Here is a 144,179-nt window from a genome sequence, read left to right as displayed (position 1 = left end):
TTCCTTATACAAAACCCCTGACATTCTCCATTGAACTCGCAAAAACACTTGTCCTGCAGAGTAACACCAAATATTCACATCTTAGTGCACCAATCACAAGACATTTACGTGGGTCAACATTTATGTACTTCCCTCTTCCCCACAAATTCCCATATATTAGTGAGGGTGGACTTTGCAGGGTTGATTGGGTTGAATCTGACTGTTATATCTGATTTCCCCTATGTTTTGCTATTCTTTGACCAAATTGTCAGACCTCCTTTCTAACTGGCCCGTCCTGTCTTAGTTTCCATTCCTTTGTTTCCTAACATCTCAAGCACCTTGAGACATTTTAATATTGAAGGTAATGTGTGTGTTGTTTTCAGAATTATAAGCAAAACACAGCTAAAAGTAGTTAATTGAATTTTCCCAGTACTGCAAAAGCTATACTGCGTAATCTTCCATGCCTTGAGCTTTAGCTGAAAACCAGTTTAAAAACCTATTAGAAAGTAGTTACTAAGGAATTGAATGTGAAACTATATTACTATTGCATTGCATTTCACTGCAAATACACACTCTGATCTAAATAATGTAGTATCTTTTAGTGAAGCTTTTATAATATTTGGGATGACTAAGTTTGCTGGTTGAATCACTTAACTCTTTATATTCTTTTCTTGTCTTCCTGCTTTTTCCCCACCCCATTCTTCGATTGCACTTCCAATTTCTTCCAGACTGCTATATAAATGCTTGTAGCTGTATTTCAAAGATTTAACCCATCTGTTGTGGGGAAATTTGCAGGTGACCAATTGTGTCTTAACTTAGATAATTCAAAACTCGCAAGGCAAATATCTCTCTGCAAAGACATAACAAATTTATTTTACAAATGAAACATAGAACAAACAAACATACAGCCGACCGGAGATTCTCAAAAGGTTAAGTAGCTCTGGGAATAGAGCGATAGAACCACAGTACGTCAGATCTTTCACATAGTCAAACACAGATCATAATTTTTTCTAATCGATAATTCTGCCTTTCATTAGCTTAATATCAATTTCATTCAGCAGTTATACGTTAATGTAAATCTCTGTTCAGTACCTTAGCTAACCAGATGACACTTAATAGCATGGTAATATCTTATTCATCCAACAAATCTGGACTTTACCTCCCTTCTTGGCTCTAACTATTTCCCTGTTACGGTAGCGTCCGCCGTTACCAGGTAAGGTCAAAGCGGACATTCCCACCAGCTCACTGCCAAGTTGAATGGACATGTGTTCCTACATCCAGGGGCATATCTATCCTTGTGTCTGGACAGTGAATGCACCTATTTATTAATGTTGCAAAGCATGTTCCCTCATAGGAATCCTCCCGATATGACTACTGCTGACTAGAAAGTTCGCAGACCTCTGGCTTTAAACTATTGACATTTGCCACCATGCATTTTGGTAACTTTGCTTGGCTAAAGTGAACAATGCATTTAAAATGCATTTTAAAATATCAGTATATGTTTTGAAATCATAACTACTTGTTTTGATTCTCTTACTGCATTCACATGTGTAAACTGTTCATGTTAGCTTGTCTTAAGAATCATTTAACTCGTTACTGATCTTCTGTCCTCTGAAAGACTGCATTCTCCCTATGAATCTTATTAGCTGGTTAGGAATCCCCTTCTTCACCATCTGATAATTGTGTTGACATAACTAGATCGTGCTCCCTCTTGTGCCTTGGCATCTTACCAGGCCAATTTTAAGACAAAAAACAGAAAATGCTTGAAAATCTCAGCAGATTTGACAGCATCTGCGGAGAGAGAATAGAGCTCATGTTTAGAGTCTGGGTGGCCCTTCGTCAGAGCTGAAACCTTGAGCCAAAAGAGAGAAAATACATTTGGTGTTTGATATTTGATTTAGATTTTGAAAGCGTGTCAACTGTTAACTTTAAAAATAATTTCTTTTTACAACTACATGCATTTATATGGACATTTAACATAAATGTTCCTGGGTAATTGTAAGTTAAACAACATTTAACATTGAGCTATATAAGGAGGTATTAGGACAGTTGACTAAAACTATGGTCAAATAAGTAGTTATTAAGAAGCATCTTGGAAAGAAGCAAAGGTCTTTACAGAGAGAATTCAAGAGTTTTATTTTAGACAGCTGAATCCATGGTTCCTAATGGTGGGGTGATTAAAATCTGTGCTCAAAAGGCCAGGATTGGAGGAGCACAGAGACCTGGGAAATATATAGAGTTGGAGGAAGACAAGACACGGTGAGGAGTAAGTCCATGGAGGGATATGAAAATGAATGGGTACCTTAATATCATGACTGCCCAGAATTTCGTTGGAGGAAATTTCTGTTTATTCGGTATTGGATATTGGACAGTGTGGAGGGGTTGAAAGAGGTAATGCTTGTCAACAATGGCCTAGCAAGCTACTCAGTTCAAGGGCAATTAAGTTTGGGCAAAAAATGCTGGTTTTGCCAATGATACCCACATCCTATGAAATAATATAAACAAAACACTATAGGATGCCATGTAGCATCATGAAAAGTATGGAAATACTTGCAAGGCTAGAGCACAGTGCAATGTCAGTCATTTTGTAAACAATGAGACTGTGATGTGCTTCTGTCAACAGCGCATTATTCCGCAAGATATTTAGCACAGTCTAAAACTTCATTGGATATCTGGCTTATGGCCACCATTATTGTCAGTACTGTCTTGGCAGTGTTGGGACAGATTCCTCTGAATTAATTTACTTGATGAATCCACTTGGTTGGGCCTCTTCCTTATTTCCATCATTGTAAATCCTGACACCTTTCCAGAACAGCAGCAGGTGTTTGGAATATGCTTGATGGGCAGCAATTTCTCAATTTCACTGTACCAAATAAGAGATTAAAGAAAAACATAATTTGCCAGCAACACTTCCCAATCTCTGATGGGATCTCAATCTCAGTGAGATTTTGTGAGTGCTACCTTGTTAAGATAGAGTCAGTGTATTTCTTTTATTCATTCATGGGATGTGTGCCGCTGGCTGGGCTAGCATTTATTGCCCATCTCTCAGGGCATTTAAGAGTCAACCACAATCCTGTGGATCTGGAGTCACATATAGGCTAGACCAGGTAAGGACCATAGATTTCCTTTCATATAAGGTGTTAGTGAACCAGAAGGGCTTTTATGACAATGGTTTCATGGTCATCATTAAATTTTCAATTCCAGAATTTTAATTGAATTTCACCATCTGCTGTGGTGGGATTCGAATTTGGGTCCCCAGAGCATTACCTGGGTCTCTCAATTACTAGTCCAGCAACAATACTACTACACCACTGCTTCCCTAATGTTGGAAATTCCTACACAATCCGGGTAGTTCACTTGGTAGATAATGGGACTCTTAATCCCATGGTCATTGTTTTGAGTCTTACATTAGGTAAAGAAGTTTTCCTTAAATATTTTATTCAAAATACTTTATTTTTATCTTGAATATTGCAATCCAGTCTCCAAATTGGAAGTTGAAGTTGGGAATCTCAGTTACTGAAATATCCTGATTATAAATCTTCACTATTTGCTGAATCATCAGAAGCATGTTTTATAGAGGGAACAGTTGATAAATGATGGGTAGTAGACTGGATACAAGAAATTGCAATTGATTAAGGAATGCATAGAGCTAAAAATGGGAAACCTGAGATTTATTGTTTGTCTTTGTCAAGCCAACCTGTTCGTTTTAATGGATGTGACTGACAGAGACTACAACTGCACATCTGCAGAAAATGCTCTCCCCAGTGCTGTGGTACAAATAAACATAGCTTATTCCCAAATGCAGCAGCGTTCTTCTCCACAGTATCAATAATTTGCCTGTTTGTCAGCAATTTAGAAGTCAGAACTTCCAAAGTAACTGAGAATGGATTCACACCTCGCAGTTGTGATTTAAAACAAAATTCTTGTGCTCAACTTCACTGCTTTAGATTTGGTTGTTGTTCCTTATGTGATCCTTGATTCTGTCAGTTGCTTCATCTGATGAGATGAATTTACACTGCCTAAAGCAATTGCTAGCGGATTCTGGTTTTACACATGAGCTTCAACTGAGCTCCACAATTGTTTGCTTACAATGATGATGATTTAGTCAAAGTGCAGCCATTCCTCTAAAAAGCATCAGTCCACGCATTTCCAATCACTCTGGGTAAAGTAACAGTACACAAAAATACACTAGGGTTTTTTTGCATCTTAGCACCGTTTTCTTTTTCACTGTAATACGAGTGCAACCCATGGTGGTAATTTGTTGCATGCCCTATTTTTCCCCCGAGCACCTTTTGTAGAAACCTTTTGTAGAAACCCAGCATCTTGTGTTTCTAAAATGTTTAATCTGTATTTAAAAAGTACCTTCAAGCTCTCAATGAGATCGAATTTCAGCAAATTAGGAGTAGCAAGCTATTTAATCCCTCAAGCCTGCTCTGCCATTTGATAAGAATATGGCTGATCTGATCAAACCTCCTCTGGATCTTATTGCAATACATTGACCTGTCATTCTTCTAAACTCTGCTTCCTGTTAGCCAATCAATCATCTATCTATTTTAATATGTCACCCCCTTTGCCATGTGCTTTTGTGTGGTATCCTTTGATGTGGCATCTTATGAAAACCCTTTCGGAGTTGATTGTGAGGCAGTTTTTACAACCATTCATCTGTTTCCTGGCAACATAGTTGACAGCAAACTCTTTGCTGATTTTCATTCACCTTTTCTAGAAAGCATTGTGACCCAGGAAAGTTAAGTGCTTTAACCTGTTGGAATACAAATCAGATTATCTTGGCCAGGATCATTTTGGCTTGAGAATTCAAATTATTCAACAGTTGAATGTAATAAGGCCTGGAGTTACTGCATGATTACCACCAGCTTAATCTGGATGGATTTAAGTGAGTAACACAAAAGATTGCATTATTTTAAGCACAAGCGGGTTATGTCCATAACCACTTCACACCGGAGTATTCGTGAACTTTTGTGCTGGCTCAACAATTCCTTCCTCCAACGCAGTTTCCCATCCTTAAAATTGGCTATGCCTCTCAGCTGGCAATGGTGAGTTTCCACCAATTGTGCCTGTTCTGTGGCGTGATTGGATCACTAAATGTGCACAGATCTTGGATGCATAGGCATCCTTGTTCATCATTAATCACTTTCCCACCAGTCAATTAAAGCCAATTAAAAAGCAAGACCAAGAACATTAAATCACTAACTGATCTGCTCTGCTTTCATGCCAACTAATTAATTTAAAATGTTGAGTTCGCACTCCTTTTCACTAGTGGATGCTCTGTTCTGGGTCTTATTTATTTTATTGCTGGATTGCACTCATTCACGGGAAATTAAACCCTATTCTGTGTTCCATTTTGCTACTCGTCTCCGAATTCCACATGTTCTAACCTAATCATGAGTCTACTATGTGATACCTTTGCCGGAATTCTATCGCTCCGCCTGCCACGGGAATTGGAGCAGGCAGGGGTGGACCACGGGAAGGTCTGTTGACCTCGGATGGGATTTTTCTGTTTTTGGTCGGGCAAGGTTGTAAAATCCACCCTTTTGCAAATTTAAATATCTACCACATGGGAATGGGTGAAGGGAATAATATAGATGCATTTAAGGGGAATTTAAAAAAAAAACATTTGAGGAAGATGGGAATAGATGGTTATGATAGATTTAGGTGAGATACCTCACTTCTCTAGAGTGGAACAAAGGCCTCTTTCTGTGCCTCGTATACCCTTATCTAATTGCAAGTAATCTACTACATTGCCCCGATCTGCCCTTTGTGAATTCTTTGAAAAAGTAAATCAGGTTGGTTGAGCACCCTCACTTTTAGAAGTTATGGTAATTATTGTCTTTTTTAGTTTCTTGGTTTTGTATTACATTTTCACTGATAAGTTAATTGGTATATAATTCCCTGAACTTGTTCCATCTCCCATTTTATATAGGTATTATAGCTGTCCCGAGTCCTCTCGCACCTTTTCTAATTAATTTTTATGAAAATCTAAGTGTTTCTGCTCTTTCCCCAGTTTATTTTGATATACATGGATGTAATCCATCCAGCCCAGGGCTTTTATTCTCTTGAAGCGTTTTATCAAATTTCTCCCATTTTCTATCTTAAATCTCTCCATCTTTATTGCACTATTTTAACGTCATGTCCACCAAGTTAGCCTCCCTGCTAAATACTGAAGAAAAGTGGACAGGGTGCTGAAGAAGGCATTCGGCATGTTTGGTTTCATTGGTCAGAACATTGAATCCAGGAGTTGGGACGTCTTGTTGAAGTTGTACAAGACATTGGTAAGGCCACATTTGGAACATTCTACATTTTTGGTCGCCCTATTATAGAATATTATTTAACTAGAAAGAGTGCAGAAAAGATTTACTAGGATGTTACCGGGACTTGATGGCTTGAGTTATGAGGAGAGGCTGGATAGACTGGGACTTTTTTCCCTGGAGCGTAGGAGGCTTAGGGGTGATCTTATAGAGATCTATAAAATAATGAAGGGCATAGATAAGGTAGATAGTCAACATCTTTTCCCAAAGGTAGGGGAGTCTAAAACTAGAGGGCATAGGTTTAAAGTGAGAGGAGAGAGATACAAAAGGGTCCAGAGGGGCTATTTTTTCAGAGGGTGGTGAGTGTCTGGAACAAGCTGCCAGAGGCAGTAATGGAGGCAGGTACAATTTGTCTTTTAAAAAGCATTTGAGCAGTTACATGGATAAGATGCGTATTATAGAGGGATATGGGCCAAATGTGGGCAATTGTGGGACTAGTTTAGTGGTTAAAAACTGGGTGGCATGGACAAGTTGGGCCGAAGGGCCTGTTTCCACGATGTAAACCTCTATGATCTCTAAAGTAATTAATATTTCTGTGATTTTCTGTGGCCATATTCTTACCCTAATTTTTATTTTGTCTGTAGATACTTTATATTCCTTTAACTTAATTTTGTAGTTTCTCTGCCTTTCTATTTTTTCTTTACTTTTCTTGTATTCATTTCCAACTACTTCGTCAATGTATTTAGTGTGTGGCCTCTTTCATTAGTTTCCATTTTGCCTTTATCCGTGCTGTGTCATTATTGGCTAGTTTGTTCTTAGTGGGATATACTTCTCCCAGACTATTTATCACTGTTTTAGTAGGGCGTAGCACGTCTCTTACATTCCTTGTTTGGAAAGAGGACTTATAATCGTAACTTACAAGACAGGAGGTGGTCAGTCGTCCAGCGGTTGTGCCTGTGCTGACTTTTCAAAAGCTGTGCTTGGTCTCATACCTCCCCATTTTCTCCTTAGCTTTCTAAGTTGCCATTTTAGAAATGTTTCTGCTTGCAGGCAAGGCCAGAACTAGGTCATAAAAATAGCAATCACTGATAAATTCAATGGAACAATCAGAAGAAACTTATTTACCTAGAATGCGCTTCGAATGTGGAACGTGTTACCACGAGAAGTAGCTGAAATGATTGTTATAGATACATTAAAGGGAAAGCTAGATCAGCATGTGAAGGAGTGGGGAATAGAAGGAATCATTTGGGGGGGGGGGGGGAGGGAATAGAAGGAATCATTTAAAATGTGGAAGCATGGACACCATCATAGGCTTGTTGGGCTGAATGGCCAGTTTGTGGTGTTAATTCTTGTAGGAGTAATTTCAAGTGTAAAGGTTTATAGAATTATAAGTAATATTATGAAATTAAATTTAATATTTTTTTCCAATCTTTTTCAGGTCTCTTACTGTCATGTGTTATCCTTGTCTTATCCCAAAGAGCACTCTTCAGGCTATACGTGTTTGGATGTGTTGTTCTACTTGCTGCAACTTCTGTCCATGTAAACTACTACATCACGCTCCACATAGATTTCCACAATGCAAACTACTCTCCATTGTTTGGGATGCAACTGCTAGCACGCAATGGCCCAACATTGTGGTTAGCCCTTACTGCAGTTCAGCTCACAATTGGCATTGGGTATGCAACATTACTGAGCATTCCATCAGTGTTTTCTGCATTGACCATGGTAAACTTCTTACTGCCTATAGTAGGCCTGGCCTTGGAGTTTCCAGAAGATATTCAGGATCCGTTAGTTGCCTTCTCAGGCATGTATATAACAGCACAGACTGTATTTTATGTAATTCTGAATTTAAAATGGTTTTATTATGCAATAAGATATGTTTATTTGCTGGCACGGCACATGTATCGTATATATGGATTACAAGTTATTGTGGAGGACACATGGAAGAGGATTCGTTTTCCTGATGTATTGAGGGTTTTTTGGTTGACTCGGCTAATGGCACAAGCCATTATTTTAGTTTATGTTGTTAAAGCAACGCAAGGTGATTCGGAGAAAAAAAGCTACTTTATTTCCTGGAGTGACAGCTGGGAAGTACTCTGCAGTCTCATAATAAGTGGGTGCGACTCAACATTGACTGTCCTGGGCATGAGTGCAGTCATCTCATCATTAGCACACTACTTGGGACTTGGAATCTTAGCCTTCATTGGGTCTACCGAGGAGGAAGATAAACGCTTGGGGTTTGTGGCCCCAGTTTTATTTTTCATTTTGGCTCTGCAGACAGGTTTGAGTGGACTGGAACCTGAAGAAAGACTAGTTCGCCTCAGTCGCAACATGTGCCTTCTGTTGACTGCAATCTTGCATTTCATTCATGGAATGACGGACCCTGTGCTAATGTCACTTAGTGCCTCCCATGTTTCCTCCCTCAGAAGACACTTGCCTGTTCTCATGGTTTCCATTAGCCTTTTCATTCTTCCAATTGTACTCAGCTGCACCTTGTGGCAGGTCCACACGCTGAACACTTGGCTGTTTGCTGTGACAGCATTCTGTGTTGAATTGTGCTTAAAAGTAATTGTTTCCCTTACTGTGTACACTCTGTTTATAATTGATGGATACTACAATGTGTTATGGGAAAAGCTAGATGATTACATTTACTATGTTCGTTCAACAGGCAATGTTATTGAGTTCATTTTTGGAGTGATAATGTTTGGTAATGGAGCTTACACAATGGTGTTTGAATCAGGTAGTAAAATTCGTGCCTGTATGATGTGCTTACATGCTTACTTTAACATTTATTTGCAAGCTAAAAATGGATGGAAAACATTTATTAACCGGAGGACTGCAGTTAAGAAAATTAACTCCCTTCCAGAAGTAAGAGGCAACAGATTGCATGATATTGGTGATGTGTGTGCAATTTGTTACCAAGAATTCACCACTTCAGCACGTATCACACCTTGCAATCATTATTTCCATGCCCTTTGCCTGCGCAAGTGGTTGTACATTCAGGATACGTGTCCTATGTGCCATCAGGGAGTGTACATTGAGGATGACCAGAATGAAAGCACAGTATTTGTCAATAACTATGGTAATGTTCCACAGCACCAACCAGTAGTGGAAAACTTGGTGGTGGCAGCTGCTGGTGTTGATACTGACAGTGATCTCGATGAAGACAATGACAGCATTGAGTATGATGAAGAAGAATGGACAACTCAAAATGGAAATGCAGGAGTGGAGGATGAGTACCTCGATGATGATGATACAGATGCAAGTGATGAGTGAGGCGCAATGAGTGATTGTAGAGATAAGTTGCAACTTTTAAAACAAAGACTGCCAATCAAACATCAGGGAAGAAAGTGATTTTTTTTTCTTTTGCTTAGGTGATTGCTAAAAGTTATGTCAGACCAGTGATGAGACAGGGTTAGGAAATAAACTACATTCCACTTATCACTGGAGTGCAGAATAGACAAAGCACAACAGCTGTGAAAAGACACTGGTTATGGACATGTAATGGTTTTCAGCCAACTTATTTATTATGACCTGCTGTTGTACTGTTTACCTCTTAAAATTGCTGGCCTCTTGTTTGACCGTAAATTTGTGTATACTGTACATGAAATAAAAGTTTGACTTACATAAAATTCTTTAATAAAGTTGCATAATTGAAGTTACATGTGATTAAATTAATACCAACCTCTCCAGGAACCTACTTGACATTAAAGAAAGGATCTTGCATGAGTATTCATTTTATTTTTCCCTACTTTTCCAAAGAGGAGAATCATCTTGTGTTACAGCTCCACAAATACCTCGTGCAGTTGGCTTCTGCGTGGACTGAAAGGGCAAGTATTAGTGAGCCATTGAAGAAACTATACCAAAGGGCATTGGCCAATGCTCAAGAGCAGGAAGCCTTGAATTCTGCTTTCAGTCCAATACTGATGAGATGAATTATAGCACCCGCCACTATTCCAACTGGAAACAACTAAACAGTGCAGACAGGATTGAACTTGTGATCTTATTGCTTCATAGAATTTTGTACAAGATTATCTGCATTGACCTGCCAAACCCTTGGAAGACCCAGCACTCCCTGTTCAAAAAAGAAAAGAAATAACGTGGTGCTCTTCTTGTCTGTCACTTTTTCTCTTCCTGCTGCTGATGGTGTTTTGTAAGCCAGCGGTTATTAACTGGGGATCTACAGGTTCCGAGGTGTGCATGAAAAGATCTCAATGAGTCCAGCAAAGATAACTCCTGTAGCCAGTTTAGGAACATTGCTGAATGACATCTAAGTCTACTGTGCAAACTTAACCTCAAAGGTTCTTGGGCATTAATCTGCATGTTGTTAAGATGGTGTTCAGTCTAGGGCATGCTCTGCCCCGCTCTTTTGTAACAGGCAAAGGAGAAATGAGCTGGTGCAGCCATCAACGCCATCGGTCCCGTCACCATTTTCGATACTTTACCAACCTTGGTGATAGTTTACCATCTTCAGTACAACTCTAGCAACCTTTGCAAACGATTGAACTTGAGACCTCTACCACTCAGTCTGTCAACTTTATGACAGCTGTTGCAACCTCAGAACCAACCTACAACTTCAGTAATACTCGTACCATCTTCAACAGAATTCTACCAACCTCAACCACAGTTTACTAACTTCAGTATCAGTCCTCTTAACTTCAACAACTCTACCAAGTGCAGGACAAATTGTAAACCGTAAAAAACAAATATGGATTAATTTGTGACTTGATACCTCCATGTCTTGACACAATTGTTGTTCAATACCAGCAATAGGTTTCATTAAGAAAAATAAAAATGTTTAATTGAAAAATTGCTATGCGACATGGGGTCCATGGAATTATTATTAAAGTGGAGGGTTTTGGAGTGTCACGAATAAAATTATTAAGAACTCCTGTTGTAAGTTACCTCACTTGGAGTATCGACCTGGCCTTGGGTGAATATTTGGCACCCTCCGAAGTGGTTGGCCTTCAGTTGCCAAGTAATTGCAGTTGCATGTATAATGTTTGCTAATGTAACATTTATAAACCTATCATTGATTTTGAAAATGTTGTTAGTCTTCTAATTCCCATCCAATTCTCACCTTGTAGCTAACCATTTGTGACATTTAGAATATACAGCACAAACAGGTAATTTATCCCTTCTGCCACTTAAGACCCCCCTCTCCTTGTCCTATTTATTTCATTGTGGCCTTTCAGCATAGCTTTTATTTCATTTTCTAGCATGCACTCATTTGTTCTACTATGCCTCAACTATTGCCTGTGGTGAGGAGTTGCACATTCTAGTTTCTCTCTCTTGCTCTACCATTTTTTTCAGGTACCATGCCCTAAGAGGTCATTGGCAACCATGGATCGCCATGGTACATTCATTCAGTTTTCAAAGCTCTTCAGAACAAAATCATGATTTCTTATTACGTGTCCAAGAAATTTCAACTGTCTCTTCCTGATCTTGATCAGCAGAGTTCCTTTGGTCTCAGATTGTGCTAGGACTTCTGCATTGGTTGTGTGGTTTGTCTAAAATATCTTCATTAGTCACCTGAAAAGCCACACTTCGTTAACCTCAATTCTTGTCTGCATTGCTTCACTGACACTTGCTTCTGTACATCAAAATTGGTGTGATGTTACATTCCAGTATTCTCAGCTTTGTTTTAATGACTAATTGTTTTGAGTTGATTACAATCTTTTTTCACTTTATAAAATGCATCTGTGGCCATTCCCATATGACTTATTTCTTGGTTGCACTTTCTGTCTGATAACATATTTCCTAGGTAACAACATTTGTTTACTTGTATGACCTTTCATTTGTCACTGTCACCTTGCATTCTGATATGACTTTTTGTTCATTACTGCACATTTTGTTTGACAATTTTTTCTCGGCCTTTCTCACTTTCACCCATGACTCGATCCAAAATCTTTTGCAGTTCCTGTTAAGAGTCTTATTTCCTTATAAGATTTATTAATGTCGCCTAGTTTTGGATTGCCCCACAAGTGCTAACATTCTATATCTACCCTGTCCAACCCATTACCACGCTTCACTAAAAGTCCCAACCAGTTCTATCTTAAGTTGTAATCTCTCAGTTCTGGTTCCATCCTTGTGAATCTCTTCCTGTACCTCTGTCTTTATGGTTATGGGCTTTCCACTGTCATCCATTATCAGCCCACTGACTTCCATTCAAATTCCTGTAGAGTTAATTTCCATGTCATCACTGCATTTCCTGTTATGTTTCTACTTTCCACATCGGCTTCAGGAATGTCCTTTATCATCGGCTGAGTCCCCGTCACAGTGGTTACCAAGACCCTTGACCAGCTCCATGCTGTTTCCCATGATCCAGCTCTTTCTCCTCAACTATTCGCATCTTCCACTTCAGAGACCATAAGAATAATTGTAGAAAATGTAAAGATTCACAGTGGTGTTGAGTTACATTACCAGGACACACAGATTTTGTACTTTGCACTTTGACCTTCATTTTGGTGTGACTTACTTCAGACTGCATTGCTTATTCACTTAAAATGCATTTTTATGGGATGTGGGTGTCACTGGCTCCAGCATTTATTGCTCATCCCTAACTGCCCTGCATTTAAGAGGGCACTTGAGAGTCAACCGTAGAGCTGTGGGTCTGGAGTCAGAGGCCAGGTAAGGACTGCATGTTTCCTAAAGGACGTTAGTGAACCAGATGATAGGTTTTTTTGACAATGGTTTAATGGTCATCATACTCTTAATTTCAGATTTTTATTGAATTCCAATGTCGTCATCTGCCGTGTTGGGATTCGAACCCTAGAGCATAACCCTGGGTCTCTGAATTACTAGTCCAGTGATAATTTCACTCTTTCACTGTCTCCCCATAAGTCATAAATTTTATTAGTCACAAGTAGGCTTACATTCACTCTGCAATGAAGCCACTGTGAAAATCCCCTAGTTGCCACACTTTGGCACCTGTTTGGGCACACGAGAGAATTTAGTGTGGCCAATTCACCTAATTGCATGGCTTTGGACTGCGGGGAAACCAGAGCACCCGGAGGAAACCTACGCAGCCACAGAGAATATGCAAACTCCACACAGTGACCCAAACCGGGAATCGAATCTTGGCGCTGTGAAGCAGCAGTGCTAACCACTGTGCCCATTGCTTAGTTTTTGAAATGATAGATGTGTTATATTTATATTATCCTGGCTTCAGCTTTTGGCCATATCTGGCCAATTATTCATCTATAAGCTACTGAATTGCAGAGACATCAGAGCTGAATCCAACTTTGTCCTTGCCCAACATTTGCTTGCGTAATTTCTAACAATTTACTGCATGGTAAAAATGAGCAAGAACCCTCGTCATTATCTCTCCTAATCCAACAAATAATATTGGAATCTATTTTTGCACTTCGAACACCATCCTGGTTTTGATCAGTGAGCCAATCACCGATTACGTTCTGAAGAAGTCTCATTGGACTTGAAATGTTAACTCTCTCACTCTCCAGAGATATTGCCAGATCTGTTGGGGTTATCCAGCACTTTGTTTTTCTGGGACTTCTTTTGTCCATATGGCTCTGCTATTCACTGGATTCGCTTAAACCATTATGGAAAGCTATAGCCTAAGATTTTTATTCCAGGACCATATTTTCAAAGGCGCTTGTTGAAAAGATGGAGTTGCCCCATAGCTACTTAATAGTCTAGATTATACTGCCATTTAAAGAAAAATTAAGACATCTGAATATAGTGCATATTTGCTCATACAGAGAACACAAGGGGCGGCACGGTAGCACAGTGGTTAGCACTGCTGCTTCACAGCTCCAGGGTCCCGGGTTCAATTCCCGGCTCGGGTCACTCTCTGTGTGGAGTTTGCACATTCTCCTCGTGTCTGCGTGGGTTTCCTCCGGGTGCTCCGGTTTCCTCCCACAGTCCAAAGATGTGCGGGTTAGGTTGATTGGACAGGTTAAAAATTGCCCCTTAGAGTCCTGAGATGCGTAGGTTAGAGGGATTAGCGGGTATAATATGTGGGGGTAGGGCCTGGGTGGGATTGTGGTCGGTGCAGACTCGATGGGCCGAATGGCCTCCTGCACTGTAGGGATTCTATGATTCTATGACAAGCTGCAAATTTTGGTTCAGTTGGCATCACTCTTGTCTGAGTTGAAAGATTATGTTTTTAAGTCCCATATCTGGGTGTAGGTTGGTACTTCAATGTGGTGCTGCATTGTCAGATTTGATTCTTCAAATAAGACATTAAATCAAGACATTGACCTGATTCCTGTAGTTCAAATGAATGTTGAGGAATCCATTGTTCAAAAAAAAAAGCAGGGAATTATTCTGGTGTTATAGAATCCCTACAGTGCAGAAGGAGGCCATTCGGCCCATCGAGTTTGCGCCAACTCTGACACAACATCTTGCCCAGGCCCACTCCCCCTGCTGTATCCTCGTAACCCCACATACTTGCCATGGCTAGGACCAGGAATAAATTATTTAACCCTTTGAATCTGTTCCATCATTCATGACTGATCTGTGACCTAACTCCATATACCTGAATTTTTTTCCCCACTACCCTTAATACTTTTGGTGAAAATATCTTAGCAATTTCAGATTTAGAATAAGCTAAAAGGTTGACATTTGCTGAAGAGTTCCAAAGTACTTCCACATTTATGTGTACCTCTGAAAGATGTGGCTGTATTTTTTAAGCTGTATCCTAGACCTGGACTCCCCCACCAGCTTAATTTCTCTTTAACTACCTCATCAGTTTCCCTTAGTATCTCCGTAAACTTGGTTCAAATCACGCTTAACTTCTGTATTCCAGTGTACAATTCTAGTTTGTGTAATTTTCCTTGTAATTTAACCCTTTTGAGCTAAGATATAATTTTACTAAATCTATGCTACACTCCCCAAGGCCAATATTTGCTGCTTAAGGTCAGGTGCCCAGAACTATTCTCAATAATATGTGATCTAATTAGTGTCTTCTATTGCTGTAGTATAATAGCAACCCCATGTGTTCTAGATATGAAGTCCAGCATTCCATTAGCTATCTTGAATATGTTTTATTTACCCATCCATAACATTTTAATGATCTATGTGCATAGACCCCAAAGTATTGCCCTCCACTGTTTCTATCATTTCACCATGGAATAAGTAGCACGAGGACAGCTGGAGGGAGTATAGCGTCAACAGTTGAACCTAAGTGAGTGAGGGAATTGTGACACTTCTAAGGTTGATCTCTTTCTGAAATGTAGTCGAGTGTTGCACTGGCATTTGACTTAACATTAATTTGGTTTCTTTCAGGCTTAATCTGATAGTAGCAGCTGTACAATGAGTTAATTAAGTGGTTAGTCAGAACTGGTTCCTTAATCAACAGGGCCAGAATCAAGTCTTTAGAATTCCAGCTAGTATAAAGTCTTTGGTAATGTATGGAATACAACTTTCACGGAGCACAGTGTTGACAGATCTGATTGAACTCTGGAATTTGGTGAGTGAGGGAAGAGGTGCTGTTCAACAGAACAAGGAATGGTCTGCGAGAGGGAGCAGGACACAATATGACCTGAGAGCAAAAGTCCAGAGGCATTAATTAGGTTAGCAGGTAAGTAATTGGTGAGTCGTAAACTTTATTTTTCTCAGTCTAATACTGAAGATATAAGCACTCTTAGATTTATAGATTGGCTCGTTAACATTCCTACACACAACGGTTGAGTGATATTTCTAAACGGAAGATCTTGCCTAATGTAAAATAAAGGGTACAATTCTAAAGGAGGTGTTTAGCAAAGGGACCTGGGTGTTGTGACGATGCTTCGATTTGATTTATTGTTTCTTTCTCACTGGCATGTACCTTTTCTGAATATTCTGAAATATTTCCTTAAGTGTCTGCTGCTGTATCTCCACTGATCTATCCTTTAATATATTTTTCCAGTTCAATTTAACCAGCTCTGTCTTAATCCCCTCATTTTGATTTGATTTATTATTGTCACATGTATTATCATATAGTGAAAAGTATTGTTTCTTGCATGCTATACAGACAAAACATACCGTTCATGGAGAAGGAAACGAGAGAGTGCAGAATATAGTACAGTCATAGGGTGTAGAGAAAGATCAATTTAATGCAAGATACGTCCATTCAAAAGTCTAACGGCAGCAGGGAAGAAGCTGTTCTTGAGTCGGTTGGTATGTGACCTCAGACTTTTTTGTATCTCCCCGATGGAAGAAGATGGAAGAGAGAATGTATGGGGTTCTTAATTATGCTGGCTGCTTTGCCAAGGCAGCAGGAAGTGTAGACAGTCAATGGATGGGAGGCTGGTTTGTGTGATGGATTGGGCTACATTCACGACCTCTTGTAGTTTCTTGCAGTCTTGGGCAGAGCAGGAGCCATACCAAGCTGTGATGCAACCAGAAAGAATGCTTTCTATGGTGCATCTGTAAAAGTTAGCAAGAGATGTAGCTGACATGCCAAATTTCCTTAGTCTTCTGAGAAAGTAGAGGCGTTGGTGGGCTTTCCTAACTATAGTGTCGGCATGGGGGGACCAGGACAGGTTGGTGATTTGGCCACCTAAAAACTTGAAGCTCTCGACCCTTTCTACCTCATCCCCGTTTGATATAGACGGGGATATTCTCCTCTACACTTCCTGAAGTCGATGACAAGCGCCTTCATTTTGTTGACATTGAGGCAGAGATTATTGACGCTACACCAGTTCACCATCTCATTCATGGACTCTGTTTCGTCATTGTTTGAGATCTGTCCCACTACGTTGGTGTCATCAGCAAACTTGAAAATCGAATCGAACTGTGCCTTTAAGAATGTATTTTAGTCATGTTTCTTGTGCAAGATCTGTTCTATGCACTTAGTGCCACTTAGTCTGGACCCAAAAGCACGGTATTGTTACTGCAGCAACATATTTGATCTTAATTGATGCAGTGTTTGTTTTGATCTGAACTAGTGCAGGGTTCTGTTGTTTTGTTTTTTCCTCTGGGATATTGCAGAGTGGTGCTTGATTGGGTTGGTAGACAGGTAAGGTCATATGGATGGCTAGGCTTTCGCAGAGAATGCAAGGCAGTTTGCTTTTTGGGATCCTTAGAGGTTGCTTTCTCTGTATCTCTTGCTCTGTCTGTAGTGGAGATAAGAATCTGCCAAGAAATAAGGCATTTTCTCAGTTTCTATTGTTTGGGGGTTGCGCTTTCTCTGGAGGTTGCTGCATGGAAATTAGAAGACAAGTGACTGTCTGGATCACTCTACAGAAGTGTTAAAAGGCTGGAAATCCAGTGCCTACATAAGGATCTTTAGTTTCTGTGCTAACTGGTTCTCAAAAAGGGATTTATGTCCATGTGGGGATACTGCTGAATTGGAACAATCGAGATAGCTAGCTGTTAAGAATTATATTTTGTCATGTTTAAATATTTTAATTGGTAAAGTTTTGCTAATTTTTTTAATATTCTGTTTTTAAATAAAGTTTGTTTTGATAAAATCTTCCTAGTGGGTCACCTGAATCATACCTAGAGTGAAACACCTTACGCTCACCCAAATGCCAAAATCAAATGTAAAAGGATCTACGCTAATATAATATACCTTGGAGTTTCTGATCTGGTCCTTAAGGAGCTGGAGCTGAGGCTCGATGAACTCAGTTTAGTTAGGGAAAATGAGAGAGTCATAGATAAAAGTTATAGTCAGGTAGTGACACCAGGGTCTCGGAAGGAAGACACGTGGGTCACGGTTAGGAGGGGTAATAGTCAGAAGGGTGATGTGCCAGAAAGCACCCCAGTGGCAGTCTCCCATAAGAGAAAGGGATGGGCAACAGATGGGAGAAGGGAAGGGAGTGAGCAGTCTGTGGAGGGATCCCCTGTGGTTGTCCCCCTCCACAATAGGTATATTGTTTTGGATTCTGTGGAGGGGGATGACCCTCCAGGGGTAAGCCACGAGGACCAGATCGCCTCCACAGAGACAGGCTCAGGGGTCCGGAAGGGAAAGAAGGGGTTTAGGAGAGCGATAGTTGTGGGGGACGCAATAGTTAGAGGCACGGACAGGCGCTTCTGTGGGACTGAACGAGAATCCAGGATGGTAGTCTGCCTCCCTGGTGCCGGGGTACTGGATGTCTCCGAGAGGGTAGGAAGCATATTTAAAAAGGAAGGTAGTCAAACGGATGTGATTGTACACATTGGGGGAAATGATGTAGGTAGGAAGAGCAGGGGGGTCATACGAGAGAAATTCAGGGAGTTGGGTGCTAGGCTAAAAAGTAAGACCTCCAGTGTAGCAATCTCTGGACTGCTCCCGGTGCCTAGTGCAAGTGAGGCTCGGAACAGGGAGATTCTACAGTTGAACGCGTGGCTAAAGGACTGGTGCAAGAGGGAGGGTTTTAAATTCATAGATAACTGGGAAATCTTCAAGTCAGGATGGCAACTGTACAGAAAGGATGGGTTACACCTTAACTGGAAGGGAGCAAATATCCTGGCTGGGAGTTTTGCTCGAGTGTTTCGGCAGGATTTAAACTAGTGTGGCAGGGGGGTGGGGAACAAAACAGGAGGTCAGTAAATACTGAGGCTGGGGTCGAGCTGGGGGCCAGGGCAAGGCTAGCTAAGAAGAGGAGCACTCTGGAGGAGGAGGACCTGACTGGGCCTGGAGGTCTGGAGTGCATCTGCTTCAATGCGAGGAGTGTAACGGGTAAAACAGACGAACTTAGGGCCTTAATGCTTGTGCGGAATTTGGATGTGGTTGCGGTGACGGAAACTTGGTTAAAAGAGGACAGGACTGGCAGCTGAATATTCCGGGGTATCAGTGTTTTAGGCGAGACAGAGGAGGGGCTAAAAAAGGTGGGGGAGTAGCGATATTAGTTAAGGAGCATATTACCGCGGTGCAGAGGGTAGACAACTTAGAGGGGTCATGTACTGAGTCGCTGTGGGTGGAACTCAGAAACAGGAAGGGTGCAGTCACTATGCTGGGGGTGTACTACAGACCACCCAACAGCCCACGGGAAGTGGAGGAAAGGATATGTCAGGAGATTCTGGATAGGTGCAGAAAAAATAGGGTTGTTGTAGTGGGGGACTTTAATTTCCCTGGCACAGACTGGAAAGTGCTTAGAGCTGGGGGACCGGACGGGGAGGAATTTGTAAAATGCGTACTGGAAGGTTCTTTGGAACAGTATGTAGATAGCCCGACTAGAGAGGGGGCTATACTGGACCTAGTTCTGGGAAATGAGCCCGGTCAGGTCGTCAAAGTTTCGGTAGGGGAACATGTGGCAAATAGTGACCACAACTCTGTTAACTTTAGGATAGTAATGGACAAGGATGAGTGCTGTCCTACGGGCAGGGTGCTAAATTGGGGGAAGGCTGACTATAGCCGGATTAGGCAGGAATTGGTGGATGTTGATTGGGAGAGGATGTTCGAGGGTAAGTCCGCGTCTGGCATGTGGGAGTCTTTTAAGGAACTATTGATAAGGCTGCAGGATAGGCATGTGCCTGTAAAAAGGAAAGATAGGAAAGGTAGGATTCGAGAGCCGTGGATAACCAGGGAAATTGAGGATCTGATTAAAATGAAAAGGGAGGCGTACGTTAAGTCCAGGCAACTGAAAACAGATGGAGCTCTGGAGGAATACAGAGAGAGTAGGAAAGATCTCAAACGGGGAGTTAGAAGGGCAAAAAGAGGGCACGAGATGTTCTTGGCAGGCAGGATTAAGGAGAATCCTAAGGCATTCTATTCATACGTTAGGAACAAAAGAGTTGTCAGGGAGAAAATCGGACCTCTCAGGGACAAAGGAGGGGAATTATGCTTAGAACCCAAGGGAATAGGGGAGATCCTAAATGAATACTTTGCATCGGTATTCACGAAGGAGAGGGGCGTGTTAACCGGGAGTGTCTCGGAGGGAGGTGTTGACCCGTTAGAGAAAATCTCCATTACGAGAGAGGAAGTGTTAGGTTTTTTAGGGAACATTAAAACTGACAAAGCCCCAGGGCCTGATGGCATCTATCCTCAACTGCTCAGGGAGACGAGAGAGGATATTGCTGGGCCTCTGACGGAAATCTTTGTCGCTTCTTTGGACACGGGTGAGGTCCCTGAGGATTGGAGGATAGCAAATGTGGTCCCGTTGTTTAAGAAGGGTAGCAGGGATAACCCAGGAAATTATAGGCCGGTGAGCTTGACGTCCGTGGTAGGGAAGTTGTTGGAGAGGATTCTTAGAGACAGGATGTATGTGCATTTAGAACGGAACAATCTCATTAGTGACAGACAGCATGGTTTTGTAAGAGGGAGATCGTGCCTTACAAATTTGGTGGAGTTTTTTGAGGAAGTGACAAAAACGGTTGATGAAGGAAGGGCCGTGGATGTCGTCTATATGGATTTCAGTAAGGCATTTGACAAAGTCCCACATGGCAGGTTGGTTAAGAAGGTTAAGGCTCATGGGATACAAGGAGAAGTGGCTCGATGGGTGGAGAACTGGCTTGGCCATAGGAGACAGAGGGTAGTGGTCGAAGTGTCTTTTTCCAGCTGGAGGTCTGTGACCAGTGGTGTTCCGCAGGGCTCTGTACTGGGACCTCTGCTATTTGTGATATATATAAATGATTTGGAAGAAGGTGTAACTGGTGTAATCAGCAAGTTTGCGGATGACACAAAGATGGCTGGAATTGCGGATAGCGAAGAGCATTGTCGGGCAATACAGCAGGATATAGATAGGCTGGAAAATTGGGCGGAGAGGTGGCAGATGGAATTTAATCCGGATAAATGCGAAGTGATGCATTTTGGAAGAAATAATGTAGGGAGGAGTTATGCAATAAATGGCAGAGTCATCAGGAGTATAGAAACACAGAGGGACCTAGGTGTGCAAGTCCACAAATCCTTGAAGGTGGCAACACAGGTGGAGAAGGTGGTGAAGAAGGCATATGGTATGCTTGCCTTTATAGGACGGGGTATAGAGTATAAAAGCTGGAGTCTGATGATGCAGCTGTATAGAACGCTGGTTAGGCCGCATTTGGAGTACTGCGTCCAGTTCTGGTCGCCGCACTACCAGAAGGACGTGGAGGCATTGGAGAGAGTGCAGAGAAGGTTTACCAGGATGTTGCCTGGTATGGAGGGTCTTATCTATGAGGAGAGATTGAGTAGACTGGGGTTGTTCTCCTTGGAAAGACGGAGAATGAGGGGAGATCTAATAGAGGTATACAAGATTATGAAGGGTATAGATAGGGTGAACAGTGGGAAGCTTTTTCCCAGGTCAGAGGTGACGATCACGAGGGGTCACGGGCTCAAGCTGAGAGGGACGAAGTATAACTCAGACATCAGAGGGACGTTTTTTACACAGAGGGTGGTGGGGGCCTGGAATGCGCTGCCAAGTAGGGTGGTGGGGGCAGGCACGCTGACATCGTTTAAGACTTACCTGGATAGTCACATGAGCAGCCTGGGAATGGAGGGATACAAACGATTGGTCTAGTTGGACCAAGGAGCGGCACAGGCTTGGAGGGCTGAAGGGCCTGTTTCCTGTGCTGTACTGTTCTTTGTTCTTGTTCTTTGTTCTTAACTGTATATGTGCATAAGCCATTGAGGGTGAAAGGACAGGTTGAAAGAGTGGTTAATAAAACATACAATATCCTAGGCTTTATTACTAGGGCCTTAGAGTACAAGAAAAAGGAGCTTATGTTGGACTTGTTCAGCTTCAGGTACAGTATTGTATCCAGTTTTGGGCACTGTATTACATTGTAGAGAAGCCAAAAAGATTTACAGGAATGGTTCCAGGCATGAGGTACTACAGTTACGAAGATAGATTGGAGAAGTTAAGACTTTTCCTTGGAGAAAAGAAGATTGAGGAGATTTGCAAGGGACATACAAAATCACCAGAGGCCTGGAATGAATAGACAGGAAGAAATTGTACCCATTCATGAAAGGATCAAGAACAAGAGGGCACAGATTTAAAGTAATTGGTATAAGAAGCAAAAATGACATGGGGAAAAAAAACTTAAATCACGCAGTGAGTTGTTAAGGTCTTGAATGCACGGCCTGAGTAAGTGGTGGAAGCAGATTCAATCGAGGCATTCAAATGAAAATTAGCTTATCTGAAAAGGAAGAATACGCAGTGTTATGGGGAGAAGGGGGGGGGGGGGGGTGCACTCAGTAACTTGCTCATTCAGAGAGCCAGTGCACATACAAAGGGCCAAATGGTTTCCAGCTCTGCAACAATACTGTAATTCTGTAAAAGTCCCATCAGAAAAAAGGAGGGAGACAGCATGCAGGAAATTATAGATCACTTAGCCTGAGATCTGTCATTAGGAAATTGCTGGAATCCATTAAGAAAGTAATAGTAGGACATTTAAAAATCATAATACAATCAAATGTGAGGTAATGCATTTTGGAAGGTCTAATACAGATGGGAAATATACAGTAAATGGCAGAACCCTTTAAAGTACCGATAGGCAGAGGGATCTGGGTGTACAGTTACACAGGTCACTGAAAGTGGCAATGCAGGTGGAGAAGGTAGTCAAGAAGGCATACGGCATGCTTGCCTTCATCAGCTGGGGCATTGAGTTTAAAAATTGGCAAGTCATGTTGCAGCTTTATAGACCCCTTAGGCTGCACTTGGAATATAGTGTTCAATTCTGGTCACCACACTATCAGAAGGATTTGGAGGTTTTGGAGAGGGTACAGAAAGATTTACCAAGATGTTGCCTGGTATGGAGGGCATTAGCTATGAGCGGATGTTGGAGAAACTTGGTTTGTTCTCACTGGAACAACGGAGGTCGAGGGGCGACCTGATAGTAGTCTACAAGATTATGAGGGGCATGGACAGATTGGATAGTCAGAAGCTTTTTCCCAGGGTGAAGAGTCAATTACTAGGGGGCATAGGTTTAAGGTGTGAGGGGCAAGGTTTAAAGAAGATGTACAAGGCAAGTTTTTTGTATCACAACTTGCTTTCCTGTTAGTTAGCCAATCATCTATACCAAAACCCAAACATCATGAGCTCCTATTACTTTTTTGTGGCCTTTTGGAAATGAAAATACACATTTTACTGGTTGTTCTTTATCAACTCTGCTTGTTACATCATGATAGGATTTTGGGATAGATAGATGATTGGCTAACAAACAGAAAAAGAGAGTTGGGATACAAAAAACTTGCCTTGTACATCTCCTTTAAATAGGGTGGTGGGTGCCTGGAGCTCGCTGCTGGGGGAGGTAGTGGAAGCAGATACGATAGTGACTTTTAAGGTGTGTCTTGACAAATACATGAATTGGATGGGAATAGAGGGACATGGTCCCCGGAGGGGTAAGGGATTTTAATTCAGTCGAGCAGCATGGTGCAGGCTTGGAGGGCCGAAGGGCCTGTTCCTTTTCTGTAATTTTCTTTGCTTGGTTAACAGAACAGAGTTTTATGAAAGGTAAACTGTGTTTGAAGAAATTGCTTATTTGAGGATGTAACAAGCAGAGTTGATAAAGAAGAACCAGTAAATGTGTATTTTCATTTCCAAAAGGCCACAAAAATGTAACGAGCTCATGGTGTTGGGGTTTTGGCATAGATAATTGGCTAACTAACAAGAGCAAGAGTTGGGATACATGGATCATTTTCGAGTTGGCAAACTATAACTAGTGCAGCACTACAAGAATCAGTCTTGAACTATTTAAGACCATAATACATAGGAGCAGAAGTAGGCCATTCACCCCATTGAGTCTGCTCCACCATTTAATCAGATATGACTGATCTGATATGATCTCAACCCCTTTTCCCCATAACTCTGGATTCCCTTGCCTTCCCACTTATTTTTGTAAGTAGTCTCACAACACCAGGTTAAAGTCCAACAGGTTTATTTGGTAGCACGAGCTTTCGGAGCGCTGCCCCTTCATCAGGTGAGTACGGGATTTGGTTCACAAACAGGGCATATACAGACACAAAGTTAATTCCAAGACAATGATTGGAATGCGAGTCTGCTTGGAAGACTTGCATTCCAACCATTATCTTGTAATTGAGTTTGTGTCTGTATATGCCCTGTTTGTGAAACAAATCCTGCACTCACCTGATGTAGGGGTAGCGCTCTGAAAACTCGTGCTACCAAATAAACCTGTTGGACTTTAACCTGGTGTTGAGACTACTTACTACAAAGAACAAAGAACAGTACAGCACAGGAAACAGGCCCTTCGGCCCTCCAAGCCTGTGCCGCTCCTTGGTCCAACTAGACCAATCGTTTGTATCCCTCCATTCCCAGGCTGCTCATGTGACTATCCGGGTAAGTCTTAAACGATGTCAGCGTGCCTGCCTCCACCACCCTACTTGGCAGCGCATTCCAGGCCCCCACCACCCTCTGTGTAAAAAACGTCCCTCTGATATCTGAGTTATACTTTGCCCCTCTCAGCTTGAGCCCGTGACCCCTCGTGATCGTCACCTCCGACCTGGGAAAAAGCTTCCCACTGTTCACCCTATCTATACCCTTCATAATCTTGTACAACTCTATTAGATCTCCCCTCATTCTCCGTCTTTCCAAGGAGAACAACCCCAGTCTACCCAATCTCTCCTCCTAGCTAAGATCCTCCATACCAGGCAACATCCTGGTAAACCTTCTCTGCACTCTCTCTAACGCCTCCACGTACTTCTGGTAGTGCGGCGACCAGAACTGGACGCAGTACTCCAAATGTGGCCTAACCAGCGTTCTATACAGCTGCATCATCAGACTCCAGCTTTTATACTCTATACCCCGTCCTATAAAGGCAAGCATACCATATGCCTTCTTCACCACCTTCTCCACCTGTGTTGCCACCTTCAAGGATTTGTGGACTTGCACACCTAGGTCCCTCTGTGTTTCTATACTCCTGATGACTCTGCCATTTATTGTATAACTCCTCCCTACATTATTTCTTCCAAAATGCATCACTTCGCATTTATCCGGATTAAACTCCATCTGCCACCTCTCCGCCCAATTTTCCAGCCTATTTATATCCTGCTGTATTGTCCGACAATGCTCTTCGCTATCCGCAAGTCCAGCCATCTTCGTGTCGTCCGCAAACTTGCTGATTACACCAGTTACACCTTCTTCCAAATCATTTATATATATCACAAATAGCAGAGGTCCCAGTACAGAGCCCTGCGGAACACCACTGGTCACAGACCTCCAGCCGGAAAAAGACCCTTCGACCACTACCCTCTGTCTCCTATGGCCAAGCCAGTTCTCCACCCATCTAGCCACTTCTCCTTGTATCCCATGAGCCTTAACCTTCTTAACCAACCTGCCATGTGGGACTTTGTCAAATGCCTTACTGAAATCCATATAGACGACATCCACGGCCCTTCCTTCATCAACCGTTTTTGTCACTTCCTCAAAAAACTCCACCAAATTTGTAAGGCACGACCTCCCTCTTACAAAACCATGCTGTCTGTCACTAATGAGATTGTTCCGTTCTAAATGCACATACATCCTGTCTCTAAGAATCCTCTCCAACAACTTCCCTACCACGGACGTCCAGCTTACCGGCCTATAATTTCCTGGGTTATCCCTGCTACCCTTCTTAAACAACGGGACCACATTCGCTATCCTCCAATCCTCAGGGACCTCACCCGTGTCCAAAGAAGCGACAAAGATTTCCGTCAGAGGCCCAGCAATTTCATCTCTCGTCTCCCTGAGCAGTCGAGGATAGATGCCATCAGGCCCTGGGGCTTTGTCAGTTTTAATGTTCCCTAAAAAACCTAACACTTCCTCTCTTGTACTGTGCCTACCCCTGTCCAATGCTGGCAACTCCACATCACACTTATTTTTGTGTCATCTGCAAACTTGGCAATAGTACATTCACTACTGTCATCCACATCGTGTGTGTGTGTGTACAATCTATATTAATGACTTGTATGAAGGGACTGACCATTATAGCCAAATTTGCTGAGGACAAAGATAGGTAGGAAAACAAGTGAGAACACAGTCTTCAGAGGAATATACATAGATTAAGTGAGTGGGCACACAATTGGCACATGGAGTATGGTGCAGGAAAATTATGCTCCAGAGAGAACAGGAAAATTAGAACATAGAACATAGAACAGTACAGCACAGAACAGGCCCTTTGGCCCACGATGTTGTGCCGAGCTTTATCTGAAACCAAGATCAAGCTATCCCACTCCCTATCATCCTGGTGTGCTCCATGTGCCTATCCAATAACCGCTTAAATGTTCCTAAAGTGTCTGACTCCACTATCACTGCAGGCAGTCCATTCCACACCCCAACCACTCGCTGCGTAAAGAACCTACCTCTGATATCCTTCCTATATCTCCCACCATGAACCCTATAGTTATGCCCCCTTGTAATAGCTCCGTCCACCCGAGGAAATAGTCTTTGAATGTTCACTCGATCTATCCCCTTCATCATTTTATAAACCTCTATTAAGTCTCCCCTCAGCCTCCTCCGCTCCAGAGAGAACAGCCCTAGCTCCCTCAACCTTTCCTCATAAGACCTACCCTCCAAACCAGGCAGCATCCTGGTAAATCGCCTCTGCACTCTTTCCAGCGCTTCCACATCCTTCTTACAGTGAGGTGACCAGAACTGCACACAATATTCCAAATGTGGTCTCACCAAGGTCCTGTACAGTTGCAGCATAACCCCACGGCTCTTAAACTCCAACCCCCTGTTAATAAAAGCTAACACACTATAGGCCTTCTTCACAGCTCTACCCACTTGAGTGGCAACCTTTAGAGATCTGTGGATATGGACCCCAAGATCTCTCTGTTCCTCCACAGTCTTCAGAACCCTACCTTTGAACCTGTAATCCACATTTAAATTAGTCCTACCAAAATGAATCACCTCACATTTATCAGGGTGAAACTCCATTTGCCATTTTTCAGCCCAGCTTTGCATCCTATCTATGTCTCTTTGCAGCCTACAACAGCCCTCCACCTCATCCACTACTCCACCAATCTTGGTGTCATCAGCAAATTTACTGATCCACCCTTCAGCCCCCTCCTCTAAGTCATTAATAAAAATCACACAGAGCAGAGGACCAAGCACTGATCCCTGTGGCACTCCGCTAGCAACCTGCCTCTAGTCCAAAAATTTTCCGTCCACCACCACCCTCTGTCTTCGATCAGATGGCCAGTTACCTATCCAATCGACCAACTTTCCCTCTATCCCACACCTCCTTACTTTCATCATAAGCCGACCATGGGGGACCTTATCAAACGCCTTACTAAAATCCATGTATATGACATCAACTGCCCTACCTTCATCAACACACTTAGTTACCTCCTCAAAAAATTCAATCAAATTTGTGAGGCACGACTTACCCTTCACGAATCCGTGCTGACTATCCCGGATTAATCCGCATCTTTCTAAATGGTCGTAAATCCCATCCCTAAGGACCTTTTCCATCAATTTACCAACCACCGAAGTAAGACTAACCGGTCTATAATTACCAGGGTCATTTCTATTCCCTTTCTTAAACAGAGGAACAACATTCGCCACTCACCAGTCCTCTGGCACCATCCCCGTGGACAGTGAGGACCCAAAGATCAAAGCCAAAGGCTCTGCAATCTCATCCCTTGCCTCCCAAAGAATCCTAGGATATATTTCATCAGGCCCAGGGGACTTATCGACCTTCAGTTTATTCAAAACTGCCAGTGCATCCTCCCTCCGAACATCTATTTCCTCCAGCCTATTAGCCTGTAACTTGTATAGAAAGTGAAGTTGTCCACTTTGATGGAAAGAATAGAAAAACAATATTATTTAAATAGAAGGAATGCTGCAGCACAAATGGAACTTGGTGTCCTTGCACATGACTCACAAAGAGGAAATTCACTAAGTTGATTTCATGGATGAACAGGTTCTCATACGAGGAAAGATAAGTCAAGTTGAACCTACTCATTTGAGTTTCGAAGAACGAGAGGTGGTCTTATTGAGAATAAGATTCTGAGGGGGCTTCACAGAGTAGATGCTGGAAGGATGTTTTCCCTAGTTGGGGGAATCTAGAACACAGTTTCAAAAGAGGTCTCCCAATTAAGACAAGAGGTGAGGAGAAATTTCTTAGCAGGTTGTTAATCTTTAGAATGCTCTATCCCAGGGGGTCAATGGAGGCTGGATCACTGGATATATTCAAGGTTCAGTTTTGGCAGACAGGAATGTGGAATTGAACATAGAACATTACAGCGCAGTACAGGCCCTTCGGCCCTTGATGTTGCGTCGACCAGTGAAACCAATCTAAAGCCCCTCTAATCTACACTATTCCAATATCATCCATAGGCTTATCCAATTACCATTTAAATGCCCTTAATGTTGGCAAGTCCACTACTGCTGCAGGCAGGGCATTCCACGCCCTTACTACTCTGAGTCAAGAGATACCTCTGACATCTGTCCTATATCTATCATCCATCAATTTAAAGCTATGTCCCCTTATGCTAGCTATCACCATCTGAGGAAAAAGGCTCTCACTATCCACCCTATCTAATCCTCTGATCATCTTGTATGCCTCTATTAAGTCACCTCTTAACCACCTTCTCTCTAATGAGGCCATAATCTGATAACACATTAACTTATTGAATGACTGAGCAGGCTTCAGGGGCAAATCACCTACCCTTGTTCCTACTTCTTGCATTCTTGTATAGAAAGTGCTCTGATCAATTAATTAGTTGGTCCAAGGTGGATAATTTCACACTTGTCTTCAACATTTGCTTTTCATGCAGTGAAATGTCCAAAGGAACTTCACAGGAATTATGAAAGAAAATTTGACACTGAGCCACTTAAGATTAGGGAAGTTTGGTCAAAGAAGTTAGTTTTAAGGGAAACAAGAAACAGGAGTAAACCATACAACCCAGTGAGCCTGCTCCACCATTCAATACAATTATGGCTGATCATGGGCTTCAACTCCACTTTCTTGCTCACTGCACAAATGCCTAAAAATATTCCAGCCTTAATATATTCAACAATGCAGTTTCCACAACCCTCTGGAGTAGTGAATTCCAAAGATTCACAATCCTTTGAGTGAACCCCTTCATCTCCAATCTTAAATGATCAGCCCCTTATCCTAGACTGTGTTTTAAACTTTCTGACCAATGGAACCAATCTCTGTGTTCATTGGCACAGTGGTTGGCACAGTGCTGCCTCAAAGCACCAGGGACCTGGGTTCGATTCCCAGCTTGAGCCTCTGTCTGTGCGGAGTCTGCACGTTCTCCCCGTGTCTGTGTGGATTTCCTCCCACAGTCCGAAAGATGTGCTGGTTCGGTGCATTGGCTATGCTAAATTCTCCCTCACTACCCAAATAGGCGTAGGAGTGTGGCAACTGGGGGATTTTCACAGTAACTTGTGAAACTGATAAATAAACTTAAACAATCGAGCCAGTTCAGAATCTTATACATTTCAATTAGATCATCTTTCATTCTTTTAAACTCAAGAATATATGCCCAATTTATTCAGTCTCTCATCACAGGACAACCCACCCCCAGGGACCAATTTAATAAGCCTTCACTGTACCACCTCCAATGCAAGTATATCCTTCCTTAAATATCGAAACCAAAACTGCAGACACACGCATATGCAAAGCAGTGTTCCAGTGGGGCAGTACTGTGGCACAGTTGTTAGCACTGCTGCCTCACAGCTGGGTTCAATTCCCAGCTTGGGTCAGTGTGTGGAGTTTGCACATTCTCCCTGTGTCTGCGTGGATTTCCTCCCACAGTCCAAAAGACGTGCTGGTTAGGTGAATTGGCTAAGCTAAATTCTTCCTCTGTGTACCTGAACAGGCACCAGAGTGTAGCAACTAGGGAATTTGCACAGTAACTTCATTGCAGTGTGAATGTAAGCCTACTTGTGACACTAATAAATAAGCTTTAGATGTTTTTTCCCCAAAGTTCTGTTCAATTGTAGCAAGACCTTATTGCAAGGCTGATTAAAGTACAGGAATAAAGGCCAACATGCCAATTGCCTTCCTAATTGCTTGCCAGACCTGTGTTGTGGGAAAAGTCACCACTCTGAGATCAGACTTGAGATTCAGCATGCAGTTTATTAAATCGAAACTTCGGGAGGATCTCTGGGCAGAGTCCCTCAATCTGGCTTGGCAGCAAGTGTATTTATATACGTTAAAACATCGCAAACATCAGCAGTTTTGCATCAAGCTGTACGCGGTTACATACTTTGGCCAATTGTGCCCTTGACAATAGTTAGTTGTCAATAAGTCCCAATCACATTTAGTTGAAAATTCCCCTTTCAGGCCATCTGCCCCTGAGGTACCTGACTATTCCTGCTTGCTTTGCATTTTTACACTAAAATGAGGCATGGCTCACCCCAGCTTGTCACTGAGTCAAGGCTTGAGTGTTTGTGGTTGACCACAGAGTGCAAAAGTTACATACATAACTTTTCTTGTCTTAAAAAGTTTTAAAGTCACAATAATGGCTTGAACAGTCTCTAAATTTCACTCCAACAATCCCTTCTCTTGGTCTGGATTATCATTTAATAATCCAATAGACCAACAATAGGATAGTCTCTGTATCATTGGTCCGGCAATTTAGACATAGCCTTTCGGGTATCGGTCCTCCGTGATGTTCTGTGCGTATGCTGGACCCGTAACTCACTGGCTACATGTCTACAGATATCCATTCGTCTGGTTCTCCTCTCCGCGATTGTTGCCTTTGGATTCTTCTGGTATTCCCACCAGCTGTTCATCGTCGATGACCATGTTGACTCCTGGCACGACTTGAGCCACCATAACTTTACAGCAGTTATTAAGACAGCCAATAATCAGACAGCAAACAACTATGATTACAACAAGAGCAATCAATCATAGAAAGCTTAGTGTAAATCAAATAACACTTTGCATATCCATTCATTTGGATATAATCTTATCAAAAGCCATCGCTTTCCTTATTTAAATCACATACCACACAGCTCCGATCTTTGTATGATGTATTCTTACATATCTAATTTAATCATTTGTTTGAGCAGAAATTATCCCTCTATAGGCAGATTGTCTCGTAAGGTAAACAACAGTATTAAGTGGTCACAGAGCCAGACACAGCTCTTTAAAAACACAGATAACCGAATGAGCTATCTGTTGTGTTCAGTCGAATGCTGCAAGATTTCTGAGTCTGGCTGCAAGGCCAGTCACCAACTCTTTCTCTCTCTTTCTCAAGTAATCCGGTTTCACTTCCTGTCATGTCAATGTTAATTGTGCAAGTTATTACAAATTATGGCAAAGAATGGTTAAATGTCTGGAATAAATAGCCTCTTCCACAGAATTATGTTTTATCAATACACAATATATATATAAAATTGGTTAAGGCTCTCCAGGATTCGATTCTCTCAGGTATATCCAACCCCTTTTAATTTAAGTCGTTTTTATTTTTAAACTGCTCCAGACTGGAATCCCTGCATTTTAGAACAATAACAAGCACAATACTTATAACAATAACAATTGTTACTTGATTAGAAATGTTTTGGTTTGATTCCTAGCTGGCTAGGTTTTAAGCTTTGCAGTGTTTTTACATCTGGAAAACCTTGAACAATAGATGGCATATGCAATTCCAATGGCAGTATATAATTTTACAGAACTATCATCAATGTGAGATGATTTAAATGATGTAATTTGTTGCATGATATCAGAACATCACACAAGTCTTGAATTTCATCTTATTATCATGTTATTTAAAAATAACTAACTGGTAACACAAGTTCCAACAATTCATGGTGTTTAAAAATACTTAAGGACAGCATATTTGTTTGTATTAACAACTGAGGTTAATCTCCTGCTGTAACTTGGGGTCATCAGAACTACGCTTCATTTCACAATTTGATACACTTTAAACTGACTCAAAGACAGTCTGTTCATCTTATTCTTTTGTTCCTGCTTCTCTTTGTTTTCACAAAATTACTTAGTATTTTTTTTAAACGTCTCAACTATACTCTTATTTTAACTTCAAGACATGGAAAGAGCACATGGTCCTTCCAAGGTTTAACTCCTTTCTCAACATTAAAACAAACACCAACAAAACATTCACGCAATCACGTTGTTAAACACACAGATACACATGGAAGCTTCCAACATTTATTCAGATTTAACATCTTAAACTGGGATGAAAATAAAACATTTAAGAATACTGAACGTTGATTAACAGTCGCTTTTATTCTGCTGTTTGACTCATAACTGCTATTGGCAACTCGCCAATTGCTTCTTGTTCTCGCGCTAATTGCGCAGCCTTGTCTGCGGCTTGGCTCCCTTTGTATTTTAACCAGTCGGGGTTGTCCCTCACTGGTTCCCTTTGGTGCGCTTTAATTTTTATTACTGCCGCTTCTAGGGGCTTTTCACTAGCTTTTAGTAATGTCTCAATCCTTTGTTGGTGCTTAATAGGAGTTCCTCCCGTGGTTACAAACCCCCTTCTACTCCAGGCCGTCATATAATTCTAGGGCCTGTGTAAGTGCCACTAGTTCTGCTACTTGGCCAGATAAACTTCCGTCAATCCTTCCTGACTTTACCGTTTCCAATTTGTCATTTACTACTGCCCACCCTGTCTGGGGTGATTCCTCCATGTATTTACGTGAGCCATCTACAAAATGGGTCTCCTCAGCTATCGTTAAAGGTACATCCTTTATCCTACCTTCTTCTGTATCCGCATCTACGTCCCCACAGTTATGTGGTTCCCCTGTATCCAAAATTCCTTCTGCTGGGTTATCTCCTGTATCTCTTACTATTATGACTGATTTGCTGGGAGGTAGGAGGACGGCCTCCCATTTGGCCCTTCTGTAACTCCCTTCTCTGTTAAGTTTTGATTCTATATCTTAAGATTACTGCAAGTCATATTACACAAATTTCCTGTCGCGGATTAGGTCTCTGCTCGTTTCAGCAGAGAGGCGGAGGGGTAAGTTCACTCAACTGAACATAAACAAGTGATTAATCATCACTTCAAATACGCAGGAGTAATTCTTTCCATTTATCTTTTTCATTGTCAATTCTATCAAGAGTACATTTTGTAACAAAAGCCTGATCCAAAAAATCCATTTATGTTCATCACTATTAAAGATCTCTACTAATTACGACGTTTACACTTTCTCACAGACTCTCCGGTTTAAGCTCAAGATGAGTGCATAATTAATTATTTCTCAAATGGTTAATTCTCCTTACAACTCTTCAACTGTAATGTAATGCACGATTGTAAAATGTAATAGTTTATTAAACATTGATCTGCTATACCCTATTCCACCACATGTGGCTCTCGATCGCACACTTTCACCCCCCTCGCTCTCTTTCCCTTGTCGAGAGGGAAACTCTCAGCCTGCGGGTGTTTAACCCTTTACTCCCCTCTTAACTGTTCTGTTGTACATGTTTTCCGATTGGTACCAGTTTATTCTTTCAACTGGTTTCCAGACACCTCTGCCTTGCATACCTATACAGGCACAGGTGTCTCCACTAATGATAACCTTGTTGTAACATCTCCTGAGAGGTCGTGTACGGGGGTGGGGGGGGGGGAGGTCCCCAGAGGTTATAGGCTGTGGGTTGTTTTCTAATGCCTGATTTCGTTTTTCTGATTCCCTGATTCTGATGTCTAGTTAATTTTTGCCATGTTCTCATTCTCTATTTCTCCAATTTTGGATTCCAAGTCCTTAATTTTATCCTTGTCTTTATTCCACCTTTTGGTCAAATCCTTTACTTGTCCAATTAGACCATCTAACTGGTGGACTAATAACACTCCCGTTTTTTCATCTTACTCTTTTTCTTCTAAGGTCTGAGAAGCATCCCAGCCATCTTTTGGCATCTCTCTCATCAACGAATGCCTGTCGGTCGATAAGTGAGCCTGGGTTTCCCACTTCATTTCCTCATGTCATCCTATAGACTCCTACGTTCCCTCTCTAGGGTTTGCTTCCCTATACGGCCACAATTACTCTCTTAGTAACGTGTTTCTTCCCACCGTTTTTTATACTCACGTACTCCCGGCCACGATTACCTTCTCTGTAATGTGTTTCTTCCACCGGAGTCCAGCTCAAAGTAAGGAGTGATCAATTCCTTCGCATGCTACGTTACAACTTAACCGGTAGACTACCAACCCAACTTATATAACCTTAAATACACAAAGACAAAACTCTGCGTTCTTCACCACTACAGAGTTTGTTGTTAGCTGCCTTCTGCCACTTGTGCCTCACAATCCTAAGTGCCCTTGGTGTCTCTTTACCTCTTCAATACCTGACCATAGCGTGGGGAATTTTCCCTCTTAACGTCCGATCTAAGGTGAGCTCAGAGACAGGCACTACCTTGTCCTCTTGTCAATCAGCACAAGTCACCGTTACTTATCACTATCCCTTATCACTATGTCACAACTTCCCCGAATTTTACCCCAGAAAACTACACCGTTGACTCAGTCTGACTCCTACAGATTCAATGATCTCTATTCCGGTTTCCGATCGGACTTACCAGCAATACAGATCCTGCCAACTACGCCATTTGTTGTGGGAAAAGTCACCGCTCTGAGATCAGACTTGAGATTCAGCATGCAGTTTATTAAATCGAAGCTTCGGGAGGATCTCTGGGCAGAGTTCCTCAATCTGGCTTGGCAGCAAGTGCATTTATATACGTTAAAACATCGCAAACATCAGCAGTTTTGCATCAAGCCGTACGCGGTTACATACTTTGGCCAATTGTGCCCCTTGACAATAGTTATCAATAACTCCCAATCACATTTCGTTGAAAATACCTCACTGTTCGAGTTCCCCTTTCAGGCCATCTGCCCCTGAGGTACCTATTTCTGTCCTTTGCTGTCTGACCATTCCTGCTTGCTTTGCATTTTTACACTAAAATGAGACATAGCTCACCCCAGCTTGTCACTGAGTCAAGGCTCGACTGTTTGTGGTTAACCAGAGTGCAAAAGTTACATACATAACTTTTCTTGTCTTAAAGAGTTTTACATTCACAATGATGGCTTAATTAGTTTTAAAGTCACAATAATGGCTTGAACAGTCTCAATTTTACTCCAACACCTGCATGCTAACATCCTGCTTCCTTGTACGAGTACACCCAAGTCTCTTTGAACATCAACATTTACAAGTTTTACATCTTTTAAAAAAGTCTGCTTTTTTATTCTTACAACCAAAGTAAATAACTTCACATTTGCCAACACTATACTCCATTGGCCATCTTGTTGCCTGCTCATTTAACTTGTCTATTACTTTGCAGCCTGTGTCCTCCCCACAGCTTATCTTTCCACCTCGCTTTGTTAACCAATTGTCTGTCCACGTTAATATATTACCATTTTACCTATTAACCTTTTGTGTGGCACTTTAACAAATGTCATGTCTTTTGGAAATCCAGGTGTAATAAATCTACTAGTTCTCTTCTACCTACCCTACTAGTTACTCAAAATATACTAAATTTTTTTCCAAACAGGATTTCCCTTTTGTAAAACCATGTTGCCTTGTTCTAATCATAGTATATATTTCCAATCAAATTGTTAAAGGATTCCTTAATAATGGATATCAGCATTTTCTCAATGGCTGATAGGGTAACTGGCCTGCAGTTTCCCATTTTCTCTCTCTCTTTTGAAAAGCGGTATTACATTTGCCAACTTCCAGTTTGATGGGATTGTTCTCTAAGGAAATCATACTGCAATTTTTAAATGTGTTTGAACAAAAGATTGCTTTCAAATTGTCCTGTAGCTTCAGAAGAAGGTATCCCACCAATGAAATACATGGGAGTGATGTGAAGTTGCCTGTATTTGTGATATATACCCACTAAACACATCAGTAAAAGTTAGGTCTTTGTCCATTTGATTGTAAGTACCCTTTTAATAGTGTAGAAACATAGAAAACGACAGCACAAAAACAGGCCCTTCAGCCCCACAAGTTGTGCCGAACATATCCCTACCTTTTAGGCCTACCTATAACCCTCCATCCTATTAAGTCCCATGTACTCATCCAGGAGTCTCTTAAAAGACCCTATTGAGTTTGCCTCCACCACCACTGACGGCAGCCGATTCCACTCACCCACCACCCTCTGTGAAAAACTTCCCCCTAACATTTCCCCTGTACCTACACCCCAGCACCTTAAACCTGTGTCCTCTCGTAGCAGCCATTTCCACCCTGGGAAAAAGCCTCAGAGTCCACCCGATCTATGCCTCTCAACATCTTATATACCTCTATTAGGTCTCCTCTCATCCTACGTCTCTCCAAGGAGAAAAGACTGAGCTCCCCCAGCCTATCCTCATAAGGCATGCCACTCAATCCAGGCAACATCCTTGTAAATCTCCTCTGCACCCTTTCAATCTTTTCCACATCCTTCCTGTAATGAGGCGACCAGAACTGAGCACAGTACTCCAAGTGGGGTCTGACGTGGGTCTTATATAGCTGCATCATTATCCCCAGACTCCTAAACTCAATCCCTCGATTGATAAAGGCCAGCACACCATATGCCTTCTTAACCACCTCCTCCACCTGCGGGGCCAATTTTAGAGTCCTATGGACCCAGACCCCAAGGTCCTTCTGATCCTCTACCGCACTAAGAGTCTTTCCCTTTATATTGTACTCCTTCATCCCATTTGACCTGCCAAAATGGACCACTATGCATTTATCTGGGTTGAAGTCCATCTGCTACTTCTCTGCCCAGTCTTGCATCCTATCTATGTCCCTCTGACATCCCTCCAGACTATCCACAACCCCACCAACCTTCGTGTCGTCGGCAAACTTACCAACCCATCCCTCCACTTCCCCATCCAGGTCATTTATGAAAATGACAAACAGCAAGGGTCCCAGAACAGATCCCTGGGGCACACCACTGATGACCGACCTCCATTTAGAAAATGACCCATCTCCACACACTCTGCCTCCTTTGGGCAAGCCAGTTCTGGATCCACAGGGCAGCAGCCCCTTGGATGCCACGCCCTCTCACTTTTTCTAGAAGCCTTGCATGGGGGATGAATAGTGTGATAGTGCATAGTGTGATGAATCTTAATTAGTCAAATTTTCTAGCACTGAAAATTAACTTTACAAATGTGGAATTTTATTCCTTCAGATTTTAATATTTTGAAAAATTGTGTATTTTATACTTCACTCCTAAAACAATCTTTCTTTCCCCAAGTAAAGCAATTGACTGTGGGTGCTGGAATCAAACAGAAAATGCTGGAAAGTCTCAGCAGGTCTGACAGCATCTGTGGGAAGAGGACAGCGCTAATCTTTTGAGTCTGGATGACCCTTTGTCATCTTTCTCTCCTTCCTGATATTGCTTTTTGCACCGATATTCAGCCCAGAATTTTACCGTCCCGCCCGCCACAGGAATCGGAGAGGGTGAAGAACGGACAATGGAAAGGCCCATTGAGCTCGGGTGGGATTTTACGGTTTCGGAATGAGCAAGGCTGTAAAATCCCACCCTCAAACTCACCTGTGCTTTAGACTGTATTGCTCATTAACAGTTCTTCAATCTAATTAGTTAAGGAATTTTTTTGCTCTGTTCATACAGACCCCAGCTCACCTGCAGAGGGTGCTGTGTCTTCACACACTGATGTTATGGGAAGTTCAAGTGCAATGAAAGCCTGATGCTATTTGTTCACTGCTGAACAATTGTATATGCCTTTTGGGACGTTTGAGAAATGTAATAGAACTTTAAATTATATGGTGCTTTTTCATAATGTCAAAGAATATTTTTTTCAAAATATGATAGTAGTTTTCATTGAACATGTAGATGCAATTCGAGATTTTGAACACAGGAGAATGCTTTAAGTATGCAAGTGCATATTTTATTATCAAACAAATGTTTTGAACACAATGTGTCAGTGTTAAGCACAGAGCTTTATTTTCAAACAAATGATTATCATATCAATCTCGTAATCAATTCCCATACATCAACATTCCAGAAGTACTTTTGTCCCAATGTTGGGCATTAACATGGATTTTATACATGATAATTGCTCCACATCTTGATCAAACATTTATATTTTTGTCTCAATGTGCACTAGAACAAAATTGTAATATAGCATCTTCATCTATATATTCACAATCTTAAACCACAATGGTCTGCTCATGAGGTTTTGCAATACATCTCAAGATTATAATACATATATGTGCTAAAAGTGATCAGAATTGCATAATATTGTGCAATTCCTTGTTTGTTCTGGACTATGCCACTCACCCTGGTCCAAATCAAACAAGTCAACCATAATTTATCTGTAACCATTTTATTATTTGCAAAATAAGAGCTAAATATCTAATCAATACTGATCTCTGTGCCAGAGATGTATTATAACAAAGTTGTAAGCAATCAACAAACATAACAATAAGTATAATATACTAATTTTGTATACTGAGGTACTATATACTTTTAAAAATCCTACTTTAAGGTTCTTTAGTGAATATTATGTCAGTTTAATTATACTTTTGGATATGTTCAGGTAAGCATAGGAGAGAAACTGCCATCCATGCATCTCGGGGACAGTCAAATTTTCCCCATCTAAATTTCAACTTTGGAACAGGATCTCCCCTTGTTACCAATGTGAACAAATTTCACTCACTTTTAACAAAACGTATGGCAATGATGGAGGTAAATTTATAGCGACTCTATAGTAGCTCATGCGTTGAGTTCAAAATCCAATATGAACAACAGAATAAAGTAGGTAGTACCACCTCTGGAAATGGGTGTCACTGCCAGCTGCCTTTTAAGATATTTAGATTTAAAACATTAGAATGATATCCTTGTTGATCAACTATTAGGAAAGAACACCTTCACAGTATTATTGTACATGGTGTTGCTCAGTTCACGCGTGTCCTCTTCTCGCACCGCTGCCATTATCTCCAATACTTGACTATTAAAGAAAAAATAATTAGTCGGGACTAATGTTAACCAACTGTTTACACTGAACAACTTAGCAATGTTTTGCTGGTTTAGAAGTTAAATTCCTGCAGCAGAACAGCAAATTGTGGTGACAATCTGAATATTCATGTACATGAAATTGAAAAGTTCAGTTCCCGAGTTTAACTAACACAAGCTTCCTGAGCATTTTTGTCTCTGAATCCTTGGGATTAGAACCAATGACAAGCTGGTGGCAGAGAAGCTCGTTGACAGGGATTTGGGGGTGTATCAATAAGTATGGGGAAAGGCTCAGGCAGGAGAGCCTGAACGCTATTTGCTTATCATTTTCAATGGCCAGGCGATCTGTTTAGATCTTTATAGTCAAGTCAGATTTGAATTTCATATGTTAAGTATCATCAGCCCAGGGATTTGAGTTCAGAACTTCAACTCTTCTCACTGAAGTAACAGTCAGGAAGTGATCACTCTCAGCCAGTTTCTCCACAAATCCTCTTCTGATCACTAATTACAAATTCTGACGGAGTGGGGGAGAAGTGTTTTTTTTCTATTTCTCAGAAATGATTCCAATAATCTGATCAGCCAATAATTAATTATCTGGTTTATCCCTTGCACCCTTTAAATAATTGTACAATGTTCATTAACTTCCAATCCTCTGGTATCTTGCCTGCACATAGTGAGGGTTGGAAAATAATCCTCAGAGCATCTGTTATTTCCTCTCTGGCTTCTTTAACAGCCGAGGACCAATCCATCTGGCCCTGGTAATTTATCCACCATCAAGGATGTCAGTTCCCCCCAGTACTTCCTCTCTGTCATTATACTAACTATCTAAGATTTCATATTTCTCCTCTAACTATAATTATGGAAAGTATTCCTGTTGGTACAGACTGAGGTGAAAGCTTTATTCACCTATAGTGAGCTGAAGCATGCAGTGGTCTGGTCAATTCCACCATTTGAGCAGGTATTGTAGATGCCGCTTGAGCTTCAGCAACCTATCACTTGTTTAGCACTAGTGGCTGCCTGAAAGGACTTAGCAGCAGATAATCTCACTCAAACAACTGCTTAAACTACCTGAAATAGCTAAACCAGTACACACTAGGATTCTCTGGATCAGATAATTAGAAATAATTTTAAGCTACACAGGCTATAAAGTAAACTTAAGAAATAACTGTTGACTGTAGATTTAGTAATTTATGCATTGTGTCCAGTGCATTGCATTAGACCTTGAATGAGGGACAGGGAAGGAAACTAAATATTATCTATCGAGGCAACAAAGTGATGCAACTGAATGCCAAAGTACGATCTGGCTGATGAAGCATGATGAAGAACGTAGTGCCTTGGAAATATGACTAACAGTACCTCCTTTATAATAATCATAGTGAGAGATACTCTCGACAAAATAAATAGGCACCATACATTTGAATAAGCTATGTGGGAATTCTCCTTGGTACTCACATAATATGGCATGGCTCATTCCTGTCCTTGAGGCAGTATCCTTCTTCCCACTTCTTCTTCGTTTGAAAGGTTGTTGTCACAAATTTAGCACCTGCATGTGTGTTCTTTATTCCACACCATGGTGCATCTTTTCAAATATAAATAAATAATTACATAAACGTCTTTTGACGAGCTACAAGCAAACAAGACATCTGCTCAGAACAAGATCCTCTTGATTAGATTATCCAAACACAATTTTTAAAAAAAGTTTTAGAAAGATCCTTTCACTTCTGCAGTAAAGATGCTGTATGAAGAGAATTTTTCTTTAATTTAGCCATAAGGATGCAGTGGTAGATGCCTTTTTGTGGTTGGTGTTGAGGCATATTATTGTGGTTGTTCTGAAAGAGCTTGGCACTGCATCCAACCCTAAATATACCAGATGCAAGAACACTCATAAGGAACAGGAGTAGGCCATATGGCCCATTGGCCACATTCGGGCAGCACAGTGACACTGCTGCCTCACAGCACCAGGGTTCGATTCCTAGCTTGGGTCATTGTCTGTGCAGAGTCTGCACGTTCTCCCGTCTGCGTGGGTTTCCTGCTAAATTCTTCCTCAGTGTACCAAAACAGGCGCTGGAGGGTGGTGACCAGGGGATTTTCACAATAACTTCATAGCAGTGTTAATGTAAGCCTACTTGTGACACTAATAAATAAATTTAAACTTGGATCATGGCTAATCTTCTACCTCCACTTTCCCACCCTATCCCCAAAACTCTCAATTCCCTTAAAGTCCAAAAATGTATCGATCGCGGTTTTGAATATATTCAATGGCTGAACATTCATAACACTTTGGGGTAGAGAACTGCAACCCTCTGAGTGAAGAAACTTCCCTTAATTTCAGTGCCAAATGGCTTCTCCCTTATTCTGAGAGTATGACTGCATCACACGGACTGCCATGTTTCAAGAAGGCCACTCACCACGACCACCTCAAATGGGTAATAAATGCTGGCCTACCCAGCAGCCAGCCACATCCCTCCCTCTCTCTTTCCCTCCCCCCCTCTCCAGTTTACTGGAAGTAGTCACTGCAGGTAAACAGATATGTCAGCTAATCTTTGCACTTAGCTCTCGGAATAGAAATTCAACATTCTATTGCTGGTTACATCTTGGGTAACTCTGAACATATAACTTACCAGTCTCTATCATCAGCCGTTCACTTGGGATAGATTTCATGGCTTCAAGATTGGATTCCGTTTTTAAGGAGCTGAAAGAATCAAATTTGCAATTAGTGCATACAGTTTTAAGAATTGAGAGTCCACTCATTTAGAATATTTAGAAATATGATAGATTTTAATTTTAACAGAGATGATTCAAATTATTTAATGAGTGCAGCTGTATCAATATAATTAACATTGCTGGTACTTAAACTCCTCCTCTAGCTTTCCTCTATTTCTAGACATGGTGCATGCTCACTATCATGTACCACTTTATTAATTAAAATCTATTCATATTCTGCTTGAATTTTCCCATTCACAGCCCATTAATCACAAATATACCCACCAACTTGAGCTGCAAAAGGAAATTTTCGCTGAAGGAGTAGTCATGACAGTGTACATTCTAATATTTCAATTGCTTCTTCCATTAAAGAAGTTCTTTAAATAAAAAGTAAAACTGGAAGAAAATTTGAGCTCCACACAAAGTAAAAGATTTGTCTTTATTAAACTGTGATTGACTCAACTTATTCGCTAAGTTAAAGATACTGATTAACATTGTGAAAAGATCAGAAGTTTTAATTACAAAAAGGATAAGTTCTGACTAGAACAGTCGATTTAGCTGCAAGTTATGGTTCTCGTCTACATTTATTTTACTGGCTGCTGCCAGCAAAAATTAACAAATCACCAACTCTGCCTTTATTTATCAAATTACATTTTGTTGAATACTATCTATAATGAAAATTATATCCAAGAATTAAAGCTGCAATTAAACAACATCTTAAATCTGTGCAAATGAGGGTGTTAACATTGGACTTCCAAAAATACTGACAAAATCATTCTGTCTTAAATCTACCCAGTCTGGAGGATGATAAGTTGAACAATTTGCTTTAATTTTTAAACATCGGCTAAGTTGGATAAGGTAAGGAGTGAGCAAGTTTTTCCTTTAATCTTCAGAGCTAGAGGAGAAATGGATATAAATTTTGGAAGCTGCGATGAGAAAAATAGTTGAAAATTGATTCCATCAGACCCTTTAGAATTTGTTATGAACCATTTGAAACCAGATAATTTCTTGCAAGCACAGTTCTCATCTTGTTACAAGTACACAACTTGTGTGCAAGAAGAGTCAATCAAATGCCTATAACCACTGAAACTTTGTTTAATTTGCTGCACAAATGCTGTTGCTCCAATCCTCTAGATTAAAAAATACAACAATAATTCCTGTTAAGGGTCTACTTTCTTGGAATATTAGCATATTCAGTCATCCTATAATTTCTCACGATTGGATAATATAAGTTAGTCCAGTTTCTAATTACTGACCTGTTTGAATATTAATTACCCTCATACAGAACAATCAGTAAAAAACCCAAGGGATAAAAGACACAGCAAACAAGAATCCATTGTTTTGCCAATAAAGGATACTTCTATTAGTTTAATTAAAAAAATAGCAGATTGCCATTGATGTTATTCATGTAACTCGGTGGATAGATTGTGTCAGTCCGCTTAAACACTGAAAAAAGAAAGCCATTGTCTTTGGTCCTCACCATAAACTCCATTCCCTAGTGACCAACCCCACCCCCTCTCCCCAATGACAGTCTGAAGTTGAACCTGATTGTTTGCAACATTGGTGTCCTATTTGATCCTAGGGTGAGCACCCAACCACACCTCTATTCCAACACCATGAATGCTTATTTCTACCTACATAACATCACCTAACTCCAACTCTGCTCATCTGCAGCTGAAAGGTTCATCCATGCCTTTGTTAACTCTAGACTTGACTATTGCAATGCATTCCTCACCAGCCCTCCCACCTTGTAGCCTAAAAGTTCATCCAAAACTCAGCTACTTGTATCTTAACTCACACCAATTCACATTCACCCATTGCTCACTGACCTATATTGGCTACTGATCTGGTATTATCTTCAATTCCTCCACGGTCTTACCCCTAACCATCTCCGTTTAACTTTCTCCAGCCCTCCAAGTTCTGTGCTTGGTGAGGGATCGAGGAAGAGAGATGGCAGTTTGTCAGTGCATGGGGAAAGAGAATGAATCTTGAACTTGGATTGAGGGAACTCTTCTGTTGCACGTGTAGAAATTCTGAATCATAACAAGCTGTTTGGACATGTATTCTCTGCATTAGCAAAATTGCAAGAGTAAAGTGCTTTTCAGCTCAGTGACCATGTATGCTTCACATACTTTGAAGGCCACAACTTCATATTAACCACAACTGAAACTGTAAAATCAAACTTACCAACCATTAATACCAATATAGAGACCCAATTCTACAAGTGCAGCAGCTTCTTCTTTTGTACCATCGAAAGAATGCACCTAAAGAAAATCATCAGACTTTTACAGCACAGAAAGAGGCTTTAAAAATTGATTTATGAAACTCACAGATCGCCCTTTAATAATTCTTGTTTATAAAGTCCACTAACTATGAAGTGCTTGCTTTTATGAGGCAATAAATTATAATTACAATAAAGATAGAAATATGATGAAATAATTCTGAGAGTATTTGTTACTCTAAACCTCCCATCTCAGCATCAGCTAACACAGCAAAATAGCACTGTCTGACCACATTAGCAGAGGCTTAAATCAAGTTTCAGTTTTGACAACTTAAGCATTCTGCAAGGTCGCAAAGATTGGGCAGGTGATCTATATGTCATTTGCAAAGGTTTCAAAAATAAGAAAACAAAAGCAATATTTAATCTGTAAAGACAGACTGAGGATCAATGGAGAAAGGAAGTTGGCAAAACAGGAAGTTGAGAAAAAATAAACTGATGATGTAAGATACATAAAAAGGACTGTACATAAAAGGAACTGGCGAGGTCAGTTGGCTCGATGTCGATAGCGTGGTGCAGAATAACACAAAGAGTGTGGATTCAATCCTATTTTTGGGGCCTGCTGCCTCCCAAAGTGTTATCATATCATAAGCTATGAGGAGACAGTGGTGGCGTACTGGTATTTTTGCTGGACTAATTATCCAGAGACCCCGATAATCCTCTGGTGTCCTGGATTCAAATCCCATCATGGCAGATGGCGAAATTTGAATTCAATAAAAATCTGAAATTGAAAGTCTGTGATTAATTGTTGTAAAAACCCATCTAGTTCATTAATGTCCTTTAGGGAAGGAAATCTGCCATCCTTATCTGCTAAGACCTACATGTGACTCCGGATCCACAGCAATGTGATTCACTCTTAAGTGCCTCTGAAACTCAGTTCAAGAGCAATTAGGGATGCAATTAGGCCCAGCCAGCAACACCCACATTCCAAGAATGAATTTTAAAAATGGAGTAAGAGGGAAGGTGCATGAAAGCTTGGGCAGACAAGTAAATCCACATGGAAAAGATCATAATTTTGAATACAACAGAGATTAAGTAACATTAAAAATGAATGGGGAGCTGAAACTGTTGGCTGCCAAAAGTAGAAAGTACCAGACATGACCTTATCAAATTTAAAGGGAGAAAAGATCCTCACAATCATTGCTCTGATGACACATTCTATGCTTTAGCCCACTACAGATTGGAGTACAATGTTTAGGCTAACACAATAGTGCAGTAATGAGGGAGTGCTGCATGAATCGAGGTGTCAAATTTCCAATGAGACGTCAAACAGAGACCCTGCCTGCCAACACTCCTCTCTCAAGCAACACTAAGAAAAGCAGATTATCTTGGCATTAATCTGTTTTCCTTTTGCTGGACCTTGCTGACCTACAAATGATTTGTTTATGCTGCAACACTAATAATAATCTTTCTACAAAATAATCCATTAGTCATAAAGCGCTTTGAAACATCCCAAGGAGGAAACAATATAAATACAAGTTATTTCTTTTGCACATGATCAGATACTTAACATACTGAAACATATTTGATTTGAATGTAGTGGTGGCTGAGTTACAAAGTCTAGTTGCTAAGTTTTCACTTTCACCACATAAGTGATCCACTCTGGCAAATTACCACCTCTCAGACTCACTAGATTCTCACTCTATTGATTTCTATGAGACCCTCAGCCCACTTTCAATCACATTACCACCCATGGAGTGAACAGCAAAATTTATTTGCGTATTCATAAAGTTATCATTCACTTGGACCTTATATTTCCACCACTTAATTAAAAATGGTAAACCTGCTTATTGGTTTGGAGACTTTCTACACAATTCCTGAATGTAGCGCAAGATCGTAGCACAAGAAGGTGCATATGATGATAGTCAATTTCCTGATACTTTATGATGACAGTAAGAAATCTCACAACACCAGGTTAAAGTCCAACAGGTTTATTTGGTAGCAAAATCCACTAGCTTTCGGAGCGCTGCTCCTTCGTCAGGTAAGTGGGAGTTCTGTTCACAAACAGGGCATATAAAGACACAAACTCAATTTACAAAATAATGGTTGGAATGTGAATCTTTATAGGTAATCAAGCCTTAAAGGTACAGACAATGTGAGTGGAGAGAGCGTTTAGCACAGGTTAAAGTGATGTGTATTGTCTCCAGACAGGACAGTTAGTGAGATTTTGCAAGCCCAGGCAAGTTGTGGGGGTTACAGATAATGTGACATGAACCCAAGATCCCGGTTGCGGCCGTCCTCATGTGTGCGGAACTTGGCTATCAGTCTCTGCTTAGCGACTCTGCGCTGTCGTGTGTCGTGAAGGCCGCCTTGGAGAACGCTTACCCGAAGATCAGAGGCCGAATGCCCGTGACCGGTGAAGTGTTCCCCAACAGGAAGAGAACACTCTTGCCTGGTGATTGTGTAATGGTGTTCATTCATCCGTTGTCGTAGCGTCTGCAATGTACCATGCCTCGGGACATCCTTTCCTGCAGCGCATCAGGTAGACAACGCTGGCCGAGTTGCAAGAGTATGTACCATGTACCTGATGGATGGTGTTCTCACGTGAGATGATGGTTACGTGAGATGATCCGCACACGAGGACAGCCTCTACCGGGATGTTGGGTTCATGTCACATTATCTGTAACCCCCACGACTTGCCTGGGCTTGCAAAATCTCACTAACTGTCCTGGCTGGAGACAATACACATCTCTTTAACCTGTGCTTAACGCTCTCTCCACTCACATCGTCTGTACCGTTAAGACTTGATTAGCTATAAAGATTCGCATTCCAACCATTATTTTGTAAATTGAGTTTGTGTCTTTATATGCCCTGTTCGTGAACAGAACTCCCACCTACCTGACAAAGGAGCAGCGCTCCGAAAGCTAGTGGATTTTGCTACCAAATAAACCTGTTGGACTTTAACCTGGTGTTGTGAGACTTCTTATTGTGTTTACCCCAGTCCAACGCTGGCATCCCCACATCATCTCTATAATGAGCCAGAGGGATTGACCTAAGCTTCATGTATGGACTTACCACTCCTCCAACACATCTGTCCATATGTCTCTTCATTATATCTACAAATCAAGCAGATAAAAAAGTTAAAAACGTTGTTATTGATCATGTTCATTGTCTTTTTGTTCAACCCAAAACGTGCATCAGAAACATAATAAGAACATAAGAACTAGGAGCAGGAGTAGGCCATCTGGCCCCTTGAGCCTGCTCCACCATTCAATAAGATCATGGCTGATCTTTTTGTGGACTCAGCTCCACTTACCCACCCGCTCACCATAACCCTTAATTCCTTTACTGTTCAAAAATGTATCCATCTTTGCCTTAAAAACATTCAACGAGGTAGCCTCAACTGCTTCACTGGGCAGGGAATTCCACAGATTCACAATCCTTTGTGTGAAGAAGTTCCTCCTCAACTCAGCCCTAATTCGGGTTCCCCTTATTTTGAGGCTATGCCCCCTAGTTCTAGTTTCACCAGCCAATGGAAACAACTTCCCTGCATCTATGTTATCTATTCCCTTCATAATCTTATATGTTTCTATAAGATCTCCCCTCATTCTTCTGAATTCCAATGAGTATAGCCCCAGTCTACTCAGTCTCTCCTCATAAGCCAACCCCCTAAACTCCGGAATCAACCTACTGAATCTAATCTGCACCCCCTCCAGTGCCAACTTATTGTTTACACTATTTGTTAGGGTAAAGATCAGAAACCCCAAGTTATATTGTGAAGTTAGACTAGACCACAACTATTTAACAACACAGTTTAACTAAACATTTAAACAATGTTTAAACATGACAAGATAGGAGTTCCAATTCAAGCAATATTCCGCTTACATATTTAAACGCCTCCTTAAAATCAGTGAGCAAACATAGGCTTATTTGCTTGTAATTAGATTGCTAGTCCTAGAGTTCTCAGAGCACTTCTGGAGACAGAGAGAGCGAGAGAGCGAGAGAGCGAGAGAGCGAGAGAGCGAGAGAGCGAGAGAGCGAGAGAGCCAGAGCGAGAGCCAGAGGGAGAGCCAGAGCGAGAGCCAGAGGGAGAGCCAGAGGGAGAGCCCGAGGGAGAGCCCGAGGGAGAGCCCGAGGGAGAGCCCGAGGGAGAGCCCGAGGGAGAGCCCGAGGGAGAGCCCGAGGGAGAGCCCGAGGGAGAGCCCGAGGGAGAGCCCGAGGGAGAGCCCGAGGGAGAGCCCGAGGGAGAGCCCGAGGGAGAGCCCGAGGGAGAGCCAGAGGGAGAGCCAGAGGGAGAGCCAGAGGGAGAGCCAGAGGGAGAGCCAGAGGGAGAGCCAGAGGGAGAGCCAGAGGGAGAGCCAGAGGGAGAGCCAGAGGGAGAGCCAGAGGGAGAGCCAGAGGGAGAGCCAGAGGGAGAGCCAGAGGGAGAGCCAGAGGGAGAGCCAGAGGGAGAGCCAGAGGGAGAGCCAGAGGGAGAGCCAGAGGGAGAGCCAGAGGGAGAGCCAGAGGGAGAGCCAGAGGGAGAGCCAGAGGGAGAGCCAGAGGGAGAGCCAGAGGGAGAGCCAGAGGGAGAGCCAGAGGGAGAGCCAGAGGGAGAGCCAGAGGGAGAGCCAGGGGGAGAGCCAGGGGGAGAGCCAGGGGGAGAGCCAGGGGGAGAGCCAGGGGGAGAGCCAGGGGGAGAGCCAGGGGGAGAGCCAGGGGGAGACAGAGAGAGGCAGGGGGAGACAGAGAGAGCCAGGGGGAGACAGAGAGAGACAGGGGGAGACAGAGAGAGCCAGGGGGAGACAGAGAGCCAGGGGGAGACAGAGGGCCAGAGGGAGACAGAGGGCGAGAGAGAGACAGAGGGCGAGAGAGAGACAGAGGGCGAGAGAGAGACAGAGGGCGAGAGAGAGACAGAGGGCGAGAGAGAGACAGAGGGCGAGAGAGAGACAGAGGGCGAGAGAGAGACAGAGGGCGAGAGAGAGACAGAGGGCGAGAGAGAGACAGAGGCGAGAGAGAGACAGAGGGCGAGAGAGAGACAGAGGGCGAGAGAGAGACAGAGGGCGAGAGAGAGACAGAGGGCGAGAGAGAGACAGAGGGCGAGAGAGAGACAGGGGGCGAGAGAGACACAGGGGGCGAGAGAGAGACAGGGGGCGAGAGAGAGACAGAGGGCGAGAGAGAGACAGAGGGCGAGAGAGAGACAGAGGGCGAGAGAGAGACAGAGGGCGAGAGAGAGACAGAGGGCGAGAGAGAGACAGAGGGCGAGAGAGAGACAGAGAGCGAGAGAGAGACAGAGAGCGAGAGAGAGACAGAGAGCGAGAGAGAGACAGAGAGCGAGAGAGAGACAGAGAGCGAGAGAGAGACAGAGAGCGAGAGAGAGACAGAGAGCGAGAGAGAGACAGAGAGCGAGAGAGAGACAGAGAGCGAGAGAGAGACAGAGAGCGAGAGAGAGACAGAGAGCGAGAGAGAGACAGAGAGCGAGAGAGAGACAGAGAGCGAGAGAGAGACAGAGAGCGAGAGAGAGACAGAGAGCGAGAGAGAGACAGAGAGCGAGAGAGAGACAGAGAGCGAGAGAGAGACAGAGAGCGAGAGAGAGACAGAGAGCGAGAGAGAGACAGAGAGCGAGAGAGAGAGAGAGCGAGAGAGAGAGAGAGCGAGAGAGAGACAGAGAGCGAGAGAGAGACAGAGAGCGAGAGAGAGACAGAGAGCGAGAGAGAGACAGAGAGCGAGAGAGAGACAGAGTGAGAGAGAGACAGAGTGAGAGAGAGACAGAGTGAGAGAGAGACAGAGTGAGAGAGAGACAGACAGAGTGAGAGAGAGGCAGAGTGAGAGAGAGAGAGACAGAGTGAGAGAGAGAGAGACAGAGTGAGAGAGAGAGAGACAGAGTGAGAGAGAGACAGAGTGAGAGAGAGACAGAGTGAGAGAGAGACAGAGTGAGAGAGAGACAGAGTGAGAGAGACAGAGGCGTATCTTGCTTCTTTCAAAACTCGGCAGAAACTGGATGTTTAAAATATCTGTATCTTCCCTGCAAGCTTCGCCTCTCCGATAGCACATGACTGCCTCTGTCAATTAACCTAATCAAAACTCTACTCTGACCCCAAGGGAAACCTAAGTAAACAGAAATGCTTTAACTCTGTTTTTAAACAAACATATCCCAAACTAAAACCAGTCATTATCCTGCATTTTCAACATTTGAACTGCCTGCTGTCCAGGCCAATGGGCACCTGGTAAAACACAACTGACTTTTAAACAAACCCCTTACAGGAAACATGGTAAAAATACATTTCTTATGGGCACAGTATCATCACAAATTCTTTTAAAATTACCTGTTTACATTAAAAATATGTAATAGAGGAAATTAGAATGATGGTGAAGATATCAAGTGGGTTTCATTGCCAAATTCTCTGAATTTAGCTAGTTTTTGACAGGGAGGTGAAACACTTCTCAAACATCAATAAATTAATACCAGGAGCAAATATGTGCAGATCCCATTTTGGTGCCATTGTGCCATGAATAAAAACCCATTTCTTCCACACCAATCTTTGTCCATGCATTCAACTCTCTAATTTTATTTCCCTACACCAATTCACTTGTGGCTCAGGCAGTAGTCCAGAGATAAATAACCTTGTGGCTCTGCCTTTTAATTTAGCCCATAACTGTTCAGATTCCGTAATCAGAACCTCTTTCCTAAGTCCGAGCCATCTTGTTGGTACCCAGCCGGAGCTTGACAATTGGATTCTGCCCCTTCCACAGAAAGCTCTTCTCCAGCCTCAAGCAGATATCCTGAACCCAAGCACTGGGCAGGCAACGCAGCTTCTATACTTGCGCCCTAAACTGCAGAGCACTGTGTCAATCTCCCTGACTATAATGTCCCCCACTACCAAGACATTTCTATTTACTTCCCCACTTGAATGTGTCCCCGCAACATGGTCCCACAGTCAGTTTGCTAATCCATCTCACAGCTCCTCGCTTTTGTCCATACAAGATCAAACATGTTGAACAAATGCAAATATTGAGGTTCCTCCACTTCCGCCTTCTTGATACCCATATCTGCCTCACTTACTGTCAGACCTTCCTGTTCACAGACCAAATCAGAAGACCCTAGCCGAAAATGTGTAACTGTCCAGATTTTTCCCCCTCATTGAGGCAGTGTCTAAACCGCAGCCTCCAGCTCATCAATTCTGGGCCAGAGTTCCTTAAGCTGCAAACACACACTATGGACAGTAATCATCGTGGATCACACTGGCAACCATTAGCTTCTAACAATGTACAGCTACAAGAAATCATCCATCTTTATTGTATTAACTAATTATGTCACACTTTGATTTTCTCTGGAATGCTTTGATCCCACAGACTCCTCCCCCCCCCCCCCCCTCCCCTACCTCTTCAAACACTTGCTGCTGTCTCTAGGTTATCCTCTGGAACTTGTGTCATCTGCAGCTACTGTAGGATGAAAACAGATAGAAAAAGGAGTGCCTCTTTTTCCCCTCTGCACTGAATTCCCGTGTGAATCAAATTCCCAACTTCACTCACTCCAGCATAATCTCCTCTCTGTGAACCTCCTTACTCTGTGTGTTTGAAAATCTGTCTGCTTTCATAGAGCTGATGACTCACTATCTTCCCACACAATAGCTAACACCTATTCAAGACAACCACTTTCAGTTGATTGACAGCTTAACTAGACTACTTACTAACTTGAAATGTGAAAGTCCTAAGTCAAAGCCTGACTTTTAATTTAAGTTAAACTTGAGAAAAACTTACCAAACTTATCCCATGAACCAAATGCCTAACTTCACACTCAGTCAACGTCTCACTTTACTGTAGCCTCCTCTCTGTGCGAAACCTCATTGCGTTAGGTGGTGAGTTTCTGGCCTCTAACCTGCTCTAACAGCCACAATATTTATTTGACTGTCCAGTTAAATCTCTGTTCATAGAATCATAGAAACCCTACAGTGCAGAAAGAGGCCATTCGGCCCATCGAGTCTGCACCGACCATAATCTCGCCCAGGCCCTATCCCCATATCCCCACATATTTACCCGCTAATCCCTCTAACCTACGCATCCCGGGACACTAAGGGACAATTTAGCATGGCCAATTAACCTAACCCGCACATCTTCAATGAGAACCTCCAGGATGTTGATGGTGGGCGATGGAAATGCCTATGTCCACTTTGAAGTCTATCACTATTCTCCTTGCGATTCACAAGACTTCCAAGTTTTGTATCATCCGTTAATTTTGAAATTGTGCCCTGCATGTCATTAATATCGATAAAGAAAAGCAGTGGTCCTAGAGCTGATCCCCCGTGGAACACCTCCCTATAGTCCAAAAAATCAACCCTTCACCGTTACGGTTTCCTGTGTTAAGGTAACAGATCAAAGACCTCAAGGTATATTATGAAGCCAGACTGGATCCCAACTATTTTCTATTTTGGCATCACTGTAAGGATAAGATGTTTCACTGCAAGCAAGATTCTATTGACAAATGAGGAAGCTTTTATCAAAACAAAACTATTTAACAACACAGTTTAACTATAATAACTGAATTAGCTTAACATTCGAACAATGCTTAAACATGACAAGATACAATTCTTAACTGTTAATCTATCCCTATGAGTTCCAATTCAAGCAATATTCCTCTTAAAGACTTAATCCCCATCTTAAAATTTAGTTTGCAAAACACAGGCATATTTGCTGTGACTAAGGTTACCAGGCTTTGGAGCTTTCATAAAACCTTTGACGAAACAGAGAGACACTGTTTTCTTCAGGCAGTCCAGACAGAAAATTTTAAAATAAAACTGATATTTTTCCCCCTGCAAGCCTAGCTCCTCCCATTAATCACAAGACACTGTCTCTGTCAATCAACTAATCAAAACTCTATCTGAAACTCCAGGTGTAGCCCAAGTAAACACAAATGCATTAGCTATGCTTTAACAAACACTCCATGTCTAAAATGAGTACTTATCTTGTGCTCCCAGCCACTAATTTAAAGGTTTTCCTAGACAAATCGGTACCATGCAAAACAGATCTGAATTCTAAACATACCCTTATAAGAAATATGATAGAAATGTATTTTTTAAAGGCACAGTATCATCATACCAGTCACTTAGCCAACTTTGTATCCAGGCTGCAACTTTGCCTTTTGCCCCAATGGGCACCAACTTTGCCGACAAGCCTGTTGTGCAGGACTTTAACCAACTGTCTTTTCAATATTGATTTACACCACAGCAAAAACACATTACTCTCTTCGACAATCTCTGTCAATTTATTGAAAACGCAATCAAATTAGCTAAACATGATTTGCCTTTAATAAATTTTCACGAATGCTGAGCTTTACCAGACAATGATGTTTTGAAATGTACCCTTAACTCAAAGTAAAACAGAGAATTCTGGATAAACACCTCAACTTGGAGACATACCAATGTGATCAATTTGCCATGAGGAGAGAAACTCAAACAGAAACCCATTGAAGTGAGGTAGCAGTTTTATCCACTTTTCACAGAATCTCACAGAAAAAGGACAGCTACTGTTTAAGATGCAGAATGGCCCGGATGGGGTACCTGGACGAGCACTCAGATCCTACACGGATCAGCTGGCTGGGGTATTCGCAGACATCTTCAATCTCTCATTACAACAATCTGAGATCCCTATCTGCTTCAAGCCGACCACCATCATCCTGGTACCAAAGAAAACCCAAGCAGCGTGCCTTAATGACTATCGTCCAGTGGCTCTGACATCCATCATCATGAAATGCTTCGAATGGCTAGTCATAGCACGAATCAATTCCAGCCTCCTGGATTGCCTGGATCCACTACAGTTTGCCTACTGCCGCAACAGGTCCACAGCAGATGCCATCTCCCTGGCCCTGCACTCAACCCTGGAACACCTAGATAATAAAGACACCCATGTCAGACTCCAATTTATTGACTACAGCTCAGCCTTCAACACCATTATTCCTACGAAACTCATCTCCAAGCTCCAAGCCCTGGGCCTCGGCTCCTCCCTCTGCGACTGGATCCTGAACTTCCTAACCCACAGACCACAATCAGTAAGGATAGGCAACAAAACCTCCTCCACGATCATCCTCAACACCGGTGCCCCACAAGGCTCTCAACCTGCTACTATACTCCTTACACACCTATGTCTGTGTGGCCAAATTCCCCTCCAACTTGATTTTCAAGTTTGCTGATGACGCCATCGTAGTGGGTCGGATCTCAAACAATGACGAGACAGAGTATAGGGATGAGATAGAGAATCTGGAGAACGGGTGCGGTGACAATAATCTCCCTCTCAATGTCAACAAAACGAAGGAGATTGTCATCGACTTCAGGAAGCGTAGAGGAGAATATGCCCCTGTCTACATCAACGGGGATGAAGTAGAAAGGGTTGAGAGCTTCACGTTTTTAGGTGTCCAGATTACCTGTCCTGGTCCCCCCATGCCGACACTATAGTTAAGAAACCCACCAACGCCTCTACTTTCTCAGAAGACTAAGGAAATTTGGCATGTCAGCTACGACTCTCACCAACTTTTACAGATGCGCCATAGAAAGCATTCTTTCTGGTTGTATCGCAGCTTGGTATGGCTCCTGCTCTGCTCAAGACCGCAAGAAACTACAAGAGGTTGTGAATGTAGCCCAATCCATCATGCAAACCAGCCTCCCATCCATTGACTCTGTCTACACTTCCCGCTGCCTCAGCAAAGCAGCCAGCATAATTAAGGACCCCATGCACCCGGACATTCTCTCTTCTACCTTCGGGGAAAAGATACAAAAGTCTGAGGTTATGTACCAACCGACTTATGAACAGCTTCTTCCCTGCTGCCATCAGACTTTTGAATGGACCTACCTCGCATTAAGTTGATCTTTCTCTAAACCTTAGCTATGACTGTAACACCACATTCTGCACTCTCTCGTTTCCTTCTCTATGAACGGTATGCTCTGTCTGTATAGCGCGCAAGAAACAATACTTTTCACTATATGCTAATACATGTGGCAATAATAAATCAAATCAAAAGAAACAAAGGAGCTACTGCTCTGGGAAAACAGGAGAAACCTTGTGTTAATGACCAAACAGGATGCTGGTAAGAGTTTGTCTTCACCAAGAAAGGGAATAGAACAGACAGGGTCTTGAAGATTTAAGGAATGGCGAGTCACCAAGGTGTGCCTTGCTGGTGGTAATCGCATTCGAGAGAATTTGGGCTGGGTGGAATGATTGTCAAAGGATACTGGAAGTTTCAACCTGGCACGGCAGGGAGAAGCGAACCTCCATTGGTCAGCCGGGAGTGACTGTGGGACTATTTTTGTTTTACAACATATTGGCCAGAAGCACAGCATTGCGATAAAGTGTTTCGTAAGACATAGTTCAGTTGTGTTAGTTAGTGAATGCAAAACTTACCCTTTTCTTTAATTTGGTGTTAGTTGCCCGTAAATTAATACTTGATTTATGTCGATTTTATTTTGTTTCTTACAGTGAAAGTCTTAAAAAGTGAAATCTTGTCCTCTGGTTTATTTCCATTTGTTGTTTGGGAAATTAAGTTCTCGGTTTCTATGGGGATCATAATGTTGGCTGTCACGCTAATTGTGATCATTACTCATCAAACTTAAGCCTTTCTACAACTTAAGGGCCAGTTTTACACTATATGAATCATTCAACAATTGAGGACCCTGATTTTGGTATTTTAATAGAAATTCTGCCATCTTATTTTTATCATACCTAAAAATTCTGGATGTGAATTTCTGCAGTGTAGAAACATAGGCAATTTAGTTTCTTCTGCCAAGTCAAACTGCTTTTCAAAGTATCTGAAAGAAAAAGTATATTCTCATTATTTCTAAGTTTTACCAATTAAGGACAAAAGAAACCCCCAAAAAAGCTACAAATTAAGGTCTTAATGTCAACTGACTACTCAATAATATGACTGGATGTTCAATGTATCCTGTAGTTTTTAGGAAGTTGTTTTGAGACAAAAGAAAGAGATGCTGCCTAACGAATGGGATGGAGAGGGAACAGAAACGGAAACAGAAAGCCAAGGCCAATAACTCTGATCACATAGGCTTAATATGATGCAAGTGAGGCTTTGAAAGTAATATTGCCTTGACAGCAAAATGGACAGTTAACAACAATTTACATATCCAATTCTCAGGATTGCTTCTATTACTCAGCAGCAAACACTTTATAAAATAAATTCTGCCTAAAATGAAGGGAATGTATTTTCACATTAGAGGTAATGACCTGTCTTTAACATCGTCATTGCAATTCTATTTTAAACTATCTTAATGAATCTGCTTAGCATATTATGAAGCTATGATTTACTTAAAATTTGGCGTGGTAACTTGATTTGTTAGTAATTGATTTAACTCAGTTAAGATGTACTTAGTTTACCAAGCAATAATTATTTCCTCTGAACTTTATTCAGTAATCATTTATTTCTACACTTTAATCTGCATCTTTTAGTCCTAGTTTTACAGATACAGTAAAATAATTATCTTGAATTTATCCCTTGAAATTAATCCCACAAAACCTGTGGCAACCTACTTTTCTGTTTTCTTGTTTCATCAAAAAATTATCACATGCTGTTTCACCTGCCAAGATCTGCACAAGGTTAAGTCGACCTTTCATTATTTTAGATTAAAGGTCTTCCTTTAAACAAAGCTGCAGTGCAAGTTCTTGACAAATGAAGCTGAAGTTGTTGCTTCCTCCAGCAGAAAACATCATCAAAAACAGTGAAATTTCAAATGCAAAAAGATAAAATAAAAGAACTGAGACCAATCATGTCCTCATACGTTTCTGAAAGAAATCTGGACACATTTGGGTGTGCAAGGCACAGTTTCAAAACTTGCAGGTGATACAAAACTTGGAAGTATTATGAACTATGAGGAGGATAGTGATTGCTTCAAGAGAACATATGCTGACGGAATGGACAGACATGCAGCAAATAAAATTTAATGCAGAGAAGTGTGAAAAGGTTCATTTTGCTAGGAAGAATGAGAAGAGGTTATAAGTTAAAATATACAGTTTTAGAGGAGGTGTGGGAACAGAGGAACCATAAGCTTTACATGCACAAATCATTGAAATTGGCAGGAGGAAATGATTAAAACGGCATACGGTACAAAAGTAGTACAAAAGCAATGAAATAATGGTAAAACTTTATGAACATTAGTTTGGCCTCAACTGGAGTTTCTGGGCATTATATTCCAGAAGGGATGTGAAGGCAATGGAGGGGAAGCAGAAAAGATTTATAAGAATGATTCTGTGGTTGAGGGATTTCAATTTAATGGCGAGGCGAAGCTGGAACTGTTCTCCTTAGAGAAGGCTGAGAGGAGATTTGATGGAGCCGTTCAAAATCATGAAGGGACGAGATTGGGAGAAACTGTTCCCACACTGATTAGAGGCTTCATGAGGAAAACCTTTTTCACTCAGCAAGTGGTTAAAATCTAGAATGCACAGCCTGAGATTCATTGCGGCTTTCAAAAGAGGATTGGATAATTATCTGAAGAGAAGTAATTTTCAGGTAAAGGCACAGGAATGAGACTATCTGAGTTGCTCTTACAGCTTTCTAGCATGGACATGACATGCCAAATGGCCTACTCCTGAGCTGTAACCATTCTATGATTCATTTCACTACATTACAGATATAGTTGCACATTGGCAATGCATGCAAGAAGAATTTAAAAGTTGACGAAACAAACGGCGATTGCTATCTCCAAGTGCACGACTGTCTACTTACCTTCTGGGCATTACTATTTCTATAGGAATATTAAATAGGAGTAGTTAACAGTAATCTATGGTGCAGAAAGGAATTTGGAGGGGTGGCAACTAGATGTCTGTGGCTTTTGTAGACTGCTCAAAATATATTAAATACTTACTTCAATTGAATCTCTTTAGGACAGAATTCCAATCTGTCAAAATCTGTAAAAGTAAAAATAAACAAGGACCAGTAACTAACGTTATCATCAATCCTTAGCCCTGGATACGGCCTGGTTACAGAAACTAATCAGTTTGTATCCATTAGAAAACAATGCAAAAACAATCCTGTAACAGAAAATGTATCATTTTTTTAAAAACTTACCCAAGCCACATTCCCCAATGGCCACAACTTTTCCTTTGTTCTCCATGGCCAGTGTTTTAAGATCAGACAGGTACTGCTCTGGATTATTCTGCTCAAATTCACTACTGCGTGTGGGGTGACAACCAACCGTACTGTAGAAAGTATCTGTGAAGTAATGGCATTAAACAGAAATCAGCAGCAAATCCTGCATATAACCCTTCACTGTGACCATGAGAGAAACCCTGTAAACATGGGCCATATTCCCTGGCACTGAGGAAGTTAAGGGGTGATCTCACTACGGCATTTAAAATAATATAGAGAATTAACAAGGTATAATACAACAGCATGCATTTACATAGCACTTTTAATGTAGCAAAATGTCCCAGGGTGCTTCACAGGGAGTGTTATCATAAACTTTGACAACAACATAAGGAGACATTAGGGTAGATAACCAAAAACTTTGTCAAGGAGGTAGATCTAAGCAGTGCTTAAAGGAGAAGAAAGAGGTAGGAAGGCAAAGAATCTTAGAGTGGGAACTCTAGAGCCTAGGACTGAAGGCACAGCCATCACAATTGGTGATATAGAGAAAGCCAGAATTGAATATTTGGAGATCTCAGAGGACTGTAGGAAGTTACAGAGATAGCAACGGGTGAAGCCGCAGAGAAATTTGCAAACAAGATGAAAATTTAAAATCGAGGTGTTACTAGACTGGGAGTCAATGTAGGGGTAATGGATGAACTGGAATTGGCACAAGTAAAGATACAGATGGCAGACTTGTGCATGAACTTAAGTTTATGGGAGGTGGGGGGGGGGGGGGGGATGTAAAAGGTGGTGGCTGTCAGAGAGCATTGGAATAGTCAAGGGTAATATAGGCATGGCTAAGGCTTTCAAAAGCAGATAAGCAGAGGCTGGGGGAAGAGGGGGCAATATTACAGAGGTGAAAGTAGGTCGTCTTGAAAAGGTTTGTGGTCAGTAGCTCATCCCAGGATCAAACAGAATGGTAAGGTTATGAGTGATCTGATTCAGCCTTGGACCATGGCCAGGTAGAAGAATGCAGCTGGTGGTTAGGGAACGAGTTTGTGACAGGGACTGCAAATAACAGCTTCAGTCTTCACAATACTCAATTGGACAAAATTTATTTTCATCCAGGACTGGAGTTGGACAAGCAGTGCAACAAATCGGAAGCATTAGAGTGGTTGAGAGAGGTGTTTGTCACATTATCCAAGAACTTGTCAGGTTCAATGTTATCAAGAGGTAGCATGAAGCTGAGAAATAGGTGGTGGTCAAGGAGGGATCGGTGGAAATTCCAAACGTAATGGTGCAGATGAAGGAAGATAAGCCATTTACGGCATTTCTCTAAGACTAAATAGACAAGAAGGAAATAGGCAAGTGCTGCCTCACCCAGCTGGATGACAAAGAAGGATGTTTAACTTTGTCATAGTCACACAGGATGCCAATTGTGATTCTGATTATACCATTTGATAGCACCAATTGGTATGTGGAAGAAGATTAAGATTAATTGAAGTAGCTCAAACATGGAGTTGTGGGGAAGATGGGCATGGATTTGGGAGGCAACAACAGATTCAAGGGCTTGAGAGGAAAGGGATGTTGTGTTTGCAAGGTCACAGGGATGGGTATTTTTTTTTTGAGGCTGGGGATGTTAAAACCAAATTTGGTACCTGAGAGAGCAAACAGTCAACAAGACAATTTAGCATATGACCAATATGGAAGTTTAATTTGGTGGGAACAGGTCCGAGGGATCAGGAGAGGAATCTCATTTACAAGATGTGCTTAGAGTTTTTATTTGATTAATGAGCAGTAATTTACAATATTACAGTTAGTTTATGGCCACTGATTAGTGTGGACATGTGGAAATGTACCTGATTGTGTACACATTATTGGTGTCTGATTACTGTTTGTTTTGTCACTTACACAAATGCACAAAAATTGAGGGCACTCCAATTATTTGTACAAAGAGCAGCTCAGCAGGGCATGAAAGGAGATAGAAGAGAAATTGGAAAAAGATGAGCGTTCAACGTTATGGTGGGGGCATGGAAGAATCTTAGGGAAAGTTTAACTTGGGGATCTGAGGAAAGCAACAGAGGCAGTTGAATGGATGAATCTTAGTGACAAAGATGTTCATGAATTCCTCACACTTGTTATTAGAGTAGGGTAGAGGACGGAAGGTTTTGAGAAGATGGTTTGCTCTGAAAAGGAGCTGTTGGTTATCTCTGCATTCCAGAATGATCTTTGCAACATGAGCTGTTAAAGTTGAGAAGAGCACAACACTTTTTTCTTTGGCTCTGGCGATGAATGGCTGAACCAGTTGTCTGCCATAAACATTGAAGACTATGTATCTTGGACTTAAAGGAGCACTATAAGGGCTGTACCAGAGGGAATGTCCAGTGAGAATGTAGTGGCTTTAACGGGGACATGGGCATGAAAGGCAATGGTGAGAGTTTGATCAGATTGATAGCTGCAAAAATGTTATGGTGAATAGAGGGACAAAGGGTGGAAAGTTGGGAACCACCTTTTCACTCCAGCAGCCCTGGCATACAGTGGCAGCAGTGTGTAGCACACACAAGTTGCACTACAGCAACGCACCAAGGCTCCTTGAACAGACAGCACCTCGACAACTCATTATCTCTTTAGCACTTAGAAGAGGGCAGCAGATGCAAAAGAACAGCACCACCTACAAGTTTCCCTCTAAGTCACATATATTTCTGACTTGGAATTATAATCACCGTTCCTTCACTATTGTTGGGTCAAAATCCTGGAAATCTCTTCCCAACAGCAGTGGGTGCACCGACACCACATAGAGTGCAGCAGTCCAAGAAGGCTAACCACCATTTTCTCAAGGGCAATTAAGGATGGGTAATGAATGCTGGCATTTCCAGGGATGCTCACATTTCATGCACATTTTTTTTAAAATCAGCATGCTGGAGCTTCTTGTATCTTTAGTGAAAGTTGTTTCACTATAAAGAGTTTTTAAAACTCAAAGTAATTTTGATTTTTGATCCCATTTGTATCTTTCCCTTAAAATTCTAACAAGACTAGACTAGAGTAGATGCAGGAAGGCAGTTCTCGATGATGGTGAAATCCAGAACCAGGGGTCGTATTCGAAGGATAAAGGCTAAACCTTTTAGGACTGAGATGATGTAAAGTCCCACTATGTTTGAGGTTGCGGAGCCATTGAATTGAGCCATAGAATCCCTACAGTGTGGAAGGAGGCAATTTGGCCCAATGAGTCTGCACTGACTCTCCAACAGAGCATCCCACCCAGGCCCACCCCTCCGCCCTAGCCAGGTATTTACCATGGCTAATCGACACATCTTTGGACACTAAGGGGCAATCCATCTGACCTGCACATCTTTGGACCGTGGGAGAAAGCCCGCACAGATACAGGAAGAACATGCAAACTCCACATAGGGGAGAACGTGCAAACTCCGCTCGGACAATCACCCAAGGTTGGAATCGAACCCAGGTCTCTAGCGCTATGAGGCAGCAGTGCTAACCACTGCGCCACTATGTTGGGTTTTAAACAAAAAAGAAAAAGATGTTGTTTGCACACACATTCAAAATAACAACAAAAGATTTAGTGACGGAGCTGTTGCTTGTACCGAGTAGAAAATTGAACTAAATAGGAGCCTGTGAAACACCCCAATGACATTACCATCAAATCATGTGACCAGCTTTGAAAGCAGTCATGCAACCACTTAAATATATAACAGATGAGGAGAAATTTCTTCACCCAAGAGAGTGGCAAGTCTGTAAAATTCACTACCACAGAAAGCAGTTCAGGCCAAAACATTCTGTTATCAAGAAGGAGCTATATATAGCTTCTGGGGCATAAGGGATAAAAGGATATGAGGTAAGGTGCAGGAAAGACAGGATCAGACTCTTGAGTTGTAGGATCAGCTATGATCATACCTAATGATGGAGTGAATAACCTACTCTTGTTCCTATTTTCTATGTTTCGATTTAAACAAAGTAATGGTCTTTTTAAGCCAGTTCTCAGACTAGAGTTATATCCCGGTTAACAACTCAAAACCAGTAACTACTGGGTATGCTGTATGCAGCTTTTTATAACAATAATTACAGTTCAAAAACTACATTAGTGGTTGTAAGGCACTTTGGGATGTGCTAGTGACTTGAAAGGCGTATATAAATGCAAGACTATCTTACGAATGGAAGACACTTAGTTTATTACATATTCAGAATTCCACTTTGTAAATATGCTCATTTTAAATTTTACTGCTAACGAGTGCCCGCTTTCTTAAAACTCAAAGCAAACCCTTCAATTTTTTTTTAAAGTACTTTTGAAATTTAACTTCACAGCAGTCGGATGATACACCACATCCGATAAAATCTAGAGGAGGAATGGTGAACCATTTTAGAATGCATTTTGTGCAATTTTTAGTGGACTCATGTTTCATAACAAAATGTCACAAATGCTGAAAATCTGAAAGAAAAGTGAACTAAAGGTACATTTATGGAAAGAGAAACATATTTCAAATTGGTGACCTTTCATTAGAACTGGAAAACGTTAAAGATGTAAACGTTTTTAAGCAAGTGCAGAGTGAGAAAAAAAATGGGCTTTCACTTTCTCACCTCCCACCACACAAAACCCCCAAATCCCTTCCAATGATTTAACTGTTTCAGTTTACTATCCAGTATCTGCTGCGTATTCTGTATCTGCTGCGTTACAAAGGGGAAACCGAACAAAGGTTAAGTGATCACTTGCTGAACACTTTTATTCTGTCTCCAACCGTGGTCCTAAGATTCTGATGGCTTTCCATTTTAATTCTCTGCCCCATTCCCACTCTGATCTCTCTGTCTCCAGCCCCCTATACTATTCCAAATGAAGCTCAACAGAAACATAAGGAACAGCATCATATCTATCGATTAGAACTTCACAGCCTGTTGAACAACGTTTGAGTACAACAATTTCAGATCATAATCACTGTCTCCAGTTTTTCAGACAACGGGTTGCCATTACAGCTCATCTAGAACCAACTTTTCTTTCTTTACTTGTCCTGTTACTTTTGTCAGTTAATCACTCCTGCCTTCCATCCTATTTTCGACCTTCCCTTTTGTTCTATCCCAATCTCTCCCCTACCTCTGAACTTGCTTAAAACATGTTACACCTCTAAGATATTCCAGTTCTGAGGAAAGCTATCTATCCAGTCGAGCATTTCCAACATTTTCTGTTTTAAGGACACGTCATGTTGCTACTTTCATATCCATGCATGATTGAAACTATTTCATATTTATTGCCAAAAACAGTAAAACCCAATCATTAACAGGAGTGCATATTTAAATACACATCATTCTTCAAATTCAATACTGAAATTTGTCACTTTAACTGTTACTAAATGGCCACCACAGCCACAGCACTGTGCCATCATGGTACTTTACCATTAGAAACATTATTTTGCAAATAGCTTTCTGATATTTTTCAAGTAAGTAATATCACCAACATAATGGTGAGCTTATCCATGAGAAGCAGTGGCAGTACTTCTGTACATTTTCAGTATTATGTTGGCACGTTTTACGCATCTTTAATATTAGAAAGAAAATATTTGCATTTAAATAGACACTTCTCTCTGCAGTGCTTTGAGGTCACACTTATAATAATGAAATACTCTGAATTGTTGTGAATATTAGGTAGATAAACAAGGCAGATATCTCTCAGAATTACAGAATGGTTATGGCACAGAAAGAGGCTATTGGGCCCATTGTGTCTGTGCGGGCTCTCCGAAGGAACAAGTTCCTTCAGAACATGATCCCCATAATGACAATGAGATGAGAAGTTCAAATGCATTTTGTTGGTGTTGGTTGAATGAGGGGTATTGGTCAGGTGAATAGGAGAGCTTCTTCAAATAATCACAGGGGAGTAAGCTGAATCACCAGGACAGGCACTCAATTTAAAGTTTCATCCAAAGACAACATCTCTGATAATGCCACACTCTTTTCATTACTGCACTGCGATGTCAGCCTGGATTACATGCTCAAGCCATGGAGCAGATTCAAGTGCAAAGTCTCCTGATGCAATTAGAGAGGAAATGCTACCAACTGGGCCAAGCTGGTACACTTATCTGCACAAATTAGGAAGATGACCAGTACGTTAAAATTGTCCACCTTAAGTGGGCTATTGGTTTCAAGAAAAATATGGTAACAACTACATTGCTTAAAGTTTTGGAGTCTTAGAGAAACTCAAAATGCACGAGTATATTAACCCTGCCAAAGGACCCATCCCATTTCAGTAGAACAAATTTCACAAAAAAAATTCATTGGGAACAAACAGATAACCAAAATAAGGTTTGACTCTTTACCACCATGTTTTGTTAATTGCTAACAGACTCGGTGGCAGACAAAAGTTATTAGTAATAAAAATTAAGTTTGAAACTTTAAAGTTATGCAAAAATTCTGATCCATTATATTTTTCCATATTGTAAATAGTAACTCTATGGTGAAGTGGAATAAGAGAAGTGTATAGACACAAGGAACAGACGGCTGCACGGTGGCACAGCGGTTAGCACTGTTGCCTCACAACACCAGGGATCCGGGTTTGATTCCCGGCTTGGGTCACTGTTTGTGTGGAGTTTGCACATTCTCCCCGTCTCTGTGTAGGTTTCCCCCGGTGCTCCGGTTTCCTCCCACAGTCCAAAGATGTGCGGGTTAGGTGGATTGGCCACACTAAATTGCCCCTTAGTGTCAGGGGGACTAGCCAGGGTAAATGCATGGGGTTATGGGGATAGGGCCTGGGTGGGATTGTGGTCGGTGCAGACTCGATGGGTCAAATGGCCTCCTTCTGCACTGTAGGATTCTATCTATCCATCTACACTTTAATTCACAATACAAAACCCATGAATAAATTAACCGTTGCACATTTTTCAGCGACACTATTATTCATTGAAACAGTTTAAATCTAAAGAAGAAAGAAAGTCAGCAACAAAATTTACACTGAATTCTACAAGATTAATGAATCTCTGGAGCATTCTCAAAGAAAATATTGGAGCAGAACAGGTTTGTTAACTTACCACTTGTCTTTGCCAGTTCCAATGCATCTTTACTATCTTGCAAACTGCCTCCTGTAATCATGAACTGAATAAAAGAGAAAAACCATCAGGCGTGACAAAAGGTTAAAATGTAAATTGCATTTCTTTTTAAAATATTTTTTCCTGGTTATACTTGTCTGAAGGAAAATGTGCAGTTTTAAACTTGTAACTGACTCACAGAATACAAACATAATATCACATAGATGGGAACTAATTACTGAGAGATACAAGAATGATCTTTGGTACAATTCTTAAGAATTCTGTGCTCACTGTATTCCGTGGCAGACAATTATTCAAATCTGGTCCCTGTAGAATTTATATATAATAATGCATGCAGCATCCTAAAGTGAGAAATATTCTACATCACAATTCAGGCTCAACATACTAAATCACCAAGCACAACCAGTGAAAAGGGCATTTACATAAGGTACAGGTTTAAAAAATGACAGGTTTTTAGCAAATGCCGATAGTTAGCCCACATTTTCACGGTAAACATAATATTCTGGGACAAGATTTTTGATACCCAAAATACAACTTGGGTCCAAGTTGTCGCAATTCACTCCTGACAGGTCACTCGCTAAACAGTTCTAGAAATTGAGGCCTTTGCCATATTTTGACCAGGTATTCCATAATTCAGTGCATTCCTACAGGACTTAGTTCGATTTCACTGAGTGATCTGGTAACTCAATTTTAAATATATTTCAATATTCAAACGATGTGCAAACAGAATTTAAAACCAATATTTTGAGAACTTTTCTCTCCTTGCCATAAAACAAAATTTTGTTTACCTTCTGTACTCCACTTTTGACAGCTCTCTGTACTACATCCAAAAAATCATCTGTAAGAGTGCACAAACAGATTCTGTGTCCTATAACTTCTTATTCAAGACAAGTGATCAGGTGCTTTGATTGCTCAAGGTCCTGGTAATTAAATAATGTTTTTAATACAGAAGGTAATTAAGTTAGCATTATGATGATAAGCAAAGATCTTATAGTTTCTTGAAATACAAAACAGCCATGCTGCTGGCTCGCTGGATTCTTGGCCGCACATTGAGCAGCATTTGCAAATTAAGCATACGGCTTTATGTTTTGAAAGAAGTGTCGTATTTCTACAGTTTGATTTTTCTCTCTTTTTACTCTTCAGATACTTGGTGGAATTAATTTTGTTTCCTTCATTTTCCTGTTTTATCTCCTGCCAGATTCTGTAGGAATTTTAAAGTCTACCTCATTTATACTTTTTCTCATTGTTCAGGTATGGAAACGATAACTATGGAAGAACTTACTACATTTATGCAGCAGTTTATCTTGTCTCAAAAATGTTTCAAGATGCTTCCCATACAATAAGTTAATATGAAACATAGTTACTGTTAAGTGGACAAATTGGCTAAGATAAAACATGAAAATAACATGAAACTTCATTTAAAACGATAAACTAGACATAAGAAATGCAACAAGATAGAAGGAATGCAGAGTAAAGCACAGAAACCCAAGAAGCGAAAGAGGAGAGCAAAGAAGAATTTTAAACAAGGATAAAACCAATTTTTGCTGGAAATGTACAGCAGGTTAACCAGCATCTGAAAAATGATATGTTTCAGAGCAGACCCCTTATCTATTCTGATAATGAAAAATTCATATCCAAAACACTAGCTCTTCAGAAATAACAGCAAGTTCAGAAAAGCTTAGCAGCTGGCAGCATCTGTGGAGAGAGAAACAGAGTCTGTTTCTCTCTCCACAGATCATAGAATCCTTACAGTGCAGGAGGCCGCCATTTGGCCCATCGAGTCTGCACTGACAACAATCTCACCCAGATCCTATCCCGTTATCCCACGTATTTACCTTGATAATCGCCCTGACGCTAAGGGGCAATTGAGCATGGCCAATCAACCTAGCCCGCACATCTTTGGACCAGATGCTGCCAGACTTGACCTTTTTCAGCATTTTCTGTTTTTATTTCAGCATTTCCAGTGTACGCAGTATTTTTCTTCTATCTCTTCAGCTGCTGATTAACCAGTTGCATATTTCTAGTGCTTTCTAGTTTTTGTTCAGATGTTCAGCAAGTCTGTTTTTTTTCCTTTCCTTACCTATGATACTTCCAAAGATATGCGGGTTAGGTGCATTGGCCATGCTAAATTGCCCCTTAGTGTCCCGGGATGCGTAGGTTAGAGGGGTAAATATGTGGGGTTATGGGGATAGAGCCTAGGTGGGATTGTGGTCAGTTCAGACTTGATGGGCCGAATGGCCTCCTTCTGCACTGTGGAGATTCCATGATTCTATGCAACCTTTAGCTAAAGCAGAGGGCGACTTATGTTTTATGCACTCACAGGATGAGTGTTACAGGCAAGGCCCACATTTATTGCCCATCCTTAATTAACCTTGAGAAAGTGGTGCTGAACCACCTTCTTGATAATGGAGAGGCTTGCTATGCCATTTCAAAGGGCAGTTAAAAGTCAACCACATTGCTGGAATCACAGGTAGACCAGAATGGATGATTTGCTTCTCTAGCGGACATTAGTGAACCAGATGGGGTTTATGACAATCTGGTAGTTATATAATTAGCTATGTACTTAACATTACTGATAACTAAGCTTGTACTCCAGAATTATTTAATCAATTGAAATTAAATTTCCCAGCTGCCGCAGTGGGATTTGAACCTGTATCTCCAGATCATTAGTGCAGTCTCTGAATTGTTAGCCCAGTAACATCCCCACCGTGCTACCTTTTCCACAATCAGTCAGGAGATAATTGAAATGCAAAGAAATCTCCCTCCAGAACACTATTTCTATACAGCAAGCAAAATTCAGTGACTCGTTTAAGGATGAATCCTTGACTCTGGTGAGTGAACACCCGAACGGCATGTGGTAGATTTGTTCAGTCGGTGTACTTGGTACAGTTTATGTTAGAAAGTTGGGCAATACCATCTCCAACCATGGGTTTACTTCAGTATCCAGATTAGATGGAAGAGTCTTGCAGAAAAGATCCAACTGATTGCTCAGCTAAACAGGCAGAATTAAAAGAGGTTACTTTATATTGGGTGTAATTCATATTTTCAGTATTTTCCCTGATTTGTGTAAACTTTATTTTAATGCAGAATATTTGAATGAGGTTATTATCTCCTTAAGGGAAAAAAAACAAGCTTTTGCTAACAACTGTTAATTACTTTTAAAGTTTAATATTTATTGTCACAAATAAGCTTACATTAACACTGCAATGAAGTTACCATGAAAACCCTTAGTTGCCACACTCCGGCGCCAGTTTGGGTACACTGAGGAAGAATTTAGCTTGGCCAATGCACCTAACCCAGCACTTATTTGTTGAGCTAGGATTTTGCAAGTAAGAGTGAATTACTAAAGATAAATCTGTACCAGGAGTTAGGATACTCTTATTACCACTAGGGGTCACTCCATGAGCATTAGTGCAAGCACTTTTCCTTTATTGACACTGAAACAAAAGCTCACACGCAATCACATCCCAAAAACAAGATGCAAGAAATATACCAAATGGCTGAAAATTCTTATCTCTGATCATTTGAAGTGGTAATTCCTGGAGCTTTGCCAATGGGTATTAAATACATTTAACCCTACAAATCCTAAAAGGTTCCACCATCTTACTCTTTTCAGCAAGCCAATGAACTAGTACGAAATTGGAGCTCATTATCTCACCACCGCTATTGATGGCCATTAAAAGCACGGAAAGATTAGCCTACTGTTTATATATAAAATGTCATGGTTCAATTGTATCTGATCAAAATAACATTTCAAATCTATTAGGCTTCTATGTGCAAACATAAAAACAGAATTTCACAACAGGACCTGTTCTTTGAATGTAGCATGTAGTATAGTTATATGTCAAGACTTACCTTGGTGTTTCCGAGTGCCACGATAAATCCCACGAAACATAGGATCTGTCAAATTTATACCAATATCTGTTTCAAAAGTAGTATTAAAGAAATTGAATAGATTAATGGAAAATAAAGAAATTAAACAAAGTATAGATAAGTGAACAAATACACAGTGAAAGGCAAATGGAAAATCTGAGAAAATCAAGGTCAATCATTTCACAATCAAAATAAAATAAGTTCCATTATGATTTTCAGAGGTATTTATGTTTGATTTGATTTATTATTGTCACATGTATTGGTAGACAGTGTCACCATGAAAAGTGAAAAGTATCATTTCTCGCACATTATTCAGAAAAGCATACCGTTCATAGAATACATAGGGGAGAAGGAAAGGAGAGAGTGCAGAATGTAGTGATGCACCCATAGCTCGGGTGTAGAGAAAGATCTAACATGAGATAGGTCCATTCAAAAGTCTGATGGCAGCAGGGAAGAAGCTGTCCTAGAGTCGGTTGGTACATGACCTCAGACTTTTGTATCTTTTTCCCGACAGAAGAAGGTGGAAGAGAGAATGTCCAGGGTGCATGGGGTCCTTGATTATGCTGGCTGCTTTTCCGAGACGGAAGTGTAGACGGAGTCAATGGATGGGAGGCTGGTTTGCTTGATGGGCTGGACTTTGTTCACAGTCAGAAGAGGAACCATACCAAGCTGTGATACATCCAGAAAGAATGCTTTCTATGGTGCATCTGTAGAAGTTGGTGAGAGTCGTAGCTGACATGCCAAATTTCCTTAGCCTCCTGAGAAGGTAGAGGCGTTGGTGGACTTTCTTAACTATAGTGTAAGTGTGGAGGGACCAGGACAGGTTGTTGGTGATCTGGACACTTAGGAACTTGAAGCTGTGGGAGGGGATCGAGACGAGGTGACTGGGAGCGAGGAAGTTAGCTCGCAAACAGAGAAGGGTTATAGACAGTGCAAGAGGGAGGATGGACGGGGGATAGAGGAGGGGAGAGCTCAGACCAAAGGATTGAGATGTGTTTACTTTAATGCCAGGAGTATAGTGAATAAAGGGGATGAGCTCAAAGCGTGGATCGATGCCTGGAAGTGTGATGTGGTGGCCATTACGGAGACTTGGATGTCTCAGGGACAAGACTGGATACTCCAGGTGCCAGGATTCAGATGTTTCAGGAAGGACAGGGAGGGAGGCAAGAGAGGGGGTGGAGTGGCACTGCTGATCAGGGATAGTGTCACAGCTGTAGAGAAGGTGTATGCTGTGGAGGGATTGTCTACTGAGTCTCTATGGGTGGAAGTTCGGAGTGGGAAGGGGTTGATCACTTTGGTGGGAGTTTTCTATAGGCCGCCCAATAGTAACAGGGAGGTGGAGGAGCAGATGGGGAAACAGATCCTGGAGAGATGCAGTAATAGCAGAGTTGTTGTGATGGGAGACTTTAATTTCCGAAACATAGATTGGAATATCCCTAGGGTAAGGGGATTGGATGGGGAGGAGTTCGTTAGGTGTGTTCAGGAGGGTTTCCTGACACAGCATGTGGACAAGCCTACAAGAGGAGAGGCTGTACTTGATCTGATACTGACCAATGAACCTGGACAGGTGTCAGACCTCTCAGTGGGAGAGCATCTTGGGGATAGCAATCATAACTCTATCTCCTTTATGCTTGCATTGGTAAAAGAGAGGATCAGGCAAGCTAGGAAAGCGTTGATATGGAGTAAGGGGAAATATGAAGACATAAGGCAGCAAATCAGAGGAGTGAATTGGAAGGAGGTATTCTCGGGGAAATGTACTGAAGAGAGGTGGCAGTTTTTCAAGGACTGTCTGTCTAGAGTTCTACAGGACAACGTTCCGAGCAGACAGGGAGGAGTTGGTCGGTTAAAGGAACCGTGGTGCACGAAAGCTGTGCGGGACCTAGTCGAGAAGAAAAGGAAAGCGTACAAAAGGTTCAGAGAGCTTGGCGAAGTTAGGGATCTAGATGAGTATACGGCTTGTAGGAAGGGACTAAAGAAGGAAATTAGGAGAGCCAGAAGGGGTCACGAGAAGGCCTTGGCAGGTAGGATTAAGGAAAACCCTAAGGCGTTCTACAAATATGTGCAGAGTAAAAGGATGAGACATGAAGGAATAGGGCCGATAAAAGGTGAAGGTGGGAAAATCTGTACGGAACCAATAGAAATGGCAGAGGTGCTTAATGAGTATTTTGCCTCGGTTTTCACAGAGGAGAAGGACCTGGGTGGATGTACCGCAGGCTTGCGGTGGACTGAAAAGATTGAGTATGTCGAATTTAACAAAGAGGTTGTGCTGGAATCTTTGAATGGCATCAAGATAGATAAGTCGCCGGGTCCGGATGGGATGTATCCCAGGTTACTGTGGGAGGCGAGGGAAGAGATTGCAGAGCCTCTGGCGATGATCTTTGCGTCGTCGATGGAGACGGGGGAGGTGCCAGAGGATTGCGGATGTGGTTCCTATTTTCAAGAAGGGGAATAGGGATAGCCCAGGAAATTACCGACCGGTGGGTCTAACCTCAGTGGTTGGTAAGCTGATGGAGAAGATCCTGAGGGACAAGATGTATGAGCATTTAGAGAGGTTTAGTATGCTCAAGAATACTCAGCATGGCTTTGTCAAAGGCAGATCATGCCTTACGAGCCTGGTGGAATTCTTTGAAAATGTGACTAGACACATTGACGAAGGGAAAGCGGTAGATGTGGTTTATATAGATTTTAGCAAGGCGTTCGATAAGGTCCTCCATGCAAGGCTTCTAGAAAAAGTGAGAGGGCACGGGATCCAAGGGGCTGCTGCCCTGTGGATCCAGAACTGGCTTGCCCAAAGGAGGCAGAGAGTGGGTATTGATGGGTCTTTTTCTAAATGGAGGTCGGTCACCAGTGGAGTGCTCCAGGGATCTGTTCTGGGACCCTTGCTGTTTGTCATTTTCATAAATGACCTGGATGAGGAAGTGGAGGGATGGGTTGGTAAGTTTGCCGACGACACAAAGGTTGGTGGGGTTGTGGATAGTCTGGAGGGATGCCAGAAGTTACAGAGGGACATAGATAGGATGCAAGACTGGGCAGAGAAGTGGCAGATGGACTTCAACCCAGATAAATGCGTAGTGGTCCATTTTGGCAGGTCAAATGGGATAAAAGGATTTAAGGGAAAGACTCTTAGTACTGTAGAGGATCAGAAGGACCTTGGGGTCCGGGTACATAGGACTCTAAAATCGGCCCCGCAGGTGGAGGAGGTGGTTAAGAAGGCGTATGGTGTGCTGGCCTTTATCAATCGAGGGATTGAGTTTAGGAGTCCGGAGATAATGATGCAGCTATATAAGACCCTCGTCAGACCCCACTTGGAGTACTGTGCTCAGTTCTGGTCGCCTTATTACAGGAAGGATGTGGAAAAGATTGAAAGGGTGCAGAGGAGATTTACAAGGATGTTGCCTGGATTGAGTGGCATGTCTTATGAGGATAGGCTGAGGGAGCTCGGTCTTCTCTCCTTGGAGAGACGTAGGATGAGAGGAGACCTAATAGAGGTATATAAGATGTTGAGAGGCATAGATCGGGTGGACTCTCAGAGGCTTTTTCCCAGGGTGGAAATGGCTGCTACGAGAGGACAAGGGTTTAAGGTGCTGGGGGTTAGGTACAGGGGAAATGTTGGGGGGAAGTTTTTCACACAGAGGGTGGTGGGCGAGTGGAGTCAGCTACTGTCAGTGGTAGTGGAGGCAAACTCAATAGGGTCTTTTAAGAGACTCCTGGATGAGTACATGGGACTTAATAGGATGGAGGGTTATAGGTAGGCCTAAAAGGTAGGGATATGTTCGGCACAACTTGTGGGGCCAAAGGGCCTGTTTTGGGCTGTAGTTTTTCTATGTTTCTATTTCCACTTCATCACTGTTGATGTAGACAGTCCTCCACTGCGCTTTCTGAAGTCGATGACTATCACCTTTGTTTACTGACATTGAAGTAGAGATTTTTGTTGCTGCACCAGTTCACCAGATTCTTTCTCTCTTTCCTGTACTCAGTCTCATCATTGTTTTAGATCCAACCCACTAAGGTGGTGTCATCAGCAAACTTGAAAATCGAGTTGGAGGGGAATTTGGTCACACAGTCATAGGTGTAAAAGGAGTATAGTAAGGGGCTGAGGACACAGCCTTGCAGGGCACCAGTGTTGCGACTAATTGTGGAGGATCCTTACTGATTGCGGTCTGTGGGTTAGGAAGTCTAGGATCCAGTCACTAAGGGAGGAGCTGAACTCTAGGCCACAGAGTTTGGAGATGAGTTTTGTTGGAATAATGGTGTTGAAAACCAAGCTGTAGTCAATAAATAGGAGTTTGACATAAGTGTCTTTGTTATCCAGATGTTCCAGGGTTGAGTGCAGGGCCAGGGAGATGGCGTCTGTTGCGGACCTGATGTGGTGATAGGCGAACTGTAGTGGATCCAGGCAATCTGGGAGGCCAGAATTAATCCGTGCCATTAACCTTTCGAAGCACTGCATAACGATGGATGTCAGAGCCATCGGGCGATAGTCATTAAGGCACGCTGCCTCATTGTTCTTTGGTACAAGGATGATGGTCATCATCTTAAAGCAGATAGGGACCTCAGATTGTTGTAAAGGGAGGTTAAAGATATCTGCGAATACTCCCGCAGGATCCGAGTGCTCGTCCGGGTACCCCATCTGGACCAGTCGCTTTCTGTGACTTTCAAGAAGGCTGATCTAACATCTGTGATGGTGACCTTGGATACCGGTTTGGCCGAGACTTCTGGGGCAGAAGGGGTGTTCTCGCTGACCTCTTGTTCAAAAAATGGCATAGAATGCATTGAGCTCATCAGGGAAGGGTGCATTAGTGGCTGGCGATTTTACCTGCCTTCATCGTGTAGCCTGTTATGTCTTGTAGACCTTCCCATAGTCGGTGGGAGTCCATGTGGCTAACCTGGGACTCTAGCTTGGTCTGGTATTGTCTCTTGGTATCTTTGATGGTTCTCCGTAGATCGAATCTGGATTTCTTGTATCTTATTTGTACTGTGAATAATTCTATAAGGTTATCTCATGTATTTAGAGCAACAGGGTATAGCATATTAACAAAATTCCATGAATTGGCCACATAGAATTAAGTGCTAACATATGTATTGTCTCATCATCCCGGCACCTAAGAAAAACCAAGCAGCGTGCCTTAATGACTATCGGCTGGTCGCTCAGACATCCATCATTATGAAATACTTCGAAAGGTTAGCCATGGCACGAATCAATTCCAGCCTCCCGGATTAGCTGGATTTACTACAGTTTGCCTCCCGCCGCAACAGGTCCATAGCAGATGCCATTTCCCTGGCACTGCACTCAACCCTGGAACACCTAGATAACAAGGACACCTACGTCAGACTCCTATTTATTGGCTACAGCTCAACCTTCAACACTATTATTCCCACGAAACGCATCTCCAAACTCTGTGGCCTGGGCCTCAGCACCTCCCTCTGCGACTGGATCCTGAACCTCCTAACTCACAGACCACAATCAGTAAGGATAGGCAACACCTCCTCCACGATCATCCTCAACACCGGTGCCCCACAAGGCTGTGTTCTCAGCCCCCTACTATACTTATTATATACTTATGACTGTACGGCCAAATTCCCCTCCAATTTGATTTTCACGTTTGCTGACGACACCACCGTAGTGGGTCTGATCTCAAACAATCTGAGACTGAGTACAGGAATGAGATAGAGAATCTAGTGAACTGGTGCGGCAACAATAATCTCTCCCTCAATGTCAACAAAACGAAGGAGATTGTCATCGACTTCAGGAAGCGTAAAGGGGAACATGCCCCTATCTACATCAATGGGGACGAAGTAGAAAGGATCGAGAGTTTCAAGTTTTAGATGTCCAGGTCACCAACAACCTGTCCTGGTTCACCCAATGCCAACACTATACTTAAGAAAGCCCACCAACGCCTCTACTTTCTCAGAAGACTAAGGAAATTTGGCATGTCAGCTACAACTCTCACTAACTTTTACAGATGCACCATAGAAAGCATTCTTTCCGGTTGTATCACAGTTTGGTATGGCTCCTGTTTGCCCAAGGCCGCAAGGAACTACAAAAGGTTGTGAATGTAGCCCAATCCATCACACAAACCAGCCTCCCATCCATTGACTCTGTCTACACTTCCCACTGCCTCGGCAAAGCAGCCAGCATAATTAAGGACCCCACGCACCCCGGACATTCTGTCTTCTACCTTCTTCCTTCGGGAAAACAATACAAAAGTCTGAGGTCACGTACCAACCGACTCAAGAACAGCTTCTTTCCTGCTGCTGTCAGACTTTTGAATGGACTTACCTTGCATTAAGTTGATCTTTCTCCACACCCTAGCTATGACTGTAACACTACATTCTGCACTCTCTCGTTTCCTTCTCTATGAACGGTATGCTGTGTCTGTATAGCATGCAAGAAACAATACTTTTCACTGTATGCTAACACATGTGACAATAATAAATCAAATCAAATATTGAAAATGCAAATTCCTTACACTAGCCAAGACCAACATTTTCTGAAGTCTGCGGCGGATGCTGTTCATTTGTTAGAAGCTCCTTGACAATTCATAAGCTGTTCCCAACATATTTTTTCATACTGTAATCAATTTCCGCATTTTATCAAATACCTTGACACATGCTCACAAGCTGAGAATAGGTCAATCTGCCACAATGCTTCTGTCAATGTCCCTTTTTGGCCAGCTCTGAGGAAGCACAAGATCTCAGTATGAGGTATGAGCTGTGGTGCAATTGTTAGTATTCTCACCTCTTGAAATCAGATGGTTGTAAGTTCAGGTCCCACTCCAGAGACTTGAGTGTAAAAATCTAGTTTGATACTCCTCCACAGTACTGTCAAAGGCACCATCTTTTGCATTTGCAATTAAACTTGGGCCTCTCTACCCTCTCAGGTGCAAGTTAAGATCTTATGGCAAGTTTGCCCCAATATCTTAGCCAATATTTATCAACATCACTAAGATAGATATCTGGTCATTATCACATTACTATTTAAGACCCTGCTGTGTGTAAATTAACTGCCATGTTAGCTTCACTTCATAAATACTTCATTGGCTATAAAACATTTTAAAACATCCTGAGGTCATGAAAGTGGTATGCAAATGCATTACTTTCCCCCCCCTCCCTAAAGAGAAGTGCCTCCATTCTATAGATTAAATTTTAACAATATGATGTGGAGATCACATCACTCGATTCAGATTACACATGATTTTTCATTCATTAAACCCAACTGATGGAAAACCACGCCAGCTGCAAATCAGATAAGCCCAAATTTTCACTATGAACGAATTACCAATGCTCTTCCTTAAGATCACATCACTTGAGAGAGATTGCTAATGCAAGACAGAATTTAAATCTTAATCATCACATTCTGCTGCAAAGAGCAAGACAAAACTGCTGTAAAAGGCAGATAAAAATGTAATATGCAAAAAAAAAATCAGTGTGAGCAATGATCTATAATGATAAATATTTCAGCACTTCAATACTATTTTAAAAATACGTTTCCCTCTTCCTTAAAGACATTGACTCATGGTGGAGCAAAACACCAGAGGTGCTGCAAATAACTCAGCCTTTGTTTAGTTTTAAACCTCAACTCTGGGGCTGGGACAGGATTCCAGCCAAGTTTAACACTGTTACCATCTTCTTCCAGCAGTCACTGGCTAACAATCAGGAACAGGATTGGTGGGCTCATTTTTCTGCTTCCTAGTCCAAGCATTAATAATAGTATCTGTGGCACTATCCTAAGTAAGTCAACTAAATCAGCCGAGACCAGGGGAAGAACAGTCCCAACTTTGTCCCCAGTCAAACAGCGGACCAGGAACCTGAATAAAAGAGTGGGCTTTGCTGGGGCTCTTTAACTAAGTCATGGTGTCAGCATGCCACCCCGGGTGTCATTCAGAGAAAGCAAGCAGGATGATGCACTAGAGCTGTCAAAGGGAAGAATTTCTAATCAAAGAGACCACGACAAGGGTTGCAATAACCACCAGGACACAGGATTTTTGAGGCTGCTCCCTAGGTCTCTCACTCTTACCTGGTGTGATGCAGGGGGATCTGAGGGCCTGCAGTGAGGTGAGCTCCCCCAGGAGCTCACCTCAGGAGGAAGAGGACAACCTCTCCAACCAAGCAGGCATGGATAGAAGTGACCGAGGACATCAGCAGGAGTGCTTAGGACAGTGCACCAGGAGGATGCAGGTGCCTCAGGAGAGCCTGACAGATGAGTGACCACAACACTTGTAGGGCCAAGTCCAACACTCTGATACGTCCAACGATCTCTAGGGTGCAGGGGAGTGGGTTGGCAGGACCACTGAGGGAGGCAGTGGTGGGGAGATGGAAGATTGGCAGGACCAGGGGGTGGGTACTGTCACTGAGGAGGTGGTGGTGGTAAGGACAGAGGGAGAAAGGGGTTTGGCAGGGTCTCGGAGGAGTGGGTGGGTGGTGGGGGGGGGGGGGGAAGCAGTGCCTGGTATTTTTGGGGGGGAGCAGTTCTTTGGGGGGGAGAGGGGGGGGGAGCAGTGCCTGGGGGGGAGGAGGGGGAGCAGTGCCTGGGGGAGGGAGGGGGGAGGAGTGCCGGGGGGCGGGGGGGAAGAGAAGAGAAGTGCCGGGGGGGGAGAGCAGCGCCTGGCCCGGGGGGGGGAATGGGGGACAGAGGGGGGGGAGGGGGGGGGGGGACAGAGGGGGGGGAGGGGGGGGGGGGGACAGAGGGGGGGGGGTGGGGGACAGAGGGGGGGGGGTGGGGGACAGAGGGGGGGGGGTGGGGGACAGAGGGGGGGGGGTGGGGGACAGAGGGGGGGGGGGTGGGGGACAGAGGGGGGGGTGGGGGACAGAGGGGGGGGGTGGGGGACAGAGGGGGGGGGTGGGGGACAGAGGGGGGGGGGTGGGGGACAGAGGGGGGGGGGGTGGGGGACAGAGGGGGGGGGGGTGGGGGACAGAGGGGGGGGTGGGGGACAGAGGGGGGGGGTGGGGGACAGAGGGGGGGGGTGGGGGACAGAGGGGGGGGGTGGGGGACAGAGGGGGGGGGGTGGGGGACAGAGGGGGGGGGGTGGGGGACAGAGGGGGGGGGTGGGGGACAGAGGGGAGGGGTGGGGGACAGAGGGGAGGGGTGGGGGACAGAGGGGGGGGTGGGGGACAGAGGGGGGGGTGGGGGACAGAGGGGGGGGGTGGGGGACAGAGGGGGGGGGTGGGGGACAGAGGGGGGGGGTGGGGGACAGAGGGGGGGGTGGGGGACAGAGGGGGGGGGGTGGGGGACAGAGGGGGGGGGTGGGGGACGGGGGGGGGGGTGGGGGACGGGGGGGGGTGGGGGACGGGGGGGGGGGTGGGGGACAGGGGGGGGTGGGGGACAGGGGGGGGGGTGGGGGACAGGGGGGGGTGGGCGACAGAGGGGGGGGTGGGGGACAGAGGGGGGGGGGGGTGGGGGACAGAGGGGGGGGGGTGGGGGACAGAGGGGGGGGGGTGGGGGACAGAGGGGGGGGGTGGGGGACAGAGGGGGGGGGTGGGGGACAGAGGGGGGGGGTGGGGGACAGAGGGGGGGGGTGGGGGACAGAGGGGGGGGGTGGGGGACAGAGGGGGGGGGTGGGGGACAGAGGGGGGGGTGGGGGACAGAGGGGGGGGGTGGGGGACAGAGGGGGGGGGTGGGGGACAGAGGGGGGGGGTGGGGGACAGAGGGGGGGGGTGGGGGACAGAGGGGGGGGGTGGGGGACAGAGGGGGGGGGTGGGGGACAGAGGGGGGGGGTGGGGGACAGAGGGGGGGGGTGGGGGACAGAGGGGGGGGGTGGGGGACAGAGGGGGGGGGTGGGGGACAGAGGGGGGGGGTGGGGGACAGAGGGGGGGGTGGGGGACAGAGGGGGGGGTGGGGGACAGAGGGGGGGGTGGGGGACAGAGGGGGGGGTGGGGGACAGAGGGGGGGGTGGGGGACAGAGGGGGGGGTGGGGGACAGAGGGGGGGGTGGGGGACAGAGGGGGGGTGGGGGACAGAGGGGGGGTGGGGGACAGAGGGGGGGTGGGGGACAGAGGGGGGGTGGGGGACAGAGGGGGGGTGGGGGACAGAGGGGGGGTGGGGGACAGAGGGGGGGTGGGGGACAGAGGGGGGGACGGGGACAGAGGGGGGGACGGGGACAGAGGGGGGGACGGGGACAGAGGGGGGGACGGGGACAGAGGGGGGACGGGGACAGAGGGGGGGACGGGGACAGAGGGGGGGACGGGGACAGAGGGGGGGACGGGGACAGAGGGGGGGACGGGGACAGAGGGGGGGACGGGGACAGAGGGGGGGACGGACAGAGGGGGGGACGGACAGAGGGGGGGACGGACAGAGGGGGGGACGGACAGAGGGGGGGACGGACAGAGGGGGGACGGACAGAGGGGGGGACGGACAGAGGGGGGACGGACAGAGGGGGGGGGACAGAGGGGGGGGGGATGGGGGACAGAGGGGGGGGGGATGGGGGACAGAGGGGGGGGGGGATGGGGGACAGAGGGGGGGGGATGGGGGACAGAGGGGGGGGATGGGGGACAGAGGGGGGGGGATGGGGGACAGAGGGGGGGGGATGGGGGACAGAGGGGGGGGGGATGGGGGACAGAGGGGGGGGGATGGGGGACAGAGGGGGGGGGATGGGGGACAGAGGGTGGGGGGGATGGGGGACAGAGGGGGGGGGGATGGGGGACAGAGGGGGGGGGATGGGGGACAGAGGGGGGGGGGATGGGGGACAGAGGGGGGGGGGATGGGGGACAGAGGGGGGGGGGATGGGGGACAGAGGGGGGGGGGATGGGGGACAGAGGGGGGGGGGATGGGGGACAGAGGGGGGGGGGATGGGGGACAGAGGGGGGGGGGATGGGGGACAGAGGGGGGGGGGATGGGGGACAGAGGGGGGGGGGGATGGGGGACAGAGGGGGGGGGGATGGGGGACAGAGGGGGGGGGGATGGGGGACAGAGGGGGGGGAGATGGGGGACAGAGGGGGGGGGGATGGGGGACAGAGGGGGGGGGGATGGGGGACAGAGGGGGGGGGGATGGGGGACAGAGGGGGGGGGGATGGGGGACAGAGGGGGGGGGATGGGGGACAGAGGGGGGGGGATGGGGGACAGAGGGGGGGGGGATGGGGGACAGAGGGGGGGGGGGATGGGGGACAGAGGGGGGGGGGGGATGGGGGACAGAGGGGGGGGGGGATGGGGGACAGAGGGGGGGGGGGATGGGGGACAGAGGGGGGGGGGGATGGGGGACAGAGGGGGGGGGGGATGGGGGACAGAGGGGGGGGGGGATGGGGGACAGGGGGGGGGGGATGGGGGACAGAGGGGGGGGGGGGATGGGGGACAGAGGGGGGGGGGGATGGGGGACAGAGGGGGGGGGGGATGGGGGACAGAGGGGGGGGGGATGGGGGACAGAGGGGGGGGGGGATGGGGGACAGAGGGGGGGGGATGGGGGACAGAGGGGGGGGGATGGGGGACAGAGGGGGGGGGGATGGGGGACAGAGGGGGGGGGATGGGGGACAGAGGGGGGGGGGATGGGGGACGGGGGGGGGGATGGGGGACAGAGGGGGGGGGGATGGGGGACAGAGGGGGGGGGGATGGGGGACAGAGGGGGGGGGGATGGGGGACAGAGGGGGGGGGGGATGGGGGACAGAGGGGGGGGGGATGGGGGACAGAGGGGGGGGGGATGGGGGACAGAGGGGGGGGGGATGGGGGACAGGGGGGGGGGGATGGGGGACAGAGGGGGGGGGGATGGGGGACAGAGGGGGGGGGGATGGGGGACAGAGGGGGGGGGGATGGGGGACAGAGGGGGGGGGGATGGGGGACAGAGGGGGGGGGGATGGGGGACAGAGGGGGGGGGGATGGGGGACAGAGGGGGGGGGGGATGGGGGACAGAGGGGGGGGGATGGGGGACAGAGGGGGGGGGGATGGGGGACAGAGGGGGGGGGGGGATGGGGGACAGAGGGGGGGATGGGGGACAGAGGGGGGGGGGATGGGGGACAGAGGGGGGGGGGATGGGGGACAGAGGGGGGGGGGATGGGGGACAGAGGGGGGGGGGATGGGGGACAGAGGGGGGGGGGATGGGGGACAGAGGGGGGGGGGATGGGGGACAGAGGGGGGGGGGATGGGGGACAGAGGGGGGGGGGGATGGGGGACAGAGGGGGGGGGATGGGGGACAGAGGGGGGGGGGATGGGGGACAGAGGGGGGGGGGATGGGGGACAGAGGGGGGGGGGATGGGGGACAGAGGGGGGGGGGATGGGGGACGGGGGGGCGGGATGGGGGGCAGTGGGACCGGGCCGGCGGCCTGCGGAGCTGGAGCCGGCACATCCCCGGCCTCCGCGGCGGCCCTGACTCGCACCGACAGCCCGGGAGTCTCCGCTCCCCTCTCCCCGGTAAACACTCACCGATGAAGGTGAAGGTCCCAATTCTCCTCACGGAGGGGAAACGGGCCGCCATCCGCTCCCGGAACTGCTTCACCCCGGCACTGACCTCTGACCCCTGACCCCCAGCAGCCTGCAGTCAGAGGTCAGCAGGGTCACCTGGGCAGAGTCCAGTCACTGGTCAGTGTCAATGGGACTGCTCCGAATGTCCATTTCTTTCACAATCATTCAGCTTTGTAATCTGATCACATTCACTGATCTGCTTTCAGGATATTCCTTCAGGCTGCTTTGCATCAATTCAGCTTTGGTGGAAGAGCTTTTTGCTTCACTCTGACCTCAAACTAAATAATGTTAAGGCTCAAACCTACTCGAAAGTGGAATAATACTGTCTCCTCCAGAGAATCTTTAGTGTGGACTGTGACCCTAGATTTCGGGTCACTCTTCAGGTCCAAACTGTTCCGCCACAACAGGTTTGCAAGAAAATCTCCTTTTGACTGCAATCTACTTCTCTAACCCTGTCCTCCACTTTTCCAAACTTCATCTCCAAAACAAAATAAGAGAGACTGTTGATTATTTCATATCAAAGACCCCCTATTCAGCTGCCTCCTCCCTCTCCCTGGATTCCCCTTGGCCCATGACATTGTGCAACCTCGTTCCACTGCAACTTGTCCTGTTCTTCTCTACATGGCCCTTAACCAGTTGGCACCTCCATCAGTAACTCAACCCCACCCCAACCACCAGCGAAATGACGTCTCCTGTGCTCAAGCTTACCTATCACTGACCTATTGTACCCTGACATCGTTAATGCCTTCCTCCCTATAACTCTTTCCCCGTTCTTCAAAAAGGTTGTCCAAAGATGTGCGGGTTAGGTTGATTGGCCAGGTTAAAAATTGCCCCTTAGAGTCCTGAGATGAGTAGGTTAGAGGGATTAGCGGGTAAAATATGTGGGGGTAGGGCCTGGGTGGGATTGTGGTCGGTGCAGACTCGATGGGCCGAATGGCCTCCTTCTGCACTGTAGGGTTTCTATGTTCTAACCCCATTTCAAAAATAGTCCTATTGATCCATCTGCTCCAAATACCACCTATCTCCTTGCAGACAACCTTTTACATTCTTCCCCCTTCAAATCCCTTTACTCTGGTTTCTGCAGAATGCCCTGATCAAATTCACAAATAATGTCCTTTTACCCATGGCATGCTATCCACCCATTATCCTTGATGACCCCTACACGACCGGCACAGTTAATGAATCAAGCTTGCATCATCTCTTTATGATCAACTTTTGTGCCATTTTTCTGGTTTGGGTCTGTTCTTACATTCCTCAACAAAGGCCTATTGGAACGGTTATAAATTGGAAACACCAACCCTTCATTACATGTCAAAATCACCTTGCCCTCTTTTTAGGTCAAACCAAATAAACAAACTCAGATTAAGTCAGGACAAAGTAAAAGGGGCAGCTCCCCAAAAGGAGGGGGAACAGCCCGAACAGAAATCAAAGTACAAAGGAAACTTAAAAACATCAAATTATAATGTGATTGTCAGGGTCAATAATGCACCCCAACCCCTGCGGTGCCCAACGGGCGTGGAAGGCGTCAACCGCGCTCGTGGACACCGCATGCTCCCTCTCCAGGGACACCTGGCCGCGAACGTAGCCGCGGTAGAGGGGAAGACAGTCAGGATGGACGGCCCCCTCGATCGCCCGCTGCCTAGACCGGTAAATGGCGCGTTTCGCCAGGCCCAGGAGCAGGTTCACGAGGAGGTCGCCATCCTGACCCGCCCCGCTCCGCACCAGGTGTCCGTAGATCAGGAGCGTGGGACTGAAGTGCAAACAAAACATCAATAAAAGGTTCTTTAGGAAAACAAAAAGGGAGTGCAGCCTAAGACACAAAACCAAAAGCACCTTGCATCACAGACAAACAGGAAGAATACTTAGTACTCAATATTCGCCACTACAATCCATAGCTCAGAGAATATTACATATCAGCAAGAATAAGTGGCGGATAAAGAAAGCCAATGAAATTCAACACTATGCTGGCTTGTATGACATGAGCAGCTTCTTTGAATCATAGAATCCCTACAGTGCAGGAGGCCACCAAGTCCATCTATGGACCAAAAACAGTCATGCCCCCTCTAAACAGAAGGCGGCAATACTCTTCTCAAAAATGATGCAGCTATCTGAGACTGTTGGAAGGAGCACTACAGGAACCTTAATTTTCATTTGGGAGTCATTAGAATCAGACAAAACAATCCCTGGATGGCTTGAGAGGTCAATTTGGTTATGGTGCCAACACTTGCTGAGATACAAAGACTATCCAATAGATGAAGAACAACACGGCATGTGGTCTGGGCAATATTCCTGCAGAGATCTATAAATCTGTTGGTCATTATGAACTTTTGCTCAAACTTACCTTTTAACAAAAGTCTGAGAAGAGTTATGACATCCTGATTTCCACAATGCCATCGTTTCACTTTTCAAGAAGTGCGATAAGTCAATTTGTGCGAACTATAGAGGCATTTCCCTTCTGTGTACTGTGAGAGGATTCACACACAATTCCTCCTGAAGCCCCCTACTTGTCAGTGAAGATATTCTTCTGGAAATCGAATGTGGATTACAGCCAGGGAACTGTAGAAATTGGCCTGGATTTTAATGCCACAAATCTGACAACCCCCTCCCCCATCACATGAATGTAAAATACAACATGGTGAAGTGCCAGCAGTACAACATTACCATGTCAGTCTCAGAAATTACAGAAGGTGGGCAGGTGCTGAAATTGGAAGCCCACCCACCATTTTGAAATCACCAATTAACAAGCTATTGACTTTGTTAAAGAGCCATTTGTACACAATGTTTCATTACCCCTTGCATTTTCTTGGGTATTGGAGGAAAAAGGTTTGGGAGCACTTTATGGTAGGTATAACAAGAAAGCAACAGGGCAGAAGAAAAAGTCTGCTCCTGGGATAATGGCTGCATGTAGCAGCAGATTCTGCTGGTCTAGGTGGCAGCATCTTATGATTTTTGGTTTTTTTTTACATTTTTGAACCTTCAATAAAAAGGAGATTCAGAGAGCAAGGGGCCTCTACATGTGTAGCCATGACTGACCTCCTGTTAACAGACTAACCCCTCTGGCAGAGTTCCCAGCCTAGATTTCTGATTGGGTGCACAGTCCCCCTCCACACATCTAATTGGCCACCTTCCCTTGGGGGGGAGGGGGTGGCGGGTGGAGGGGTCCTAATTGGCAGGAGTGGGGACCACCATCAACCCAAAAGTCCTCCAGAGATTTGGATGTCTAGCAAAATTTGTTACTACCCTGTAACGGTTGCATGATGATATGACAGTATCTGTCTTTTACAACAGATTGGAGGCCATAAGACTATAAGACGTAAGAGCAGAATTAGGCCACTCGGCCCATCGAATCTGCTCCGCCATTCAATCATGGCTGATATTTTTCTCATCCCCATTCTCCTGCCTTTTCCCCATAACCCCTGATCCCCTTATTAGTCAAGAACCTATCTATCTCTGCCTTAAAGACACTCAGTGACCTGGCTCCACAGCCTTCTGTGGCAAAGAGTTCCGTAGATTTGTGGAGACGGAGCCCTTCCACATGTGGATGTGCATCAAGCAAGGTTTTGTGATTGTACCAACTCTTTTTACTATCTACCTCAGCCTGGTCATGGAGCTCAGTTGTGAGCAACTGCCACCAGGGGTCAGAATTGAGTTTTGACATAACAGAAACTTTTAAACTTCAGCAGTCTGACAGCCAGTCAAGACTAGAGTCAACCTCCACCGTATCCACGATTTACAATATGCTGATGACTGCACAGTTCTGTCTGCAAACAACAGAAGCACACCAACCTCTTCAACTCCACGTGCAACAGGGTTGGCCTGATGGAAAGTCATTGACCTGAAATATTAACTCTGTTTCTCTTTCCACCGATTCTGCCAGACCTGTTGACTATTCCCAGCATTTTCTGTTTTTATTTCAAATTTCCAGCATCTTCAATATTTTGCTGTTGTGTGAGAAGAGATAAGTGGCTAACCTAAAAAGGACCCTGAAAATGGGGGTGTTGCCTAGGCCACGATTGCAGAGATGAACCAAACCTCCAAGGAGGCAACCTGCCAGGACAGTCGCCCCCAGAAATATTGATCATATCAATGTAGTTATTAATGTACTGGTTGGGGGGAAAAAAACAAAAGAAAATGTTGATCATTATGTAAATTATACTGTTGCATCCTGTTAATTCTGTAAATAAATTTTGGAATTGTTGTTATTAATTTTAAGTTAATAAGTTAGATTACTATTTTCTGTTATGGGGGATTATTGTTTAAGGGAGAGGAATGTTATGTATGTTGAGTGCGTAGCCTTTAAGGGAGTGCATCATGTGACGCTTTGGAGGTCTGCCCATGGACTGCCCTGGGAGAGCAGAAGGAGTTGGAGTGTGGAGCAAATGAGACTTGTAGTAAAATACCCGTGTACCCCGACGTCTGTCTGTGGAGTCAGTTCTTGGGATACACCGCAGAAGCAGAATACCCAACAGTTCTATCAACGCATTAACATTAAAAAGGTAGTCACAAAAGGGCAGGGAGATTGATGATTTTTAAAAAATTATCTTGTGGAGGCCAAAGCATGGCTCAAGTACAATTGAATACTTTGCATGTCTTCTCTAGGGAAGAGGATACTGCCATCATAGCAGCAGAGGAGGAGGCAATTGTGATATTGTATAGGTTAAAAATAAAAATTATATACTGGAAAGGTTAGGGGTCCTCAAATTGGAAAGATTATCTGGTCCAGATGGAATTTATCCTAGATTATTAATTAAAATAAGGGTCGAAATTGTTTAGAGCCTGGCTATAATTACCAGTCCTCCTTATATATGTTGTGGTGCCAGAGGACAGGGGGATTGCAAATATTACAGCCTGTTCAAGAAAAGAATGAGAGATAAACTCTGCATTCAGGCCGATCAATGGTGAGGAAACTTTTAGAGACATTAATCCAGGACAAATTAATTGGCATTTGGAAAATTATGGGTTAATAAATGAAAAACAGAATGGATTTGTTAATTATGTCCTACTAACTACATTGAGTTCTTACATGAAGTAATGGAGAAAGTTGGTAAGGATAAGGCGATTGATATTATATACATGGACATTCAAGAGGCATTGGACAAAGTGCCACATAACAGACTTGTTACTAAAATTAAGACCATGGGTTTAAACAAGTAGGGACAGCATGGATGCAAAATTGGCTATGGAGCAGAAATCAGGGAGCAATGGTGAGCATTATTTTGCAAACTGGTGGAAAGTTTACAACCACTGCTCATTTGTACGGTGGCATAGTTAGCACTCCTGCCTCACAGTGCCATGGATCCGGGTTTGATTCCCGGCTTGGGTTACTGTCCGCGTGGATTCTGCACGGCCTTCGTGTCTGCGTGGGTTTCTTCCAGGTGCTCCGGTTTCCTCCCACAGTCCAACTTAAAGTTTATTTATTAGTGTCATAAGTAGGCTTACATTAACACTGCAATGAAGTTATTGTGAAAATCCCTTAGTCACCACACTCCGGCGTCTATTCACGTACTCTGAGGGAGAATTTAGCATAGCCAATGCACCTAAGCACCACGTCTTTCAGACAGCAGCCAGAGGAAAGCCATGCAGACATGAGGAGAATGTGCAGACTCCGCACAGACAGTGACCCAAGCTGGGAATTGAACCTGAGTCCTTGGCGCTGTGAGGCAGCAGTGCTAACCACTGCGCCATACTTTGACACTAATAAAAATAAATAAATAATAATGACCAGGACTTTAATATGGAGGGCATAATTTCAAAGTTTGCAGATAATAAGAAATTCGGAAAGGGGGGAAAGTTTAAGGGAGATATGTGGGGGAAGTTTCTCATGCAGAGAATGGTGGGTGCTTGGAACATGCTGCCAGAGGAGGTGATGGAAGCAGGCACATTAGCAACATTTAAGAGGCATCTAGATGGGTACACGAATAGGGAGGAAATAGAGGGATATGGACCGAGTAAGGGCAGAAGGTTTCTTAAATTTAGTTAGGGCATCATGGTCGGCACAGGCTCAGAGGGCCGAAAGGCCTGTTCCTCTGCTGTATTTTTCTTTGTTATTGATGGATAATGATGTGGAGATGTGGACAAGTTATTGAGGGATAATAACATACTTTAGGAGAACATTGACTCATAAAATGGGAAGACACATGGCAGATGAAATCTAAAATAGAAAAATGTGAAGTGACACATTTTGGCAAGAGGGATGAGGAGAGGCAATATGAACTCAATTGGGCAATTTTAAAGGGGGTGCAGGAACAGAGATATACGGAGGGAGTTTATGTAAACAAATTTTTGATTTGCCTTGTACACAGGACAAGTTGAGATGGCTCTAAAATAGTAAAATGAATCCTTAGGGATATTCACGAGGAAAGATGTACCAAAAACAAGGAAGCTTTGCTAATTCAAAACATTGATTAGGTGTCAACTGGAGCAGTTTGTTTGATTCTGGGCACCGTAATTTGTAAAGATGCATAGTTAACCTACATGTGACTACAAAGACTTCTTCAGACCTACCAACTGTAACCAACATCCTACAACATGGTGGTAGTATATGGAAAAGCCGAAGACCTTGCAGAAAATGCAGAGAAAAATAAAAATGCTGGAAAACTGAAGAAAGATTCAGCAAAGCAGACTGAGCTGAAAAGAAACTCCAGAAGCAGAAGCACAGAGCAAAAATTGCCAGGAAATTGCTCCAAAGAACGTCTTGGAAGCTGGAGGCATAGAGTTAAAGTTCCTACTGCAGCAAAAGATTCCATTGTATCTCCTTAAGAAATTCAGTTTCTAATCCCAGAGTGCACAGCAGGGGTGAGCTAAATCTTTTGCAACTCCAGGCTACAGCAAGCGCTGAGAAATAGTTAAATAATTCAGAATCGGAAGTGCAGTTGAAAAAAAATCCATAGCTCAAACCCAATCCCTGAGTTAGTGCCCTAACATGTGGGGTCTGAGCTCGCTCTAAAAATGAAAAAATTATTTAAATAATCCAGGAGTATTGTAAATTCTCAATTAAGCTGAGAGAAAGCAAAAGCCAGGATTCAACAAATTTGTGACTTAAAATGCTAACCAGATAACTCTGCAGGCAGTTGATCCAGGGCAACTATTGTTGAAGAAGTTTTGTTTCAAGTTGAATGCGATCACCATTGTAGCAGAGCCCCCTTAAAGCAGCAAACACGAGTATTATCTTTGTCTTCAACTGAATGGCAACACCACCTTGAAATTCAGAAAGTTCTGAAAGCAGAACATACACTTTTAAAAATGTAACCATGGATCAAAATTCTACACTTCCAAATCAATTTGGACTAATCCAAGGTCCACATCAATCACATACTTGGGGACTTTGGAGGCAAAGATTCCTCAGATACAGTTTTACTTCAGGTTTGAACAAAAGGTCAGAGAAGAGCACACTGCTTTACTTGGTAGGCCCAATTACGGATTACATTATTGAAAGACAGGGGTTTTCCAGCCACGCTCACCCCAAAACTGGAAAATCCCGCCCAAGGTCAACGGACCTTTGCATGGTCAGCCCCCCGCCCACTACGATTGCTGTGGTGGGCAAACAGGAAAATTCCCCCCAGGGTATCAATGAATCATCTGTTAAAGTTAAAGAAGTACTAACATTTTTGATGTTTATTTCAGTCTAAGAAGCAATAAAATACCCAAAATAATTAAATTCAATAAGCAAATCTAGCAGTCAGGACAACATGTTGATTCACTCACTAATGCTCAGTATAGGATGGCATAAGGTTGTGAATATGGAGATTTAAAACCTGATCTCACCAGAGATAGAATAATGGCAGGAGTAGTGAACGACAACTCTCTGTCCATTAACCATGCCAATGCTGTGGAGCAAAGCATCCCCATGGGTGAGACCAATGTCCTGAAATTTCAGCTCAATGCCTTCAGAGCAATACGATTGGACACCATAGCAAACTGTGCAGGGCAAAAACTCTGATGTGCACAGAAGGTTCAAAGATCATCCATGAGGTTGAGACCAAGATCTTGGGTTCTCATTTTGGAATGCGGAAATTTCAGTCAATGGCCATTTAACAAATGTTAAATCAGACACAGGAGCCAACGTAATAACCCTGTAGGACAAACAACCATGACTGATGACCCAACGGCTAATGCCGTCCATGCCACCCCGATAGGGGCAGGTGGTTGTAAACTCCCAGTGAAAAACACCCTGCAGGTGACATTGAGATAACAAGAATAAAGCAATCCATGTGACCCTCCTTGTGATCCACAACCAGGATTGTTCATTACTAAGTCACAAAGCCTGTGCTGAACTTAACATGTTACTGAGGATTGGTGAGGTCAGCCAGCAAGGGCCTGACTCAAAATGCAAACCTGAGTTAACATAGAACATAGAAAGCCACAGCACAAACAGGCCCTTCGGCCCACAAGTTGCGCCGATCACATCCCCACCTCTAGGCCTATCTATAGCCCTCAATCCCATTAAATCCCATGTACTCATCCAGAAGTCTCTTAAAAGACCCCAACGAGTTTGCCTCCACCACCACCGACGTCAGCCGATTCCACTCACCCACCACCCTCTGAGTGAAAAACTTACCCCTGACATCCCCCCTGTACCTACCCCCCAGCACCTTAAACCTGTGTCCTCTCGTAGCAACCATTTCAGCCCTTGGAAATAGCCTCTGAGAGTCCACCCTATCCAGACCCCTCAACATCTTGTAAACCTCTATCAGGTCACCTCTCATCCTTCGTCTCTCCAGGGAGAAGAGACCAAGCTCCCTCAACCTATCCTCATAAGGCATGCCCCCCAATCCAGGCAACATCCTTGTAAATCTCCTCTGCACCCTTTCAATGGCTTCAACATCTTTCCTGTAATGAGGTGACCAGAACTGCGCGCAGTACTCCAAGTGGGGTCTAACCAGGGTCCTATAAAGCTGCAGCATTATCTCCCGACTCCTAAACTCAATCCCTCGATTAATGAAGGCCAGTACGCCATACGCCTTCTTGACCGCATCCTCCACCTGCGAGGCCGATTTAAGAGTCCTATGGACCCGGACCCCAAGGTCCTTCTGATCCTCTACACTGCTAAGAATGGTACCCTTCATTTTATACTGCTGCTTCATCCCATTGGATCTGCCAAAATGGATCACTACACACTTATCCGGGTTGAAGTCCATCTGCCACTTCTCCGCCCAGTCTTGCATTCTATCTATGTCTCGCTGCAACTTCTGACATCCCTCCAAACTATCCACAACACCACCTACCTTGGTGTCGTCAGCAAACTTACCAACCCATCCCTCCACTTCCTCATCCAGGTCATTTATGAAAATGACAAACAGCAAGGGTCCCAGAACAGATCCCTGGGGCACTCCACTGGTCACTGACCTCCATGCAGAGAAAGACCCCTCCACAGCCACTCTCTGCCTTCTGCAGGCAAGCCAGTTCTGGATCCACAAGGCAACAGCCCCTTGGATCCCATGCCCTCTCACTTTCTCAAGAAGTCTTGCATGGGGGACCTTATCGAACGCTTTGCTGAAGTCCATATAGACCACATCCACCGCTCTTCCTTCGTCAATGTGCTTGGTCACATTTTCAAAGAACTCAACCAGGCTCGTAAGGCACGACCTGCCCCTGACAAAGCCGTGCTGACTACTTTTGATCATACTAAACTTCTCTAGATGATCATAAATCCTGTCTCTCAGGATCCTCTCCATCAACTTACCAACCACTGAGGTTAGACTCACCGGTCGGTAATTTCCCGGGCTGTCCCTGTTCCCTTTCTTGAATATAGGGACCACATCCGCAATCCTCCAATCCTCCGGAACCTCTCCCGTCTCCATCGACGATGCAAAGATCATCGCCAAAGGCTCCGCAATCTCCTCCCTCGCCTCCCACAGTAACCTGGGGTACATCCCATCCGGTCCCGGCGACTTACCAACCTTGATGCCATTCAATAGTTCCAACACATCCTCTTTCTTTATGTCCACATGCTCGATCCTTTCTGTCCTCCGCAATCCAGCAGTACAACCACCCAGATCCCTTTCCACCGTGAATACCGAGGTAAAGTATTCATTAAGCAGCTCCGCCATTTCTAACGGTTCCGCACAAACTTTTCCCCCTTCACCTTTTAAGGGTCCTATGCCTTCACATCTCATCCTTTTACTCTTGACATATTTGTAGAAAGCCTTGGGATTCTCCTTAATCTTACCCGCCAAGGTCTTCTCATGACCCCTTCTCGCTCTCCTAATTTCCTTCTTAAGCTCCTTCCTACATCGCGTATACTCCTCTAAATCCTTAACACCTCCTAGCTCTCTGAACCTTCTGTACGCCTCTCTTTTCTTATTCACCAGGTTCATCACAACCTTCGTGCACCACGGTTCCCGTACCCTACCAACACCCCCCTGTCTCATCGGAACGTTGTCATGCAGAGCTCCAGACAAACATTCCTTGAAAATCCTCCACTTTCCTTCGGTACTTTTCCCCAAGAATGCCTCCTTCCAATTTACCCGTCTAATTTCCTCCCTGATGACACCGTATTTCCCTTTACTCCAGAGAAACACTTTCCTAGCCTGCCTGACCCTATCTCTTTCCAATGCTATCGTGAAGGAGATAGAATTATGATCGCTATCCCCAAGATGCTCACCCACCGAGAGATCCTCCACCTGTCCAGGTTCATTAGCCAGCACCAGATCAAGAACAGCCTCTCCTCTAGTAGGCTTATCCACATACTGTGTCAGGAAACTCTCCTGGACACACCTAACAAACTCCTCTCCATCCAAACCCCTAGCCCTAGGGATATTCCAATCTATGTTTGGGAAATTAAAATCTCCCATCACGACAACTCTGTTATTCCTACATCTCTCCAGGATCTGTTTCCCCATCTGCTCCTCAACATCTCTGTTACTATTGGGCGGCCTATAGAAAACACCCAGCAAAGTTACCGACCCCTTCCTGTTCCTAACCTCCACCCACAGAGATTCCGTAGTCAGTCCCTCCACGGCGTCCACCTTCTCTACAGCCGTGACACTATCCCTGATCAACAGTGCCACTCCCCCCCCTCTCTTGCCTCCCTCCCTGTCCTTCCTGAAACATCTAAAACCCGGCACCTGAAGCACCCAGTCCTGTCCCTGAGACATCCAAGTCTCCGTAATGGCCACCACATCACAATTCGAAGCAGCAATCCACGCTCCAAGCTCATCCACTTTATTCACTACACTCCTGGCATTAAAATAGACACATCTCAGACCTTCAGCCTGAGCACTTCCCTTCTCCCTCACTCGTCTAACCTCCCTCTTACCCTGTCTACATTCCTTATCTATTTGCGAGCTAACCTCCTCGCTCTCAGTCCCCTCATTTCGATTCCCTCCCCCCAACCTTTCTAGTTTAAAGTCTCACCAGTAGCCTTAGCCAACCTTCCCGCCAGGATATTGGTCCCCCTGGGATTCAAGTGCCACCCGTCTTTTTTAAACAGGTCACACCTGCCCCTAAAGAGGTCCCAATGATCCAAGTACCCAAATCCTTGTCCCTTGCTCCAGTCCCTCAGCCACGCATTAATTCTCCACCGATTCCTGTTCTCACTCTCCCGCGGCACAGGCAGCAATCCCGAGATTACTACCTTTGCATTCCTCTTTCTCAGCTGTCTACCCAACTCCCTATATTCTCTTTTCATGACCCCTTCCCTCTTCCTACCTATGTCAAAACATAGTTCCCAAAACTCTTCACAGGACTCGAGTGACTGAAAAACACACACACAGGATCACATTTACAGGGGATGCTAAACCCATGTGCCTATTTACACCACGCAAGATACACCACCCACTCATGAAGCAGGTCCAGCAACAGCTGGATATGATGACAAACATAAGAGACATCTCCCCATCAGATAACTAACCGCGTGATGTTCTGGTAAGGTCTCAATCCCAAAACCAAACAGGTCCATTTGTATTGACCTGACACGGATCAATAAAGAGAAGTTCATCCCATCTCTTCCATGGACGAAAGCCTGACAAAATTCTCAGAGAGCCTGATATTTTCAAAACTGGATGCAACCAGTGACATTTGGCAAAGAGTCCAGGCTGTTGGCAACACTTATTACCCCCCTTCAGCAGATTTTGCTTTAACTAGCTGCTGTTTGGAATCATGTCAGCACCAGGAATATTCCAATGTATGATATTGGCCATTTGCCACATGGACAATGTATCGGTTCATGGTGCATCGCTGGATGAACATGACCAGAGACTCAGAGCAGTTTAGAGTGCCTCCAGAAAGGAGGGCTGATGCTGAATGACAAATGTGAGTTTCCAAAACATTAATTCCTGGGCCACATCATCAGTGATAAAGGTATCACGGCAAACTCATAAAAAACCAAAGTTATCAGTAAGTTCCCAACCCCATCCTCAATGCCAGGCCTCCAGCGATTCTTTATATTGGTGAATTATTTAAACCAAATTTGGCACATTTCACAGAACCCTTGAGATATCTACTTAAGAAAGACCAAGCATGGTGCTGGGACTCAAATCAAAAACAATGCTGCTCTCCATGGAGATTTTCCCGCGATGACCCAGTCCTGCTCATCACCATAGGAGTGGATACTTTGTCCACAGGTCTGGAAGCGGTTCTGTTCCAAGAACAACTGCATGGAGATTGCTGACCTGTGTGGGCGTCCAGAGGGCTGTCAGACATGGAGACAAGGTACGTGTCATGGAAAAGGAAATCCTCGCAGTCACATGGGTATGTGAGAAGTTTTCAGGCTATATCATCAGCTTCAAGGTTACAATCAAAATAGACCACAAGACATGAGTCTCCTTACTGAACGAGAAGGAGCTCAGAAAGATTCCTCCCCAAATCCAAAGGTTTCACTCAGGCCTCACAAGGTTTGCTGACTGGACAGTATACGTCTAATGTGAAAGCCAAACAACGGCAGGCATACTTTCCAGGGCCACAGTGGGCCTTCCAACAAAACAGGACATCAATCCCATCAAACAACTGGAAACATATTCCCAATTGACAAGAGGACACCTGCCAGCAAATATAGATAAAGTCCAAAAGATCCACTAGGAACAAATGTGCGATGAGGATTGTGCCTGCATCCACAGATAGTGCCAATGAGGAAGATCTCAGCAGACGCCAAATGGACGGACCATGAAAAACAACAAAAACACTTTACGATTATGGATGACCTCCTGGTCCACGATGAACAGCTGATCATCCGTCTCCCTGAGGCCAGAGACCTTCAAAAAATACAGCAAGGCTATCTAGGCACCATTTAGAGCAGAGCACAGGCCCAATCCACTGTCTGGTGGACAGGGATTTCCAATGTGATTGAAGACACCGTTACAAATTGCCAGGTGTGTACATTGCACAGGCAGGACCAAAGAGAGCCCCTCATCAGCACACAATACCCTCCTCATCCTCACACAATTCCCTACCAGGCCAGGGGATGGGCTGGGCATTGACCTCTTCACCTTCAACAGCAAATTGTTCCTTACAGTGGTGGACTACGTCTCCAGATGGATTGAGTTGAAACAACTGTGGTGAACCATTGTTGGTTCCCACTAGGTAGTGCTGAGCCATGGTCTGGCCAGTACTATGGGTATGTATATATGTTACTGTTGGGGTTAGGGTTGGGCTGTTCTACCTGTTAATATAGTTGTATGGTACACCCCAGTCGGCTCCGCCTCCTGGGAGAGGTATAAAGGTCACTGCTCTGCCTGGTGACCCTTTAGTCTGGGATCGTGTACTGTATATGGTAGCTCTGTTATTGTTGGCAATAAAAGCCTTTATTTCCCGAGTACATCACGCCTCTCGTGTGTTATATCGCGCATCAACAACTATAAACAACTACCACAGAGGCAGTAATTAACTCACTAAAAGAGATGTTTGTGAGTCATGGCATCCTGGGATGTTATTATGTCTGATAATGACCCACTTTGCGAACTTCACCACTGCATCTGGCTTCCAGCACTGCACCAGCTCCTGAGATAGGCATGGGGAAGCTGAAAGAGGGGTCTATACAGTAAATGCCCTCCTAAAAAAGAACTGTTCACATATGGGTTTTACAATGTGGTCGATCCCCATCCGAGCTCCTGATGGGCAGGATATTCTGCACACAACTTCCAAACCTGCTGCAAAAGCTCATACCACGTGTGGTAACCAAAGATACCGGGACATCCAAGCAAGACAGCAGTCTTCCAGGCAGAATTAAGCTTTGTCTACAACAGAAGGTATTGCATTAGACACTTGCCACAATTACAGAATGATGACTAAACCTGGATTAAAGAGCTCCAGAGAGAAGGTAGCATCTTTAGAAAGAATAAGGACAGTATGGGCACTCAGGAGAAACAGGATGAGTCTCCTTCCCATCCCTAGATTGCCCACTTCCACTCAGCAATGGAGGCCTATTGGGGAACATACTCAGATGCTAGAACAACCTCCAAACGTAAAGGAAGAACCAGCAGTGAAGGAGCCTCATACTCCCACAGTAGTGTGAATGAAGTACGAGGCTTTTAGACCTCCTGAACCCTCTGAATTCAAGGATTTGAAGGGTGGAGATGGTGACAATGTAGTAAGGACAATGTAAATGTATGATAGAATTAACAATATAAGACATAAGATAAACAATATTCATTTAAAATGCATTGGATAAAAACTTGGGGGGAGGTGTAATATAAGGGGCTGGTAAATAGAGGGTGCAGTATCGCTCACACAGTGATATAAGAAACAACATTACCCACACCCAGGATCAGCCTGGTGTTGGACAGAGCCATGTGTACCTGAAAGCATGGAGACAACTTTACTGTGTATTTGTACATAGTTCTAAGGGTCAATAAAGACAGTTAATGTGTGTATGACTACAAAGACTTTATCAGACCTTCCAAACAGTAAGCAATACCCGACAGCTGGGTGTTATGTGGAAACACTGCAGAAGCTGGCGTTGTTCCCCTTCAAACTGAGAAGGTTATGAGAAGATTTGTTAGAGGTGCTGAAGACACGACTGATTTTGATAGAGTCAATCAGCAGAAACTGTTTCCAGTGGCAGACGGGTTAGTAACAGAGGACATAGATCTAAGGTGATTGCAAAACAGCCAGAGGCAACACAAGGGAACTTTTTTTTTTACACAGCAAGTTGTTGTGTTCTGGAATGCACTGCTTGAAAGCGCATTGGAAGCAGATTCAATTCATAACATTCAGAAGAGAATTAGATAAATACTGGAAGGGCTATCAGAAAAGACTAGGGAAATGGGATTAATTGGATCGCATTATCACTGACAGGATGGATTAAAGCCTGCTTCTGTGCTGTATCATTTCATGAGTTTATGATTCAATATAAGCAATTTGTTCGTGTTAAGTTGAGGGTCTTTCTTTGGCCATCAGAGAAGAAACAAAGGATGAGGCATATAATTGTTGGTATCGAAGGCGAGCATTTAAGGCAAACAACTAGACCAACCCTCTGTATCAAATATTTTCAGAATACAGAATTAGAGAGAGTAGGTAGAAATGATTCAACAGCTTAAAAAGACAAATTTTAATGGCAGGGTGTCATTACTATATTTTTTTTATGCGTCAAAAGATGCCAGTTACTACCTGGCCTACAGGCAGGAATTCGCTGGTCGAGGCTGCAGCCAGAAATCTGCAGGAACAATCCCTGGAAGCCAGGTAAGTGGTGTGGGGGAGGCCTCTGGACACAATTAGGGGACAGGGGGAACCTGGGGGAAGGAGACCCAAAAGCTTCCCATAAGTTCCAGAAAAGCAGTCCTGTGCCTCTTGGCTCTCAAGAAAACTTGAAATAAATTTTAAAGCTTAGGTTGCGGGGTCACTTCTGACCCACGATCTTCTCCAGCCACCCCGGCTCAGACCCCCAATTGCTCTTTGTGTTCCAGCAATTCTGGGGGACCTAACCTGCATCTTTAAAGCAGCCATTAATCACCACCCCCCTCACCTCCTCATATCCCCATCCTGTTTACCTGCTCAAATGAGCACATTAACATCGAGACATAGAAGAAGGTCAGAAGGGCAAGATACTGCCCTCATTTTAACTCCCCACTCAGTTTCGGACAGTCTGGGGTGCTAAAAGCAGGGCCAGAGCAATTGAGCACTTGAAGATTAATGACCAGTGAACTTGCACACGCCGGTGGCTGAGAGACTGCAGCTGGAGTGAGATTCAGCCAGAGTGAGGGTATCGGGAATTTGGAGATGCATGGGAATTCGGTGCTGAGGGGTAAGAGGTGCTGGTCTTCGGGAGGATTGGAGAGGCTGACCTGCGGGGGAGACTCGAAGGCAAGTGAGGCGTAGAAAGAAATCGAACCGTGATGTCACAGCCAGCAGATAAGTGATGGGCTGGTGATTGGTAAGTAGTTTTTCTTTTCTTTTTTCTCTCTCCTCTCTTTTTCTCTTGGCATTATAGTTGTTGTTGTTGAGTTAACTTGAGGGTTAAGTCATGGCAGGAGATCTCAGGCCCATGTCATGCTCCTCTTGTGCAATGTGGGAATTCAGGGATCTTTCTGGTGTCCCTGGCTCCTTCACATGCAGCAAGTGTGTGCAGCTGCACCTCCTATTAGACCACTTGATGGCTCCGGAGCTGCGGATGGATTCACTTTGAAGCATCCGCGATGCTGAGGAAGTTGTGGATAGCAGGTTCAATGAGTTGGTCACACCGCAGATAAAAATTATTGAGGGAGATAGGGAATGAGTGACCACCAGACAGAGGAAGAGTAGGAAGGCAGTGCAGTGCAGAGGTCCCCTGCGGTCATCTCCCTCCAAAACAGATATACCGTTTTGGATACTGTTGGGGGAGATGGCTCACCAGGGCAAGGTGGCAGCTGCCAGGTTCATGGCACCATGGCTGGCTCTGCTACAAAGGAAGGCAGGAAGAAAAGTGGCAGAGCTATACTGATAGTGGATTAAATTGTAAGGGAATGAACAGGCATTTCTGCTGATGCAAACGAGACCCCAGGATTGAATGTTGCCCTCCCTGGTGTAAGGATCAAGGATGTCTCGGAGCGGCTGCAGGGCATTCTGGGGGAGCAGGGGGGGAGGGTGAACAATCAGCTATCAGCATATAGGCACCAACGACATAGGTATAAAATGGGATGAGGTCCCTGAATTTAGGGAGATAAGAGTTAAACTAAAAAGTAGGATCTCAAAGGTAGTAATCTCAGGATTGCTATCAGTGCTACATGCTAGTCAGAGTCGAAATGTCAGGGTAGCTAAGATGAATACATGGCTTGAGGGATGGTGCAAGAGGGAGTCATTCAAATTCCTGGAACATTGGAACCGGTTCTGGGGGAGATAGGACCAATACAAATTGGACGGTCTGCGCCTGGGCAGGACTTGAACCAATGTCCGAGGGGGAATGTTTGCGAGTGCTTTGGGGAGGATTTAAACTAATATGGCATGGGGGATGGGAACCGATGCAGGAAGTCAGAGGGAAATAAAGTGGGGACAGAAACAAAAGGCAGTAAGGGGAAAAGTGGAAGACAGAAAAACCAAAGGCAAAAATCAAAAAGGGCCACATTACATCATAATTCTAAAAGGGCAATGAATGCCAAAAAAACAAGCCTGAAACCTCCATGTCTCAATGCGAGGAGCATTTGTAATAAGTTGGATGAATTAACTGCGCTGACAGTCATTAACAGATATGATGTAATTGGGATCACGGAGACCTGGCTCCAGGATGACCAGGGACGGGAACTCAACATCCCGGGGTATTCAATATTCAGGAAAGATAGACGGAAAGGAAAGGCGAGGGTTGGGAGGGTGGGGGGGGAGGGGGGGGCGCGGTGTGGTGGTGGGGTAGCGTTGGAGGTTAAGTAGGAGATTAATGCAATAGTAAGGAAGGACATTATTCTGAATGATGTGGAATCTGTATGGGTGGAGCTGCAGAACGCCAAAGGACAAAAAACACCAGTGGGAGTTGTGTACAGACCACCAAACAGTAGTAGTGAGGTTGGGGATGACATTAAGCAGGAAATTAGAGATGCAGTAAGGGTAAAGCAGTTATCATGGGTGATTTTAATTTGCATATTGATTGGGCTCACTAAACTGGTAACAATGCGATGGAGGAGGATTTCTTGGAATGTATAAGGGATGGTTTTCCCGACCAATATGTCAAAGAACCAACTAGAGAGCAGGCCATCCTAGACTGGGTATTGTGTAATGAGGATTAATTAGCAACATTGTGGTGCAAGATCCTTTGGGGAAGAGTGATCATAATGTGGTAGAATTCTTTATTAAGATGGAGAGTGACACAGTTAAATCTGAGACTAGGGTCCTGAACTTGAGGAAGGCTAACTTTGATGGTATGAGACATGAATTGGCTAGGATATGCTGGCAAAGGATACTTGAGGGGTTGACAGTGGCTAGGCAATGACAGACATTTAAAGAACACATAGATGAACTTCAACAACTGTATATCCCTGTCTGGCATAAGAGTAAAAGGGGAAGGTGGCTCATCCATGGCTAACAAGGGAAATCAGGGATAGTGTTAAAGCCAAAGAGGAGGCTTATAAATTGGCCCGAAAAAGCAGTACTGGGAGAAATTTAAAATTCAGCAGTGGAGGATAAAGGGTTTAATTCGGAACAAGAAAATAGTATACGAGAGTAAGCTTGCAGAAAACATAAAAACTGACTGCAAAAGTTTCAATAGACATGTGAAGAGAAAAAGACTGGTGAAGACAAATGTAAGTCCCTTGCAGTTTGAATCAAGTGACACCAGCTGAACAAATACTTTGGATCTGTCTTCACTAAGGAGGACACAAATATCCTTCCAGAAATACAAGGGGACAGAGGGTCAGGCATGAAGGAGGAACTGAAGGAAATCCTTATCAGTCAGGAAATTGTACTGGGGAAACTGCTGGAATAAAATCCCGATAAGTCCCCAGGGCCTGATGCTCTACATCCCAGAGTACTCAAGAAAGTGACCCTAGAAATAGTGGACACATTGGTGATCATTTTCCAGCATTCTATAGACTTTGGAAGAGTTTCAGTGGATTGGAGGGTAGTTAATGTAACCCCATTTTTCAAAAAAGGAGGGAGAGAAAACGGGGAACTATAGACCGGTTAGCCTGACATCAGTGGTGGGGAAAATACTGGGAGTTAATTATTAAGGATGTCATAACTGAGCATTTGGAAAGAAGTAACAGGATTGGTCCAAAATATCATGGATTCACTAAAGGGAAATTGTGCTTGACAGATCTTCTGGAATTTTTTGAGGATGTGACCTGTAGAGTGGGCAAGGGTGAACCAGTGGATGTTCTGTATCTGGACTTTCAAAAGGCTTTTGGCAAGGTCCCACACAAGAGATTAGTGAGCAAAATTAAAGCTCATGGTATTGGGGGTAATGCATTGACATGGAGAGAGAACTGGTTGGCAGACAGGAAACAGAGAGTGGGAATGAATGGATCCTTTTCAGACTGGCAGACAGTGACGAGTGGGGTACCGTAGGATGCCAGCTATTCACAATATACATTCATGATTTGGACAAAGGAATTGAATGAAATATCTCCAAATTTGCAGATGACACTAAGCTGGGTGTGTGCTGTGAGGAGGATGCTAAGAGGCTGCAGGGTGACTTGGACAGGCTGGCTACGTGGGCAAATACTTGGCAAATGCATTATAACGTGGATAAATGTGAGGTTATCCACTTCGGTGGCAAAAACAGGAAGGAAGATTATTATCTGAATGGTGGCAGTTTAGGAAAAGGGGAAGTGCAAAGTGACCTAGATGTCATGGTGGAATGGTCGCTGAAGGTTGGCATGTAGGTACAGCAGGTGGTGAGGAAAGCTAATGGCATGCTGGCCTTCATAGCAAGAGGATTTGAATATAGGAGTAAGAACGTGTTGCTGCAGTTGTACCGGGTCTTGGCGAGGCCGCACCTTGAGTATTGTGTGCAGTTTTGATCTCCTAGTCTGAGGAAGGACATTCTTGCTATCGGGGGAGTCCAGTGAAGGGTCACCAGATTGATTCCGAAAATGGCAGGACTGGAATATGAAGAGAGATTGGAATGACTGGGCTTGTACTCACTGGAATTTAGAAGAATGAAAGGGGATCTCATAGAAACATATAAAAGCCCGATGGGACTGGACAGGCTGGATGTGGGAAGAATATTCCCGATGTTGGGGAAGTGCAGAACTTGGGATCAAAGTCTAAGAATAAAGGGTAAGCCATTCAGGACTGAGATGAGGAAGAACTTCTTCACTCAAAGAATTGTGAACCTGTGGAATTCTCTACCATAGAAAGCTGTTGGGGCCAGTTTGTTAGATGTGTTCAAGAGGGAGCTGGATGTGGCCCTTGTAGCTAAAGGGACCAAGGGGTATGGAGAGAAAGCAGGGGTGAGATACTGATAGTGCATGATCAACCATGATCATATTGAATGGTGCTACAACCTCAAAGGGCTGAATGGCCTACTCCTGCACCTATTTTCTATGTTTCTATGAACTGATCAAAGAGAATTAACATGCATTTGTAATGGGTGGTCCATTTCTGACTTATCTAGTTGAATTTTCTGGGAAGGTCACTAACATCACTAACACTGACTGACAGAAGGCAGAGAGTGGGAATAAAGGGGTCTTTTTCAGGGTGGCAGCCGGTGACTAGTGGTGTGCCTCAGGGGTCAGTGCTGGGACCACAACTTTTCACAATATACATTAACGATTTGGAGGAAGCAACTGAAGGCACTGTTGCTAAGTTTGCAGATGAAACAAAGATATGTAGAGGGACAGGTAGAATTGAGGAAGCAGGGGGGCTGCAGAAGGACTTGGACAGGTTAGGAGAGTGGGCAAAGAAGTGGCAGATAGAATACAATGTGGAAAAGTGTGAGGTTATGCACTTTGGAAGGAGGAATGGAGGCATAGACTATTTTCTAAATGAGAAAATGCTTAGGAAATCAGAAACACAAAGGGACTTGGGAGTCATTGTTCAAGATTCTCTTAAGGTTAACGTGCAGATTCAGTCGGCAGTTAGAAAGGCGAATGCAATGTTAGCATTCATGTCGAGAGGGCTAGAATACAAGAGCAGGGACGTACTTCTGAGGCTGTATAAGGCTCTGGTCAGATCCCATTTGGAGTATTGTGAGCAGTTTTGGGCCCCATATCTAAGGAAGGATGTGCTGCCTTGGAAAAGGTCCAGAGGAGGTTCACAAGAATGATCCCTGGAATGAAGAGCTTGTCATACGAGGAACGGTTGAGGACTCTGGGCCTGTACTCGTTGGAGTTTGGAAGGATGAGGGGGGGTCGTATTGAAACTTACAGGATTCTGCAAGGCCTGGATAGAATGGATGTGGAGAGGATGTTTCCACTAGTAGGAAAAACTAGAACCAGAAGGCACAACCTCAGGCTAAAGGGGCGATCCTTTAAAACAGAGATGAGGAGGAATTTCTTCAGCCAGAGAGTGGTGAATCTGTGGAACTCTTTGCCGCAGAAGGCTGTGGAGGCCAGGTCACTGAGTGTCATTAAGACAGAGATAGATAGGTTCTTGATTAATAAGGGGATCAGTGATTATGGGGAAAAGGCAGGAGAATGGGGATGAGAAAAATATCAGCCATGATTGAATGGCGGAGCAGACTCGATGGGCCGAATGGCCTAATTCTGCTCCTATGTCTTATGGCAGACCACATAATGTTTAGGATGTTGCCAATGTGAACTTCCAGAATTAATTGTTTGGGAGGGAGGAGACAGAGAACAGTGTTGAACGGGAAATTATCTGGCAGGATGTGTTAAGTGAAATTCTCTAATGATTTGTACTGGACCCTCAACCTTTCACCAAAGATATGACTGACTGATGAAGGAATGGAGATTTGTATCTGTAAGCCAGAAGATGATATTATGTCGAGAAGCAATGTTATTTGTATGAATTGGAGCAACAAGTTACAAAAAGGACAATTGCCTCAGTGAGTGAATAAAATTATAGAGTCCAACGTGGGGAAGTGTGACATCATTCACTTTGATATGAAAAAAACAACTCAAATCACTAAAAGCCAGAGCACATGTTCAAAAAAGTAATAAAAATGTTCATGGAATATTGGTTCCGATCAGGAGACATTTAGAGTGGCACAGTTGTTAGCACTGCTGCCTCACAGCAAAGGGATCCAGGTTTGATTCCGGCCTTGGGTCACTGTCTGTGTGGAGTTTGCACGTTCTCCCCATGGGTTTCCTCCAGTTTCCTCCCACACTCCAAAGAGGTGCAGGTTAGGTTGATTGGCCATGCTAAATTGCCCCTTAGTGTCAGGGGGATTATCAGGATAGATGGGGCCTGGGTTGGATTGTTGTCAGTGCAGGCTCTATGGGCCAAATGGCCTTCTTCTGCACTGTAGGGATTCTATGATTCTATTATTCTAGATTGAAAAAGTGGGGAAATGATGTTTCAGTTGTACAAAAACGTCAGACATCATCTAGAGTACTACAGGAATAAATTTATGCGGACAAGCTGTACAAACTTGGTTTATATTACATTGAGCTTTGATGAAACGTAATCTAATAAAGTTTAAAATGATAGATGGATTTGTAATTGTTGGAGGCCATTCATCTCATCCCTCAGGACATCACTGCAGGAGTTCCCCAGGGTAATGTCCTTAGACCCACCATATATATGCTTTATTAATGACCTTCACTCCATCAGGACATCAGAAATCACTGATGCATAGTGTTCAGTTCCATTCACAATCCTCAGATACGAAAGCAATCTGTGCTTGCAAGCAGCATGATCTGGGCAGTATTCAGGCGTGGGCTGAATTGGCAAGTTACTTTCATTCCACACAAGTGGAAGTGATTATCTGCAACAAGGGAAAACAATATTCGATGATATTGGCTGGGAGAATCTCACGTCGGCCGATTCACAGGGTTTGTGTGCGCATTCGCGCCCGCTAGCATCTTCTGGTGTCGGGTTTCCGGCGGCGTCAGATTCATGCCGGAAATCGGCACGAAGGCGCAAAGACTATTTAAATGGTCATTTGAATATAATTTGAATGAGATTAGTGGGCCTGGGACTGAAGTCTCTGGGCCTGCTAGCATTTCCCCCCTGCCAGAGTGGTTCACTTCAGTGGGGTTTGCAGTAATTCCCCACTTTCAGGGAACTAGTGGACCGACCCTGCTGGAGAGAAGGGGGGTTGCAATCGGGGCCCCCCTGAGGATCGGGCGGTGGGGTGGGTGCCTCCTGGGCATGGGCATCCTGGCAGTGCCAGCCTGTGCCCCCGGCACTGCCCAAGGGACAAAGTGCCAATGCCTAGGGGGCAACTTGGCACTACCTGTTGGGCATGCGGTGGTGCCAAGGGGTGGGGCATATGGGGGCGATTCGTGGGAGTGGGTGGTCCCGCTGCCACTCTGCTGTTGCGATCAGTAGGGGAAGGAGGGAGGCCAGCGATCCGGGTGGGCTGTAGGGTGGGGTAAGCCGGAGAGGGGGGGGAGGCGGTCAACCTGCTGGGGGGGTCGGCACTGCAGGGGTTGGGTTGGAATTGCAGAGGGGGTAAATGCTGGGGGGATCGATGTCGGGGGGGGGGGGGGGCTGGGAATCGGTGCTGGTCAGGAAGGGGGGGGCGGTTGGGACTGGGCCCGGGAATGGTCGGGGAGCCAGCGATTGTGCCATGGGGCGGGGGGGGGGGGGGGGGCGTTAGAGGGCCGGCAATGCGAGAGTCACGGGATTTGCCAGTGATCAAGTTGGCCAGCAATCGGGAGGTCATCATCGCAGGGCCACTGCGCATGTGCCGATCTCCGCACTGACAGATTCTTGCGTTGGCCGATTACAGGGTTTGCGCATGTGTTTGTACTCGTTAGCATCTTCCAGCGCCAGGTTTCCGGTGGCATCAGATCCGCACTGGAAATCGGCGGGGAGGCACAGTGTGCTGATTTCAGCCTCTCCAACAGGAATAGGCCCCGCCACCTGAAATTTAATGGCCTCTGCAGTGCACAGACTGTGGGAGATTCTTCTCTGAACTCCCACTGGAAATTACTCAAGTTTTCACACGAATTCGACACTTGAATTTTTTTGGGAGAATTCTGGCCATTATCATAGAATCATGGAATCCCTACATTGCAGAAGGAGGCGCTGTGAGGCAGCAGTGCTAACCACTGTGCCACCTATCTTTACTGAATCTTCCACTATCAATATCCTGGGGATTAGCACTGACCAGAAACTACACTGGACCTGCCACATAAATAGTATAGCTACAAGAGCAGTTCAGAAGCTAGAAAATCTATGGCAAGTAACTCACCTCCTGTCTCCCAAAGCCTCTCCAGCATCCACAAAACATAAGTCAGAGTGTGATAGAATATTCTCCAATGGCCTGGATGAGTGCAGCTTCAACCAAACTCAAAAGCTCAACATCAATCAGGATAAAGCAATCTGCCTGATTGGCATCCCTAAATATTAATTTGCTCTCTAACCGAGGCACTGTAGCTGTAGAGTGTACCATTTACAAGATGACTTGAACTTTTTAGATCAGGAAGAGATAGTCAGCAGGCTGGAGCTGAATGGTTCATCATCGCATACCTGGAGCAGGAGTTTCATGGTCCCTATTGAGTTCAAATGGAGGCAGGACCAGAAAAGAATAGCTGCTGAGAAGGGCATCCAGATGTACCATCTCTGTTTTCACCCTCAGCCACTTTTGTGAGGGTGGTAAGGGAGCGTCTCTCAGTATCCTCCCATTATTATTAAGGAGGTAATTAGCAGCATTTTAGACTTGTTGCGAGCCTCTCTTCAGTACTTTTTTTATTTTCATGGAGGCAGCCAGATGTTTGCAGCTATCGGGTTTTACACCAGCTGAAGGGAGGTGTGAACCATGGATTGGAGGTGGAAAGAGTTTAGCAAGCAAACAAAATGGTTTTACCTCCTATAGGGTTCATTGTGAAATGCTGCAGCATGAGTTGTATCTGTGTTCATTAAGGAGAGTTATGATAGTGTTGCGATTGGAAGATGTACCCATTAATCAGTGTGTTTGCCAGATTGTTACTTCTGCCAACTGGCAAGCTGTCAAGTAAAAAATCAACATTGTAAATGTGGAAACCTCTTCGAGTGAATTGAAAAGTTCATGAAATGGATAAAATGATAGAATACATTCTATCATTTGAATACATTGAAAATGTAGCTTAATACGATAACAATGTCTAATTGTTTAAGCTTTTCCTTGCTTTTATATATTCAGTACAAACATCTGTTGAGTTAACAGTTCTGACATTGATTTGTTTACTTGGAGAGAGTCAACAGCCTCCAATTGTTACAAGGGGCTTGTGAGTTCTGTTCATAAACTGGATAATGGGTGAGGGGGAGTGGATGATGGAAGGATTTAAAGTGGTCAGAAGGCTCAACTATCTGTAGACAAGCTGCTAATTGCATAGGAATAACTGGGTCGAGGTTTTCTGGGAACAGAGGTGAGCCTTATAATCTGCCTGCACTCGACTTGGCCCAACTTCATTTTCATCACTGGAGGTAACAGGCCCGTCTGTTTAGACTCGTTTATATCCTGGACCTCAGGAAAACTCCATCTCCCGGCTGTCTCGAGATGCAGGATTAGTTCCGTTTCCTATTTCTCAACTCTGACATGAAAATCCGACCCCCAGCGTCTGTCCTGCTTTTTGTAGCCACAATGATGATATGGAAAGTCATGCTAAACCTCAGGTTTTTGGTGTTCCCCAGGATGTTGACGGGGCAAGGACTCAGCAATGGTGCTGCTGTCGAAAATTGAGAAGAAATTAGTGGGTATTTTTATACATGAAATGATCATTTTCAGTCACATGTGGTACAGTTCATTCCTGTCATGTGTCTGCTGTAGGTTGGCACAGGTTACTTCATTATTAGAAGAGCTAAGCACTCCTGCTTTTAACCTTGTGATGTAGGGGCGGTCATGAATAAAGCAGCTAAAGATGGTTGGCTGAGATACAAATCTGAGGAATTTTGCACTGATGTCCTTCCTGGCAAGGCTTCTGACAACCACATCCACCTTCATTTGTATCCGTTTTATTTCCAGCACTGGAGGTTTTTCATTTTGATCTTCGCTGACCTCAACTATTCAGTTGAATGCTGCCTTGATGTCAAGTTGTGGAGATGCCGGCATTGGACTGGGGTGGGTACAGTAAGAAGTCTCACAACACCAGGTTAAAGTCCAACAGGCTTATTTGGAATCACGAGCTTTCAGAGCGCTGCTCCTTCATCAGGTGAGTGGACCTGTGAGTGGTCAACTAGAAAGCAGTGATTGATGTCAAGGGCAGCAACCTCTACTCTGGCATACAACTCTCAGATCACGAACTGGATCACAGCTGTGATGAAGTTTGCAGCCAAATGGTTCTGTCAGAACTAGAACTACCCATTTCTTTTGAAGGCGCAGAAGTCTGAATAATCAACTACAAAGTGGTCCTGCTCTCACTACACTAATGCACAATTTCTATGTCCAGCACCAAACTTTCCTTCTACGCTGTCTGACTGTGATTGTACAATTAGTACCAAATTATGGTCTATTTTGTGTTTGGGACTTGGGTCCATTGAGACCTGGGTTGAGACAGTTTCACATGAGAGCTTTAATGGGTGTCAGAAGAAGATGTTTTAATCCTGTCTATGTGGACTGAATTTGAGTTATCATATTAGAAGAAACTCTAAAGCAAGCTTGTTGATGCTTAGCTCTGGACTAGATGACAGACATTGCCACTTGTACATTTGTGCATATTAATGTACTGTAATTCCAGCATTTAATGTGAGAAGTAAGCACAGCAAATCTGAGATCTTACACAATCCATCAAGAACAAGAACAACTAATGATGAAAATAAACTGAAATAGGATTTTACATCTGAAAAGTAGGCAATACATTAATTTCAGATTAACCTTTGAACGTTCTGCAATTAGTATTCACACCATTAATCTCACGGTTAGATTTAACAAAGCTCAACTAGGACATGATGTAATTATGTGGACAAAATTATATAAAGCATTTAACATGCAGCTCACTAATACCAGCTGAGGAAAGCAAGCCATTAATATTCATTGGTAATAAGGCAATGAACTATGAACAATCTCAATGAGAGCCACTGTACATGCACCTGTAATAATGTATTTTTAAAGGTAAACATTAAAAACACCAAGGGTGTTTACCACTGAGCCGTAGGCATTTTGTCACTTGTATTACAGCAAAGAATTTTAATGCTTCAGGCAACTTAAAGCTATCTAATTGTAAATTAGATAGAATATGCCAGTTTATCACTTCATGCACTATTATTGAGCCACAACATTTGATAGCAAGTATAACAAAGGAAACAGACCATAAAGTGTGAGAAATAGAATCTAAGCCCAATTTTGCATGAGTTTTAGCCTTTACAGAGACCTGGCTGCAAGATTACAAAGGCTGAGACCTGAATTTTCAAAGGTAATTTTAGGAAGGGTAGGAAACTAGTATAATGTTGAGGGCTGGCTTGGGGTTAATTAAGATGACATTGGTACAATAGAGAGAGTTGGCCTTGGTTTTTGGAGAATAAAGAGATGAGAAATAATAAATGTAATGTCACTTGTGGGAGTGGTTTATCGGAAGAAATAATGGAAGCTTGTGAGAACGGTGTGGCTATAATCATGGATGATTTCAATCTACATATAGATTGGACAAATTAGAGTGGCAAAGATAGACTGGAAGATGAGTTGATGGAGTGTTTTTGATACAGTTTCTTAGAGCAGCACGTTCTAGAGCCAACCAGAAAGCAGACTACATTAGATCTGTTAATGAGTATTGTGACAGGATTAATTAATGATCCCATATTGAAGGTGCACCTTAGTAGCAGTGATCATAAGGTTATTGAATTTCACATTCAGTTTGAGAGAGAGAAGGATTGTAAGACAAATAGTTTAAACTTAAATAAGACAATTATGAGGGGATTAAGACAGAGCTGGCTAAATTGAACTGGAAAAATAAATTAAAGGATAGATGAGTAGAGATACAGCGGCAGACATTTAAGGAAATATTTCAGAATACTCAGAAAAGGTACATGCCAGTGAGAAAGAAAGACTCTAAAGGAAGGTTGCACCATTCACGGCGGAGTAAGGAAGTTAAAGATAATATCAAATTGAAAAAAAAACATATAATTATGCAATGATGACTGGCAGGCCAGAAGGTTGCACAGAATGTAAAGGACAGCAAAGAATGATTAAAAGATTAATAAGGAAGAACAAATTATAATAAAAGAGAAAACTTGCTAGAAATATAAACACAGATCACAAGAGTTACTACAGATATTTAAAAAGAAAAGGAGTAAACAAAGTGAGCATTTGTCTTCTAGAGAGTGAGTCGGGGGAATTAATAATGGTAAGTAAGGAAATGGCAGATGAATTGAACGGATCTTTGCATCTGTCTCCACTATGGAGGGTACAAAAACATCCCAAAAATAATTGTGAATCAGGAGGTGAAAGGGAGGTAGAAACTGAAAATAATGACAATCACCAAGGAATGTGTACTGCGGAAGTTATTACAACTTAAAGCTGACAAATCTCCAGATCCTGATGATTTCATTCTAGAGTCTTAAAAGAAGTGGCTCCTAATGATAATAGACGCATTGATTTTAATTTTCCAAATTCCTTTGTTTCTCGAAAGGTCCCATCAGAGTGGAAAATGTGGTTCCTCTATACAAGGAGGGAGAGTGACAGAAAGCAGGAAACTACAAGCTGGTTGGCTCAACATCTGTCATAGAGAAAATGCTAGAATCTGTTATGAAGGAGGTTGTAGTGAGGTACTTGGAAAATTTCAATGCAGTCAGGCAGAGCCAACATGGTTTGGTGAAAAGGAAATCATATTTGACAAATTTATTGGAATTCTTTGTGGAAATAACAAGCAACATTGATAAAGAGAAACCAAGATGTTTCCTTTTGTGGGAGAGACTAGAACTAGGGGATACAGTTTAAAAATAAGGCGTTTCCCATTTAAGACGGAATTGAGGAACATTTCTTTCTCTGAGGGTCATGATTCGTTGAAATTCTCACCCCAGAAGAGTGATGGGAGTAGGATAATTGAATATTTTTAAGGCAAAAATAAATAGAGTTTTGACTAACAAGGGAGTCACAAGTTATTGGGGATAGATGGGAATATGGAGTTGAGACCACAATCAGATGAACCATAATTTTACTGAATAGCGGAGCATGCTCAAAGGGCTAAATGGCCTACTCCTGCTTCAATTCGTATGTTCATATGTTGGTCGAGATTCTAAAATAAAACTACAATTTTTTAAGCAATCTGAAATGTTTGGGTGAAGATTGCAAAAAGGTAAATACTATCCTCCCTAGCTTTACAACTGTGTATTTTGTGTGAAGTGGTTTCACTTTGCACCAATGCTGCTGTTATAGTGAACATAGCCTCAAATGACATCTTTACAGAGTTAAGTGGAGTGGAGTCATGGTACAGGAGAGAATCTTATTCATGCTTTGTTTTAGTTTCAATTTGGACCCTAATATCCAAGTTACATGTGAAAATCCAAACTGTGTCAGACTGATCGCACTAGAAAGGGTACAGAGGAGATTCACCAGGGTGTTGCTTGGGTTGGAGTGTTTCAGCTATGAAGAGAGGCTGCTTGGGCTGGGGTTGTTCTCCTTAGAGTAGAGAAGACTAAGAGAGGACCTAATTGAGGTGTAAAAAATTATGAGGGTTTAAGAGTAGGTAGAAAGAAACTTTTCCCCTCGGGGGTCAATAATCAGGGGGCATAGATTTAAGGTAAGGGGCAGGAGATTTAGAGGGGATTTGAGGGTGGTGGGAATCTGGAACTCACTGCATGAAAGGGTGGTAGAGGTGGGAAACCTCACAACATTTAAGAAGTATTTAGATGAGCACTTGAAATGCCTTAGTGTACGAGGCTATGGACCAAGTGCTGAAAAATGGGATTAGAATAAATAGGTGTTTGATGGCCGGTACAGACACAATAGGCCAAAGGGCCTCTATCTGTGTTATAAAGCTCCATGACTATGCATCTATGCCTAATCCCTTAGCCCTCTAAATTCAAGGGAAGCGAGTTAGTATGTCTACTCTCTCCTCTTAATTTAACATTTGTAACCCAAGTATCATTCTGGTAAACCTCTGCACTCCCTCAAAGGCCAATATATCCTTCCTAAGGTATGATGTCCAGAACTGCTCACTGTGCCCCTGATGTGGTCCAGGCAGAGGTTTCAGGAGCCAATGCAAGGGTTCTACTCCTTGTACTGTAGTCATCTAGATATAAAGGCAAGCGTTCCATTAGCTTTTTGAATGGCCCATAACTTCAGATTAGCGGTGGAAAGCTGTGGGCCGTCAGAGGTAGAATAATTTTTGGAGCTCTTACCTGCCTTTAAAATAATGCCCAAACTCCCAATGAGAGTAGCAGTCTTCGGCGTTCAGCAGAGCCATCTCCGCAGACCCCAGCACGACGCAGGAGGACCCGAACCACACCTCCTTATTATGTGGCCAGACTGGGAACGCCCTGTGAGGTCCAGCTTGGAAATAGCTGTTTTGCATTGAGAACAGAGAAGGATTTCTCAGCTATTATAAAAGGTTTTTGATTTGATTTGATTTATTATTGTCACATGTATTAGTATACAGTGAAAAGTTTCTTGCGCACTAAACAGACGAAGCATATTGTGCATAGAGAAGGAAAGGAGAGGGGACAGAATGTAATGTTATCATCATTAGGATGCTGAGAAAGATCAACTTAGTACGAGGTTCATTCAAAAGTCTGATAGCAACTGGGAAGAAGCTGATTGGTACGTGACCTCAGACTTTTGTATCTTTTTCCTAATGGAAGAAGTGGAAGAAAGAATGTCTGGGGTGTGTGGGGTCCTTGATTATGTTGCTGCTTTTCTGAGGCAGCGGGAAGTGTCGACAGAGTCAGTGGATGGGAGGCTGGTTTGCATGATGGACTGGGCTTCGTTCATGACACTTTGTAGTTTCTTGCAGTCTTGGGCAGAGCAGGAGCCATACCAAGCTGTGTTACAACCAGGAAGAATGCTTTCTATGGTAGAAGTTGGTGAGAGTTGTCGCTGACATTCCAAATTTCCTTAGTCTTCTGGATAAGTAGAGGTGTTGGTGGACTTTCTTAACTATAATGTCGGGCCAGGACAGGTTGTTGGTGATCTGGACGCCTAAAAACTTGAAGCGCTCAGGTATATTGAATCTTTTTGCTATTTATTTAAGTAGTTAATCCTATTATCATTGGCTCATTTAAAATGCAATTTTAAATTTGATTTTGAAATCATGACCATTCAACATTTGAACTAAGTCTGACCTGACGGCTCTGGTTTTCAGTAGGGAATAATCACCTACTTCATTAGGGAACTTAATTAAAGGTGTGCATCTGCATGCTGGTTCCTAAATTTCTGGAAGCTGTAATTGTTGAGAATGCACGCAAGGACAAAAGTTAGATTGCCAAAGAGAAACTCCTATGTAAATGTGATCTTTTTAATTAAAGATTGTGTAGAACGGGGTAATTAGCTGGTGTTGTATGGTACAGAATCAAAGACATTCTTATAATTAAAGGTTTCACTGGTGGAATAGTAATTATGTGTAACTGGAGCAATATTATTGATAAGATAATGAGATAAGGAGTTAAACAGACCTCATTTGCCCAACAAGAAAAGTGTCCATGGGTAAGGAAACTGATGTTCATTGATATGGACAATCAGCTTCCTCTTATATAGAATTGTATTTTAGCTTTTGATATAACGTGCAGTCAGGAAGAGATCCATATGTAATGAATGCTTTGATTTGCAGGGATTTGAATGACTTAAAGTGTTCCCATCTCTCCAGAATGCAATTCATGCTGGAGTTTGGATCCACAGCTGCCCTTCGTTGAAGATATTCCAGTGCATGAACCTAGATTGAATCAGATGAAATAAAGAAAAGGTTGACTTCGGGGAACAAGGGGGCATGGCCTCAAAATAAAGGGGAGCAGATTTAGGACTGAGCTGAGGAGGAACTTTTTCACCCAAAGGGTTGTGAATCTGTGCCCAGTGAAGCAGTTGAGGTGAACTCATTGAATGTTTTTAACGCAAGGATAGATAAGTTTTTGAACAGTAGAGGAAGTAAGGGTTAAGGTGAGTGGGTGGGTAAGTGGAGCTGAGTCCACGAAAAGATCAGCCATGGTCTTATTGAATGGCAGAGCAGGCTCGAGGGGCCAGATGGCCTACTCCTGCTCCTAGTTCTTATGTTCTTATGGTCTCATTGGGCAGTGAGACTGCCTGCTGCCTCAGCAGCCTAGATTTCACTGCTCCACATTTGTTGTGATCAATGCTGGCAGCCCCGTTCACATCCATCACATCACAAAGGAAGGGCAGCTGCCTGGTTTCCTGGATTATTTATCTCCTGCTTCCTGGTGATCGCAGGTAGACCAAGGCAGTAGTCTTGGAAAAGCAGTGGAAATGGCCACTGGGAATGAGGGAAATGGAGGAAGGAGGTCTCATGGAAACGTCTTCCCTTCCGCTTGTTTACTCACTGAAAGTCTTGGTCAAGAACCCAAAGACACCCTATGGCACCTTTTATGTAGCTTGAGTGCTGGTCCTATTACACCATGTTATAGTAGTCAATCCCTTTACTTCGATGTTTCATTATACTATATTCTGAGTAAACCGGAGACACATCCTAATGTGGAGCAGACTTTATTGATTTACAAAGCAGCTTTTTGGTTTCTGTATCTTTCAAAATCTCTGAAGAACTATTGAAAACCATACAATGTTATAAGGCATATGTTTCCTACATTGTAAATACAAGAACAAGGGCTCTGGAGATGAGTGGTGAGAGGCAGGAAGAGTAGCTTCGACTTGCAGGAGGTAAGCTGCATACTGCAGAGGTGGCAAGAAGGAATGTCAAGCAATGGCAGAGACTATTAAACAGAGGATCGGGGCAAGAGGAATGGCCAGGGAGTGGCAGAGGCTGTGACCAGAAGATCTGCTGCGAGATGGAGGGACAGGGATCACAAAGCGGAGGGTAGGTGGTGAGAGTGAGGGTCAGGGAGTGGCAGAAGCCACAAGTTGGAAGGTTGGCTGTGAGAGGGCGGGGCAAGGAGGGACAGAGGTTATTACAAAATGGCACCACTCTGGTGATGCAACCCCAAGTCAGATCTGGTACCAAACTCCTTTAAAACAAAGCTTGTGATGCTAAATGTGAATATGGACCACGTTAACTGACTGGTTTGAGGCAGAGTGACTTAAAATAGGGCAAATTAAAGTGGGACTTACTGTCAGGAGTTGTTTACTCTAGAGCTATTTCTCTCAAACAAGTCTTCTTGATGTAACAGTTTTCTACTTCCTTAAAGATCAGGCTTTATCAACCATTCTCTTTATTAGATAATATTTGGGGTAGCACAGTGGCTAGTTAGCACTGCTTCCTCATAGTGCCAGGGACCCAGGTTTGATTCCTGGCTTTGGTCACTGTCTGTGTGAAGTTTGCACATTTTCCCCGTGTCTGCATGGGTTTCCTCTGGGTGCTCTGGTTTCCTCCCACACTCCAAAGATGTGTGGGTTAGGTTGATTGGCCATGCTAAATTGACCCTAGTGTCAGGGGGATTAGCAGGGTAAATATATGGGGTTATGAGAATAGGACCTGGGTGGGATTGTGGTCAGTGCAGACTCGATGGGCCGAATGGCCTCCTTCTGCTCTTCAGGGATTCTATGATTCTATGAAATGCTTCCACTTTTATTCATTAACATACATTCTTGATAACAACAGTATCCTCATTATCTTGGGGATTTGTTAATGAGCTTCCACTTGCTGGCGGTGATATCTATGAACATGCGATGATGGCCTGTGAGTCAGGAAGCTGGTGGGGTCGGGGTTGCAGACACAAGTCCAGGCCTGGTAATGTTGGGTTCAGGAAAATCTAACTCTCGTCATAAAAATGGCACAAAAAAAATGTCAGCATCATATACCAGCTCTGATCCTGTGTTGCCAAAGATCCACTCATGAATATCTTCTGACGGTTAACTTAATAGCGATCAGGAATAGCAACTCTGACTGTATTTTCCCTTCCCTAAGCTAAGTATCCTGAAACAACTGCAGCATCGCACATTGATAATACCAGGCAGCTCCACGCAAAACCGGGATGGAACCTGGAGCTCATGATTTTCCATCCTTATTTCCACTGTCAATGATGCATTCAACAACAAAGAAACCCTTGACTTATTCAGTAAAACTCTGATTAATTGCACAGGAACATTGCAGATTGATGGTAATTACTTTGTTGGTTACTGTAAAATGCATCTCACAGAATACATATACTAATGTTGCTTCCAACAACAGTTGTAACCATTAATGGTAATGCATATCATACATGCCTTATCAGTTAACATTTACTGGTAAATGTACTCTTTTTATTAAAATGAAATGTCAATGTTGGAATGCATCATTTTAAAGAGTTTTCTGTTATAGAGTACAAAACCCTGAAGGGAACCGGTCATTTCAAAGAGTGTCATTTTTATTTCGATGATAGTGATGTTAACACCTGAACAACAGGGGCCCCATCGAGCAGTGAAGTAAAACAATTTCCGTTCCTACCACACAGTGGCATCAGAGAGCCTTGGGAAACCTTTGACACCTTCAGGCACCTACATCCCACACAAAACAAAATTCTTTCATCAGAAGCAAATGGATTATTTTCTTACTACACACCTTCAACTTCAAGGTCTCCCAAGGTAGACCTTTGTTTTGGTTAAAAAGAAATGTGCGAAGCACATTTACCTATTTTATGTATGTACGTACGGATCTTTCTGCTAAAATTAGTACATGTGGTTAAAATGGTATTGTCATAGCTGCCACACCTGTGGCTAGCCAGCGATTTGTTTTGAGCAATGCTGGTAGAACATATTTCAGGTCCACAGGGGATCCCAAACTGCTTCACAGTCAGTGAATATTTTGAAGTGTACTCAATGTTGTTTTGTAAGCAAGTGCATCAGCCAATTTGTACACAGTGATGATGCCACATGATGCCACGGCATCTTATGGCATTCACCTGAATCGGCAGACAGTGCTACCATAGAAAGGCTCTGCCTATGGCAATGCAGTGCTCCCTCAATTACACAAATTTCAACCTTTTTCCAATCACAATTACATCTTGTCATGTTTTTGCAATTTTATGCACAGTATTTTCTTCGGTTGAGCATCACAAGTCATTGCCATTAATGAAAAGTATGCACCTCACAATCTGAAGTTTACCTTATTTGACTAAAATCTACACAATGATAGCATGAGCCAGTGCTTCTAACAGACATCCCTCACTCTGTACACTAGCTGCTGCAATATATCATGTACAAACATGAAGGGCTGCACTTTTAGAAAGGCAGATAGGATACAAACACTGATCAAGTTGAAATGCAGATCTTGGACCAACAAGTAATTTTATTTACATAATGTTGACAAATGAACAGTAAACAGTGTCACACAGTGAAACATGCATTCTCTGTCATCCATGAATGCATAAAACAATACGTTTGCCACATAGCACAAATTCAATCTAATCAACCAACGAAGATTTGCACTGATTATGAAAGCAAATAGATTTTAAAAAAAGAAAAGCTTGCATTTCTATAGCACCTTTCATGACCCAATGTGGTGTACAGCCAAAGAAGGGATATGATAGCATAGTGGTCATATGACTGGACTAGTAATCTGGAGAGATGAGTCCAAGACCCATCATGATCCCTGGGAATATAAATTCACTTAATTAAATAAATCGGGAATGAAAAACATACATATTAGTAAAGGTGAACAGCCAGAGATTATAGTTCATATGGTCACCAACATCATAGCTGGAAAGAGGGAGCAGTTCCTGCAGGCAGATTTTAGGGAGCAGCAAAGGTGAAGAGTGAGTAACACCTCCAAGGTAGTAACCTCTGGATTACTCTCAGTTTTATACGTTAGTAAGTATAGAAATTGGAGGATAGACTGGATGAATGACTGGCGAGATGATGCAGGAAGAGGAGAATGGGGGGGCTTTAGATTCCTGGGACATTGGGGCCAACTCTGGGGGAAATAGAAATGGTACAACTGGATGCACCTAAACAGAATTGAAACATTGTAGTGCTATTTGTTGTTGGGGAAGGTTTAAACTAACTTGGCAGGTGGATGTGAATCAGGAGGTATCATTGGAAAGGGGAAACAAGATAAATAAACGATTTTGAGAGAAAGATAGATACATCACAGTAAGAAACAGTAGGGAATTCAATGGGGTCAGACGAAGAAGGAACGGAATAAGTTCTAAATTAGGTTTACTGTGCATCTATTAAATGCGCAAACTACAGATGCAGATAACCACATGGGAATTTGATGTTATGACAATAACACAGACCTGGTTCCAAAAGGGGGCAGGATTAGTACTCCTGGATACAGGATGTCCAAGAGAGATAGGGAAGGAAAAAAAAGGAGGATGAAAGTATTGATTCAGAACATTATTAGTGCTGTAGAGAGAGAGAGAGGATGAACAGCCAAGGACAGAACCTAACTGGTGAGAGTTAAGAAACAGTGGAGGTGCCGTTACACTATTGGGTGTATTCTATTGGCCACCACTTTTGCAAAAGATATAGGAGAATACATTTGAAGCAACATTACGGAGAAGTCCAAAAACTATAGACCAATGATAATGGTAGACTTTAATTCTTGTAAAATAAACTTGGAAGTAATTGTGTAAAGGACAGAGAGGGAAAAGAGTTTTTGAAGTATGTTCAGGTAAATTTTCTTGATCGATGCTGATCCAACAAGGAAGAGCATTGCCTGATCTGACTTTGGGGAATGAAGCGGGACAAGTATATCCAGTCATGGAACATTCAGAGAACAGTGATCATAGTATCATAAAGTTTAGGTTAGTTATGGAGAAGGACAAGGAACAGTGAAAATTAAAAACACTTTATTGGAGGAGGGTCAATTTCAGTTGGGTGAGAACAGATCCGGTGTAGGAAGATGGGCAGGAAAAATTAATGGAGCATTAGGCTGCTTTTAAAGAGGAGATAGTATGGTTACAATTGAGGTAAATTCTCAGGAGAAGGAAAGGTGGGGAACCAAAGCCAGAGCTCCATGGATGACAAAGGAGACATAGACTAAGGTGAAGCAGAAAAAAGCTACATAAGACTAAATGTCAATGGTAGGATAAGTAAGAACCAGGCTGGATATTGAAGGTTAAGAGATGAAATGAGGAAGGAACTTATAGAAACAAGAAGAAAATATGAAAAGAGGCTGGCAGCTAACCTTGAAGGGAATCCAAATGTTTTCTGTAGGCATAGACGGTATGAATGGCTAGTAAGAGGAGGAGATGGACTGATTAGGGACTGCACGGTAGCGCAGTGGTTAGCACTGTGGTTAGCACTGCTGCTTCACAGCTCCAGGGTCCCCGGTTCGATTCCCGGCTCGGGTCACTGTCTGTGTGGAGTTTGCACATTCTCCTCGTGTCTGCGTGGGTTTCCTCCGGGTGCTCTGGTTTCCTCCCACAGTCCAAAGATGTGCAGGTTAGGTTGATTGGCCAGGTTAAAAATTGCCCCTTAGAGTCCTGAGATGCATAGGTTAGAGGGATTAATGGGTAAATATGTGGGGGTAGGGCCTGGGTGGGATTGTGGTTGGTGCAGACTCGATGGGCCGAATGGCCTCCTTCTGTACTGTAGGGTTTCTATGAAAGGGGAATCTACTCACAGAGACGGAGTAAGTTTTAAATCACTTCTTCCAAAAAAGTTCCAGAAGTGATTCCATTCTCAAAAAGGTTAATCTGTTCTCTTCCATTTCAATGATATGCACCAGTGGTTTTGCTTTAGCTATTTTTTAATTGCCATTCTCTGCTGTTATGGCTAGTTTGCTTTGAACAATTTCCCTGCTGATGAATCTGATTGCATGTTAGCAGATCAAGAAGCTGAACTTTCATGGCTTTCCCCTTTTTCAATGACTCTAGATTCAAATTAAAGTGTTTGGAGTATGGTGAGATAACATTCAACATGTTCAGGACTGTCATTTCTGATTTGCAGGAAACAACTTATAGTTTTATTGATCCACATACTGTAAAAAACAAACATGACCTTGGATCTGCTCAAAAGTCCCGCTCCAAATGGACCGAGGGCAGGAAGTGGTAGATGATGGGGGCACACATTGACTGTAGTGCAGGAAAATGCAGCATGAAGTCATAGTGTAACACAGGAACAGAATTAACACTGAAGGAGAATCATATTGGACTCTACGTTAACTCTTTACCTCACTCCGCAGATGCTGCCAAACCAGCTGAGTTTTTCTCGCGTTTTCTGTTTTAATCCAGAATTAGCAGCACAGGTCCAGACTGAGCAAAGTAAGGTCATGATTGTTAATCATGCAACATGAAAAACTGAGAACAGTTTTCTTTCCCAGAAAGGTTGCCAATGTACTACCAGTGTGAAAGATTCTGATTTTTAATTTTAATTCCAACCCAATTAGCCGACTTTTCTTCCTCCACCTTCTATCTAGTCCCTTTCTCCATCCCTCCATTCTTCTCAGTGAAACAGGTCAAAGCTGTTACTGTTATCTTCAGTAGAGGGTATTAGAGGCAGGTTCAATCCTGGCATTCAAAAGGGCATTGGTTCGGCACCTCAATGCAAATATTTTGCTAGGTTGTGGGGAAATGGCAGGGGAGTTGCTTTTGTAGAGAGCCAGAAACACAGAAATGACGGACTGAATGGCCTCCTCTGTGCTCGACTCATTTCATGATTAAAGTGCGATCACTCTTGTCATGTAAGAAACAAAACTGCAAGCTCTGACAAACAGGAATGTTATTGACTAGTTAATCTGTGTTTGTGATATTGAGGAAGACATATTAGCGAGAACTGGGATAACTCCCCTCCCCTTCTTTACCATGGGGTCTTTTACATTCACCTGAAAGGGCAAACAAGACTTTAATTCGGCATATCATCCAAAAACAGCAACTCCAACAATGCAGTGCTCAGATGTCAGCTTTCGTGTCCTAATCTCTGAAGTAGGAATCAAATCAATAACTTTCTCATTCAGAAGCAAGAGTGTTAAACTGAACCACAGCTGCTCCTTGCAGTGTTTAGGTACACATTCACCAGCAATATGTTGTCTCTGGATACAATCTTTCCATCAGAGACAGCCCCAGCCAATTTATGTCTCATGCTCAAAAGATATTAGAAACTATTGTTAAATAAAGTCGCAGCCCTGGGCTTATTGCTGATGAGGTGTCTTGTGGAAACCCCTGCAGAATCCTAAAACAAAAGCAGCAGAAAGCTGCTTCTCTCATCATTTGATTTGAACAACAGCCAGTCATCAATAATTAACAGAGGCAACCCGAGACAATGGTTAGATTGTTTATGATTCAATCCATCAGCTTGATTACAGAATCACCACTTCATATAACCATGGTTTGGGCAATAGAAAACTCTCACCTCATTAAATCTTTTCCAAAACAACTTGCCTGCTCTGAATCTATGTTTTCCTGCTGATGAGCTTGGGTGTTAACCTCTTACATCCTGTTTCAAGACAAATAAAAATAAGTTACGAAATTTAACTCCAAAAAGATACATTTTAATCACATACCCATCCACCCTAACCATTTGTTTCCTATTTGATCGTGAACTTTCTATCCATGCTGCTACATTTCCTCTCATACCACAGGCTTGAACATTTGTAACAAGCCTCCTGCGAGATACTTTATTGAATACCTTCTGAAAATTCATATGTATGATATCCACTGCATGTTCTTTAAATTTCCAATCAGCCACTTCCTCAAAAGATACTGTATTAAATTTATCAAACACAGCTTACCTTTAACAAACCCGCGGTGGCAATATTTCATTAGCTCATGCATCTTCTAATGCTCCCTTTTGTGACCTGTTTTCTTAATTGTTTTTAGTAAAATGTGAGTGTCGCTGGCAAGGTCCCTAATTACCCATGAGAAGATGTTGATTATCATCCAGCTTTAACTGGTATTGTTAACAGTTCTGTCTCTTCAGGTGTTGTCCCTCCAACTGAATAAGCCACCCGGCAGAATCAGGGAAACTCACATATCATTATCTCAGAAGAGTCACTAACAACCCCCTGTGAACTGCACAGACTAAGTACAAAAAGAGCTATACAAAGGCCATTCCATAACCCAAGCTGGCCAACAGGAGTCTGCTCATCTGCTAAAACAAATGGGCTCCAACTGTCCTTCCAATTGTTAGTAGTTGAGGCATTTAACAAACTCAGGGATCCAGACAAGGGATACACACCCTTTATCAAAGGCATTGTGGATAGGAAGGAATCATGTGATATGGACCTCTGGTTTGTGGAACCGGTATTATTGCCTTGCTACGCTGTAAAGTCTCAGTCTGTTTTTTTACCATCTGACTAGCAGCCTCACAGACAAAGAACTCTAATCCAGGTTGGACACCTGGCCACATCTACGCTGCTTCTGCTGGAAATTCTGTACCATCTGCCTATGTTTTCAAATCCCTCCATGGCCTCAGCCCTCCCTATCTCTTTAATCCCTTCCAGCTCCACAGCCCCCTGAGATATTGGCACTCCTCATCTCTGGCCTCTCGTGCATCCCAATTTTAATTGCTGCACTGCTGGATGCTGTGCCCTCAGTTGCCTCTGCTGCAAGCTCTGGAATACCCCGCTGCACCTCTCTGCCTCGCTACTTCACTTTCTTCCTTTAAGACACTCCTTAAAACCTACCTCTTTGACCAAAATTTTAGATACCTGGTCTAATATCTTCTTATGCGGTTTGTGTCATACTTTGTTCTATGATGCTCCTCTGAAGTGCCTAATGGAGGCTTTGTTATGTTAAATGGGCCAGTGTCTTAACTCGCAGCAAGTCACAGTCCACTATCGTGTCCATGCTCGCTGACCTTGATTAACTGCCGATCAAACAACGCCTCCAGTTATTGTGGTGGAGTGGTGAGAATCATCTGTTGGGAATGGGAAGCAAATGCTGGCCTTGTCAGCGATATTCACATCCTGTGAACAAATAAATAGAAAGAGACTGGCTGGAAAAAGACTGATGACAGCAACAGAGATCCTGTGGCTGACTTGATAGATGTAGGATCTGTTAGTTCAGCATTGCAATGCTTTGCTTTATATGTGTAAATTTTAGCCTTAATTTTTCAAACGTGATAATATGGTCCTTAAGCCACAATATCTTAAAGTAATTAATCAGTACCTAAATACTGTTTTGTAGTTATTTGTATAGAAATGGTTTAAACAAATAACTTGTTCTTTTAAAGTTAAGATTTAAGGATTATTTCATTTTTTAAAACATCAAACAATCTTAAAACAGATGCTTTTCCAGTGAAGTGAATGAAATAGAAAGTAGAATCTCTGGTTATGAATAATAAGAGTAAAAAAACAAGTGGGATTTTAGTTTTCAAAATCCCTCATAATTTTGAACACCTCTTAATTTTCTGCAGCGTCTGGGCTCCATGGAAGTGTCTGGAAGTCAAGAAATGTTATGTTACTTTTATAAATTAATTTAGAAGTGTGTTCATGGCAGGAAAGAGGGAAATGGGAAGAGATGAGTCACATGGAGGTTTGAACACACTGGCCATCTGGCAATCCCAGTACTGACTGCCCATTCTCTAATTGAATGCAATTAGTCATTTTTATTTGGTCCCAGTATTGTTTCGCTATGAAACATTGCAATACAGAATGAGACAGGAAGACGTGAAAGTTGACAGGCTCCAATGAATGGAAGAAAATGAAAATAATGGTGACCAGATCCACATGATTGAACAGCTACAAGTAGAATGTGCTGTGCTATTGGGTAACTGGTACTTATTGATACAAATTGCAAGGTTACTCGGGGGTTAATTCTGTAAAAACGATGCACTTCCATTAAGGTGGCATCGCTACTTGAAGTAATAATGGGTGGAATTTTCCTGCCCTGTTGGAGCGGTGGTGGAGCCGGGGCCAGAAAATACAGCGAGCCGTTCAAAAGATCCATTGACTGAGGCGAGACTGGAAGATCTCTCTTGGGGGGGTGGGTCTGTAAAATTCCACCCAATGTTTGTGTATAAAGCCTGGGAGACAAAGGGAAGTTAGTGCTGCAGCAGAATGCTGCATATCATAAACTGTGCTGAAAACAGAAGAAAGAATACAATCTATGAAATCATCCTCTGCACAGCAGAAAGAACTTGGTTGATCGTGCTCCCAAGACAGAGTTAATCCCTATGTCCTGTACACTGTATAAGGGTTGCCTCATAGCAGAATATTATAATATATATATTATGTTAAATATAATATTACTATGGTCAGCGGTGCATATTTTGCATGAAATGTCAGAACTGATGAGTAATTTGAAATTTACAATAAAACTATATAATATATAAAACAACAACCTATGTAGCATCTTTACCACTTTAAGCTGAACATCTCCGGTGATGAAGGCATGATCCAGATGAGGTAAGTGCACACATTTCCATCAGGATGATAACGAATAGCTCATACAAGCTTCTTTGTCCAGTGACCTCCTTGCTAGATCACCTATATATATATGTATATATACATATAATACAGATATATAGGTAACTATATCACTGTTCCTTCACTATGGCTGGGTCAACTTCCCTAACAGCACTGTGGGTATACCTATACCACATGGACTGTAGAGGGTCAAGAAGGCTGCTCACCACCACCTTTTCAAGTACACTTAGGCAAGGCAATAAATGCTGGCCTAGCCAATGATGCCCTTGCCCTTTAAAGATTTTTTAAAAATATGGTTCTTGCTATCTTATGATAAAAAGGATAGGGAAGTACTGGGTAGCACGGTGGCACAGTGGTTAGCGCTGCTGCCTCACAGCTCCAGGGACCTGGGTTCAATTCCTGGCTTGGGTCACTGTCTGTGCAGAGTCTGCACGTTCTCCCTGTGTCTGCTTGGATTTCCTTTGGGTCCTCCGGTTTCCTCCCACAGTCCAATGATGTGCAGGTTAGGTGGATTGGCCATGCTAAATTGTCCCTTAGTGTCCTGGGATGTGTAGGTGAGAGGGATTAGTGGGGTAAATGTGTGGGATTGTGGGAATAGGGCATGGGGTGGGATTGTTGTTGGTGCAGAATTGATGGGCCAAATGGCCTCCTTCTGCACTGTATGATTCTATGATTCTATGATACTGGAGAGGATGCAGGGAAGATTTAGAAGGATGATGCCAGAAATACGTGAGTACACACATCAGGAACAGATTGACACCTGAATTTAAGTTTTTTAAGCTAATTTTAAGTTTCTATGTTTATTTATTAGTGTCACAAGTAGGCTTACATTCACACTGCAATGAAGTTACTGTGAAAATTCCCTAGTCACCACACTCCAGCGCCTGTTCAGATACACCGAGGGAGAATTTTAGCCTGGCCAGTGCATCTAATCAGCATGTGCTTTGGACTGTGGGAGGAAACCGGAGCACCCAGAGGAAACCCACACAGACACGGGGAGAATGTGCAGACTCCGCACGGACAGTGAGCCAAGCTGGGAATCAAATCCAGGTCTTTGTCACTTTGAGGCAGCAGTGCTAACTGCCGTGCCAATGTGATTGACACCAGAAGGATGATTTAAGAGAGGTCATTAAAATTGTAAATTGAATATGAAAGAATGTTTCCTCTTGTAGGGAAGAACATAACTAATTATAGAGTCACACAGCCAAAAAGCAGCCCCTTCGGCCCACCATATCTATGCCAACCATGAAATACCAATTCACACGAATCCCATTTACTAGCGCTGAGACCGGAGCCTTTTAGGTCTTGGTGATTTAAGTGATCATCCAGATGCTTCTTAAAGGTTGCGACAGTACCGGCATCCACACCCTCTCAGGCAGCACGTTCCATATTTCCATCACCTTCTGGGTTAAAAAATGTTTCCTCAGATCCCCATTAGACCACTTACTTTAAACCTATGCCGTCTGGTCTCAGACACCTCTGTCATGGGGAAAAGATTCTTACGATCTACCCGATCTATGCCCCTCATAATTTTGAATACCTCTACCAGATCCCCCCTCAGCCTCTTCTGCCTCAAGGAAAACAAACCCAGCCTATCCAGCCTCTCCTCACAGCTGAAATTTTCCATCCCAGGCAACATCCTGGTGAATCTCCTTTGCACCCACTCCAGTGCAATCACATCCTTCCAATAGTGTGGTGACCAGACCTGCGCACAATATTCCATCTGTGGTCTAACCAATGTTTTATAAAGTTGTACCAAGACCTCCCTGCTCCTATATCCTATGCCCCGGTTAATGGAGGCAAGTATTCTGTATGCCTCCTTTGCCACCCGATCTACCTGTGCTGACACCTTCAGGGATTTATGGATTTGTACCTTAAGGTCTCTTTGTTCCTCAGTACTCCCTAGGAATCTATTGTTTATTGTGCATTTCCTACCTTTAATAAGACCTCCCACAATGCATCACCTCACCCATCAGGATTACATTCCATCTGCCATTGCTCTGCCCAATTTACCAGCTGACCAATATCAGTCTGTAGCCTTAGACTATCAACAATACCACTAATTTTCGTGTTAACTGCAAACTTACTAATTAAACCTTCTACACTCATATCCAAGTCATTGATGTATGTAACAAACAGTAAGATTCCCAGCACTGATCCCTGTGGTACACAGCTGCTCACAGGCTTCCAATTACAAAAGTAACCCTCCACCATCACCCTTTGCTTCTTATTAACAAGCCAATTTTGGATCCAATTTGCCAACCTACCTTAGATCCCATGGTCTCTAAACTTTGGACCAGCTTTCCATGTGGGACCTTGTCAAAGGCCTTCAGTGTAAGATAGTCAATATAAGATAATCAATAGAAGATAATCAAAATAGAATAGTCACCAAAAAATCCATGGAAGAAATTTACTCATCCAAACAATTATGAAAATGTGGAATTCATGAACACAAGGAGTGGTTGAAGAAGATAGTTAAAATGCAGTTAAGGGGACTGGAGGCAAGTGCATCAGAGAGAAAGGAATAGGTGGTTACAGGAGCAGCTTTAAATGAGACAAGATGCGAGGAGGCGAAAGTTAGAGCATAAACCAGCATGGGTCGATTGGGCCAACTAGTATGGGGATGATCTTACCAGCTCGCCATGGCAGTCGATCGGCGTGGCGAGCCAGTGAGATCAGGTGAGAGTCGGAAAACCAGCTTTGTGCCCGGTTTCTTGCCTCTCACGATGTTACTGGCTGCATTCTGCTGGTGTAATCAGCCTCGCGCCCAGGAAGGGCACGCGTCCGATATAAATATTCATTTTCTAATTTTAATATTATTAGTGAGCCCGGGATGCAATGGTCCAGGCTCACTTGCCTTAATGATCTTACCAGTGGAGGCCCTCACCAGCAAGGATCACGTCTGGTCCCCAGCAATGGGTGGGATCGGAGGCCATTGAAGCCACCCAGGTGGTTGAGGGCAAGTGCCCCTTGGGCATTGCCCACCAGGCACTGGGCAGTGCCAAGGGTTGGGGCCTAAGGGAAGGGGTAGGGCCTGAAGGGGAAGGGGCTGAAGGAGGTGGGGCCATGACAGGGTGGCAGGGGGGTGTACTGTACACTGGGGATCAGCCAAGGTGCTGATCAGCCAGTGTGGGTGGATTGGGACCAGCGATCAACCAAGAGTGGGGTCAGGGTTGGGGGTGGCAATCAGAGTCAGTGATTGGATGGGTGGTGATCAGTGGGGGCGATGATCAAGACCAGTGACTGGGTGGGATGTCCGGGGGCGTGATCGGGGAATGCGATGTCCAGGCGGGTGATCGCGGGGAGGATATGTCTGGGGAGGCGATTGGGGGGTGGGGAACACGGTGTCTGGGGGGGTGATTGGGGGGGGGCAGTGATGTCTAGGTGAGTGGAGGAGTGAGTGATCTGCCAGTGCACTGTGTACACTTGTACATGGTGCACTGGAAGATCAGGGTACATGCACAATAGCATCCTTACAGTTCAGCAGCCGGCTTCCCAGCATGAATAGGCTCCATCCACTCCCCCTACTGGCGAGAATTACACTTTGCCTAATTTGTTTTCCCCCAAGTGCCATACGGTTGCACCTGGGAGCTCGCCCAAAAAATGGACATGAGTTCCTCCCGTTTTCATACCTGTTCAGCGCTTAAAATGTTTTGGTAGGAATGCCCTACATTTCTATTTGCTGTATATCCTACGTGATCTTATATATGTAGTCATTGAATGTGACTATTTGTTGAGGAAATGTCATCCTGCCGAGATGGGAATGAAATCTGAGCAGAGACACTTCAGGAGGTTTGGAAGTTAAGTGCTCTATTTCACTTTTTATATGGGCCTTCAGAAGGGACAGCTAATACATTCCACAGAGTTCACAAACCGTAACAGGTTCAGTAACCAACATCTGAGTGAGTCTGTTTCTCTCCTGTTGATAGAACGTGCACAAAATCCTAGCATGTTTGCTCAGGCTGTTTCCTGATTCCAAGTATCCTAATCATGTAAAAAATATAAATAGGACTAAATTTACCTGGTGTGTTATTAAGTGTTATTCAAGAATAAGCTGCCTGCATATGTGTAGTGCACAGAGACAACGGAGTTTGTGATCAAGCTACCCATAGTGGCAAGTGAAGAGGAAGATAAATTCAGAAATTTGACAGACTCCTTTGAATACTGTAGTTCATTCGTTAAATTTGTTTTAGTTTTAAGTGCTTTTGCCTCAGAAATTGCTAACCTATTTTCAAACATAATGATTGAAGGATTCACTGCAGCATAGCCTAGTTACAATTTTACATGCCACATTGCGATATTTTGTCAGGTCTAATAGTACAAGGGGGAAGAAAAGTCACCAAACCCCACTCTTGTCCACCCCCTTAAAAATGATTTCAAAACAACATTGTTAAAAGCAAAGAAATCAGTCTGCTCCTTTGTAGAAAACATGGACGATGCGTGGGGATTTCAGAAAGAGCGAGGTGAGAAAATACTTTCAAAGGGTGTGTTACTCGAAAGTTGAGACCAATTTAACTTTGTAGGAGGTGTTTAAAAAATAGTAAAGATAAGTGGGTAAGATTTTCTTTTCAGCCTCCGCTGTCAGGCCCGAATAGGGATCAGAAGCCACACTATGTAAGGAACAATGACTCAAGGTGATTTTCCACAGAATGGCCAACTAATGGCCAGAGGGCGGACTCACCATCCAATTAAAGACCGTGGAGTCGCTCTCAAAGCTGAACTGCCAATCAGAAACCTCCCAGATCAATTGGAGACTAAGTAAGAGAGTGGGGACACCCAGTAATGGAGGCACTCTCCCCCCAATTGTTTTGAACTTAAACTAAATCGCGGATTTTGCAGACAGGCCATCAGTGTGAGGAGAGGGGTGAAGGGGAACACTTCCACATCAGGCAGCCTGATATAGCAACTTCCCTGTCCACCTGGATTCTTGCCCCCCTGCCATAGCTGCCAGGAAGCCACCTCTGGGCAGTTAAACAAGTAAGTATATCGACATCAGTTAAACAAGCCCAGCTGCCTGCAAGAACTTGGAGGCTGTCTCCTTCAAGTTGCCTTATGTGGCCCTTAACAAGCCACGTCATTGAAATGCCGTATGAGGCCAGATGGCCCTGCTACATCCTCACCCGTCTCTGCAAGATCGGCCCAGGTATAGGATGCAGCAAGGGAATCTGCACACCAACTGACAGGGTTATTTTTAGCATCCGCCCACCTACCATCTCAACCTCAGCAGGGCCGCAAAATCAAGCCCACGGACAGGGGTTTTGAAGTATGAAAGCAAATTTGTTGACAGTACGATTAAGTAAATTATTTAACAAAAACAAATGCAGATTAAAAAGAATAACTTGAGAAGCTAAGAAAACGTTGAGGGAACAGCTCGAGAAGCAATGGCAAGCTTTTCAAATCGAGTACAATCCATTGAACTAGTTTGTGCATTCCACACAGTATGAAATGTATACTTCTGTTGGTTTATCTGGAAAAACTATAAAGGAATCACTTTCTGCATAACTTTGGATGTAGCTGACAGTTTTTTTTGTATCATTTTTATTCAGAGTTTCAGGTTTGTTGACCACAAAATTATTCCTATCACACCGTACCCAGTTGAATATGAGTGCTAGTATTGCCATTCAGTTGGTAACGTTTTGAGTCTGGATAAAGACTGGAAAACTTTGGCTTTATTCTTTCTCCACAGATGCTGTCAGACCTGCTGAGATTTTCCCGCATTTTCTGTTTTTGGCTTCCTGCCATTATTTGTTGGGCAGCTCAACCTACCTTTTACCCGCCTTCAAAGTCCTAAGAACAAAATTCCGATGTCGGGAACAAAATTTACCCCAATGTCGGGAATCTGGTATTTGGCCTTCCAACAAATTAAGTCCCCGCACCCATCGCACTTCCACCTGCTGGCGGGACTGGAAGATTCCGCCTATAGTTAGTTCTCCGATAAAGACAATCTTCACCCTATTTGCTCTCGTCATCACATTGATTTGCAATCTTTTGAGATTTCTCAGTAGAATGTTCAAATCTTTGTTTTTGGTCGGCTTTAGTGCGTTTCCTTGAAAACTGCACACGTGCTCAGCATTTATCTGCCCACATGCATAACACTGTACTTTTCCAAGTTAGATATTGTTTCCCTGTCATGAACCCAGTTCCCCAGCATACCCGTGTAATTACACAAAGTACTTTGACATTTAAAGTACTCATGAACATGTCTTTTGATCTTGAATATTAGTTGAAAGTTATTTTATTATTAGGTCTATTTAACTCTAGTCATTTAATTGGACTATGGCGTTATTCTGCTGGACCATATTTTCACTCACCAAACAGGAACAACATTGAAAATGCACAACGCTGTTTTTTAAAAAATTTATGTCATGCTCTCTGAAAAGATTGTAGTCTTGTCATTTTTGGTAATGGACAGTAACAGTTCTTTTTGTTGTGTGCGGTGATTTACCATGTCCGAAGGATTGGTTACTGCAGCAGAATGCAAAGTTGGCTGGTAAAAACAGAAGACTCCAGGGGACGTGAACTGCTGTGGCGACCATCCATCAGACTGAATCAGAATCACATTTCATTTCCAACCTGGCAGAGGACCAAGCTGCAGTCAAAGGCTGATCAGCACTTTTTCTCCTCAGAAAATTTGAAGAATGCGCTGTCTCTAAATTAGATAAATTGACTTCCTAGACAGTGCACCATTAAGATAATGCACTTAATCACTTGATTATATTATGTTGTGGAATAGAAAAAATAGTTCTCTGCATTTTTAGTTCATTTGAGGAGCAGTAGGTTTTAATCAAACATGTTGATTGAGAAGCCGTTTTTACAGTAAAGCAAACCATACATCACAAATCTCTGTTTTTACAGTTACTCTTTATGAGATAATATCACTCTGTAGGTAGCAGTAAGCAACATTGTAATAATTATTGAGATTTCACACATCCCCCCTCATCAAACTTGAACTAGCTTTGATAGATCACAACTTATAGGGCCTGAAGTTCAGGGCCAAATCTTTCGGAATGCACAGCAAATTGGGGCAGGAGCAATTTACACCAAGCGTAAAAAATCAGTCTCCCTGCCTCTTACTCTTTGTGCAGATGGGAACTTTTGATCTCCTTACTCACAGTTTGTGCTTTTCAGGAGCAGGTATATCATATTCTAGGAGTATTTTTTGTATGCCATTGTCAGGATGGCTCAGCCAGAGAGAGGCTACATTTAAGGAGAATTCAGGAAATAGAACAGGCAACACAGGAGCTATGAGGGCCTTTGTAAAAAATAATGTGTTACAAAAAGATAATGGTCCAATGCCAGAGTGTGCAGGAGGACCTGCCGCCACAATCATCTGCCCACACTGCTCGGTCTGTGACTGTAAAGGTCTTGAACACACAATATCATTGGGTAATTTCAGGCAGCATTGATACGAGCCAGAGTTCAATACTAACTTCAATACAGAAAATCCTGAAAATAGCCAGGAGGTCAGGCAGCATTTGTGGAGGGAAAAACAGCATTAACAGGTCCTATGAGGGCATCAGAAATTCCTTTCCCTCTTTGTCCAGATGAACACATTAACTTCCCAGTGGATCTGTCGGCACAGATGCAGAGGGCTAAGGCCCTCGTGAAGATAAGAGGCTTCCCTCAAGTACAGGGAGCTATTGACTGCACCCACATTGCCATGAAGGTACCACGTAACCACCTGTACATCTTCATGAACAGGAAGTCCTTCCATTCCTTGAATCTGACCACACCAAGGTGTTCCTGCATGTATGTGCATGTTATCCTGGAAGCTGCCATGACTTATTTATACTGAGGAATTTGGAGCTGTCTTAGTTTTTTCAGACCTCAAGACAGTTCTGTGTTTGGCTTGTGGGGGACAAGTAGTACCGCTTAAGGAGGTAGCTGATCACCTCCTTTCGGCAGCTGCATTTTGGAACGTGAAAGGCAATACAATAGCAGCCATGCGTGGACCCGTAAAACCACTGAGTAGGTTAGTGGCATTTTGAAGATGTGCTTTAAATGCTTTGACTGTTCTAGAGGCTCACAATAATATTCCCCTGCAATGGTCTCCAGAATCATTGTGTGCTGCATGTTGCACAATGTGGCAGAGTGGAGGGACCTAGAACCAGAGGGGACAGAGATAGTGCTACAGTTTTGTAATCTGAGGAGGAGGAAGATGAGAGGAAGAGGAGCAGGGGACACCCACCCAGGGGAATGGAGATCTGAGAATTAGGAGGAAGAGGGAGGCAATGTGAGACCACCTGAGGGGCTGGCCCATGCGTCCATGGCTGGTTCCTTACAGGAGGAGCTAATTGTTAGAAGTCTCTTAATACAGGGCAGATTATTCAAGGCGCTTGACACGTCACCAAGTACATCAACCAGTCCTCAGTGAGCACCTTCCACACAATTGACCTTTTACATGGAGGCTACATGACTTCAGGCAAATGCTTACCCCCAACAAGAGAGAAATCCACCAGCGCATACTGAAAGTCGGTGGCTGGAATTGTACCGGCTTGCCCCGCCCACCGATGGGCGGAGCGAACCGATAAAATCGTGCGGGAGCCAAGAAATCAGGACCACGCCCGATTTCTCGGCTCTCATGACTTTACGAGAGCTGGACTTCCAGCAAGGTCAGCCTCTCACTGGAAATGGGCGAGAGGCTGAATAATTTATTTAAATGTATTTAAATGTTAATTTACATCTGTTTAGGCTCTCAATCGTCGTTTATGGCTTCGCCGGGAGAGGCTCTCTCCAACGAAGAAAACACCCGCTCCCCATGAAGGGGGAGCAGTCGTGTTGGCCTCGTGGAGGAAATGGAGACCACTGAGGCCCCCCTCGGGGAGGCCGAGGCCAAGGGGAGGGTGCTCTTGGGCAGTGCCAGCCTGGCAGTGCCACCCTGGGACCTTAGCACTGCCAATCTGGCACCTGGGTAATGCCCACTGGACACCTTGTCATTGTTCACCAGGCATGAAAGGGGCAGGGCCTGGAGGGGAGGGGGCCCGCTGCCATTCTGCAATGCGATCAGATTGGGGGGAGGGGGGGCCCGCTGCCATTCTGCAATGCGATCAGATTGGGGGGAGGGGGGCCCGCTGTCACTCTGCAATGCGATCAGATCACGGGTGAGGGGGGCATAATCGGTCTGGGAGGTGGGGAGGCAACAGGCACTGCATCTCAGGTAGTGTGGGCTCATGATTGGCCGTGGGCCCCCGCGATTGCAGTGGGGGAAGAGTTTGTTGAAGCTGCTTGCAGCAGCAGGGGACTGGGAGCTCTCTCTCTGTCTGTCAGACCCCTGCTGTTGCAATGGCACATGGGCAGCATTAGAGGCCTGTACATGTGCAATAGCTCCCTCTGTAGGCTCATTGGTGAATTAAGCCCAGCCCATTACCTCTAGAAACAGTCTAGCCCATATTTTCATTGACTAAGTGTATAAGATTGGACGTGAAAACTTGCCCAAAAACGGATCAGGAACTTTCCCATTTTCATGCGAGCTGGACACTTCGAATCAATCTCATAAAATTCTGCCCAGTGTCATCTGTATTATTATGTTATAGAAACAGAAAATGCTGGAAAATCTCAGCAGGTCTGAAGCATCTGTGGGAAGAGAATAGAGCCAACATTTTGAGTCTCAATGACCCCTCATTAGAGCTAAGAGCAAAGAGAATCAGCAGAGATTTATACTATTGGGGTGGAGGGGTGTGTGGAATTGGATGAAGGGAAGGTAAATGAGGATACAGAAGGCTGGGAAGATGCTAGAAGTGACCCTTAAGTGATCAGAATGTGAGAATGGCAGAACAAAGATACAGATGGTTAAGGGACTGCCTGGGGAGTGTGGCAGTTGCACTGAAGTTGGGGGGGGTGGGGGGTGGGGGGGGGAGGGGTGGAAAAAAGGAGAGCTGGACTAGAAAAGTGGAAAAATAGAAGTGAAAAAGAAGGATGATAAAATGGATGAATGAGATGAAATGAAATGGAATAAAATAAATGGGGAAGGTGGAGGGGAGAGTTCATCTTCTGAAGTTGTTGAACTCACTGTTCAGTCCAGAAGGCTGTAAAGTGCCCATTTGGAAAATGTGATTATTGTGTTGTTGGTTTGGAGAAGTTTTAATAAATTCTCAAACATAGCTGGCTGCAAAACACTCCAACTTTATTGTAACAGATTTACAATTCTGAGAACTCGCTGCACTAACTTGTGACCATGCTTATTCTCCTAAGTCCCAGATCACGAGTGTGTTCCATGACATCCCACACTGTTACAGTTAATACAGTTAACCTTTAATGGGGCTTGGTCCAACACACTTCATCATACTACACCATCAATATTGCTGATATCATGACCATCATAACCCTTGGCCTCAACATAGTGCACAAAAATACCTTGAGAAGTCCTTCAAAACCTGAGGCTGCCAAAGAGCCAGAGAAAATACCACCTTATGCCTGGGCAAACTATGCCCACTACGCCAATAGAGCAAGTGGGAAAAATGACTTAAAACCTACAACCTTCAGGTATGATTGTATGTGCCAACAGTACTGCAGCGATTACACATTGCACAGGGTGATGCCACATGTATATACACCTTCAATCAATTTCCACATTATCCATCGCTACCAGTGTCCAGCGTCAGGTGTGTGTGACATATGTAACATTCAATGCTGCCAAACACTGCAGCTCCGTGTGAAGCCACAGCCATTTAGAAGACAAAAACTTTAAATGTAGCGGAGAAACCACACAAACATGCTTCCCTGGAACATGCATGGCATCTTGACCTGTGGAAAATCCACTTAAGTAACTGTGTAGCAATCACGTGTGATGACAGCCTTCATCACAATACTCAATTTGAAGTGCACCTTATAAACTGGACTTGATACTGAGTCTGATCACTGAATCTCCCCTAAAGACAATCAATGATGGACGGACAAGAAATGTTGCAAAGAGCAACTCAATCCGCAATCCTTGCTGTACAGCTACCTGATCTGAAGGTGGGGAGAGGAAAAGAGCCTCCCACTGCCAGGCGTACATGGGTATACGCTTGCTCCTGATGGCATTAATGAGAAATGTACCTCAACACATAGGATTCAGTGCTGTGAGTAAGAAACATCTTCATTGTGCAAACATTTCCATTGAGGGGATTAGTGTACAAAAACACACCAATACATTATTTGCAATAGACATCCGTATTTACAACTTGCTTAATTGTGATATTAACAAAGTGATAATGAAACCCATCCACGATCAAGGTCCTCTTGGCACTCGTGAACGCTCTGATGCGCTATCAATTAGGCAAAAGAGTACTTGTGTGCCAATACAACTGTAGGCTTTTATTCATTACAGAACTAGGAGCACATCCCAACAGATAACCAACCCGAACTGAACAAGGGGGAGGGAACAGCCACCTTTATACTAGGTGACAAAGGGAGGAGCCGGCAGGGGATGTGTCCAGGCATGACAAACACACAACGGTGGTCCAGGCAGGACAAAGGCACAACTGAGGTCCACCACATTCACCCCTCCTTTAAAAAAAACACGGGGTGAAGCGGAAACAATGTCACAAGTTCAGACGATCTGGTGGCTTGATCCGCCGTCGCGATCGTCGTAGTGCAGGTTGCAGAGTCGTCCGAGCAGGGAGCGGTGTCGGCCCAGGCTCCGTACAGTGAGCGTCGAGAGAAGGCGCCAGGTGGTGTGAGGCGGACCCATCCGTCGTCCCGTCCAGTAGTCGGGTACTGCGTGGCGACAGCACCGGCGACTCAAGCGAGCTGTACATAGGGGTGAGGGAAGTGAGCTGTGGCCCTGGTGGTGTATGGAGAACAGAGGGAACTGGGGCTGGGGGGTGGAGGGACGTAGTGGGCGCTGGGCGCACAATATAGGAGACTGGGACTGAAGGGGGAGGGGCGTAGCGGTCTCTGGGCGCACAACACAAGGGACTGGGACAGTGGGGCAGAGGGACGTGGTGGCCTCAGGGGCACCAGCGGGTGCCAAGTCACGGACAGAGACCGTGTTCTCCCGCCCATCAGGGTACACCACATAAGCGAATTGAGGATTAGAATGTAGCAATTGGACCCTCTCGACCAAGGGGTCTGCTTTATGGGTCCGGACATGCTTCCGAAGCAGAACAGGCGCAGGGAACATCAGCCAAGCTGGGAGCGAGGTACCCGAGGAGGACTTTCTGGGGAAAGTGAACATCCGCTCATGAGGGATTGTATTGGTCGTTGTACACAAGAGTGACCTAATTGAATGTAGCGCGTCCGGGAGGACGTCTTGCCAACGGCTGACTGGAAGGCCCCTAGACTGTAGTGCTAATAGAACAGCCTTCCAGACAGTTGCGTTCTCCCTCTCTACTTGACCATTACCCCTGGGGTTATAGCTAGTGGTGTGGCTTGAGGCAATGCCTTTGGCGAGCAGGTACTGCCTCAGCTCGTCGCTCATGAATGAGGACCCACGGTCGCTATGAACATAGGATGGAAAACCGAACAGGGTAAAGAGCGTGTTCAGGGTCTGAATCACCGTGGCCGAGGTCATGTCCGGGCAGGGGAAGGCAAAAGGGAAACGCGAATATTCATCGATGACATTCAGAAAATAAATATTGCGGTTAGAGGAAGAGAGGGGGCCTTTAAAGTCAATGCTGAGGCGCTCAAGCGTGCGAGTGGCCTTTATAAGGTGTGCCCTACCTGGCCGATAGAACTGCGGCTTGCACTCTGCGCAGACCCTGCATTGCCTGGTAACCGACCGGACTTCCTCGAGGGAGTAGGGCCGGTTACAGGCTTTGACAAAGTGGAAAAATCTGGTGACACCCGGGTGACAGAGATCGTTATGGAGGGACTGTAGCTGGTCAAGTTGGGTGCTGGCAAATGTTCCATGGGACAGGGCGTCTGGGGGCTCATTGAGCTTCCCAGGCTGGTGCATGATGTCATATCTATAGGTGGAGACCTCAATCCTCCACCACAAGATCTTGTCATTTTTGATATTGCCCCTCTGCCTGGTGTTGAACAGAAAGGCAACGGACCGCTGGTCCGTAATTAAAGTGAACCGTTGGCCCGCAAGATAATGGCGCCAGTGCCGGACGGCTTCCATGATGGCCTGGGCCTCCTTCTCAACCGAGGAGTGTCGAATCTCAGGGCCTTGTAGGGTCCGGGAAAAAAAGGCCACCGGACGGCCCCTTTGGTTAAGGGTGGCGGCTAGGGAAAAATCAGGTGCGTCTCTTTCCACCTGGAATGGGATGGATTCATCCACAGCATGCATCGCGGCCTTCGCGATGTCTGCTTTGATGTCGTCGAAGGCCAGACGGGCCTCCTCCGCCAGGGGAAAAGAGGTCGATTTGAGAAGCGGACGGGCTTTATCCGCGTAACGGGGAACCCACTGGGCATAGTAGGAGAAGAAGCCCAGGCATCTTCTCAGTGCTTTGAGAGTAGTAGGGAGGGGAAGCTGCATAAGGGGATGCTTACGGGCTGGATCGGGACCAAGGACACCATTTTCCACCACGTACCTAAGGATAGTGAGGCGGCTTGTCTGAAAGACACACATCGCCTCATTATATGTCAAATTCAGGAGAGTGGCAGTACGGAGGAATTTTTGTAGGTTGGCATCATGGTCCTGCAGGTCTTGGCCGCAGATGGTGACATTATCCAGATACGGGAAAGTGGCCCGTAGCCCGTGTTGGTCCACCATTTGATCCATGGCCCGCTGGAAAACTGAGACCCCATTAGTGACACCAAAAGGGACTCAGAGGAACTGGTAGAGGCGACCGTCCGCCTCAAAGGCGGTATAGGGGCGGTCATCCGAGCGGATAGGGAGCTGATGGTAGGCCGATTTAAAATCAATCGTAGAGAAAACCCTATAGTGCGTGATGCGGTTGACTATGTCCGAGATGCGGGGAAGAGGGTACGTATCTAGTTGCGTATACCTGTTTATGGTCTGGCTATAGTCAATCACCATGCGGTGTTTCTCCCCCGATGTAACTACGACCACCTGCGCCCTCCAGGGGCTGGTGCTGGCCTGGATAATCCCTTCCTTGAGCAAATGTTGTACTTCGGACCGAATGAAGGCCCGGTCTTGTGCACTATAGCGCCTACTTTTGGTGGCTATAGGCCTGCATCCGGGGTGAGATTATAGAATAAAGGGGGGGGGGGGTAATCTTGAGGGTTGAGAGACTGCAGGTGGTGTGCGGGGGGCGCTTAATGGCGCATTGCAGACAGAGAGCGGGGAATAAGGGCCATCATACTGCAAAGTGACGCTCCTATAATGGGTGAGGAAATCTAACCCCTGCAGTACAGCTGCACAGAGTCGCGGCAGCACGAGGAGCCGAAAGCGCTCGTAGACTGTGCCCTGTACCGTCAGAGTCACCACACAGTACCCAAGGACCTCCACTGAGTGAGAATCCGAAGCCATGGAGATTGTCCGTCTCCAGGGAGCGCATATCGACGCACTGTTCGAGGGTGTATAAAACTCTCTGTGCTCCCGCAGTCGAACAGGCAGGTTTCTGCATGGTCGTTTACCTTAATCTCCATCATTGACTTGGAGAGTTGGTGAGGCTGAGATTGGTCCAGACGAATCGATGCAACCGTCGAACCCAGTGAGTATTCATATTCGTCCGCATCTGATGACGTCACGGATGAAGCTTCCCACTCGGTGCGCCTTGATGACGGCACCCAAGATGGCGATTTCCGCGCTGCTGACTGTATCACAGATGGCAATTCCCGCGCAGCCACTGACTGCATCAAAGATGGCGATTCGCGCGCAGCCACTGACTGCAACAAAGATGGCTGCGCCTGCGGAACACACGCGGTGCCACGAGGCTTCGCGATTGGCTTCGCCCGGCAGACTTTGACGAAATGGCCTTGCTTACCGCTTCTGGAGCAGATCGCATCTTTCGCCGGGCAGCGACGCCGAGGGTGCTTGGCTAGGCCGCAGAAGTAGCATTTGGGCCCCGCTGGAACAGCCGCCGTGGTGGAACCATCGATGGAACGGGGTGCAGGGTAGGCCCCGAGATTGCGGGAGGCCGCTTCTAGGGATTCAGCCATCGTGGCCGCTTGCTGGAGATCGAGGCCATCCTGTTCAAGCAGGCGCTGCCGAATGTAAGTAGACTCAACACCCGCGACATAGGCGTCCTGGATCAGGTCCTCCATGTTCTGAGTGGCTGAAACAGCCTTACAGTCGCAAGCTCTAGCTAGAACCCGCAGGGCGCGCAGAAATTGGGCGCACGATTCTCCTGGCTGCTGCCTGCGAGTAGCCAAGAGATGTCTGGCGTAGACCACGTTAGGGCTCTTTCGAAACTGCCCTTTTAAGAGTTCTATAGCGTCCACGTATGTAGAACATAGAAAGCCACAGCACAAACAGGCCCTTCGGCCCACAAGTTGCGCCGATCACATCCCCACCTCTAGGCCTATCTATAGCCCTCAATCCCATTAAATCCCATGTACTCATCCAGAAGTCTCTTAAAAGACCCCAACGAGTTTGCCTCCACCACCACCGACGTCAGCCGATTCCACTCACCCACCACCCTCTGAGTGAAAAACTTACCCCTGACATCTCCTCTGTACCTACCCCCCAGCACCTTAAACCTGTGTCCTCTCGTAGCAACCATTTCAGCCCTTGGAAATAGCCTCTGGGAGTCTACCCTATCCAGACCTCTCAACATCTTGTAAACCTCTATCAGGTCACCTCTCATCCTTCGTCTCTCCAGGGAGAAGAGACCAAGCTCCCTCAACCTATCCTCATAAGGCATGCCCCCCAATCCAGGCAACATCCTTGTAAATCTCCTCTGCACCCTTTCAATGGCTTCAACATCTTTCCTGTAATGAGGTGACCAGAACTGCACGCAGTACTCCAAGTGGGGTCTAACCAGGGTCCTATAAAGCTGCAGCATTATCTCCCGACTCCTAAACTCAATCCCTCGATTAATGAAGGCCAGTACGCCGTACGCCTTCTTGACCGCATCCTCCACTTGCGAGGCCGATTTAAGAGTCCTATGGACCCGGACCCCAAGGTCCTTCTGATCCTCTACACTGCTAAGAATGGTACCCTTCATATTATACTGCTGCTTCATCCCATTGGATCTGCCAAAATGGATCACCACACACTTATCCGGGTTGAAGTCCATCTGCCACTTCTCCGCCCAGTCTTGCATTCTATCTATGTCTCGCTGCAACTTCTGACATCCCTCCAAACTATCCACAACACCACCTACCTTGGTGTCGTCAGCAAACTTACCAACCCATCCCTCCACTTCCTCATCCAGGTCATTTATGAAAATGACAAACAGCAAGGGTCCCAGAACAGATCCCTGGGGCACTCCACTGGTCACTGACCTCCATGCAGAGAAAGACCCCTCCACAGCCACTCTCTGCCTTCTGCAGGCAAGCCAGTTCTGGATCCACAAGGCAACAGCCCCTTGGATCCCATGCCCTCTCACTTTCTCAAGAAGTCTTGCATGGGGGACCTTATCGAACGCCTTGCTGAAGTCCATATAGACCACATCCACCGCTCTTCCTTCGTCAATGTGTTTGGTCACATTTTCAAAGAACTCAACCAGGCTCGTAAGGCACGACCTGCCCTTGACAAAGCCGTGCTGACTACTTTTGATCATACTAAACTTCTCTAGATGATCATAAATCCTGTCTCTCAGGATCCTCTCCATCAACTTACCAACCACTGAGGTTAGACTCACCGGTCGGTAATTTCCCGGGCTGTCCCTGTTCCCTTTCTTGAATATAGGGACCACATCTGCAATCCTCCAATCCTCCGGAACCTCTCCCGTCTCCATCGACGATGCAAAGATCATCGCCAAAGGCTCCGCAATCTCCTCCCTCGCCTCCCACAGTAACCTGGGGTACATCCCATCCGGTCCCGGCGACTTACCAACCTTGATGCCATTCAATAGTTCCAACACATCCTCTTTCTTTATGTCCACATGCTCGATCCTTTCTGTCCACCGCAAACCAGCAGTACAACCACCCAGATCCCTTTCCACCGTGAATACCGAGGTAAAGTATTCATTAAGCAGCTCCGCCATTTCTAACGGTTCCGCACAAACTTTTCCCCCTTCACCTTTTAAGGGTCCTATGCCTTCACATCTCATCCTTTTACTCTTGACATATTTGTAGAAAGCCTTGGGATTCTCCTTAATCTTACCCGTCAAGGCCTTCTCATGACCCCTTCTCGCTCTCCTAATTTCCTTCTTAAGCTCCTTCCTACATCCCGTATACTCTAAATCCTTAACACCTCCTAGCTCTCTGAACCTTCTGTACGCCTCTCTTTTCTTATTCACCAGGTTCATCACAACCTTCGTGCACCACGGTTCCCGTACCCTACCAACACCCCCCTGTCTCATCGGAACGTTGTCATGCAGAGCTCCAGACAAACATTCCTTGAAAATCCTCCACTTTCCTTCGGTACTTTTCCCCAAGAATGCCTCCTTCCAATTTACCCGTCTAATTTCCTCCCTGATGACACTGTATTTCCCTTTACTCCAGAGAAACACTTTCCTAGCCTGCCTGATCCTATCTCTTTCCAATGCTATCGTGAAGGAGATAGAATTATGATCGCTATCCCCAAGATGCTCACCCACCGAGAGATCCTCCACCTGTCCAGGTTCATTAGCCAGCACCAGATCAAGTACAGCCTCTCCTCTAGTAGGCTTATCCAAATACTGTGTCAGGAAACTCTCCTGGACACACCTAACAAACTCCTCTCCATCCAAACCCCTAGCCCTAGGGATATTCCAATCTATGTTTGGGAAATTAAAATCTCCCATCACGACAACTCTGTTATTCCTACATCTCTCCAGGATCTGTTTCCCCATCTGCTCCTCAACATCTCTGTTACTATTGGGCGGCCTATAGAAAAATGTAGCAGCATCCCGGAATATACGGTAGACTGCATCGCTTACCCAGGCGTGGAGCACGCGGAGCTTATCACCGTCGGAGTCGACGGCCGCAGCGGTGTCGATGAAGGCTTCAAAACAGTCCAGCCAATGGTCAAATTTATCAGAAACTCCGACCTCTTGAGGGTCCAAAGTTAACTTGTCAGGCTTTGAAAGCTGCTCCATGTCGGTCAAAGGTAATGAATAAAATAGATGCGCTATCAATCAGGCAAAAGACTACTTGTGTGCCAATACAACTGTAGGCTTTTATTCATTACAGAACTAGGAGCACATCCCAACAGATAACCGACCCGAACTGAACAAGGGGGAGGAAACAGCCACCTTTATACAAGGTGACGAGGGGAGGAGCCGGCAGGGGATGTGTCCAGGCATGACAAACACACAACGGTGGTCCTGGCAGGACAAAGGCACAACTGAGGTCCACCACACGCTCTTATGAAATGCCTCGGAGGAGATGGAGACAGGCTGCTCAACTCTTATGCGATTGAGGAGTGTGGTGGCCTTGTCATGCAGGGAACCTACCTTAGACTGCGGTCTCTTCATTTCTGCAGGGGCAGCCACTGGCACTCAGAAAAGTATCACAGACAAGGGCTCTGGTAGAGGGACTGGGCAGTTGGAAGAAGATGAAGGTGTTGAAATGTTCTCTGATTCTTCACTCCTCCCCCAACCCCCCTTGCTAATCTTCACAGCCTTGGGTTGGCCTTCAGGTGGGATAGTTAGGGTTGGCTGCTGGGGAGCAGCAATCATCCATTTCAGCAGCAGCCATTATACTACCAGTGCGACTGACTTGTGAAGGGAACGCAACTCCTCATGTATTCCATGGATACCAGTGCTCATACTCCAGGCCACTGAGTGAGCCTTGTACCCATTGCAGGGAGTTATGTTACTCTTGCATCCATTCTGAATAATGTGTCTCTCCATTACCTCATTCTCTCAGGATGGAAGCCCATGTTGTTGAGCCTCCAAGACAAGGTAGAGCCTATCACCATCAAAGATTCCTCCATTCACAGTGTATGAGCTCGCATTGCCTCAGGGAACTCCATCAATTCTCCACACATTTGCTCCTGATAGTCCAAGTACACCCATAAGGTGACACTTGAGGCCCCACCTGTATGACTACTGAAGCCTCATCATGACTGACCTCCCCTCCTCCCAGGAGGGCTCTGCACAGTTGTCTCTGACTCAGACACGGTGGGGGGTGGGGAAGTTGAACAAGTGCAACTGGGACCTGTGTGAAACACAAATGGAGGTAATGAGATTTAACTCTATATTATGGGAGCCCACTCAGATGCATGCCATTGCCTTTAACCATGATTGTGGTGCCTTTATCATGTAACCCAATCTTCTCAGTCCTTCTCATATCAACGTCTCTTTCTGCTCAGTAATCTAACAAGATCACCTCCATTATTACAACCATGCTTCAAAGTGCCTCTACCACTATCTTTAGCACTACAGGCAAACCTCCAATCAGCCTATACGCCAGGACACCCTTGCAACCTCCTTTACTGCCCCTCAATGTCTGGTCTCACCAACACTTCCCCTAGTCCGGACAATCTCCCTAGCCTTGTGGGCCCTCTTGTCCTGCAGGACAACATACAGAGTGATGTGAGCCTGTTATATATTGCCACCAAGGACAAATCTCCTGAATCTGGCAGTGCACTGCAATGGACATTCGCATTTCCTCCCATTACTGGGTGCGCCAGCAGCAGCTTGGACAGGTTGCACTGCTACTTAGGTAGAGTAGCTGCTGGCCTAAGCAGTCCTCCTCAACCAGGAACTGGAGGTTGAGATCACTGAACAGGAGTGCCACTTCTCCCGATGCTTTTCAACTTTCCTTTCTTTGTGACATTCTAGTATGAGAATTATAAACATGGGCACGGAAGGCTTCCAGCTTCAATTGGTGTCACGCAGAACGTATGTTTTCTTACATAGAAAAACCGTGCTCTCTAGCTCACCAATGCCTGATGTTGGGGGACGGTGAATGGGGCTGCATGGATGCATGCTGGCCCTGCAGATAGTATGTCGTGCTCCCAAATACAAACTACCCTGCTGACCGGCTTCCTCTGAGTCACATTGTTCTTACACAACAGTGTGCAGCTATGAGGGTCCTGGTCAAGGCTCAATAGCATGGCCAGACCCTGAGAGATGAATGGAGAGAGGGTAGCTGGAAGGTCAAAGGTTCCTGATATATGTCGTGTGTATTAGTCATCCCCTGAGGTATTAACCTGAGTCAATACAGAACATCATAAGCAGCTAATGCTGCCAAGATGCTTCCTTCTCCATGGCTGTGTCTTGTGAAGCTTTTCAAGCGTTAACTTTGTAGACTGTTCTCCTTAATTACAAGGTGAATAGGTAGCAGTAATCTCTATATTTTCCAATGTAAGGTCACTAATGGACCATTTCTTCCAGTGTCAGCAACCAGTTGGACAACTGTTACAGTTACTGCTCTTCTGACTCCACTGATTGATGTATCCTCCCACGGCCAACAACACTCTCATTAACTTTGTGGATCATAGCAGGAACTCCTTACAGCTTCTTCTTTTATACTGTGCTTGTGAAGTGTTTCAATGCTGGGCCCAGCTCCAGATTGCTACTGTTTCTGGGCTCAGTGAGCCTTCCCTCCCCAGAACGAACACCTGGCCATTTGGGGTAGTTTTTCCCCAGTTCAGCAAGCCAGAAAATTTTCCAACTCAAAGCACCTGCCTGAGGAGTGAAAGTCTGGGCCTGACTCTCCCAAACTCCCAAAAATGTATTCTAGGTATCAGCTTATAAGCAATTGTGCTGTAAACTGTCCATTTACATTTGAGATGAAAGGTAGTTGGGGGTCAAGATCAACATTTCTACCTGAATGCAAAGTTTTTGTTTCTTATTGCTATGGGGAAGGAAGCCGTGA

General features: G+C 44.3%; 2 protein-coding genes across 4 annotated transcripts in view; one reads left to right on the top strand and one right to left on the bottom strand.

Annotated features, from left to right (window-relative positions):
• rnf139 (ring finger protein 139) overlaps positions 1–11,953 on the top strand; it is a 37,899-nt gene extending 25,946 nt beyond the window's left edge. The window contains exon 2 of the mRNA XM_078216089.1: positions 7,681–11,953. Within this exon, the coding sequence (XP_078072215.1) occupies positions 7,681–9,518 (1,838 nt within the window). The 3' untranslated portion in view covers positions 9,519–11,953. The remainder of the gene's footprint in view (positions 1–7,680) is intronic.
• Positions 11,954–37,794: 25,841 nt separating this feature from the next.
• Positions 37,795–81,327, bottom strand: tatdn1 (TatD DNase domain containing 1). 3 transcript variants are annotated; one of them, XM_078216086.1, is made up of 12 exons: positions 81,109–81,310; positions 68,746–68,811; positions 65,679–65,728; positions 64,873–64,936; positions 57,851–57,994; positions 57,648–57,690; positions 55,498–55,583; positions 46,885–46,925; positions 43,779–43,855; positions 41,510–41,580; positions 40,341–40,467; positions 37,795–38,883 (listed from the first exon to the last, which is right to left on the bottom strand). In XM_078216086.1, exons 1-12 carry the CDS (start codon positions 81,158–81,160, stop codon positions 38,781–38,783), a joined length of 924 nt encoding a protein of 307 aa, XP_078072212.1. In that variant the 5' UTR covers positions 81,161–81,310; the 3' UTR covers positions 37,795–38,780. The 3 variants fall into 3 exon arrangements, with proteins under 3 accessions (XP_078072212.1, XP_078072213.1, XP_078072214.1); XM_078216087.1 differs by lacking the exon at positions 65,679–65,728 and having other exon boundaries at positions 81,109–81,327; XM_078216088.1 differs by lacking the exons at positions 65,679–65,728; positions 68,746–68,811.
• Positions 81,328–144,179: the final 62,852 nt, after the last annotated feature.

The sequence above is a fragment of the Mustelus asterias genome, chromosome 7, assembly GCF_964213995.1.
Source record: "Mustelus asterias chromosome 7, sMusAst1.hap1.1, whole genome shotgun sequence".
NCBI lineage: Eukaryota > Metazoa > Chordata > Chondrichthyes > Carcharhiniformes > Triakidae > Mustelus > Mustelus asterias.
This window is presented reverse-complemented; position numbering and strand designations above follow the sequence as displayed.

What these genes read in the sequence shown, in the direction of transcription:
- tatdn1 (XM_078216086.1), bottom strand. Translation starts at nt 81,160, where the DNA reads ATGGCGGCCCGTTTCCCCTCCGTGAGGAGAATTGGGACCTTCACCTTC. An exon ending in TCAAAAGTGGAGTACAGAAG is followed by an intron (nt 64,937 to 65,678) that starts GTAAACAAAATT and finishes TCTTTTATTCAG; the next exon opens with TTCATGATTACAGGAGGCAG. An exon ending in GGAACTGGCAAAGACAAGTG is followed by an intron (nt 57,995 to 64,872) that starts GTAAGTTAACAA and finishes ATTACTTCACAG; the next exon opens with ATACTTTCTACAGTACGGTT.